The sequence below is a fragment of the Delphinus delphis genome, chromosome 2 (assembly GCF_949987515.2).
Source record: "Delphinus delphis chromosome 2, mDelDel1.2, whole genome shotgun sequence".
Taxonomy (NCBI): Eukaryota; Metazoa; Chordata; class Mammalia; order Artiodactyla; family Delphinidae; genus Delphinus; species Delphinus delphis.
In genome coordinates, this window is record NC_082684.1 from 76,663,324 (window position 1) to 76,779,045 (window position 115,722).

At 43.6% G+C, this 115,722-nt stretch overlaps 5 protein-coding genes, 7 non-coding genes and 1 pseudogene across 13 annotated transcripts; 5 read left to right on the forward strand and 8 right to left on the reverse strand.

Moving 5' to 3' along the window:
- Positions 1-21,735: 21,735 nt before the first annotated feature.
- Positions 21,736-23,385, forward strand: RNASE1 (ribonuclease A family member 1, pancreatic). The gene is made up of 2 exons (XM_060003522.1): positions 21,736-21,867; positions 22,596-23,385. Exon 2 carries the CDS (start codon positions 22,626-22,628, stop codon positions 23,079-23,081), a length of 456 nt encoding a protein of 151 aa, XP_059859505.1. The 5' UTR covers positions 21,736-21,867; positions 22,596-22,625; the 3' UTR covers positions 23,082-23,385.
- Positions 23,386-31,350: 7,965 nt separating this feature from the next.
- Positions 31,351-36,300, reverse strand: RNASE6 (ribonuclease A family member 6). 2 transcript variants are annotated; one of them, XR_009518217.1, is made up of 2 exons: positions 36,079-36,300; positions 31,351-31,406 (listed from the first exon to the last, which is right to left on the reverse strand). XR_009518217.1 is itself a non-coding variant. In XM_060003523.1 (2 exons), the coding sequence occupies exon 2, from the start codon at positions 35,686-35,688 to the stop codon at positions 35,227-35,229; it is 462 nt and encodes a 153-aa protein (XP_059859506.1). In that variant the 5' UTR covers positions 35,689-35,693; positions 36,079-36,300; the 3' UTR covers positions 34,924-35,226. The 2 variants fall into 2 exon arrangements, 1 of the variants encoding a protein (XP_059859506.1); XM_060003523.1 differs by lacking the exon at positions 31,351-31,406 and adding an exon at positions 34,924-35,693.
- An 8,424-nt stretch (positions 36,301-44,724) lies between these two features.
- LOC132419630 (epididymal secretory protein E3-beta) lies at positions 44,725-45,371 on the reverse strand. The gene has a single exon (XM_060003524.1). It carries the CDS (start codon positions 45,369-45,371, stop codon positions 44,931-44,933), a length of 441 nt encoding a protein of 146 aa, XP_059859507.1. The 3' UTR covers positions 44,725-44,930.
- A 5,418-nt stretch (positions 45,372-50,789) lies between these two features.
- Positions 50,790-65,279, reverse strand: RNASE4 (ribonuclease A family member 4). The gene is made up of 2 exons (XM_060004926.1): positions 65,168-65,279; positions 50,790-52,038 (listed from the first exon to the last, which is right to left on the reverse strand). Exon 2 carries the CDS (start codon positions 52,019-52,021, stop codon positions 51,578-51,580), a length of 444 nt encoding a protein of 147 aa, XP_059860909.1. The 5' UTR covers positions 52,022-52,038; positions 65,168-65,279; the 3' UTR covers positions 50,790-51,577.
- Positions 55,521-65,272, reverse strand: ANG (angiogenin). Its single transcript, XM_060004925.1, is given in 4 exon segments — positions 55,521-56,164; positions 60,965-61,123; positions 64,757-64,919; positions 65,168-65,272. Coding segments are annotated over 3 exon segments (648 nt in total). The 5' UTR covers positions 64,781-64,919; positions 65,168-65,272; the 3' UTR covers positions 55,521-55,699.
- Positions 65,280-65,714: 435 nt separating the features above from the next.
- On the reverse strand, positions 65,715-65,786 carry TRNAP-UGG (transfer RNA proline (anticodon UGG)). The gene has a single exon. It is a non-coding gene; the product is annotated as a tRNA-Pro (tRNA).
- A 1,164-nt stretch (positions 65,787-66,950) lies between these two features.
- Positions 66,951-67,040, reverse strand: TRNAY-GUA (transfer RNA tyrosine (anticodon GUA)). Its single transcript is given in 2 exon segments — positions 66,951-66,986; positions 67,004-67,040. It is a non-coding gene; the product is annotated as a tRNA-Tyr (tRNA).
- A 1,176-nt stretch (positions 67,041-68,216) lies between these two features.
- On the reverse strand, positions 68,217-68,289 carry TRNAT-UGU (transfer RNA threonine (anticodon UGU)). The gene has a single exon. It is a non-coding gene; the product is annotated as a tRNA-Thr (tRNA).
- A 14,548-nt stretch (positions 68,290-82,837) lies between these two features.
- On the forward strand, positions 82,838-82,919 carry TRNAL-UAG (transfer RNA leucine (anticodon UAG)). Its single transcript has one exon. It is a non-coding gene; the product is annotated as a tRNA-Leu (tRNA).
- Positions 82,920-87,818: 4,899 nt separating this feature from the next.
- On the reverse strand, positions 87,819-90,828 carry LOC132419631 (apoptosis-enhancing nuclease-like; annotated as a pseudogene).
- A 7,771-nt stretch (positions 90,829-98,599) lies between these two features.
- On the forward strand, positions 98,600-98,689 carry TRNAY-GUA (transfer RNA tyrosine (anticodon GUA)). Its single transcript is given in 2 exon segments — positions 98,600-98,636; positions 98,654-98,689. It is a non-coding gene; the product is annotated as a tRNA-Tyr (tRNA).
- Positions 98,690-101,415: 2,726 nt separating this feature from the next.
- Positions 101,416-101,506, forward strand: TRNAY-GUA (transfer RNA tyrosine (anticodon GUA)). Its single transcript is given in 2 exon segments — positions 101,416-101,452; positions 101,471-101,506. It is a non-coding gene; the product is annotated as a tRNA-Tyr (tRNA).
- Positions 101,507-103,274: 1,768 nt separating this feature from the next.
- Positions 103,275-103,364, forward strand: TRNAY-GUA (transfer RNA tyrosine (anticodon GUA)). Its single transcript is given in 2 exon segments — positions 103,275-103,311; positions 103,329-103,364. It is a non-coding gene; the product is annotated as a tRNA-Tyr (tRNA).
- Positions 103,365-115,722: the final 12,358 nt, after the last annotated feature.

Consider the following 115,722-nt stretch of genomic DNA (forward strand, 5'->3'; position numbering starts at 1 on the left):
CAGATACCCCAAAACACACCACCGGATGTGACCCTGCCCACCAGAAAGACAAGATCTAGCTCCAGCCACCAGAACACAGACACCAGGTCCCCTCCACCAGGAAGCATACACAAGCCACTGAACCAACCTCACCCACTGGGGGCAGACACCAAAAACAATGAGAACTATGAACCTGAAGCCTGCAAAAAGGAGACCCCAAGCACAGTAAGATAAGCAAAATGAGAAGACAGAGAGATATACAGCAGGTGAAGGAGCAATGTAAAAACCCACCAGACCAAACAAGTGAGGAGGAAGTAGGCAGTCTACCTGAAAAAGAATTCAGAGTAATGATAATAAAGATGATCCAAAATCTTGGACATAGAATGGAGAAAATACAAAAATGTTTAACAAGGACCTAGAAGAACTAAAGAGCAGACAAACAATGATGAACAACACAATAAATGAAATAAAAAATTCTATAGAAGGAATCAATAGCAGAATAACTGAGGCAGAAGAATGGATAAGTGACCTGGAAGATATAATAGCAGAATAAAAAAAAAAAATGAAAATAATTGAGGACAGTCTCGAAGACCTCTGGGACAACATTAAACACACCAACATTCAAATTATACGTGTCCCAGAAGAAGAAGAGAAAAGAAAAGGGTCTGAGAAAATATTTGAAGAGATTATAGTTGAAAACTTACCTAACATGGGAAAGGAAATAGCCAATCAAGTCCAGGAAGCGCAGAGAGTCCCATACAGTATAAATCCAAGGAGAAACAAGCCAAGACACATATTAATCAAACTATCAAAAATTAAATACAAAGAAAACATATTAAAAGCAGCAAGGGAAAAGCAACAAATAACATACAAGGGAATCCCCATAAGGTTAACAGCTGATCGTTCAGCAGAAACTCTACAAGCCAGAAGGGAGTAGCAGGACATATTTAAAGTGATGAAAGGGAAAAACCTAAAACCTACAACAATCTCATTCAGATTCGATGGAAAAATTAAAACCTTTACAGACAAGCAAAAGTTAAGAGAATTCAGCTCCACCAAACCAGCTTTACAACAAATGCTAAAGGAACTTCTCTAGGCAGGAAACACAAGAGAAGGAAAACCTACAAAAACAAACCCAGAGCAATTAAGAAAATGGTAATAGGAACATACATATTGATAATTACCTTAAATGTAAATGGGTTAAGTGCTCCAACCAAAAGACATAGACTGGCTGAATGGATACAAAAACAAGACCCATATACATGCTGTCTACAAGAGACCCACTTCAGACCTAGGGACACATACAGACTGGAAGTGAGGGGTTGGAAAAAGACATTCCATGCAAATGGAAATCAAAAGAAAGCTGGAGTAGCAATTCTCACATCAGACAAAATAGACTTTAAAATAAAGACCATGGACTTCCCTGGTGGTGCAGTGGTTGAGGGTCCGCCTGCCGATGCAGGGGACACGGGTTCGTGCCCCGGTCTGGGAAGATCCCACGTGCTGCGGAGTGGCTGGGCCTGTGAGCCATGGCTGCTGAGCCTGCGAGTCCTGAGCCTGTGCTCTGCAACGGGAGAGGCCGCAGAAGTGAGAGGCCTGCGTACCACAAAAAATATATAAATAAATAAATAAATAAATAAAATAAAGACCATTACAAGAGACAAAGAAGGACACTACATAATGATCAAGGGATCAATCCAAAAAGAAGTTATAACAATTGTAAATATTTATGCACCCAACGTAGGAGCACCACAATACATAAAGCAATGCTAACAGCCATAAAAGAGAAATTGACAGTAACACAGTAATAGTAGGTGACTTTAACACCCCACTTTCACCAATGGACAGATCATCAAAAATGAAAATAAATAAGGAAACACAAGCTTTAAATGACACATTAGACAAGATGGACTTAATTGATATCTATAGGACCTTCCATCCAAGAACAACAGGATACACTTTCTTCTCAAGTTCCTATGGAACATACTCCAGGATAGATCATATCTTGGGTCACAAATCAAGCCTTGGTAAATTTAAGAAAATTGAGATCGTATCAAGTATCTTTTCCGACGAGAACATTATGAGACTAGATATCAATTTTAGGAAAAAAAACTGGAAAAAATACAAGCACATGGAGGCTAAACAATACACTACTAAATAACCAAGAGGTCACTGAAGAAATCAAAGAGGAAATAAAAAAATACCTGTAAACAAATGACAATGAAAACACAACAATGCAAAACCTATGGGATGCAGCAAAAGCAGTTCTAAGAGGGAAGTTTACAACAATACAATCCTACCTCAAGAAATAAGAAACATCTCAAATAAACAACCTAACCTTACACCTAAAGCAATTAGAGAAAGAAGAACAAAACCCAAAGTTAGCAGAAGGAAAGAAATCATAAAAATCAGATCAGAAATAAATGAAAAAGAAATGAAGGAAACCATAGCAAAGATCAATAAAACTAAAAGCTGGTTCTTTGAGAAGATAAACAAAATTGATAAACCATTAGCCAGACTCATCAAGCAAAAAAGGGAGAAGACTCAAATCAACAGAATTAGAAATGAAAAAGGAGAAGTAACAACTGACACTGTAGAAATACAAAGGATCATGAGAGATTACTACAAGCAACTATATGCCAATAAAATGGACAACCTGGAAGAAATGGACAAATTCTTAAAAAAGCACAACCTTTGGAGACTGAACCAGGAAGAAATAGAAAATATAAACAGACCAATCACAAGCACTGAAATTGAAACTGTGATTAAAAATCTTCCAACAAACAAAAGCCCAGGAGCAGATGGCTTCACAGGTGAATTCTATCAAACATTTAGAGAACAGCTAACACCTATCCTTCTCAAATGCTTCCAAAATATAGCAGAGGGAGGAACACTCCCAAACTCATTCTATGAGGCCACCATCACCCTGATACCAAAACCAGACAAAGATGTCACACAAAAAGAAAACTACAAGCCAATATCACTGATGAACATAGATGCAAAAATCCTCCACAAAATACTAGCAAACACAATCCAACAGAACATTAAAAGGATCATACACTGTGATCAAGTGGGGTTTATCCCAGGAATGCAAGGTTTTTTCAATATATGCAAATCAATCAATGTGATACACCATATTAATAAACTGAAGGATAAAAACCATGTGATAATCTCAATAGATGCAGAAAAAGCTCTTGACAAAATTCAACACTGATATATGATAAAAACTCTCCAGAAAGTAGGCATAGAGGAAACTTACCTCAACATAATAAAGGCCATATATGACAAATCCACAGCCCACATTGTTCTCAATGGTGAAAAACTGAAACCATTTCCTCTAAGGTAAGGAACAAGGGAAGGTTGCCCACTCTTACCACTATTATTCAACATAGTTCTGGAAGTTTTAGCCACAGCAATCAAAGAAGAAAAAAAATAAAAGGAATCCAAATCAGAAAAGAAGAAGTAGGGCTTCCCTGGTGGCGCAGTGGTTGTGAGTCCGCCTGCCGATGCAGGGGACATGGGTTCGTGCCCTGGTCCGGGAAGGTCCCACATGCCGCGGAGCGGCTGGGCCCATGAGCCATGGCCGCTGAGCCTGTGCGTCCGGAGCCTGTGCTCTGCAACAGGAGAGGCCACAACAGTGAGAGGCCCACGTACTGAAAAAAAAAGAAAAGAAGTAAAACTGTCACTGTTTGCAGATGACATTAGAATATACATAGAAAATCCTAAGAATGTCACCAGAAAACTACTAGAGCTAATCAATAAATTTGGTAGAGTAGCAGGATACAATTTTTTTTAGGATACAAAATTAATGCACAGAAATCTCTTGCATTCCTATACACTAATGATGAAAAATCTGAAAGAGAAATTAAGGAAACACTCCCATTACATTGCAACAAAAAGAATAAAATATCTAGGAATAAATCTACCTAAGGAGACAAAAGACCTGCATGAAGAAAACTATAAGAGGCTGATGAAAGAAATTAAAGATGATACAAACAGACGGAGAGATATACCATGTTCCTGGATTGGAAGAATCAACATTGTGAAAATGACTATACTACCCAAAGCAATCTACAGATTCAATGCAATCCCTATCAAACTACCAATGGCATTTTTCACAGAACTAGAACAAAAAATTTCACAATTTGTATGGAAACACAAAAGACCCCGAATAGCCAAAGCAATCTTGAGAAAGAAAAACAGAGCTGGAGGTATCAGGCTCCCTGACTTCAGACTATACTACAAATCTAAAGTAATCAAGACAGTATGGTAATGGCAGAAAAACAGAAACATAGATCAATGGAACAGGATAGAAAGCCCAGAGATAAACCCATGCACATATGGTCACCTTATTTTTGATAAAGGAGGCAACAATATACAATGGAGAAAAGACAGCCTCTTCAGTAAGTGGTGCTGGGAAAACTGGACAGCTACATGTAAAAGAATGAAATTAGAACACTTCCTAACACCATACACAAAAATAAGCTCAAAATGGATTAAAGACCTAAAGGTAAGGCCAGACACTATAAAACTCTTAGAGGAAAACATAGGAAGAACACTCTTTGACGTAAATCACAGCAAGATCCTTTTTGATCCACCTCCTGGAGAAATGGAAATGAAAACAAAAATAAACAAATGGGACCTAATGAAACTTAAAAGCTTTTGCACAGCAAAGGAAACCATAAAGAAGACAAAAAGTCAACCCTCAGAATGGGAGAAAATATTTGCAAACGAAGCAAGTGACAAAGGATTAATCTCCAAAGTATACAAGCAGCTCATGCAGCTCAATATCAAAAAAACAAACAACCCAATACAAACATGGGCAGAAGACCTAAATACACATTTCTCCAAAGAAGATATACAGACTGCCAACAAACACATGAAATGATGCTTAACATCACTAATTATTAGAGAAATGCAAATCAAACCTACAGTGAGGTATCACTTCACACCGCTCAGAATGGCCATCATCAAAATATCTACAAACAATAAATGCTGGAGAGAGTGTGGAGAAAAGGGAACTCTCTTGCATTGTTGGTGGGAATGTAAATTGATACAGCCACTATGGAGAACAGTATGGAGGTTCCTTAAAGAACTAAAAATAGAACTAACATGACACAGCAGTCACACTACTGGGCATATACCCTGAGAAAAATGTAATTCAAAAAGAGTCATGTACAACAATGTTCATTGCAGCACTATTTACAATAGCCAGGACACTGAAGCAACCTAAGTGTCCATTGACAGATGAATGGATAAAGAAGATGTGGCACATATATACAATGGAATATCACTCAGCCATAAAAAGAAACGAAACTGAGTTATTTGTAGTGAGGTGGATGGACCTAGAGTCTGTCATACAGAGTGAAGTAAGTCAGAAAGAGAAAAACAAATACCGTATGCTAACACATATATATGGAACCTAAAAAAAAAAAGAAAAAATGGTTCTGATGAACCTAGGGGCAGGACAGGAATAAAGACGCAGACATAGAGAATGGACTTGAGGACACGGGGAGGGGGAAGGGTAAGCTGGGACGAAGTGAGAGAGTAACACTGACATATATACAGTACCAAATGTAAAATAGCTAGTGGGAAGTAGCTGCATAGCACAGGGAGGTCAGCTCGGGTGCTTTGTGTCCACCTAGAGGGGTGGGATAGGGAGGTTGGGAGGGACACGCAAGAGGGAGGAGATATGGGGATATATGTATACATATAGCTGATTCACTTTGTTATACAGCAGAAACTAACACAACGTTGTAAAGCAGTTATACTCCAGTAAAGATGTTAAATAAATTTATTAAAAAAAAAGAATGTCAGGAGAGTTTTTTGTTTTTGTGGGGCTTTTTGTTTGTCTTTCTGATTCCTTAGGCTTTTTTAAATTAATTAATTAATTAATTTATTTGGCTGTGTTGGGTCTTTGTTGATGCGCGCAGGCTTTCTCTAGTTGTGGCGAGCAGGGGCTACTCTTTGTTGTGGTGCACAGACTTCTCATTGTGGTGGTTTATCTTGTTGAGGAGCACAGGCTCTAGGCACGCAGGCTTCAGTAGTTGTGGCTCACAGGCTCAGTAGTTGTGGCTCATGGGCTCTAGAGCGCAGGCTCAGTAGTTTTGGCGCAAGGGCTTAGTTGCTCCGTGGCATGTGGGATCTTCCCGGACCAGCCCGGGTCCCCTGCATTGGCAGGCAGATTCTTAACCACTGCGCCACCAGGGAAGTCCCTGATTCCTTAGACTTTTGATTATGGAGCCACCTAGAGCTGGATTATAATAAAAGGGGCATAAAATCCTGAACATTAGGGAACCACGTCCATTTTCCCCATCCTTTGGCAATAAAGATCTACTTGTAGGAGACCCATTTCAGGCCTTTTTTTTTTTTTTTTTTTTTTTGTCTTTGGATCATAGCTATAGGTCGACCAGTCTTTTAAAATTTTCCCTAAGCGTTCCCAGGTAGGGGTGGAACCTTAGAGGAAGCGCTTCCCATTTTGGCTTGAGCAGTTGGTAACAGACGTTAAATGTTAGCGTGCTCAAGTCAAAACATAAACCTGCACCTCATCAGCTGGAAGTCACACATAAAACATAAACCGTAAACGGAAACAGCAAAGGGATGCTCAAAAAGGAAAACGAGAAACATATGGCGGAGACCCGCCCAAACGTGACTTCCGAGTCCCACTCGACCTGCACCGTTGCCCCAAAGCGGCGCCTTACGTCAGAATCTCCCTTTGCGGGGAGAATTCCACATCAGAACTTTCCCTTTGTAGGGAAATCCCCAGATTGGAACCGAAGTTCCCATACGGGGACGGTCAAAGGTCAGAGAGTGCACTCCGGGAGACTCACCGTACGTGCTGACGGGTGCGTCGCGACTTCCGTATGCCCTCTTTCTGATCCTCCAATATTTAGTGTTTTCTCGGAGTGGAAGTCCAGGCCGGCGCGGGCAAGAGATGTCCTCAAGGCAAAAGAAGCCTCTGCAGCTGCTAGGTCAGCCTCTCCCCCGTTCTCCACCGCAGGCTCGGAGTTCCGCGGCCGAGTCGGCGGGCCGGGTGTGATCGGGCTCAGCCCTGTGGCAGGGAGTCGGTGGCGATCTAGACTCAGATATCCTCCGACCCTCCGCTTTCCTGAAGGAGGCTGGCGTGGAAAGGGATTCCCGAGCTTCCGATCAAGCCAAGGGGCCCTGCGGGGCCGCCTGCCCGTGAGCAGATTTCTGTTCGGCATCGGTGCACAGAGAAGCCGAGATTTCCGCAACACGGGCAGGAGGTGGAAATTGGGAGAAGACTGTACGATGGGTTTCTCAATTAAGGCTGATAAATGCATAGCTTTGTGATAGGCTTGAGGGGCCACGCTGTTGGACTCCTAAGGGACTCCCAAATTACTGCCATCCACAGTAACCTCTGTCTCCGTGGAGTTGGTTCCAGACAGTACAGAGTCCAGAGCCTCACTCCTGAAAAGGAGCCAGGAAAACTGCATAACCTGGGAGTGGGGCAGACGCCCCACCTGAGAAAAGAGTGCGGGAGGTGTGTGTGGGCTTTGCCACACAGTCTATAAGGAGGATCCCTGGGGCCTGGAGCCCGCAGGTGCAGTATAGTTCTAACCTTCCTGGGCTGCCTTTGAATTTAAGGGGATTTCAGAGGTTAATTTCCAAGCATTCTGTGAAGGGGGCAAACACGCACTTCCCTTCACTACCCCCCCCCCCCGCCCTACACCCCCACCCCCACCCGGCCGCCGATCAAGCCAGTCACTGATGCATCTTCACGATGCGATGTAGTCTTGGGAGCCTGCCTTGAACATTCAAGTTGGTCCTCCCACCACCCCTCACGAGAATGCAGACTGGGGACCTGGATAGCTCAGGCATGCTTGGGGACAGGAAGAGCAGGGGGATGTTGCAAAGAGTCTTATGAAACCTGACGCTGCACAGTCCCTTCTCTAGGAGGACAAGCTCAGGATCCTAAGGGCTTGGGTATGTCAGTCGCATTCATACCTTCCGGAGCTCAGGACACCATCCCCATGTTTCTCACTTGCCTGCAACTGGATGTCCTCTCCACACACCATTCCCCTTCACACTCGGGCTTATCACAGTCTCTTGGGTGAGATTTCGGGGTGTCAGGTACTGCATTCCCCTATTCCAAAAAAATGCGTCTATATCCACCCTCGTCACATGAAGTTCTTTGATAAGAAGATAAAAATTGTATTCTATGTTTGGAAATAAGGCTTAAAGTATATATTCAATTTAACTGGGTTCTAAATGATTTTGGATTCTTAAGGAGGTAGATGAAAGAAGAGAAGAAGCAAGGAGCTTCTGCACAGATGTGTGGAGGAGATGAGCAGGGGAGGAAGCTCAGAAGGGGAGGCTGAGACCTGGAGAGAGAACACAGCTTTGTCGAAGTTGCCTCACTGCCTCTCATGTGCCCCCAAATATTCTCAGACCCAGCATACTTCCTCAGTCATGATTGTTTGAGAATCAGCTCTTAAGCGTTTATGTCCAAACACTTTCAGTGTCTGAAGCCAAAGGGAAGGACGGGAGAGGAAGAGTCCCCAGACGAAGGGACATGAAGATGGAGATCCCTGATTCTGCCTCCCTCCCTGCAGTTTCTTGCCCGGTTCTGCTCTAAGACGTGTGGTAAGTCATTGTTAGACAGGGAGTGACCTAAATGCAGAAAGTCGGGAAAGAGGTCCCTGCAGCCAGGATGGAGCTCTCTACAAGACAGGAAGAGCTAGAGGTGGGAGAAGTGCTGGTCATTAACTCAGCCTCCACCACTGTCCTTTCCATTCTCCATATAATCAGTCATTAAAAACGAATCTTAGACTAGGGGCAGGACAGGAATAAAGACACAGACGTAGAGAATGGACTTGAGGACGCAGGGAGGGGGAAGGGTAAGTTGGGACGAAGTGAGAGAGTGGCATGGACATATATACACTACCAAATGTAAAATAGATAGCTAGTGGGAAGCAGCCGCATAGCACAGGGAGATCAGCTCAGCGCTTTGTGACCACCTAGAGGGGTGGGATAGGGAGGGTGGGAGAGAGACTCAAGAGGGAGGGGATATGGGAATATGTCTATACATATCGCTGATTTACTTTGTTATACACCAGAAACTAACACGACACTGTAAGCAATTATACTCCAATAAAGATGTTAAAAAAAAAAATCTTACATCTTAGGTTTAGAGTCACATGTGGGATTTCTGGATGGAAAAAGATGAGTTGAAGGATTTCATCTTGGCGGTGACCCTATTTCCCCTCTGTGGGCAGCTGGGTTGCAGGGAACCAGGGTGGGGTCAGGGCGGAGCCAGTGCAGGGGCTGCACTGGCTTCAGATGTCTCTTTGTGTATTTCCTCCATCCTTTCTGCTCATTGCCCTCCCCTTCCAATCACTGGTCACCTCTTTGCCTGCCTCCACTTTTCCAACTTTTTCCTTCTAATTTTTCTCTGCTTTGTTACTTGCTGAGTTTGACAAGGAACTCTGGAATATTTGTGTGTGTGTGTGTGTGTGTGTGTGTGTGTGTGTGTATTTGGGGGGCTGTGCTGAGCTTTTGGAGCCAGACTAATGGCAAAACATCCTTGAGATTTTCTGAACCTTCCCTGTGGACCCTCCTTCCCTGAGGACCCTCTACATACCCCCTTCCTTGCTCTTTTAAAGATCATGTGGAAATGAACAAAACCACTCAAATGGGAACAAGAAGAGTCTATTTATTCAGAGTTTACTATAGAAGGAAGTCAACCACTATCAGTTGTGTTTGGCAAAGACTCAAAAGCAGGGAAGTGGGAAAGATTTATGGTGGAAAAAAGGGCAGTTTTCAGATGTGCCCTAATTGGAGGCTGTTGGCATGGAGCTGGAGGTGGCCTAACTAGAAGTAGGACAATCTACAGCTAGAGGCGCATATCTGGCTTTCTCCAGTTGGTCCTAATTTGGGGAAGTGGGGACAAAAATTAGGGAAGCTTTCAGTTATTAATCAAGTCACAGCTGTTTTGGGCAAACAGCCAACCTGTTTTGCTATTGGGGTTGTTTTTTGGCTTCCTGGACTGGTTTGCTATGTATAGTGGGTTGGCTTCCTGGATTTATTGCTGCAGATTTGGGGTCAGAAGTTTATCTTTATATATAGTCTGGCTGTTGTCTATTTGTCTATTTGGTGTCTCAGTCCCTCTTGTTCATTCTCTCACTTCCAAAAGGTTGACCCACTTAAGGAAAGCTAGAATTCCAGATCTTCATTGCTCAAAACCGGTTCAGTTATCTTCATAGTCAACTGTATTGCAAGATCTTCTTGACGTTTCTATTGTATCATCATGGTGATCATCTGATGAGAGAGAGGCTGCATAGAAGCATTTAAGACTCTGAAACAGACCAGCATAATGCCCACTATCACTAAAACGAGAGCAATAGCCTCTCTGAGGTGCTTTGCAACCACGAAGGGCAGTTGCCCAACCCAGGCCCAGAGAACAAATCCCATAGGCCATGAAGCTCAACCTTAGACATCCAAATAGCTTCTCCTTTAAGGCAATGGATAGCCTGTTAAACTTGCCTATTTCATTGACAAGTACAACAAGAAGTATTAGCACTGGCACAGGCATAACTGTGACTAGTCAACAAGAAATCTAAAGCAATATGATTGTCCATCACTACTCATGCTGTTGAGTTGAGACTCATCTGTATTCCATCTAGGGCAGAGGTGGTATCATTAACAACTTCTGCCAGAGTTAGTAATAGGTTTCTTTTTTTTTTAATTTTTATTTTATATTATTTTATATTAAAGTATAGTTGGTTTACAATGCTGTGTTAGTTTCAGGTGTACAGCAAAGTGATTCCGTTAATGCATATGCATATATCTATTCTTTTTCAGATTCTTTTCCCATATAGGTTATTACAGAGTATTGAGTATAGTTCCCAATGCTATGCAGTAGGTACTGGTTGATTATCTATTTTATTTATGGTAGTGTGTATACGTTAATGCCAACCTCCTAATTTATCCTTCCCCCCAGTAATAGGTTTCTGAAAGTCTTTTCAGTTTGTATGATTCCCACTGATGGGAACACTGCTCTGATTATTCAAATAAAAATTGAGCCAGTAATTCTTCCAAGCAGTGCACCTAAATAATCCAGAATGGCCTCATCTGGACTTCATATCTAAGTTGGAATTCCAGCCTTGGTGATTTATGGAATTAGGGTCAATTACAGACAAGTCTTGGAATACTATTCCTAATGTTCCTGACGTGTTCGTCTGAGGCAAACAAGACCAGGTATCCTGATCACAAAGGAAGTAGTATCCAGGAGAGACAGACAGAGATCCAATGAAAAAAGAGCTGTTTATGACATGAGGTTGGAACCAAGGTCTTACGTGTTTGGATCTCTACTAGTCTCTTTCAGGTGCTAAGAATTTGGCTCATCACCTTACAAAGATTGCTGAGTTCAAATTTAGAATTATCTAGGGTCTGAACAATAGATTTTCATAAATTTTTTTTCCCCCCTGGGAGAGAGGGACACTAGCAAAATCATCGGTTGACTTCTTTGGAGTCAATTTTCCATGTAGGTACAGGTAGAAATGCCATTGGCTGTGATTGCCTGCGGTCTCATTTGATGAAATCAGAATTGCCCAGAGGGTTTTATCATGGGGGTCTGGTGATGGTTGGTATATCCAGCAGTCAGTGGGAACAGTGGCTAGATTTGCAATAATCTAAAAATGGCATTAGAATGGATATTTTCTTTTTAACTTCATTGAGGTATAATTGACAAATAAAATTGTAAGATATTTAAAGTTTACAACGTGACAATTTGATATACGCAGGCATTGTGAAAGAATTCCTTCCATAGAATTAACATGCATCACGTCACATATTTACCTTTTTAGAATGAGTATGTTCTGACCTAACAACTGTAATAAGGAGGGAAGAAACGAGAAAAAGGTTCATTATGGGTGAATGACACCAAGAGGTCTATAGACAAGAAGAAGAAGAAGAATTATAAGCAAGCAGATTAAAAAAACAAACAAGAAATGGATAGGAGTTTTGGTCCAACATCTTGGATAGAAGCAGTCCACTATCTGTGATCATCTGCTTGTTCCACAGGTCTTAGGCTAGCTCTCTGCTTCTGAAGATCAGCAGTTTCTGAAGGATCTCTGAGAATCCTCAGTTTGAGATCTTGTATTGAAATAGCCTTCCAATTACATAGAATTCTGAATTGCTTCTTCAGTTGTAAACTATGAACCCAATGATTGATTTCCTGGAGTTTTACTGCTGTATTTGTTGTTAACAGTATTTTGATAAGGTCCCTTCCAATGAGGTTCAAGAACAGGTTTTCTCTGATGTCTCTTCCAATAGTTAAAATCCCCTGGTTGACAATAATGAAGAAATTGTTTAGAAAGATGTTGTGCGGGGATGGCTTTAACCTGTTGGTGACAGGGCTGGGTATAGCACATGAGTCCCTCGCAGTATTTTGTCTTGTCTGTGTGTGGTCGGGACGAGTCTAGAATTGGAGGTGAAATTCCAAATGCACATGCCTTACAGTTATCAATTCACAGGGGGATAACCTATGTATTCCTGAGAGAGTGGCCTGTAGAGCCATAGGATAGTGGGTGGGAGCAGCTGTGACAAGAGAGCTCAAGCGTTTCCGAAAATATTGCTCATTTTTTTTTTGGCTGCATCACACCACTTGCGGGATCTCAGTTCCCCAATCAGGGATTGAATAAGCTCCACCTCAGTGAAAGCGCTGAATCCTAACCCCTGGACGGCCAGGGAATTCCCAATATTGCTGATTTTATTTATTTATTTATTTATTTTTTGCAGTACGCGGGCCTCTCACTGTTGTGGCCTCTCCAGTTGCGGAGCACAGGCTCCGGACGCGCAGACTCAGCGGCCATGGCTCACGGGCCCAGCCGCCCCGCGGCATGTGGGATCTTCCCGGACCGGGGCATGAACCCGTGTCCCCTGCATCGGCAGGCGGACCCCCAACCACTGCGCCACCAGGGAAGCCCCTTATTTATTTATTTTAAAAAAATTTTTATTGGAGTAGAGCTGATTTACAATGTTGTGTTAGTTTCAGGTGTACAGCAAAGTGAATCAGTTATACATATCCACTCTTTTTTAGATTCTTTTCCCATATAGGCCATTACAGAATATTGAGTAGGGTTCCCTGTGTTATACAGTAGGTCCTTATTAGTTATCTATTTTATATAGAGTAGTGTGTATATGTCATCCCGATCTTCCAATTTATCCGTCACCCACCTTACTCCCTGATAACCATGTTTGTTTTCTAAGTCTGTTACTGTTTTATAAATAAGTTTTTCTCTTTTTTTTTTTGGCTGCATCGTGTCTTGTTGCGACATGGGGGATCTTTCATTGCGCCGCGCGGGCTTCTCTCTAGTTGAGGCACGCAGGCTGCAGAGAGCATGGGCTCTGTAGTTTGACGCACGCAGGCTCTCTAGTTGAGCCACGCGAGTGGCCCTAGGGCTTAGTTGCCCCGTGGCATGTGGGATCTGAGTTCCCTGACCATGGATCAAACCCGCGTTCCCTGCATTGGAAGGCGGATTCTTAACCACTGGACCACCAGGGAAGTCCCTGTACCCTTTTTTAGATTCCACATATAAGCGATATCATATGATATTTGTCTTTTGCTGTCTGACTTATTTCATTCAGTATGACAATCTCTAGGTCCATCCAACAATATTGCTAATTTTAATTTAAGGATGCTATTAGTCCTTTCAGCATTTCCAGAGGATTGTGAGTGGAAAGGACAGCTTTCCTTTGTTTTTCTGAGGGTTTGTTTGTTTGTTTTTCTGTTATTTGTTTGTTTGCTCTAATTGCCTGCAGTTTTTGAGTAAGAAGTAACGCTATAGGGAGTTCTTTTATAATGGCTACCATAAAACTTGTGCCTCAATCACTTGATATAAAAGTTGGGATGCCCCAGGTGGAAGACACTAAATCAGCAGCTTTCTAGTGACTGTAAAGGCTGTAGCTCTTTGGCAAAGAAATGCTACAACTCATCCTGAAAATTGATATACAATAACTAAAACATATTTAAATTCCATGAAGGGTGGAAGCTAGGTAAGTGTCTAAAGGTATCCAAGAGGCTCTTGAGGCTTTGGTTCATGGCCATGTCCCACCTTTACAATTTTTCCAGAATTGTGTTGTTGACTCATAATAGGTGACCCTGTTAGGGCTCAGGGCAGGCCGGTGTAAAATAGGCTGAAGTGGCATATTGATTATTTTGAATTAAATTTACTTAAGAAACAGCCAGTGCAAAAAGGACGCTCTGATCCTCCCCCTTTGTCTCCCTGAAAGCAGTAAATAAATCTCCCATGTGAAAGGTACCCTCTCTGTACTAGGAGGTAGAAAGAGACACCCTTATCACCAGAGATTGGGAAATCTGGGCCAGGAAGGTTGTATAGACTAACCTTGTTATTTCTTTACTAATTTACTACCCCAACCCCAAACTCTGTTTAGAGTCTTCGCCGATTAAGCACCCAAGACTAAGTTTCTTTGCTCTGTCAATTCCTCAGCAATTTATTGTTTCTTTGTCTAAAAAGTATAAAAGCTACCTGCCTTGGATACTTCTTAGGTCCCACTTCTGTGAGACCTCTGTATATACGAATTAAATTTGTTTTTTCCCCCTCCTGTTAAGGATGTCCCCATCCCTGACATCCCTAACAGTTGGCATAGTTAGCATGAGGCTGCCTGGACCCCTCTTTCCCCCAAGGCTGCTGCAGCTGAGAGATCCTGGGACATCTGATAGGCTAGCAGAAGGTGAGCTTTCTTACCACATCAGCCTCCTGGATATCTGCCGGCAGGATTCAGTGGAAGGGAAAGTTGTGAGGGTCCCTTTTCTCTCTTTCTAAATTTAAATTAGAAGGAAAAAGTATTTTCAGAATTAGTTTCCTGGACTTAGTGACTCTGGTATTGCTCCTTTTCCTCTCAGAGATGGTCACTGTATTTCTTTGTCTTTGTCATTTGTCATAAGGAGGAAAACCCATGGGGCAGAACACAGGCATAGACCCTATAAGCCTGCTGTTCAAGCTGGCCTCACAGACTGGTGAGTTAATTGTTCTCACCAGAATGGCATCTGTTTGGGCAAACTTTGCTGTGGGTCCCCTATGTAAAGACAAGATGAGGTTTTTCCTTTTGTCTTGTTCTATATCCTGATAGCTTGGCTTTGTAACCAACGAGAATATTCACTTTGGTCTCCGCTATCCAGAGGGTGCACTTACCCAGGTGCAACTTGGTGGCCAGTCTAATAACCAGCTAGCTCTCAGGGGAATTTGTCAGAAGGAGTCTCAGTTCCTAAGGGGCCTTTGTCATCTCAATTTTTGTTGCTTTTTCAGTGCTCAAAAAATTCCATTCCGGGCTTCCCTGGTGGCACAGTGGTTGAGCGTCCGCTTGCCGATGAAGGGGACACGGGTTCGTGCCCCGGTCTGGGAAGATCCCACGTGCCGCGGAGTGGCTGGGCCCATGAGCCATGGCCGCTGAGCCTGCGCGTCCGGAGCCTGTGCTCCACAACGGAAGAGGCCACAACAGTGAGAGGCCCGCGTACCGCAAAAAAAAATTCCATTCCAGTAGCACCTACCTAGTGTCACAGATCAGCGAGTCTGTAACTGGAGGCATCCCACGCTCTCCTGGGAAACTGGAGACACCATTTTCACTGCGTATAGCAACGAAGGCTTTAACTTTCTTAGACCAATGCTAGGTGTGAACTTTCTGGATCTTGTGAAGGCTGCATACTCTTTTTTGAGATGACTCATGTCTTTGGTAAGCCATGGAAAGGCTTATTGGTTTGAATCGCTATTTGAGATGAATATAAGATCCTACTCACTGATGGCCAGATGATGGATGCTTTGAACTGGCTATATTTAAGAGAAAAAATGTTTAGCAAACTCTTATTCTAAAACCAAATTTTAAAAGTAGATGAAGCAAACAAACAAAAAATGTACACAGGCATATCTTGAAGATATTATGGCTTTGGTTCCAGATTACTGCAATAAAGTGAACATCGCAATAAACCCAGTCCTATGAATTTTTTCTGTTTCCCAGTGCACGTAAGAGTTATGTTTACACTATACTGTAGTCTACTAAGTGTGTGAAGCACTATTTCTAAAAAAATGTATATACATTAATAAAAATACTTCATTGCTAAAAGATGCTAACCATCATTTGAGCCTTTAGCAAGTCATAATCTTCCTGCTGGTGGAGGGTCTTGCCTTGATGTTGATAGCTGATTAGGGTGGTGGTTGCTGAACGCTGGGATGGCTGTGGCAGTTCGTTAAAATAAGACAACAGTGAAGTTTGCTGCATCAGTTAACTTGTCCTTTTATGAACAATTTCTCTAGCATGCAATGCTGTTTGATAGCACTTTACCCACAGTAGAACTTCTTTCAGAATTGGAGTCAATCCTCTCAAACTGCTACTTTATCAACTAAGTTGATGTCATAGTCTAAATCCTTTGTTGTCATTTCAATAATCTTCACAGTACCCTCACCAGGAGTAGATTCCATCTCAAGAAACCACTTCCTTTGCTCACCCATCAGAAGTAACTCCTCATTTGTTAAAATTTTCTCATGAGACTGCAACAATTAAGTTACATCTTCAGGCTCTGCTTCTAATTCTGGTTCTGCTCTCAGGTGGCCTCAGCCCGGCAGCAGCTTGAAGCAAGATCTCAGTTCCCTCACCAGAGATGGAAGCCAGGCCACAGCAGTGAGAGCACTGAATCCTAACCATTAGACGACAAGGGTCAGTGGCTAGTGACAAGGCCCTGGCTTGTCTGCTTTGTAGAAATGAATTTCAACAAAGAGACAGAAAGTAGTGAAACAAGTAAAGTGTTTATTAGAAGGGGAAAAAGAAATTACTTGTGAATAGACACACAGGGGCGGGCTCAGAGAGAGAGTCGCGCCCCAGTGGTAGCTTGAATCACTTATATGGGGCATTTCTTCCAGGTTCCCTCTGGCCAATCATCTTGCTTTGTCTGACTCTCAGTCTGTATTTGTTATAACTCAGAGTCTCCCCTGTGTGTGCACGCATCTCTTAGCCAAGGTGGATTCCAGCGAAGAGGACTGTGGGAAGGTTGACACCACCTATTATGGGGTGGTGCCCCCTTCCTTTTTGGCCCCTGAGGAGCCTTTCTGCACATGTGTAGTTGGGAAGGTCTCCTGGACCTCAAGAATGAGAAATATGTGGTCTCTTCATCTCTTATCTGGGCAGGACTCAGCTCCTCCTTGTTCCTGCCATTATATTTATCTTGGAGTATCTGACCACAGGGGACATATTTCAGCTGCTTAGCCAGGGCCCATCTATCTCCTGCCTCAGTTCTTTTGCTATTTCCACCACATCTGCAGTGACTCCCTCCACTGAAGTCTTGATTCCCTTAAAGTCATCCATGAAGATTGGAATCAACTTCCAAACTCCTATTCATTTGATATTTTGACCTCTTTCCATGAATTATAAATGTTCTTAATGGCACCTAGAATGGTGACTCATTTCCAGAAGGTTTTCAATTTACTTTGCCCAGATCCATCAGAGGAATCACTATCTATGGCAGTTATAGGTTTACAAAATGTAATTCTTGAATAATGAGACTTGAAATTAAAAATTACTCCTTGATCCATAGGCTGCAGAATGGATGTTGTGTTAGCAGGCACGAAATCAACATGAGTCTCATTGTACATCTCCATCAGAGCTCTTGGGTGACCAGGTACATTGTCAAAGACCAGTAATAGTTTGAAAGGAATCTTCTTTTCTGAGAAGTTGATCTCAACAGTGGACTTAAAATATTTAGTAAACCATGTTGTAAGCTGATTTGTTTGTTGCTCCATTTATAGAGCACAGGCAGGATTTGTTGCTCCATTTATAGAGCACAGGCAGAGTAGATTTAGCATAATTCTTAAGGGCCCTAAGATTTTCAGAATGGGAATGAGCACTGGCTTCAAATTAAAGTCACCAGCTGCATTAACCTCTTAACAAGAGTCAGCCTGTCCTTTGAAGCTTTGAAGCCAGGTATTGACTTCTCCTCTCTAGCTATGAAAGTCACCAAGCAGCTGTCTTGAGAGCATCAGGGATTATTTAAGTGAAGAGTACAACCAGAATTTTTTCATTCTTCTTTTTCAAAAATCAGGGGCTAAATTTTGATATTTTATAAGGACCTTGTTGAATCCTTCCAGAGATTTATTCTTTGAGGGCTTAGATAAAATCATAATCTTGGTTAAAGCAGTTTCTTTGGCATAATGATCTGCTAGAGCAATCCTTTACCTTCCATATCATCTCTTTTAATGTGGGCCTCAATCTTTAGAATAACCACTCTCTAAGAAGTAGGAATGCATCTAAAATTTCCTTGACGACTTGTCCATTTTGATGCTTGTTTCTAAAGCATCCCCAAATCATATACTACTCCAAAAGCATACCTGCTGTCTGTATGTTTACTCGCTGGTCTTTGGCTAGTTGACAAGCTCTATTTTGAAGAGTTTAGTTAGTGATACTATATCCTACTTGATAACCTCCAGTTTCAGTTTTGAGGTATGATTCATCAACAAATAAAATTAGGTCAGTGAGAGCACTGAATAGGAGTGTCAACTGGAGTCTATAACAAATGAGTGAGATACAGAAAGTTCCCTGCCAACGTAAGATGATCATGGGGCTCCCCTTCTTCTGGTAGCAGCAGGAGAATGGAAGGATTCAGGGTGCTTCTGTGGTGAACAGTATGTGAGATGGAGAGAGTAATAGAATCTTACAAGGAGTTAGTGGACTGGCTGGAAAGTGTTGTGTGTTCTCAGTCAGTGGTAATGTCTCACTGCATGAGGAAACATGAATCACAGGGAGCCTAGAACTAGTTTAGCAGAAGCATCAACTTTGGCAACTGTAGCTCTTGCCCTAAGGCAAGAAGGCCAAGGGTAAGGCTATAGCAAGGATGGGTTTTTGATTGTTTCCATGAAGTTGAATTAAAACCTCAAGGCTGGGAATTCCCTGGCAGTTCAGTGGTTAGGACTTGACACTTTCACTGCAGGGGGAGCGTGGGAGGAGGGGCCCAGGTGTGAGCTTGGGGAACTGGGATCCCCCAAGCCACACGGCACAGCCCAAAGAAACAAACAAACAAAAACAACCCCAAGGGTTTGTCCAGATTGCCATGCACAAACAGGCAAAATGACTTCTTATAGGGCTTCCCTGGTGGTGCAGTGGTTGAGAGTCCACCTGCCGATACAGGTGCTCCGGTCCGGGAAGATCCCACATGCCGCGGAGCGGCTGGGCCTGTGAGCCATGGCCGCTGAGCCTGCGCGTCCGGAGCCTGTGCTCCACAACAGGAGAGGCCACAACAGTGAGACGCCCGCGTATCACAAATAAAAATGACTTCTTATAGTTTGGGATGCTCTGGGGCAGGCTATTGAAGAAACTTATTTGGGTTACAGAAAACTTATTCATATTTGAACTGTGACTCTGAAATTTTCTTGTTGAACCAACTCCCTGAAATTCTTCTGGCACGGGAAAGGTGCCAAATGAATGACTGTTTTCGTGCAGCCATGCCCAACACCTTGGTGGGACTCACCTGATGAATACAAACTATCCTATCAGGTACCTTTAGGGCAGACCCTGTAACTTATTTCTGTATTCCCACTGTTGAATGAATAAATGAACAAATTCTAAATTTGTTATTGTGGGTACCGTCTCAGATCTGCAGAGTTAATATGAAGGTTGTTTTAAACTGAAGATATTTGAAACCCAGCAGATGCAGAAAGAAGCTTTTTTGGAGCTTCCCTCATCTGAATAAAGGCAGAGTCTTCAGAGAGTAAAGCTGCTATAATCCCCTTAGGGGAGTTTTGCAGCCAGGATGAAGACACACTACTCACACTTGCAAAGACAAACATTATCACAAATTATTTTACGTCCCATTTATTCCCCCAAAAGCTCATTTATCTTTCCTTTAAAAAAAAACCCATTTATTTCCTTAAGAGTCCCTATTTGCTCCCCTCCCCGCCCCCATTAAGTTGATGTATAAACCTTTATCCCTAGCTGTTCAGGGAACTACTTCTTTTGTGCTCCTCCATATGCAGATGAATAAACTTGGTCAATTCTTCTGTTAATCTGTCTTTTGTCAGTTAATTCACAGGCCTCCTTAGCAGAACATAAATAGGTAGAGGAAAAGTTTTCCTTCCAACACCACTCAAGATGGTATGAGTATGATCCAAAGACTAAGAAGCAAAGAAAACCTGGGTGGTAGGTAAACTACAAAAACATGAGACTAAAAGCTCATGCCTCACCACGTCCTCCTTGACCCCACTTCCACTTCCAAATGTATACACACTAGAAAATAATGCTGACTTTACCAAAAATTTCTTGGATTTCATGTGGCGAAACAATTTAAAAATCTCCCCTTAAAGAATTCTGTTCTTCCCTCAAGTTTCCTCTCCTCTCTCTCCCCGCTTCCCTTTTACTCCCCAGGGCTTTGAAACTGCCTGCTATTTTCAGCTCTGGATTTTAGCAAAACAAAAGTTTTGCCAGGCAGTTACTTGACTCCACCTCCTGTGGAAAGCAAATCGGAGATCACCCAGTATTGTTTAAACAGACTCCTTGGGGGAGGTCTTAACCCTCCTCCCGACATGAACCATCATTGGCTTCCTAAGCACTGTTCTAAACCCTCTGCATCTTACCTTATTTTGTCTTAATAGCAAATCTAAAAGGGACATGTTATTATCATCCCCATTTTAGAGATGAGGAAACTTGCCCAGGGCTTAAGGTGCTAAACCAGAATTTGGACTAAGGTAGTGTAAACCTAGAGCATGGAGAGATATTTTGATAATTCTCACTCCAAAGGGATTAAAATTGTCCTCCGTTTTATCTGGCTGAATCAATTTGCTGTACACCTAAAACTAACACAATACTGCAAATCAACTATACTTTAAAAATAAATAAAGGGCTTCCCTGATGGCGCAGTGGTTGAGAGTCCGCCTGCCGATGCAGGGGACACGGGTTCGTGCCCCGGTCCGGGAAGATCCCACATGCCGCGGAGCGGCTGGGCCCGTGAGCCATGGCTGCTGAGCCTGCGCGTCCGGAGCCTGTGCTCCGCAACGGGAGAAGCCACAACAGTGACAGGTCCGCATACCGCAAAAAAAATAATAATAAATAAATAAAAATAAAATTGTCTTCCAGCAAATGCACGTCTCTTTCTAGGATGAAATTTTACTGCTAAGAAATATGATGTTCTCTGTTTCTTCTCTAAAGGGGATTTTGCATTTTGGCTCATCCCTAGTTCCTCTCCTCCACTCTGGTCTATGGGATGAGAGGTCACTATAGATAAGAATGGCCACACACCCTCCTTCAACAGCCCAGGAGTGTTGAAGTGGCCACAACTGGGTGAGGTCACACCGAACGAAGCTGCTTTCTACTCCTCCGTGTTCAGGTACTCTCCCCCTTCTTCTCCAGATCCGGGAAGCCTTCCAGCTGGGGCAGCTGGCCACTTCTCCCTGCTCCCCCAGCAGAGGAGCTGGTGGGAGATGTGGAATTCTGGCCAAAGCAGCTCCAGGACTCCCAGGGCAAGAGAGGACCTCCCTTTCCCTCCCCTTCCCGTGATCACATATTATGTGCATTTTGCTAACCTCCAAGGGCTATTTGGTGAAAACGGCTTGCAAAGAGACAAGAAGGACTTGGTTGGGGTTCGAGCAACAGTGCTATAGTGGCTTTCTCTGCTGCTTATAGAAAGAAAGGTTCTTATAGGCAAAGACTCGCTCTCCCCAGCAGCCCTGAAAAAAGGGTGGCCTGGGCAATTCCCCACCCCTTCCTCATATGACCTTGTTTTCCTGGGGACTGAGACCAAGATGCTCCTCCCCCTGGTCTTTTCCTGGAAGCCAAGCCTCCTTTTAATCTGTATAAAGTCCATACCCCTGGGAGAGAGTGATTGCAGAAACTGCCTTTTCTCTCTCAGAGACCAAGCTAGAGACTCAGGTAAGCAGCCCAAGAGGCACACAGGAGCTGTTTCTGCTTGAGGGTTGGAGAGTGGGGAGCCAGGGTGGGTGAGGCTAGCCTGAGAATCGGGCCAGGCAGATGTGGGCAGGGGGCAGAGCTGGGGTCAGGAATGGAGAACGTAGGCTGCAGAGAGCCCATGGGGCTGGAGAAGGAGCAGCCCCCAGGTTGGGGGAGGAGAGCATCTCTCTTTGGAACACAATGGCATCCCTTTATGATGCCAGTGTAAAACACTGGGGCTGAGTTTCCCTTGTGTTGTAGGACAACAGGGCTCTGTCCACCGTGATCCTGGATGAATACTCGGTGGTTATCTCAGGGATACAATTTGGCTTATTCAAAATTTGGATTATTTATTTAATGGTTTATTCAAAAGCATCTTCTAATGAGCCGTGTGAGCGCTGGGTACGGAGGTGTTTTATGTTTCAAAGGTATTTCATATCAAAAATATTTCTGTATTCAAAGACAGGGCTGCTAGGATTTTAGGTCATTTCTAGGGTCACCACCCAGAGGGGAGGACGGCCTCTCTGTAGGGAGTGGGAATCAAACGTTTGTGGAGAAGAGTATATGTGATTATCTTGTTACTTGGAAAAGCTCGCGGGGAGAGGGACATCTTTCTGGTTGACCTGGAGACCGTAAGCCAGGGAGGCTACAGGTGGGAGCTGGGGTTCTCTTTCTAAGGCGATGTTATTCCTCCTCTCCCCCTTTTCCAGAGGAGGCTCCTCCAGGGCAGTGAGACCACCATGGCTCGGAAGTCCCTGGTCCTGCTGCCATGGCTGGTCCTGGTGCTGCTGGTGCTGGGGTGGGTCCAGCCTTCCCTGGGCAAGGAATCGCCGGCCATGAAGTTCCAGCGGCAGCACATGGACTCCGGCAGCTCCCCAGGCAACAACTCCAACTACTGCAACCAAATGATGATGCGCCGAAAAATGACCCAGGGACGGTGCAAGCCGGTGAACACCTTTGTGCACGAGTCCCTGGAAGATGTCAAGGCCGTCTGCTTCCAGAAAAACATCCACTGCAAGAATGGGAAGACCAACTGCTATGAGAGCAACTCCACCATGTACATCACAGAGTGCCGCGAGACGGGCAGCTCCAAGTACCCCAACTGTGCCTACAAGACCAGCCAGAAGGAGAAACACATCATCGTGGCCTGTGAGGGGGACCCATACGTGCCAATCCACTTTGACGGTTCTGTGTAGGTATCTACCTGAAGCCAGAGATGCCTCACCTCATCGCCTCTCCCCCTCTCGCTTCCTTGCCCTGCAGGCAAGAACTCAAGTTAGTTAGGGCTCTCATTTACTCCCTTCCTCTGCGCGCGCGTGAGCGCGCGCGCACACGCACACACACACACACACACACACACACACACACACACACACACACACACACACACGTGCTCCCCTGGCTGGCCCCTGCGTGGCTTGGGGGGTGAGGAGTGGGTTGTGAGATGGGGCCTATGTTGACCACTTCACTGCTTCTTTCAATAAAACACAGTTGCAACCACTTGAATTCCTGATGCCGTCCCCATCCAGGTGCTGTTTGTGTGCTCGCTCTCCTGACAGGGGAGAGAACCATGAGTCTGGTTAGCTTTGGTGAGTGGCGAATGGAATCCTCAGATGCCACCTCTTCTGACTTTTGATTTTCACTGACCTGAGATAATTCCTCTCTTTGTAGGTTCCTTGATGCCCAATACAGTTTTAAAGTGTGGGCTCTTTTAGATAAAAAGGAGCTACGGTCTGGGACAGTGTCATGCTGGGCGAGCTGACAGAGGGTGAAGCTCAGATACAAAAATCTCTGGCACAGAAGGAAGGACAGCGTGACCCTGGGAAGACCCTGCTCGGCCTCAGGCGGGGAGGAGAAGTGTATGAAATTATGACCCTAAATTTCCATCTTCCTTTTCTTGAGGGAGCTATTGCTCAGTCAGAAAGCTGGTCCTCTCTTCCTCACAAAGTTGGAACCCTCCATTCAGGAGCTAGGAAGGACTTCAGCGATCGTCAAGGGGGGGGAGGATGAGTAGATTTCAGCTTGTGGACCAACTCTAATTGGAAGTGGCTGCCTAGAATGCTGTAGAAAAATACCTAAACGGTGAAGTGATGGAACAGTGGCCTCTACCGAAGGCTCGAGAGAGGTGAGGGTGTGTGTGCCACCCACTGGCCATCCCTGACCTAATGTAACCCCCGCCTTTTACAGAGGGGCAACCTGAATCTCGGAAAGGTTAAGCCACCTGCTCACGGCTCGTTAGTGTCCGACTGAGACTAGACCTTGGGTCTCCTGGCTTCCCTGTCATTGCTCTCTCTGCTATTGGAGTTTCCTCAAGAAGGAAACTCCCCAGTCTCCCTCCTTCACCGAGTGCTGTGGAGTCACGGCTTTCTCGGCCTCCGCTTGCTGGGGGCTCTCACAGGTTCCCAGGGCACTTGGCCTATGAGTCTGCTCACTCCTTGGCAACCCTTTCTTACATCCATTGAAAAGCCTAAACATGGCTTCTGTCATCACTTAATCATTTCATATGACCCCCTGTTTACACCTGCATCAAGCTCTAGACAAGGTCATAGAACTAGAGAAAGGTCCTACTGCCAACCAGTTTGACCAGTTCTGTCATTGTCTTTGTGTACTACATTTATAAATGTTGGAAGTGGTTGTGTGTTTTTTAGGTAAAGTGAGTGCTTAGCTCTGGGGCCTCTGTAAGAGGAAGAAGGCCTTTGGGTCAGAGGGGTGGCCAGCTATTTTGTTGGTAGTGGGGATCTCACTCCTTACAAACAGTGAGGATGGAGGAGGGAAAAAAGGGAAACTTTAAGTTTCTAGTTCTGTTTTCTTTAGATAGAATTTTTCTTAAGTTCATCTCACTCTTGTTTCCAAACCCAAAGCTCCTCATTTTCCCTCCTGCTAGTGCTAAAAGAACACTTTAGGAGATCTTTTTTGAACACTCACTTGGAGCTTTGCTGCATCTATTCTGCACAATCACCAGCTCTGGCTACTGGTTCCATGCACCTTCCTGGCCATGGGACCACCCGGGGAATAAAGTGATAGGTGCTAGCGGATGGTCCGGGTGCAGACCTGCACAGCCAGGGAAACGGGGGTGAGGTGGGGCGGAAAGTGCTCTGAATAGGAGGACTCTGGGCAGGGGAAGATCAAGTCCTGTCCTAGAGCCATCAGGCAGAGTCAAGGAGAGAAACACCAGTCGTCGGGAGACAAATCAGAGGTCTCTGTTCTGTGGGGTGACTATTGCTATCCCACAAATAAAGGAGTATTAACCTCTTCTAGGAGACTGACCCAGGCAGATTCATCTTAAAATTGAGGTGCTAACATGTGAAGATGGGTACCTGCTTAAAGACAGAAATGACCATATCCAGTGATTCTTCTAAGAAGGATAATGTTAATTTTCAGAAGAGTCTTCAAACCAAACAAGCTTCAGGAATTCTGCATTCTCGGTGGACAGGTAAATGCATCCTAGCGTCCACCTTACTCCTGCAATTTTACCTGTACCGACAAAATCAGGGTGTCTTCTGCCTCTTCTGACATGCTGATTTTCTCCTGTCTCTGGTAAATTCCCCTTCAATTCCAGCAGCCAATAGTCTTCCAGCCTGAAACAGATCGGTCACCCATACCGTCAATGAACAGAGTAAAGGGCCATCACGTCAGGTTCTTTCTTTCCAAGTGCTGCCTCATTTGCACTTTGTGCTTTCTGTCTAACTGGAAAATGAAAGGCTGCTCCCAATCGCCACTCTTGCCTCCTGAGACTGATTCAGCCCTCACAGAGTAAGTGGGAGCACTAAAGGGCTTTGAATCTACCTGCCCGTGGCAGAAGGCGCCTCAATATTGGTTTGGGAAATTGATCATGAATGTGGGGCGGCCCTCCATGTGCATGATTCATGATGCATGATGGAGGTCCTGCAGAGAAGTTTCAGAATGAAAGTGTTACCTCCTGAAGACTAAACCGCGGCATACCTGGAAGCGTCTCAAAACTGTCTCCCAGGAGCCACTTTCTAGGGGACTAATCTCAAACACCTCTGCAAATCATTCAGTAAATTCCCATATACTTTAGGTTTCTTTGTGGCTTGCAGCAAGTGTAGGTGGGATGGTTTCATCTCAGCTTCCTCCCTCCGGCGCTTATCTCCCTTCCCATTCCCTTATTGTCTTCTTACTTAACAATAGAGAAGGAGTTGTTCATCTGGATGGACAGAGTCTCAGTAGGCCTGTTTTACTAGCCAGTGTGGTGACTGTACTTTAAAGCTCATCACTACTGTATGTCATCCTCTGGTTTCTTCTCGCTACAAGTCTGAGCAGGGCCTGTATTCAGGGTCAGTTTCCTTCCTTTTCCACCTTCCCTCAGTCTGCAGCTGGATGGATAATTGGGCCAGGGCACCTAATGTAGTCCTTGCCCTACTATCAGCTCCCTGTGCTGTGCCCCTAAGGCACTCTGTAGCCCTCTCTGGACCACAGTTGTCTAATCTGTAAAACCCAGGGCTTGGGTTTGGTTATCTCAAAGTCCCCTTACGCTTAGCGCCTTCTACTCCCTATCTTTTTTTTGTGTGTGTGTGTGTCAGTTAGTTCCCCGACCAGGGATTGAACCCGTGCCCCCTCCAGTGGAAGTGGGGAGTCTTAACCACTGGACCACCAGGGAAGCGCTTAGGACTTTCTAGCTGAACATCCATGTCTAGCAGTGAGTGCTGAGCCCTGGCATGCAGTTTCTGGCTCTTTGTGGGTAGGCATCTCTAGAAGAGTCACGTCATTGAGATCTGGTTTGGTTCAGAGCTCTTCTCAGTGCAAAGCCATGTTCAGAGGTCTAGGTCATCCCAGTGGACTTCAAACATGCTTCTAGGGCAGAGTTTCCTCTCAGGCGACTTTAGGCAGCCTCTGAGAGTCAAGGCTGGCAGCTAGCCTCTGCTAGGCGTTGTTAGGCTTCCTGGGACCTGAGAGCCCATGGAGGTTTTTAGCTTGGCTCAGATCCGCAGACGGGAGAGAGTAATGTGGCGGCGAGATCAAGGCAACAACAAGAGAATGCGGGAGTGGGACCAGGAATTTCCTGAGTTTCTTGGAAACATTCCTCATAGAGGCTGGGAGCTGGCCCTGCTTCAGGCCAACATGTTCGGCAGCTTCTCTTCGCCACCTCCCTCAAGCTCCCCCTTCCTCTCCCATAAGTACTGCCAGACAATTATTTAAGGGAAAGGCTCTGGGATAAGGAGAGCTTGGGCTATTGTAACATAGAGACAAAATCTGTTTGCATGGGACCATGAGTGTGTGTGCCCACGCCTAATATGAATGTGATCATGTCTGTAGATCTGTGGAATTAAGGAACATCAGGGCAGGGAAGGTCTTTTGTAATCTAGCTCTAAAACTTTCACCTTAAAAACAAAGAGGGACTTCCCTGGTGGTCCAGTGGGTAAGAGTCTATGCTTCCAATGCAGGGGACCGGGGTTTGATCCCTGGTCAGGGAACTAGATCCCACATGCCGCAACTAAAAGCCTGCATGCTGCAACTAAGACCCGGTGGAACCAAAATAAATAATAAAATAAATAAATAAATATTTTTTAAAAAAGAGAAACTGAGGCATGAAGCCAAGTATGGAATGATGAAAACCAGGTCTGCTGATTCCCAGAGTGTGTGCTTCTATGCCTTGCTTCCACATTTTCCTTCTTTTTCTGTTTTTCTTTTTTAAAAAATATCATATGGGAAAATTGATCTTTTTGGTATGCAAGTCTATGAATTTTTAACTTGTATAAATGAATTGCACACTACCAGGACACAGAACAGTTCCATCACCCCCCAAATCCCCTTGTACTATCTCTTTATAGTCATACACTCCCCTCACCCCAACACCTGCCAACCACTGATCTATTCTCTGTCACTATAGTTTTGTCTTTTCAAAATATCATACAAATAGGATTGCACAGTATGTAACCTTCCAAGACTGGCTTCTTTTAGTCACTATAATGCCTATGAAATTTAACCAAGTTGTGTGGATCAGTGGTTCGTTCCTTTTTATTGTTGAGTAGCATTTTAGTGCATGGGTGTTCCATGGTTTATTTATCCATTCACCTGTTGAAGGACGTTTGCATTGTTTCCATTCCGGGTGATTATGAAGATAGCTGCTTTAAACATCTGTGTACATATTTTTGTGTGCATTGGTGGAAGAATAGACACATAGATCAACGGAGCTGCATAGAGAGCCCAGAGCATACCCACACAAATACTGTCAAATGATTTTTGACAAAAGTGCAAAGCAATTCTAGGAAGAAAGGATAAGCTTTTCAACAAATTGTGATTGAACATCCACGTGCAACAACAAACAAAAACAAAAGCCCCCTAACTTCAAAACCCTAAACCTTCCTCCCTCTGCCCTCTGTTTTCCGCAGAGGAAGCTCTGTATTGGTGGAGAGACCTATGATATGCTTCTAAGTCCTGGAACCACCAACAGGATCTGTTCTCAGTCAGACCCTGGGTAGGTGGGAGCCTTGAGGTTGGGACAGAACAGGCAATGAAGAAGGCACAGGAGTATAGAAGTAAGACAGAGGGATTACAAATACGGTGTCAGGAAGTAAGTATGGATGAGACTTAGAGGTAGAAAGGGATGAGAAAACAAGATCAGAAGGGTTGGCATAGATGGTTCTGTTGACTACCTGGAAGGTTATAACTAATCAGGTCACTTAGGAGTAGGAGGAAAATCTGTTTTTCTTTTTGGTTTTTTTCTCACAGGAAATGTAGCTCTGCATTCCCAGCATTCCACCTTCTTCTCTTGGGCTTTTGGGAATGGTGTGGGCCCCCTCTATGGCAAGCCTTGCTATTTCACTTAAGCTCAGTAGTGTGACGCCCAGTACTTACTGCTTTTCCAGCCTCCATGTACTCTCACAATTCCTTCAGTCAACCAGGACAATGGGAGATATAAAAAAACATCAGTTCTTTCCTCAGTACCCTTCCTTACAAGCTGCTGTCTGTGAAATCCCCACAACCACTGGTAGGCCCCAAATAACCGTTGTCATAAGAGCAGGGAACATCTCTTATCCTTATTGTATCCTCTCCTCGGAAAAGTTGCCAAACTACAATTAAAGACCTAAATGTAGGGATGCCTCCCACCATCGCTAGGGCCTTGGGGCTCTTATGAAACTTCTCTTTATAATCACTGTTATAAGCTGAATTGTGTTCTCCCAAAATTTATATGTTCAAACTTTAACTTCTCAGAAATGTAAGATGTAAGTCAGAATGTATTTGAAGCTAAGGCCTTTAAAGAAGTGATTAAGTTAAAATGAGGCCTTAGGTGGGCCCTAATCCAGTCTGACTGGTGTCCTTATAAGAAGAGGAAATTTGAACACAGAGAGACACCAGGGCTGCCATCACCGTCCCAGGGGGAAAGACAGGAAGTTGGGAGCTGGCTAGAAAGGGGGCTATCTGAGGATGTCTTTTTTAGAGAACTAAAAGTACTTTCCTTGAAGCTTGTAATCATCCAAAGGGGAGATGGAACTACTTGGATGAGGTACCAGGAATTTCATTAAGCCCCTTTTATATGTATGTTTAAATCTATATTAGGTCATTCAGGTCTTGAAACCACCCTGAGAACGAACACTAGTCACTCTTCGTTAAACATTCCAGTTTTCTTGGTTGTTTTTCCCACTCCGCTGAAAGCTACCAGTGATCCGGTCTTTTTCATCTTTCTGTGGCTGGTGATTCGCAGGGTGCCCGACACAGTAGAGTTTGGTAGATTCTATAAATGAAAGTGAGTAGGTAAATATCTTCTTAGTAAATGAGGCAACTGATTATCTGCAAAGACAGGTAATTTGCACAAGTAGTAAATGACCGTGCTGAATTTTTTTTTTAAATTTATTTATTTATTGGCTGTCTTGGGTCTTCGTTGCGGTGCGCGCATTTCTCACCGCGGTGGCCTCTCCCGCTGCAGAGCACGGGCTCCAGGCACGCGGGCTCAGCAGTTGTGGCTCGTGGGCTCTAGAGCGCAGGCTCAGCAGCCGTGGTGCACGGGCCCAGCTGCTCCGTGGCACGTGGGATCCTCCCGGACCGGGGCCCGAACCCGCGTCCCCTGCATTGGCAGGCGGACTCCCAACCACTGCACCACCAAGGAAGCCCCTGAAAATATTTTTAAACTTTTCATTTTGAAATAATTTCAGATATACAGAACAGTTTCAAAAATGATACAAAGAATTCCTGTATATCATTTGTCTATATTCTCTAAACATTAACATTTTTCCTATTTGCTTTATTAGTCACATATTTATGTACAGATACATAAATTTTTTTCTGAATGTGTGCGAGTAAGTTATGGACATGTTGCCCTTTTTCCTAAATACTTCACTATGCATTTCCTAAAAACAAGAACATTCTTTTTACAAGGGTTTAAAATAAGTATACTTATCAAAATCAGGAAATTTGCATTGAAACTATACAGTTATCTAATCCACAGACTGTATTCAACTTTCATCAACTGCCTCACTCTAGAGCCCGAGAGCCACAACTACTGAGCTCTTGTGCCACAACTACTGAAGCCCGTGTGCCCTAGAGCCCATGCTCTGCAACAAGAGAAGCCACCGCAATGAGAAGCCCATGCACCGCAACGAAGAGGAGTAGGGGCTCGCCCCAACTAGAGAAAGCTCACATGCAGCAACAAAGACCCAACGCAGCCATAAATAAATAAAAGATTAAAAAATAAAATAAAAAGAAACCCACGAGTGTCTGGGACTTCCCTGGTGATGCAATGGTTAAGAATCTGCCTGCCAATGCAGGGGAACTGTGTTCAAGCCCTGGTCTGGTAAGATCCCACATGCCACAGAGTAACTAAGCCCACAAGCCACAAGTACTGAGTCCGCGTGCCACAACTACTGAAGCCCGCACACCTAGAAGCCGTGCTCTGCAACAAAAGAAGCCACCACAATGAGAAACCCACCCACTGCTGCGAAGAGTAGCCCCCGCTCGCCACAAGAGAAAGCCTGCGCGCAGGAACGAAGACCCAACACAGCCATAAATAAATAAATAAAATAAAATAAAAAGAAACCCACTAGTGTCAGGCATTGTACTAGGAACCAAGGATCTAAAGATGCAAATAGCATCTTTTTTTTTGCCTACATGACAATGTTGTCCTATTTCATACTCATCAGGTTGCCAAAAATGCAGGAGCATGATACTCTCATGTTTTGCCAGAGACAGGACATTGAGATGCAAAAACTCACATACCATAGTTTCTGGCAATATTATACAATCAATGCTTCAGTTAGTCTATCTGTCTAACAAATTACCCCCAAACTTGGTGGCACAAAACAATAATTTATTATGCTCCCAGTGGGTCAAAAGTTCAGATAGGACACAGTGGGGACAGCTTGTTTCTGTTCCAATGTCTGAGGCTGCAGCTGGAAGACTCAGAGGTTGGGAGCTGGAATCATCCGAAGGCTCATTCACCCACATGTTGAATGGTTGATGTTGGCTGATACCTTAGCTGGGCCTGTTGGCTGGAATATCTATACAAGGCCTCTCCACGTGGCACCATCTTCCTCACAGCATGATGATTGGGTCCAAGTGTGGGTGTCCTACAAGAGAGAGGGAAAGCCAGGCAGAAGCTGTATCACCTTTTATGACCTGGCTTTGGAAGTCATACAGTGTGACTTTCATCCCATTCTATTCATTAGAAGGGAGTTTCTAAGACTAACCCATACTCAAGGAAAGGGAACATAGACCCTTCTGATAGAGAAGAGTCAATATCACACTATAAGAAGAGCATGTAGAATGGGATATGTTGATATGGACATCTCTGAAAAATACAATCTGCTACAGTCAGTTTGTGAACAAAGAAGAACAAAGAACATCACTCGTTACCCAGTTATACAAGGATTAAGTCGCAACCCACTGCAGTCCACCACTGACAGGGCACCCTGCAGGGAACTGAGAATGAAAAACAGATGAGGTACTCTGTGCTTTGGAAAAACAAGTTCCTAGGTAGTTAGACGTGTATCTCAAGAATAATTTCAAAGACCCCTGATTCTTGCACCTTCCCAAACATAAAAAGTTCTAGTCCTCAGTAAGACCATGGATACAACTTAAACTCGCAATTCTTATGCTGAGTGTCTTTCTGTAAGTTGACAAGTTTCTTTGTACAGAGAAATGTACAAAGATATCATTGCAATGCTGCTTGTTAGGGTGGAAATTTGGGAATATCCCAAATATTCAACAATAGACGACTGGTAAATAAATGATGGTTTATTAATACAAAGGAACAAACAATACACCAGTAAAAATAAAAGAACAACAAAGATACATTTTAACGTCGATGAGTCTTAAAAACATTGTTGAGTGAACAAAAAAAGCAAGTTGCAGAATGATTTGTACTATATGATAGCATTTATATAAATTTCTTTTTAAATTGCACATGGAAACCCTATGTTTTGTTTATGAAGATATTATACATGAAATATAAGTATAAAAATAGGACTGGAAACACTTTAAATTTATAATTTCACCTGAGAAAAGTTAAGAGGAATGGGAATGGAGCGAGGAATAAAATGGACGCCAATGTTTTTATGTATATATATTTTTTTTAGATAGTGAGTAAACGAAAAACAATATTTATTTTGTGTGCTATATATTGGTTTGTATTTATCTACGTTGTTTAATTCTTTAAAAAATATTTATTTATTTGGTTGCACCAGGTCTTAGTTGTAGTAGGCGGACTCCTTAGTTGTGGTTCCAGTGCTCCTTAGTTACAGCTCCAGGGCTCCTTAGTTTCAGCAAGCTGGCTCCTTAGTTGTGGCATGCAAACTCTTAGTTGCGGAATGCACATGGGATCTAGTTCCCTGACCAGGGATCGAACCCAGGCCGCCTGCATTGGGAGAGCAAAGTCCTAGCCACTGCGCCACCAGGGAAGTAACTACATTGTTTAATTTTTGAAAGGTAATTCATCACGTTAAAAATGAAATTAGCCCATGAGAGAGGGCAAGGGAAGGACTTTATAAAATCCATCAAGTTACTTCCCTGCAGTCCAGTGGTTAAGACTCTGTGTTTCCAATGCAGGGGGTAAGTGTTTGATCAGGGAACTAAGATCCCACATGCTGTGTGGTGCGGTCAAAATAAGTAAATAAATAAAATAAAATCCATCAAGAAGTGTGAAGAGGGACTTCCCTCGTGGTGCAGTGGTTAAGAATCCGGCTGCCAATGCAGGGACATGGGTTCGAGCCCTGGTCCGGGAAGATCCCACATACTGCAGAGCAACTAAGCCAGTGTGCCACAACTACTGAGCCTGGGCTCTATAGCCTGTGAGCCACAACTACTGAAGCCCACTCACCTAGAGCCCTTTCTCCACAACAAGAGAAGCCACTGAAATGAGAAGCCGGCACACTGCAACGAAGAGTAGCCCCCGATCACTGCAACTAAAAAAAAAAAGTGTGAAGAGCTCCAGAAGAATTCCCCTCCTCATGAGCGTAAGCTTCCCCCTTCCTGTGAGGCTGTTTGGCCTTGTTTTTGCCACCCCATATGTGGGTTTTCCTCTGTAGGCTTGCCTCATACGTGGACGTCACGTTTTCTGCTTCTATTAGCCCTGTCTAGATAGTATGGTATCTTCCGAAAAAACCAAAAAAGCCAAACAGAAAAACACAAACGGAAAAGAAAGATAAGAATAATAAAAGAGAGAAAAAGGAAAAAAAAAAAAGGAAAAACACAAACCGTTATAAATTAAAAAGGTGACTTAAAGAATATTCACAGTATTGAATTTATCAATGAAACAGTTTTCGATTGTATACTTTTTTACCCCAATGGAACTAGTTAAAGTATCCATCTAAGGCAGTAAGTAAAGCAGTAAGAGGGGCATAATATTTTACTGGCTCCACATCCTCTAGTCAATATAAATTTTTTTAAAAGTACAGTGTCGGGCTTCCCTGGTGGCGCAGCGGCTGAGAGTCCGCCTGCCGATGCAGGGCACACGGGTTCGTGCCCTGGTCCGGGAGGATCCCACATGCCGCGGAGCGGCTGGGCCCGTGAGCCATGGCCGCTGAGCCTGCGCGTCCGGAGCCTGTGCTCCGCAACGGGAGAGGCCACAGCAGTGAGAGGCCCGCATACAGCAAAAAAAAAAAAAAAAAAAAGTACAGTGTCCTCTGACCTGATACTCAAATTCTATTTCCACACCCTGTGAGTAAGAGATATGTACTGAATTGTCTACTTAGCTCATTTTCCCTGGGAACTTTGGCATCTCTAAGCCAGAGCTAATCCTCCTGGCACCAGGCTTGGCCCCAGGATGCCATTATAAACATGGACCCTGAAGCTCCTCAGGGCTTCCTGTGTCTTTTGAGTCTCATATCTTTGTAGCACTCCCATATGTACATATGTAACTAAAACTGTTTTTTTCCTGTTGATCTATCTTTTTATTACAGGGGGTATCTCAGCCAAAAACCTAGAAGGGTTTATGAAAAATTATTTTTCCTCCCCTACACATAGGACCTAAATTCTTAATCCCAGTCCTTCCATCTCTAAATCAGATACCTGTTCCAAAGCCCCAATGTTTCTGTGATATTTCACTATCTGAGTAGGGCAAGAATGTTTTTAGTGTCCCAGTGCTTTTTTTTTTACCCCCCTTGATCTATGCTTTCTCTTTGTCCATTCCAATAGACAACAGGAGAATTGACTCTAAGGCTACAGTGGATTATTATCCCTACTACTATTTATATTTAAAACATTATCTGATTAATTATAGAGGCAAATAGTTAAGATCTAGGATGCCTCAGTTACCAGCGTTAGAATCTGTGAAAATACCATCAACATTGAGTATCAGTGCCACCTCCAAACAACCATAGACAATGGTTTCAAGGGAAATATGTAAAGCCATGAGCAGAGTTTGAAGGGATGGAGAACTTTCTTGCTCCAAAGTCCCAGAGACACGGGGGTGAGGGAGTGGCAGAGGCCCCAGGTTGCCAAATAACTTCAAAGGTTGCCTAGGGCCAAAATCGTTCTCCTTGGAATGCTGGTAAATGCAGGCCTAGATAGCTCCAGGCTGGCAATGATGTGAAAGGGAACACGCTTCCAAACACACTTATACACACACTCATTAGAATGCAACAGAACATGGTTTTATTTCTGTGAACACAATACAACAAAAGTTGGCCGAAGTTCTAAGGCTGAAAATATGGAGACCCGGACCCTTCTTTGCCCTCTTCCCTACTATCTTCCTTCAAAACCTAGAGCTCCAAAGCAGAAAAGAATCCTACATATTTTTTGTCCCAACTCTGGTCTATCCTCATCACCCTAATTTTTCCAATACCCTCCTTTTTCCTTCTATGGGAACCAGGAAAATCAACAAAAGAAAAGAAAAATCAGAAGAGATCGTAAGAGAATTTGTGCCAAGTGAGAGGGAAAATGATGGAAACTTTAAACAATCTTGTCTAAGTGTACAGGAACCAAATGATAAGGAGGGTCGCTCTTCTGAGGGGGGTCACAGGCAACAATGAAGAGCTTGTATTGGGTGCCATCTCGGTAGCGGCAGTCAGGGTACTTCCCCGCAGTGAGACTGCACTGAGTCAGGTTAACAGGCTTTGGACTCTGGTGGCAGTTGTGCCGCCCATTCTTACAGACGATGTGGGGCAAATCACAGACAGCAGCCACGTCCTGGAAGGAGTTGTGCAGAAAGGTGTTTTGAGGCTTACAGTGCTGAGTATAATTATTGACACTGCTCATTGCCTTGTTGCACTGGAGAAGCCTTGGCTGTATATGCTGAATTTCAAACCAGCGAGCCTTGGTGAGATGCTTAGGCAAAGCACAAAGTGGACACACTGACCACCATAGTCCCAGCAGCAATAGGAGAGGAAAGCATCCCAGAAGACCTGGCCCCATCTTTTCTGTGTAAGGAGAGAGAAAATAATGGTAGTAGCAAAAACAATAAGAGCAAAATGATCACTCATAACCATTTAGATTTTTATTCTGCCTTTTAAGATTTCATAGCTCTTTTTTGTTTGTTTGTTTTTAACCATCTTCTTTCTCACTCGAGTCTCACAATTCTAAAGAAACTAAAGCCCAGTGAGGAGGAATTTGAGGTAAGACGATCTTTTCTCTGACTGGTAGATCTCGTTCTTCTCTTTGTCCTGCACTCATGCGTTTGATGGTCCTCATGTCAGAAACCTTGTCTCTTCCCTCCTGAAATATTTACCCTCCATCTATCTGACCTGGATCTCCCAGCCATCTTCACTGGCCACTCTCCCCAGCCCTGGGGGCTTCTGCTCTTACCAGGTCTCCGCGCTGGGGCTCCCGCTGAGAACAGCAGCAGTAGTTAGTCCCAGGCTCAGAGCTTTCGTCTGTTGTTCTTCTCCCAGGTGTGCAAGGCTGCCTGCGTGTGGCAGGGGAAGGGTCCTGAGCCCTAGGAAAGAGAAGACTGGGGCTTGGAAGATGAACTTGTTGACAGTGTGGATGAGACTCTTAGACTTTCAAACTTGCTGTTTAATGAGTGTCAATAACACTGTAAATGCAGGGAGAGAAAGCTTACTTAAAGAAACAGTGAGACTCAAAACACAGTTTTGAGGAACTGATCACTTCCTGATATGAGTTGGTGCTTCCTCCCTGACTTGAAGCTTCAGTTTTTTGAAGTTTTATGGTTTCATTTCCTTAGGAGAAAATGCACATGAAAATCTGATATAATAACTGCCATGTACTTGGTATGTGAGCTTCAAACATAGACTTGAATGAATTATTCCTTTATGTGTATGTTTATTGGGCCAGATACTGGGCTACTCTGATTCGGGAGCTTGTGATCTAATGAAAGAGACAGTCAGGTAAATGGACCAATGCACAATATATTAACAAATATAAATAGCACTTACAGCTGTGATCAAGGAAACTACAGGTAACTGTGTGGATACAGTAGAGAGGAGGTATTTTTGGAGGGCACAACACCGGCACTGAGTTTTGAAGATTAATTAGAAATTAGGTGAAGAAGATGGTAAGGGCAGCCCAAAGAGGAAACTGTGTGAAGAGACCCATACATATGAAGAAGGGCACATTTAGGGTATTTGCCTCTTAAATCTGTTCTTGCCTTTCCATTGGTGCTGCAATATCCTTATTCAGAACCTTATTGTCTCATAGAGGACTCACATAAAAGTTTCCTACATGGACTCCCTGCCTCTAGTCTCTTTTCCTTCCAATCCATTCTACATATTAATACTTCCAGATTAGTATTTCTTGAGCATAAATATAACAGTGAAACACTCTTGCCCAGTACTTTTAATGGCTCCAATAATCTTTAGGATAAAAAGTATTTCTTTTTATAGCAAAGTTGCAAGATACAAGGTTAATATACGAAAATTGCTTTCTTATATACCAGCAATGAACAACTGGAATTTGAAATAAAAAAAAAAAGAAACTAACATTTATATTAGCACCAAATAAAAATGAAATACTTAGGTATAAATCTCATAAAATATGTACAAGATCAATATGAGGAAAACTATAAAACTCTGATGAAATAAATCAAAAGAAGATCTAAATAAATGGAGAGATATTCCATGTTCATGCTGAAGGAAATCAGAATATGTAACCCCCCAAAAATGGCTATTTGACATAAAAATTATTTTGCACTGAAGGCAATTAAGAATCATGAAGTGCAGAAAAAGCTCCCCGCTTTTTGTCCAAAGCCAGAAAATAAATTCTCTTTTTACTGGAGATAGACCCTCAACCTCCCAGAGAGGGCACCAGAGGAATCTGCGAAAGAATCTTGAAACTAACCCTTATCTTTCTAGTTACTTCTTCACCATTTACTAACCATACACCAAACCCCTTTGTCTTGTCTTGTCTCCAATTCTTTACAAATATCTTGTTTCTTGGGCTAAAAGGTACAAAAGCTTCCTGCTCTTTTCACGTATTTGGATTTTTCTTTCTCTTGTGAATGCTCCCATGTACATGTAAATATTTAATAAAATTTGTATGCTTTTCTCCTATTGATCTGTCTTTGTCAGTTGAATTTTCAGACCCAGCCAGAGACCCTAAGAGTGTTGAGGAAAACGTTCTTCCCATACAATGACATTATGCACTTGTCAAAACGTGTACAACATGAAGAACGAATCCTAGTGTAAATTGTGGACTTTATTAATACTGGTTCATCAAATATAACAAAAGTACCACAGTAAAATAAGATATTAATAATAAGAAAATTGTGAACAGTGTGGTTAGGAGAGGAGGGAGGGAAGAGAGGCATATGGGAGCTCTTTGTACTTTCTACTCAATTTTTCTGTAAATCTAAAATTGCTCTGAACAAATAAGTCCATCACTTAAAGAAAAAAACATTTTTAAGATGTCTGTTCACAACATTGTAAAGCAACAATACTCCAATAAAAATTAATAAAAAAGGAGTAAAAAAATAAGTCTTTTTGCCTAGTGCTCATATATCTTATTCTACATCCTATGTATTAGAACAGTCCTCCTTCTCTCTGCAGTTCCACAACTTGATTGTACACCAAACCCACTACAGAGGAAAACAATACCGAGTTACCCACGTCCTTAAGTAGGGGTCTCCTAACCCTGGCCTCACATCAGAATTGCCTATGAAAAGTTTTAAAATGCCAAGATCCTAGGCCTACTGAATCAGGATCTTGGGGATGGACGTCTTTGCATATCTATATTTGATTAACTCCACAGTGATTCTGTTACCCATTCTTTGTAGAGAACCATTTTTCTTGACTGACATTGATTTTCACCCAATGTCCAAGTTCTTAAGACTGGTCTTAGGCTTGATTCTGAGATAAAGTCCTCCTGAGTGCTACTTCCTCCTCAAGGGATATACATAACAACGTATCTTTGAATTCTTGTACAGGAACTAAGGCTCCCACCCAGGTGGAGGATGGTAGCTTCAAGCTGAGCACAAGTTCTGGAGCACCACCCTGTTGCCTCACCACCAACCAATCAGAAGAAAGTCCCACACCCTGCAGCCCTCACCCCAAATTTTGCCTTTAAAAATTCCTCCCTGAAAACCATCAGAGATTTCAGGTCTTTTGAGCATGAGCCACCCCTTTCTCCTTGCTTGGCCCTGCAATAAACCTTTCTCTGCTCCAAACTTTGATGTTTCAGGTTGTTTGACATCACAGTGTATCAGGCACAACAACTTGGGTTTGACAACACGCTGGGCTAAAGAAAGTGAGTATTTCCTGTAGGATAAGCACTAGTATGCATGGCAGAAGGCATGATGAGGATCACAAAGGTTGCAGATAGAGTTTATCCTTTAGGTTTATTTTGTTTGCAAGCAACACAAATTTGAGCTAATTTGAGAGGGAAATTTTTAAGTGATAGTGAAACTGCACAACCCAGGTTGGGACTTGAACCCACTGCCTTTTTTTAAAAAAAAAATTTTATTTATTTATTTTGGCTGCCCTGGGTCTTAGTTGTGGCATGTAGGATCTTTGTCATGGCATGCAGACTCTTAGTTGCAGCATGCATGGAGGATCTAGGTCCTCGACCAGGGATTGAACCCGGGCCCCCTGCATTGGGAACACAGATGAAGTCTTCCCCACTGGACCACGAGGGAAGTCCCATGAACCCACTGTCTTTTAGTTGAGATCACACACTTGGTCTCAGGACTTAATGAAGCTCAGGTTCTTTATGACTCAAGGCAGAAAGAATTCAGTGAGAAAAAAAAGAGATGGGTAAGAAGTGGATCTATTTAGAGAGATACACATTCCAGAGACACAACGTGGTCTGTCTCAAAAGGCGAGAACAGCCTTGGGAGAAACACACTCCACAGACAGAGTGTGGGCCATCTCAGAAGAGGGCAAGAGGCCCCCAGATATGGGGTGGTTAGTTTTTATGGGCTGGGAAATTTCACAGGCTAATGAGTGGGAGGATTATGCCAACCATTTTGGGGAAGAGGTGGAGATTTCTAGGAACTGGGCCACCACCCACTTTTTGACATTTTATGGTTAGCCTTGGAACTGTCATGGCACCTGTAGGTGTGTCATTTAGATGCTAATGTATTACAGTGAGTGTATAATGAGGCTCAAGGTCCACTGGAAGTCAAATCTTCCACTCTCTTGGATCTAGTTGGTTCTAACCAGTTTATGTCATATCCTCAAGGGCTATGTCATTCTTTTAGAGGTTGTGCCCTGTCTGCTTCCCTCCTGTTTCAGTAGTAGTGGGAATAGGGTGGGGATTTATTGGAAAAATCTGGGAGAGATTACAATATGAAAAAATATAGCAGAAGGATCAGTCTTTGGAAATAGCTGGAACCCAAGAAGCTCGGGTGAGCTGCAGAGCTGTGCCAAATGGGCATGAATCCACTTCAAATTTTTTAAAAATCCTTGCATCACTACTTGAGATTTAGACTCTGAGGACAGCGTAGAGAATGAAAAAAAAATCATCTTTTCCTTTTTTCCTTCTCAGTTCTCAGCTAGGGCCTCTATAACAAAAGACAGATTAACAAGAGAAAAACAGAAGTTTATTAGCATGAATATACCACATATACATGGGAGAAGCTCAGGGATGAGTAACTCAAGGAGGTGGCTAGAACTTGGGTTTACTTTCCATCTTCAGCTAAAACAAAGAAGGAAGAGTGTGGAGGAGGCAAATTATGGGAAGGTGACCAGGAAAAGTACAGTAAACAAGGATAGGGTTTGTTATGCAGATTTAAGTCTGTGGCTTCTCCATTGATGAGTTTCTTGTGATTTAGAGTCATCTTTTTCTTCCTGTACAGAGAGGGAAACATGCTTACAAATAGAGATTTCCTTGGTAATTGTAAATTTCCCTTACATAAGGGTAATTTATACTCTGTTTTCAAAGTTTCTCCTTTATCTACTGTTTCTCAAAATAATCCTATGTCGAAGAGGTACATTCTGGTCTCCTATAAGAGACAGTTCAGTTAGCCTACCTTGGGTCTCATTACTATTGTTTGGCTCAGTAGAGGAGATTGGGAAACTTAAAGGACAGCCCCACCAATGTGCACACAAAAAGGGGAAAGATAGTTCCTTAAGGGAAATGAATATGCCTCTTTCCAAACAGGGGAAGTGGATGTGAGAAAGTCTAAGCAACAACACAAGGCTATTATCCTATGTAGACCTGAAACAAATAGACTGCCAGCTATTTCTCCAGCAAAGACAGGTTTATTCAGGATCAGCAGAGAATTGTAATTTGGGGTCTGCAACCATGGCAAGCCATGTGCAAGTCCCTGCACAGCAAGGGAAAGAGACTGCTTTAACAGAGAGAAGAAAATTGGGAGGGCTATAGTAAACAAAGAGTGCATAGCTTTTCATTGGCTGAGTCCTTGCCAGGAAAGAAGACAACTCTTTCTTCTTCCAGTTTGCTTCAGCTATGGTCACAGGGTGTGAGAGCTCCTCCTTCTGGTCTTCCAACTCTAGTTAATTAAGGTTTCTGTTTATTAATTTTTTATAACGAATTGTGCTTAAATTCATTTTCCTCCTATACTGTTTTGAACCATCATCTTATAACCTTTTAATAAAAGCAATTTTTTAAATTTAAATTTATTTATGTTTGGTTGCATTGGGTCTTCGTTGCTGCGTGCAGCTTTCTCTAGTTGCAGCAAGCGGGGCTACTCTTTGTTGTGGTGCACGGGCTTCTCATTGCGGTGGCTTCTCTCGTTGCGGAGCACGGGCTCTAGGTGCGCGGGCTTCAGTAGTTGTGGCACGTGGGCTCAGTAGTTGTGGCTCGCGGGCTCTAGAGGGCAGGCTCAGTAGTTGTGGCATGTGGACTTAGTTGCTCCGCGGCGTGTGGGATCTTCCCGGAGCAGGGCTTGAACCTGTGTCCCCTGAATTGGCAGGCAGATTCTTAACCACTGCGCCACCAGGGAAGTCCCTAAAAGCAAATTTTAAAGAGTTTTTTAAAATGAGGTATTTGTGAAAACTTATTGTAGGACAGCGGAAGAGACAACCCTAAAATATGACTCTAGGAGACCAGAATATGCCAGTACATTTTGAAGCAGCATTTATCAAGTGAGAAAAACAACCAGTATTTCCCCACATGTCAAATGATCGTTGATGAAGAACTATTACCCAAAAACTGAGTTTGTCTCTTGGTGGATGTCGAGCCAAAAGATACAACCAAGCCAAAGAGCAGGAGAAGGAAGGATTTATGATTACTTGCAGCAGGTAAGGAGAACACTGGGAATCTTTCCCAAAACAGTCTCCCTGGAACAGCAAAACTGGGGAAGTTTTAAGCTAAGGGTATATGCATATTCATGAAGGGGCTTGAGCAGAGGAGAATTCAGCATAGAACTGGGGAAAGGTTGACAGAGTCCAAGCTTTAGCTGACTGAAGTCAGGAACGTCAACAGCATCATTCTGTCCTCCACCTGGGTGTGGGCCTTAGTTCCTAGAGAACGCAAAGACTTTATCAGATTGTAATGTATGTCCCTTGAGGAGGAACTGAGATTCTGTTTTATTGCTGAACTATTGTTTCTTGACTGCTTTTCCTTTGTTCCTGCATTCCCTTACTTCCCTTAAGATCCTGTGGCCAGGCTTAGACCGCAAAATGGCTTAGGCTAAAATGGCTTCTCTTATGTCAAGAAAACCCTTCCTGGTTCTCTTTCTCCAGGGACCCCCTACCCTATCTGCTTACAGAACTGCTGTTTAACACTAATCTCTTGTGAATTTGGTGGGTAGAGGTCATCATCTCCCAGGTATCTGCTCATTCCCAAGTACACTGAAAAAATGGCAAAGCTGAGGAGCTATGCTTGGAGCACGATGACCAATCTAGATTCACTGGCTACTCGTTGAGGCCCGAGCTCCAGGAAGGTGTTGTTGGGGAGGATTTTTTTTCCTTTTTTCCCTTCTAGGATATTTGGCTCATCTCATAATTCAATGATATAAGACAAACTGACAGGAGAAAACAAACAAAAGTTTAATAACACGTGTAATACATGGCGGAGACCCAGGTAAACTGAGTAACTTGCCAAAATGGCTGGGGCCATCACCTTAAATATCACCTTCGGCTAAAGACAAAAGGAGATGTTGGGGAGGGAAATCTATGGGAGATGACCAGGAAAACACAGGAAACAAGGATTATGTTGTTGTGGTACGCGGGCCTCTCCCGTTGTGCAGCACAGGCTCCAGACGCCCAGGCCCAGCGACCATGGCTCACGGGCTCAGCTGTTTCGCGGCATGTGGGATCTTCTCGGACCGGGGCACGAACCCACGTCCCCTGCATCAGCAGGCGAACCCTCAACCACTGCACCACCAGGGAAGCCCAAAGATAATGTTGTTTTGCAGACTTATCATTGTCTTGTCCACCACTAAGAGTTTCTAGAGAATGAGTCCCGTCCCCCACCCCCCCACCGCTTCCTGGTACAGCAGGAAGACACCCTTACAAATGGAGATTTCTCTTTTACCTGTAAATGTCTCTTACAAAAGAGTGACTTCTATTTGGTTTTCAGAGCTCCTCTCATATCTGCTGATTCTTAAAAAATAACCAGGCTAAAATAATCCTTATACCAAAGAGACATATTTTAGGGTGGAAAATTCTGTTCCCTTATAGTGTGCAGCTTAATTTAAAGTGTCATCTAATTTAAAATGTTTATACCCTGGTCTTTGTTCTAATTGTTTCAAGGCTTGAGTCATTCAGTGATGCAGGAGGCTGAAGAACACAGGGTCCTTTAATGTTCAGTATCTCTCCTTCGCATACCTGCCCAGGCAAAATTATACGAAGCGAACATTTCTCTTACTCTGTATCTCTATCTCTCATTTAGCAAACAGAATTTCTGTGGACCTTACTTACTTGTGTTTCAACATTTCCTTCTCCAATCTACTTCCTCTTTCCTCCAACAAAATGCAAGTCTTAAGCCCCACTCTTTTTTTTTTTTATTTTAATTTTTGGCTGCGTTGGGTCTTAGTTGCTGTGCGCAGGCTTTCTCTAGTTGTGGTGGCGAGCGGAGGCTACCTTTCACTGCGCTGCGCGGGCTTCTCATTGCGGTCGCTTCTCTTGTTGCAGAGCACGGGCTCTAGGCGCGTGGGCTTCAGTAGTTGCAGCTCGCGGGCTCAGTAGTTGTGGCATGCAGGCCCTAGAGGGCACGGGCTTCAGTAGTTGTGGCTCATGGGCTTAGTGGCTCCGCAGCATGTGGGATCTTCCCGGACCAGGAATCGAACCCGTGTGTCCTGCATTGGCAGGCAGATTCTTAACCACTGTGCCCAGGGAAGTCCCTAAGCCCCACTCTTGATGAGAGTTTCATTTTAAAGTCCTCTAGCCCTACCCTATATCTCTGCCAAGTGAAAACGGTTTTTATCAGATAAACTCATTTGTGTTCATATCTTCTACTTAATGTATTATTCATCAGGAAACATACATGCTACCGTAACTCATCTAAAATGCAATAGCCTCCTTACAGACATTCTTAAAGAAATCCAGGGAGAGGAGACAATTGATGGGCACTCGTCATGTTTGTTTTGTCAAAGTCAAAATTAAAATACCAAGTCAAAGGATAGAAAGGAAGAAAATCAGTGTTGACTGAGCACCTGCTACGTGCCAGGAACATGCTACATATTTTGTACCTAATCAGCTCTGGCCACACCCATCAATCTGGGTGGGTATGGGAACTCAGCATATCCCCACAATCAATGCCTAGGTCACAACTTTTCCCCAGCTTAGCACATAAACAGTTATACTTTCATCATACACACAAGTCTATTACACATATTAGACACACACATATAATACACTTTAAACCTACATACAGCACAAATCACATTCAAGCGTAAGCTATATAACTCACAGTTATAACACCCGTGCTAATCACACGACACATAAATAAATTTCACACATTGGAATGATAAAATTTATTTAGGGATGGGAAGATCATTCCACTTGCAAAGTTATAAGGAGAGTCAATATCAGGAAAATTCCTGGGTTAGTCAAAAAGAGATTCCATATGAGCTGAATCTTTTCAAAAATGTAGAAGTAAATCAGGTAAATAAGGACAGAAGGGTGTTCCAGGCAGAGAAACAACATAGGCAAAGTTACGATAGTAAGAAACCACGTGAAACATAACTCTCAGTAGTTGCAAAACATTGGCAAATAAATGCAAGGGCTCTTGGTGCAGGGAGGGACCACCACTTGGGAAGCACTGAACGCTAAAACCTGTGGGTGTGGGTCAACTTTCTAGTTGCTGATATCCTCTAACAACTGCATGTCCTCTATGTCATCAACAAACCCATTCATGCCACAATGGAATTCAATGTAGCTGTAGCTCTTGTAATCTTTGTAGTTGTTTTTGCTATTCTTCCGGTAGCACTTGAGTGTTTTGAAGGGATATGGGGCCCATATATATACACTTCTGTAGTGATCTCTCCAGTTCCTGATGCATATATGCTCAATCTTGTGCCATACGGTATAGACGAAGATGTGATAGTTCTCGTCTTTTGAAACACCTCTTTCCCTCATCAGATCACTGCACTTGTACTTGCTGAATTCCCAGTTTGTGCTAGGGTGGTGCTGTTTCACGAATTCCCTCCAGGAAACGTTCTGGCTGTGTACAAGGAGCCCACATAGAGGGAACAGCAGGGCCAAGAGAGGGCCTAGGACCTTTAGAGAGGATGCCATCTCAGTCACCAGGGCCACCTGTCGGGGTACAGGGAAGAGAGAGGAAGCACTGCTGAGCTCTACCTTAAAATTCCTCTCTGCCAACGTAGGCCCTTCAACCAAATTTTATCATTTGGTTCCCAGGCTAGAAGGTGATAACTCTCATTAGATAATTAAGTTTATAAGAACTGAAAATATGTTACAGCCTGAGTGAGATAAGCACAAAGTTGTAAAAAACTGATGAAGTTCATTTTGAGAATTCCAAGTACCTCCTGTCTGCCATCTCTTCCACCTGAACTGAGGAACCAATCACCCTCTAGCTAGCTGTTTTGCAGTCCAGATCGATTCTTTTTTTTTTTTTCAATATTTATTTATTTATTTTGGCTGCACCGGGTCTTAGTCGCTGCATGCGGGATCTTTTAGTTGCAGCATGCGGACTTCTTAGTTGCAGCATGCGGACTTCTTAGTTGCAGCATGCATGTGGGTTATAGTTCCCCGACCAGGAGTCAAACCTGAGCCCCCTGCATTGGGAGCTCGGAGTCCTACCCACTGGACCACAAGGGAGTCCCCAGATCAATTCTCAAAAGAGCATGTGTCCTAAAGAAAATGGTATTTTAAGCCCTATGTCTGTGAGGTGGAAAGTGTTGTTGCCTCTTAAGGGGATACAGAAGATGAATAGAGACTTGGGAGATATTTTTGAAGCAGGAAGGCTTTGGTTCCTTGAAATCTGAGGCTGCAACTACGCTGACTCTGCAAGATGGTGCTTACCAGGATCTTGACTTCTTTAAGATACTTCCCCAAAGCCTGTGTGAAACATGTTATCACTTGTGACTACCCACATCCCTTCTCAGAGGCCACTTCCCTAATTATCATCATTATAAATGATCTTGATCTATTGTTAAGAAGGTCATCATAAAGGAACTCCAGTTTTGAAATATTGTTCTAATCAATCAAGTACCAAAATTGAAACTGCCCTCACAACAGCTACTCTGGTCAAAATTAGAGCAGAGAGTTGCTTGAAAAAGTCTTCCCTTTAAACTAGCTCTCTGTCGTCATTTACCATGAGGAGTATACCCGGCCCTGTGGAATTTCTAACCTGATTCTCAACTCTCTGAGTGTGATGTCCTCAGATGGGCTTAATAATAACTCCCTCACAAACCTGTAAGAGGCTAATAAGATACGTGTACTGAGAGCGTATCTGAGAATGTCAAGTACTCCATCAAACAGAGCGCAAGGGGTAGGCACGTTCTCATTTGTGGCACCCTACCCCTGGCTCAAAAGGCCTAAATAGGATGAAGAGAAGACCAGGATTCAAGCTGCTTCAATGTACAGTTGGCCCTCTGTATCTATTTGTTCTGTACCCAGGAATTCAACCAACCACACCATGGATTAAAAATAGTCCCCCCTCAAAAAAAAAATCCAGAAAGTTCTAAAAAGTAAAACTTGAATTTGCTGTGTGCTGCCAACTATTTACATAGCATTTACATTGTATTTACAGTTATTTACATTGTATTAGGTATTATAAGTAATGTAGAGATGATCAAAGCATATAGGAGCATGCGCGTATGTTAGATGCAAATACTACGTACACCATTTTATATAAGGGACTTGAGCAAGCTTGGATTTTGGTATCCTGGGCATGGGGGGTCCTGGACCAATACCCCCCATGGATACTAAGGGACAATGGTATTATGCTCAGGAAGATTGGAGAAGAAGTGGGGAGGGATGGAAGAGTGGAGAGAGGCTCCAAGAACTGTTTCAGTGAGATTAACGCTGAGTTGAGTCCAGGTCTTTGGTTCTTACAAGTTGAGTCACTGTCTATTCTTTTTTTTGTGTGTGTGGTACGCGGGCCTCTCCTGTTGCAGAGCACAGGCTCCGGATGCGCAGGCTCAGCGGCCATGGCTCACGTGCCCAGCCGCTTCGCGGCATGTGGGATCTTCCCGGACCGGGGCACGAACCCGTGTCCCCTGCATCGGCAGGCGGACTCTCAACCACTGCGCCACCAGGGAAGCCCGGGTCACTGTCTATTCTTAATTCCACCATCTAGAAGTCCAATCAAGCCCCTTACAGTGTTCCTGGGCCTTTCCCTCTAAGCATCCTCGGCACCAACCCTTCTAAACGTAACTCACCCTATTCAGATCCAACACTCCTGCCACTGGCTGTAGTAGGGATCAGTTTATGGATCTAAAGAGCAGAGAGTCTGTGTCTTTCCCCTTTTCTTAGAGCCAAGAAGTCTGCAGCAGTGAAGGAAGGAAGGAATAGCAGTGGGAGGTACAGTGTTCCAACTGATTGGCAGTGGGGTGGGGGCGAGGCACAGCCTCACTAAGAGAACCAGTTCCTATGGCGTCTCATCTAGACTCCTTGGGTTCACTGTGAGAATAGCCTGGAGCAAAGGTGTCAAACGCCGAAGACTGACTTGTGGGCATAAAGGAATTGCAAGGCCTTGGGTAACACCAGAGAAGGGTTATCTAGAGTTATCAGGAGACAACCAGAGATCTGGCTCCTAAACTCATTTCCCAACCAACTTCTAGGGGAAATTCCCTGGATGGCTATGTTCCATGGGAACTTCAGTGAGGAAAACCACATCTGGAGTTGTAAACGGTGGGACTTCCATTGAGAGGTGAAAAGTATCTAGTCAAAGGCACAGTTTGCGGATAAAGTGAGATCCTTGAATGTGTTTCCTATGAACGTATTTCTTCAAGGGCTGTTCCTAGCTAAGCCTCCTTGGTTGAATTTCTCACTGGGCCACCTTGTTATCAGAATGCCATAAAGGGTAGCGGAATATGCCACCCCAAAATATGCCTCTGAGGGGAGCAACATTTGCCTCCCCAAAATGTGTCACTTCGGCATGTGGATTATTTTGAGCTGAAAAGAATCACGGCATACAAGACTCAGGAAGAACCATTGACCTCCCCTCTAACTACCTAAAAGAATTATGAACAAAGAATACCATCTGCCATTTCAGTAAACAAAGGATATTGAAACCATCAAGCCAGCAACCACTGCAGCCACCCGCAACGGTGCCCCCTGAGGGGAATTCAGGATGGAGATAAACAGGATACTGGCCCTAGATAGTCAAGGTGCATCTCAAAGGAAAGATTTCAATGAGCCCAGACTCTTGCATCTTCTTATACATAGAAAAGTGCTAAATTCATTAAACTTAAGATGCCTGGTTTTTCTTTAATTAACAGTAATCTTTTGATGTTCCAACTACCTCTTGGGTTTTTTTTTTTTTTGAAAAACTCCTATATATCCTGGCTCCTCCCTAACCTCTTCAAAACAGCCCCTCAAGGCTATCTGAGAGGCTGTCTCCCAAGCTTAGGTCCTCAGTAAGTCCACCAAATAAAACATAATTCTCATCTTTTAGGTTGTGCATTTTTTTCAGTCGACAGAATGTAGGTAGGGGACTTGTTCCAGGAAGACAGTTACACCATGGATAATTATAGTATAATATGAACTAGGTGTGTAGACAGGGAGGAACCTAGCAAAGTCTGTTTGTTAAAATTTCTCTCTGTCCCACTGTCTCTACGAGGCTCAACAAATATTTGTTTACCACCATTTGCTCCTTTCAACTTTGGTGAATTTCCTTCCTTCCGGTAATACTATCCCCAACATCCTCTTTTGTCTTTAGCTGAAAATGGTATTTGAGGTATCAGCTTGGGCCACTGGGGGAGTTTTAGTCAGCTTTCTTGGGTATCTCCCAAGCATACAGGAAATATACATTTTGTTAAGCTTCTGTTTGTTTTTTGTAAAAATAATAATAATAATAAATAGAAATCTCAATTAAATAGAGTCAGGAGACCAGAAGGGGGAGCTCTCATGCTCTATGAGGATAGCAGAGCCAACAGGAAGAAGAGAGATTTCCTCTTCTTTCCTGGCTCAGAAATTAAGAGACTGTCACAACTCAGCCAACAAAAAGCCATGCTCTGTTTACTATAGCCCTCCCAACTTCCTTTTCTCCTCTATAAAATTCTCTCCATTTTTGCTGGAGACTTGCATGTGGCTCACCATGGTTGTAGACCTCAAATTGCAATTCTTTGCTGATCCCAAATAAACCTATTTTTTGCTGGAGAAATAACTGGCAGTCTGTTTGTTTTAGGTCAACATTTTCTCTTGTTAATCTATCTCTTATTACAGGGGGATCTCATCCAGGTCTCAGAACCTAGAAGGATAGAGGGAAAATTCTTTTTCCTGTCCTATAGTCAGAATGCTTAGTTTATATCCAGAACTTGTCTTCAAAGCATGTTCGTAGCAATGCCATCCTGTTTCTTCTCTTGGAATGGGAAATATGTCATCAGGATTAGATGCGGACGTGTTGGTATTTACAGAAACTCTGGTGCACTGTAAACCCTAGCTCATGTCAAGTATTCCTTGAATAACGGGGAATCATGTGCTGATAGTCTAGACGGGGATCGTCTCAGAGGACGCTGTAAATCCAACTACTCTAGTTCTTTGGGTGAAGAGCGGGGGTAAAAAGGCAAGAATTCTGGGCACCTGGGTATGGAGGATTTGAGAGGTGACTCTAAGAAAAGATAAGATGGCCATCATGTGCCCATACATCTTGAGCCCTTCCCAGCAACTTAGTGTTATCTACTGAAGACCTAAATCAAGTAGTGACTCAAGGAATATAGAGGCAGGAGGGAGACACTCCTAGGACTCATGTGTGAAGTGGCAAGCTAAGAAAGCGATCCATTTTATGTCTGCTAATAACTCTTTTTCTGGGAAAAATCCCCAGTTTAAATTCTTCTAGGAACTTAAGTGAGGGGCAGTAGTTTCTCTTGAGTTAACAGGGTCTCCACTGCCATTAGCTCAAAATAATCCACATGCCAAAGTAGCACATCTTGGGGAGGCCTCTTTTGAACCCCTAGGTTTTTTAACAGGTGGCAATACAGTACTGCATACTTAAAATGTGCTAACAGGGTAAATCCTACGGATTCTCATCATACACACACACGTAAGGGTCACCATGTGAAATGATAGATATGTTTGGTAGCTTGATTATAGTGACTATCTCAAAATGTATATGTATACCAAATGAAGTTGTACATTTTAAATATAAATAATATATGTCTGCTACAATTCAAATGCTTTCAGCTCAGTCCTTTCTCACATACACACACACGCACACACACACACACACACACACACACTTTCCTTCTTTAGCAGTTAATGTCTTTATACATCTCTGTCCCCCAATTTGCTCCTAAATATTTAAAGGGAGAAGGAAGGGGTATGAGAATTGTCTTGAGAGGAATCATTCTCTCTGGAGCAAATGAGACAAAGTTTTTTGTGTCATGGTCATTGATCTGATGAGCTTTAGTCTTGAGCCAGAGTTTATGAGGATATTAAAGTGCGTGCATGTTTATAAACTAGAGGAGAATTAAAAGAGGATAGGAGGGGAAAAAATCTCACACACAAGACCATAGTCTTCTCAAATACTTGGAATTGAAGGTACCTTATTTCCTTTATTATAAGGAAGACTTGAAAAATCTTTCAGTCAGGAAGAGTCTTAATGATCAAGTACATTTTAATACTCTGACTTACTAGGGCGACTCAAAAGTTTGGGAAGAGGAAAAGAAAATCCCTTGTATAATTTCTTGATCTTATTAGATCCAAACACAGTAAGGTTGCCGCATTATACAGATAGAGCTCTCATGTTGCCAGTGTCTATTTCCAAATTTTTAATGCTTCCCCCAACAGCTGACATTTGGGAAGAACAGAAACCAGATATTTTCAAAACATTCCTTGTGATGAAGTGGAAAAAGCCCTGGATTAGTAACCGTGTAAACTAGACTTTTGTCTCAGCTTTTCTACTAACCTTTTGGTCTTAGCAAATCTCTTAACTTTGCACTTTTGTATATTGCAACACTAGCATCCCAAGGGTGCTATGGTATTAGAATGAGATAACTTAGATGAAAGCACCTTGAAATTCTTGAAGTGCTAAGTAATGACTAAATTCCAGAGGATGAGATTAGAGACAGCAAAGCTGACCAGTATTATAGAAGGAAGCTTATTACAGAAAAGCTCAGATTCATTATAAGTTTATGTCTCATCTTTCATGCAATGTATTTAACAGAATTGGTTATATAATGAACCAAAAAAAAAAAAAAAAGGAAAGAAAGAAGCAGTGGAGACGGAGCCTGGGACAGCTCAAATGCATTACTCATTGTTATTTAAGGAGTAAATTAAAGGCCAGCAGCTGGGCCATAACCCCTGCTGGGTGGTATCTATTTATCAAAGTGCACAGGCACCTCTGGGTTACCTTCACAGGCAATGACAACACGTCTGGTGCTGGCCTTGGCCCGGTATCTGCAGTTGGGAGCCCTGGAACTTCCTGTCTCCCTGCAATCTGTGACCCTCACTACACCCTCATGGCAGTTCATCCGGCCATTCTTGCACTGAATATTGGCGGTTCTGCAGATACTATGAATGTTCCCAAGGTCTTCATGAATGAAAGTGTTGAAGCGCTTGCACTGATGTGAAGTCATCTTCCGTCTTTGCATCATCAAGTTGCAGTAGCCAGCATCGCCTCCTGTCACATCAGGGTCCACGTGTTGCCGCAGGAATCGTTGGTACATGCGATCCTGGCCATAGGAGGGCTGTACCAGCCCCAGCCCCAGCAGGGTCAGCAGCAAGAGCAGGAGTAATGCATGGGTCGTCTGGAGAGCCATCACTACCTTGGAGATGCCTAGAGAGAAACCAAGGGGCAGGCAAAATCATCCCTGATTCAACAGGAAGTGAGCAACCCAAAGCAGAAAGGACAATTTTTGGAGCGTCAGACAGATCCATTTTCTACACATGCAGTCCAAGGGTTAGCCCCAGCTGAACTCCTAGTTTGATATATATGGTTACTACTGTCCTTTGTTTCAAAGAAGCTGCTTCATGATGGTGGATCACCCCGTGTGAGTGATTAAACGGCTGACGAGGGACCTGCACTTTATTCCACCTACAGCCTATCCTTAACGATAATGATTAGGATCAAACATAACTATCATTCTTTTAAACGCCAGCTTCTAAGTTCACAACCACCTTTTGCCTGTGCACAGAAAGATACGAAGCTCTATGTCATATTCCTGTGTCTGATGCCGCATATATGCGATATGGAGTTGGGAAGTGAGGGAAGTGAAGGAGTTGTGGGAAGCAGGATGGCGGGAAGAAATGATGTTCGATTTACCCCTCAACCCCAGGACCACTGGATACAACTTCTGAAGATACACTTGGCACTTGGGTAAGAGCTTCATCACAACAATGTACTTTGGGTTGCTTTTCCCAAATCCAATTTTGCGCAGTTCTGTCTACTTTCTCTCATCCTGCTTCTTTGTGACCAACAAAATGGTTTAGCAAGATGACTAGCTACAGAGTAGATTAAACTATTCATCCAAGAGCAAACCCATGACCTCAGCCACAGTAACCAACTGAGTTAACAAGACATGGAAAAACATTATGAACAGAAGTCCCATGTAGACATCAATGGGTGCATCTCAAGATTCTACCTACAACAGAAAATGAAATGATCCCTAAATCCTCCCAACACGTACTTTTGTTTAGAGCTTGCCCCAAAGGCTTTCTCCACTGCACACGTCAAATCTCAGTAAGAACTTCTTTTGATACTGTGATCCCAAAGACCTAGTTCTGCCACACTAACTGTGTGACCTTGGGGAAATGACTTAACCTCTCTCAGTATATTTCCTCACAAGTAGAATAAGCATAATAATAATACCTACTTCTTAGGAATGTTGTGAAGAATAAATGATAAAATCAATGTAAAGTGCTTATCACAATGCCTAGCCTACCGTTAAGTGTTCAGTATATGTCAGCAGTGGCCATTTTTACAATTTCCATTTTTCTTGGTTTCCTTTGTTCCCTTAATCTGATATACTAACAACTAAACTGAATTGCACATATTATTGACACCCTCCCTCTTATTTTGTAGAGAATCTGTATTCCCAAGAGATGAAGGCTCTTTTTAAGCCAAAATATCTCAGCTACTAGAATTTATGCTATGTCCCTGGACAAACGTTTCCTCTCCAAAGTGCATGGAATTTTCTTTCTTTCATGTCACCATTCTTCAAAGGACTTGACATTTGGGGGTGCTTCTTCTCTTTTCCTTGCAAAGTCAACAAAACATAGTGGATTAGGATTTCAATTCTTCAAATGATTGACCTGAGATAAAATGACTTGCCTGTGACTCAACATTTCATTCTAAACAAACTTTGGTTGTGAGAGAACAAGAGATCAAGAGCAAAAACTACTAGGGTTGGCTACTCAGCTGCTAGCTCCATCAGCAGGTCAGGAAGAACCCTATCCCAATGCCACATGATTTCCTGGGAAAGTGTCATTTGTCCTAACACCAGGGCAGGGTATGCAATAATAATGCTCTAAGTAGATGTTTGGAGATGTGAGTTTTCACAACTGTGATGTGATCTATGTAATAATGGTCCATGCCTTTGACTTTCCCCATCAAGACCGTGAGTTGGCAAGAGTCTGTTTGGAAGCCCCTTTGCCTAATATTAGGGAGACAGTCCTGGTTGGAGAACCAGAAAAAAAAAAATCCAAATAGTCTACCAAACTCTGGAAATTTCTCGCTTCCTAAGAGTTTTTTGATTTTATAGTAAGATAAAGTTTCTTTCTTTCTTTTTTTTTTAACACTATACATTTCCAGAACTTTTTTTTTTTTTTTCTGTGTTGAGTCTTTGTTGCTGCACGTGGGCTTTTTCTAGTTGTGGGGAGTGGGGGGCTACTCTTCGTTGCGGTGTGTGGGCTTCTCATTGCGGTGGCTTCTCTTGTTACAGAGCACGGTCTCTAGGTGGTGCACAGGCTTCAGTAGTTGCAGCACGCAGGCTCAGTAGTTGCACCTCGTGGGCTCTAGAGCTCAGGCTCAGTAGTTGTGGCACACGGGCTTCGTTGTTCCGAGGAATGCGGGATCTTCCCAGACCAGGGATTGAATCCGTGTTCCCTGAATTGGCAGGCGCAGTCTTAACCACTGCACCACCAGGGAAGTCCCAAGACAAATTTTCTAATAAAGGAGGTTTGGAAAACCCTTCTCCCTACTTCAGAAAGAAATGACAATGTTTTCAATTTTGAAATAGATGAATTCAAGGCAGATATATTCATGTGTTGAGTATGTACCCATAACCTTTCATCCTTTCCTCCATAAATTGAGTACTTTTTCATCCTTTCCTCCATAAATTGAGTACTTTTTCATCCTTTTCTCCATAAATTGAGTACTTTCAGTGAGGGTGGGCTCTCTGTGGCACCAGGACACTGGACTATAACCCAGGTATTGAGGAGCCAGGGCTTTTGGTCCATTTGAGGGCATGTAGGCAGCAGGGGAGGCCACCATGGGGAATACTGTGACCACTATAGTCATTCATAAGATGGCAAAACTAGTGATGCATAACTGTAATTTATTAACTACTTTCTAAATAAAATATCCAGGTATCTGTTGATGAGATTAGGTAACAGGAAGTTAACCACTGAACCCATGGATTAATTAGCATATTTTACAGAGATTGTTAACCTAAGTTTGTATTTACTTAAAAACATCAAGTTGAAGAAGAATAAAGGGTAAGCTTGGAATCTTTCTATGACCTCCCCAAGACCTCAGAGTTGCCAGACGTCAGTTGAGAAAGTAAAAGATTAAAGAGAAAATAATTATAGTAATCAATTTTTTGATCTTTATATAAAATAACCATGAGAATATCCTGGCAGTGTTCCATTCAAAGCAATATCAAATTACTTCCTGCTTAAGGTAAGAGTGGCTACCCTGAATGGATTTTGGTATTCATGCAGGATTACAAATGTGTGTGTGTGTGTGTGTGTGTGTGTGTGTGTGTGTGTGTGAAAGAGAGAGAGAGTGTAATTAATCTGTTGGTATTTAGTCCTAAACTCTTCTTCCTAGGGCTTAACATTTGTAAAAGTAATACTGGCTTATTAACGGTGGCAGCAAAACAATCTGCTTCTCCTAAAAATTCTGCTTAGTGGCCTTGAGCCCTGGAATTTTCCCAGCAGTCTCGGTAAGATGAATTTAACATCCTTACCTTCACGGAAAGGTAAAGTCCACCTCCTTCATGCCTGATAAGGAACTGACTGATAAGGAAAAAGGCATTTCTATCCCATCCAACCCTCTCAGGGGACAGCTGAATAGAGAAAATGGGGAAAGATCAATAGACCAAGAATCAGTGAGAAGACTTTGATTTTTACTGATTTCAGAGACGTTTTTATTTATTAAGCATATTGTAAAACAGAAAACAAAAAGATCAGCAGCTCATTTTCTGGATTCCTAGCAATGAATGTTGCTACAGTAAGAGGGGGAAATGCAAGGAAAAAAGAGCAGAGCCAGCTCTAGGCTACTGCGCTGGAGTGATAAAGGACTCATCAAAGTGGGTGGGCCAGTCATTTTCACAGCCAATAACAATGACTCTGTACCCGCTTGTGGCTCTGTACTTGCATGGAGGCCGGGGGGACCCTCCTTTATGCTTGCAAGTGGTGATCTGGAAGCGAGACTTGCTTATTCTGAGATCGCCTTCGTAAGGTTCTCCATTCAAATCGTTACAGATGCCCTTGATGTCATTCTTGCTGCCATGAATAAAGGTGTTGACGTCTTTGCAGGGATTGGTCAGGTCTCGCCTCGTCATCGTGCTTTCACAGTATCTGTCATCCCGGCCCTTTGGGCGGGCATCCTAGTGCTGGGACAGGAAGTGTCTGTATCTGTAGTCTTCCTGAGCCAGGGTCAGTGGGGTCAGACCCAGACCCAGCATGAAGACGAAAAACAGGGGGCTCAGGAACATCACCATCTCTTTCAACAAAAGCTCCTACCAAGAGAAAAAGGAGATGCCGTAGGGGCACAGAATGGCATTGCCAAATTAGGCTAAAAGGACAGGGAACTTTCCCTCTGACCGGGCGTCATAAATCAGGTATCGTCCGTCACCTAAGCATATCTTTTTCTTTTCCTTTCCTCATTAGTCTCATATGTCTTGTCTATCGATTCCTTTGGAAAGTCTATTTAAAAGTTTCCTGAACACACCTTCCAGCCCCAACCCCTCTTTCCTGTCCCTGAAAATTTACATTTCTACCAGTTGTAGCATTACAAAATCCATTCACACTCTTTAATTCATATTAACTAATTTAATAACAAACACTACATAAGCCCCTACTGGGTACCAGTCACCGTGCTAGGTCCTGGAACACAAAGACCATTAAGACACACCAAGTCTTGGACTCCCCAGGTGGCACAGTGGTTAAGAATCCACCTGCCAACACAGGGAACATGGGTTAGATCCCACATGCCACGGAGCAACTAAGCCCGTGCGCCACAACTACTGAAGCCCACGTGCCCACAGCCCGTGCTCCACAACAAGAGAAGCCACCGCCATGAGAAGCCCGTGTACCACAACGAAGAGTAGCCTCCACTCACCTCAACTAGAGAAAAGCCTGTGCGCAGCAACAAAGACCCAACGCAGCCAAAAATAAATAAATAAATTTACTTATTTAAAAAATAATAAATGGTATAGTGTCATGGATATTAAATTAATTATTAATTTTTATATTGTGCTTTTCTTGTGTGTAAGTCAATAAACATATTTTTGTAGCCCTTAAAGAGGCCACAGGTTGTAGCACTGAGCCTGTAGTGATGCTACCAGCCCTGGGAGTACAGCTGTGGCTCTAGAAAGACAAGAGGATTCGGGGTTCTGCTGGTTACATGTGAAGGCATGTGACAGGGTGAGCGAAATGACCTCTCTTTCTTCCTTTTTTTTTTTTTTTTTTTTTTAGTGAAGCAAGTAGTGTTTATTAGGAGGAAAAAGAGTACAGTACATGTGGATAGACACACAGAAGGGCTCAGAGAGAGAGACAGTCATGCCCTCGTGGTAGTTTGAATCACTTTGATGGGGCATTTCACTACCTTGTCTGTTTTATCATAACTGTAGACAAATTGGGTATACTGCCAAAGAATTACCAAATTATACACTAAGAAATGACCAAATTATACACTAAGTCATTCCTCAATTATGAAATAAAGAAATAGTCACTGAAAAGGTTTCCGTGAAGCACATAAGAGTATGATCTGTAATAGCAGCAGCAAAAGTGTGTTCTTGGGAGGTTAGCAAGAAAGCGGTACGTGATTGGAAGAGTCCCACCTAAAAGAATAACAAGTAGTCCTACATGGCGGCTGCTCCACCACAGCTGCTGGGCTGCCACGCTCCCCACGCGGCAAGCTCTTTACATTTACATTGTGCTTTTCAGTTTCCTGGGTGTGTTTTCTCTTTCTAGTTTTTTGGAAGACAAAGCTTTCTTGAATTGTCATCAGTTGAGTCTCTTGCTCTGCTATGGACAAATATTGCCTTCTAATGTCACAGGCAATCGTAGAATGGCAGGCTGTCAAGGTTGGAAGGGTCCTTAAAGGTCCCACAGGGAGCAGAAGCCAGAATCCCAGAGTCCAAAAATCTGGAAGTAGAACCTGAGCTGGTAGTACCCAAAAGAGTCATTAGGTGGCAGTGGTGGATAGGAATGCTGTCTCCCACGCTGTAGAGAAAACAGTGGGTCCTTGTAGGAGGTGCCAGTATTGTACAGGGGATATTGCTGTTCACCGAAGGGGGTGTGAGCTGGCAGGCCTGTCTACAGTTTCTGTCCAAACACTCTATGCTTCAGATATTAAGCCCAAGGACAGGTCACCAGTGTCAAAGCAAAAGTCACAACGCTCAGTATATGCCCACAAGGATATCACAAAATAAAGATTTACCTCTTGTCAGGTTTCATGGGTGCCATTCCAAAACCATTATTCATGGGATCTGAGCGAACAATTACCTGTTTACTTCTCAGTGTTTCCTACTGGTGCATAATCTACAGGAGGGCAGGGCTCATATTATTCACCTTGTATTATACTACCTGCCTCACAGTAGACCCTCAATAATAATTTTTTTTAATGACTGACTTCATTTTCTTCTCCAGGCCTAAATTTGTTCATCTATAAAATGAGAGTTGCTAACTCTAAAAGTCTGAAATTCCCTGGTTCTCATAAAGCATAGAGAGCCTTTCTAGTTTCACTAGCAAAAGTCCAGTGACCATGGAATTGTAAAGATAAGTTTGTATAAGTTTAGTTGGTAGCACAAGGCACCAGCTGGAAGAAAGAGATGATAGGATGGTCTGCAGCCCAATCTCACTGGTATGCAACATCCCTGAAGGCTCGGTGTGTAAGTCCAGCCCATACCACTTCTAGTTAAGGCATTGGACTGACCCTACCTCAGGGCTTGTCACCCTAAAAAGCCACTTGTTTGTTGGGAGGTTGAAGGTCCTCATGTGCCAATCTGCGGAGGTAAAGGAATATCTTTGTTTCTGACTTACAAAATTTGCACATTCGTTCTATAACAACTCAGCTAAAGTTTGCTCAGGCTTATTGTAATCTTGACTCCCTGAGACATCCAGAAACCAAATCCCAGCAAATACACACCACTGGTGAGAGTGGTCACCACTATCTAACATCTGCTCCCCCCACTCATACCTTCCACAAGCATATATGCAATTCTCAATTTCCCAAAAAGAGAGGTAAAAGGGAATTGGAAGAAAACAAATAAGAGATTATTTGTGGTCCAGAAGTGAATCTGCCTAGGCCAAGGGCACAGAGCCTCACACTTGGTCAAGGGTGGTCAGACCCATTTACACATATCCTTCTAGACCCAAGCACATAAGTGTCAGTGGAATTTGTTCCAAATGTTCTTTAGACTAACTTTATCCTCTGTCTCAAACCAATCCCTTGGTCTTTATAAAAATTAACATTCTCTTCCTCTCCCCCCAGGCAATATTTTGTATTCAAGGGATCCACCAAACTTTATGCACCAGGGAATTACCTTGACCTTTAATGATGAGTAACTATGGTCAGTGTACCTTCTTTTGATCTTGGGATGTGTCCCACTTTGCTTTCAAAGAGCACCCAAAACTTTCTTTCTTTTTTCTGGCCGTACTGCACGGCCTGTGGGATCTTAGCTCCCTGACTAGGGATTGAACCCACGCCCTCTGCAGTGAAAGCGCAGAGTCCTAACCACTGGACCACTAGGGAATTCCCCCAAAACTTTCTTAAGGAAAGAAATTATCAGCGAAGGTTATAAGAAAACAGAGCTGGGACTTCACTGGTGGTCCAGTGGCTGACTCTGCGCTCCCAGAGCAGGGGACCTAGGTTCCATCCCTGGTCAGGGAACTAGATTAGATCCCACTTGCCAACTAAGTTTGAAGGCCGCAACTGAAAGATCCTACATGCTGCAACGAAGATCTCAGATCTCATGTGCTGTAGCAGCCAAGACCCGGCGCAGCCAAATAAATAAATATCGAAAAAGAAAAGAAAACAGAGCTAAAAATATATTTTCTGTTTTCTTTTCTTGTTAAGCCACATACAATGCCTATATGGCGGGGGGGGGGGGGGGGGTTCCGGATGCCCTTCAGCAAACAGCTTTCCCAAATCTTTGGGGATTTTATCACAATTTAGGAGTCTCTCCTAAACCTCCACTTGCTCCTAATCGCACTAATTTCCCTTTATCTACATATAGGACAGTGGTCCCCAACCTTTTTGGCACCAGGGACCGGTTTTGAGGAAGACAATTTTTCCACGGACGTGGGTGGGGCGATGGTTCAGGCGGTAAGGCGAGCGGTGGGGAGTGGCGGATGGAGCTTTGCGCGCCCCGTCGCTCACCTGCTGCTCTGCGGCCCAGTTCCTAACAGGCCGCGGACTGCTACCCGTCCACAGCCCAGGGGTTGCGGACCCCTGATATAGAATATTCCCCAAAGAAATCTGTTTTCATTTTAAACTTTGGAATCTAATTCATTTTCTTCTTAATTCATGAGCTTGGGCCCAGAGGCTTTAAAAGGGGGGAAATAGTTTCACTGAAATGGATGGACAGCTAAAAATAGTATATAAACAAACAAGTAAATAAATAAAACAACGGATTACCCAGGTGGAAGAATCTTACAAAAACCTGGAAGTTTCCCTCCAACTGAAGAGAGGTTCCAGCTGTTTGTTCCTGGAGATGGGTTCCAGCTGTGTGAACCTGGAGGCCTGTCTTGGTTCTCCTTATATAGTGATCAGATGAACAGGGTGGGGAGACTAGATCTAAAAATCCCCAATTCTGCAGAGACAGGCAAACCAAGGACACTGCTCTTGGACAAACAATGAGAGTCATTCACCTCTTCCCTGGGCATGACCCGGCCAGCTATCAATCCACCTGAATCGATTAGAGATTTGTTCCAGAGGCAAAGTTTGATAAACATGGCCTCTTGTCCCAAAGTTGCTTTTCCTGACATCGTGGTTCTTACTTTTGCCCAGGACAGGACCGAGGTTTCATTGCTGCCATGCAATGATCTGGATCCAGAAGATGTCGTTTCTTGGGCCAGCTCTAAGAACTGCCTCAGAAGAAGCCTGCAGAGTGAGCTGGGGTCTCTCGGCAGGATGCTGCTCCGCTGTGCTTTCTGTTTACCCACATAATTTGGTTTCATGAAAGGGTGCGAAGTAGGTTTCACAGAACCAGGAAAGCACTTCCAGAGAAGGTTATGTGACAGCTGTTAGCACCCTGCCTTTGACCTCAACCTCCCAGCTACTAACCCTTACTAACCCTCGGAAATATCCTTACCATATGTCCTGGGCTTCTCTTTCCTTTCTTCTTTACCCGTCCACAAATGACTAACTGCGCACTCAATCTTCTGTTCCTTGTAACACAGTTGTAAACTTGATTATCTCCACCATCAGTGCAACACTGACATTGCATCCACTCACAAAGTGGATTCGTTGCCTGCATAGAAAGTGGACTGAAGGTCACCAGGATCGCTTATAGATCCTATGGTTTCAAATATCAGGTAGCAGCAGGAGGCCAACTATTTCACAAACCCTCAGCACCCACCTTCACTGATGTTGGATCTAGGACACTGTTATCTTCTTAAAAATCCTCAGCCTTCTATTGTCATCCACCCACCTCCAAGTTTTCAGTCTCCCTGTATTTTAGGTGTCAACTGAAGACAGGCTGCCTACCAGTAAAACAAATGCACTTGAAATCATCATAATAATTATAATAATCAGTGTTACCTTTCACTCTATGAAGCGCTCATATACATGACTACATTTAACCATCACCGAGACTGTGTGAGGTGGGTATTATGTAAGCCTGTTTTTCTCATGAGGAAACTCTGAAATCAAACAGCAGGGGCCCTTGACTGAAACAACCCTTTCTTTTTCTTTTGCTAATAACTTTCTTGCCTCATCCAGCTTCTGACTATAAAAGCCTTCCATGGAAGAGCTCCTCGGAGCACCTCTTATCTACTAGATGAGATGCTGCCCCATTCGTGAATCGTTCAACAAAGTCAATGAGGTCTTCAAATTTACTCCGTTGAATTTTGGGTTTTAACAGAGCAAAGAGCAGCAGCGGGATGTGGGGCTCTACTGCCTCTAACGACGTGCCCAAACACTCACTTGCCTTTTATGGGCAAACACACCGTTTGAGAGGGGCACCTACCGTAAATTAATCACACATCACTTTTTAAACACAAACTGAAGAATTGAGTTTTAAAAAGTTATCAGCCATTACAAACCACACAGCTGGGTTTTGCTTTGTGATTCAATCTGATGATCTTTTTCTTTTAGTAGTGAGTTCAGATTTATTAATACAAGTAACATGATTAAAAAAAAAGTTATCAGGACTTCCCTGGCAGTCCAGTGGTTAAGACTCCTCTTTCCAATGCAGGGGGCAAGGGTTCCATCCCTGGTTGGGAAATAAGATCTTACGTGATGCTTCATGCGGCCAAAAAAAAAAAAAAGACTTATCAAACCAGTCACTTGTTGCGGAGAAGGCTGCCAGACCCATTGCTGACACCCTGATTGCCTCAGCAGTCCTGGACCAGGAAGCAGCAGCCAACTCCCACAGTCTGTGGGGATCAAGATGACTTGATCAACACAACCCCACCCTAGTCTGATAAATCGCCTGAAAGCAGAGATTAGATACTCCACTCCAAAATCGAGCACATACAGTCCCATGGCCTGAAACACCAGTGCAAGCACCAACTCACACAAACAGATCAGCCTCTGATTCTAGAGTTATGCAGTAGTGCTGGGGGGCAGCCTTCAGCCTCTGAACACAGCCGAGTCCTTTCTCTTCCTCTGGGGTTTCACTCGACAACCTTTTCACAACCTGTCCATAGAGCTGACAATGCCAAAAGTCAGCTGGTGAATGGGGAATGATTGCTTTCATTCTAATTGTTTTTCTTTTCACCTTGGCCCAATGAGGTTATGATGAAACAGAATATAAGATTTTGGAAAAAATTAAAAAAGAAAGTTTTACTATTTCATTAAAATGCATCTAAGTGTTTACTCAAAATACTTATAATGAGGAACTACAGTCAACGCTCCACATCCACAGGTTCCCCATCCTCGGATTCAACCAACTATGGATCGAAAATATTTGAAAATAAATTCTAGAAACTTCCAAAAAGCAAAATTTTTAAGTTGCTGTGCCCCAGCAACTAGTTACATAGCACTTACATTGTATTAGGTATTATAAGTAATCTAAAGCATGAAACTTATTTAGTAACAGAAGTAATGGTTAAAAGACGATGAAGTCCACATGGAAATAAGGGTCACACCTCTACCTCCAGGAATTAGGGGACACTATTGATTGAGGGAGGATGGGGACAAAGTCCAGCTGACCCACCTCTATTTCCAAACAAAGACAAACATTAAACATTCCATTTTCAACAAACCCTTGTTCTGTGCCCATTCGCTCTTTCCCAGGTATTTCAATGTGTTTGGAGAATAGCTGTTTACAGAGATTGTTCTTTGCGCAAAAAAAGATTAAATAAAAACTAAAGAGAGATTTCACTGGCCTGCTGTGGTCCACTTTCTTGGCCAACTACTTTAATTTATGAATCACACTGGCAAATGCTTACAACAGTAACTCGGCAAACCCCTTAGTTTTGACTGCTTATAAGCTCACATCTGCTCTTTCAACAAAGCCAGAGCCATTCCTCTTTTCCTAGAATGATTTTCCCCAGCCTCTCTGCCAAACTATAGTTTTTCTCCATATTACTGGAGTACCTTCTTTCCTATAAGAGTCATGTTACCAACATCCTACAGTCGGAATTAGAAGAGGGACCTCAGAGACTATCTATCAACCCCTCATTTTACAGATGAGGAACCAGGAACGAAAAAAGAACATGTATCGCCCAGTGAATATTTGCAGTTCCAGGGACTAGAAGCTTCCCACTGCACCACACAGCATTCACAGTCCACACTAGTAATTTCTAGGAAATCAAAGATCATTTTAAAGGTGCCAATGAAAAGTTGCTGTTTAAGAGAAAACTACTTTGGATATTTCCATATATTCCCCAAATATTTTAACACCCCCATTATCTGTTAAAAAGTTGCTTGAAATATAAAATGTCTTATCCTTCTGCACTAACTAGTTAGTAGCTGTGTAGTTCAGTGGCTCTTTGAATACCTCTGGCTGCTTCTGGGAAGTTAGCCATGTGCTATTCAGATAATTATGTCACTTGGGTTTCTAGTGATTACATTTATGACTTGATTGTGAGGTTCCCAATGACACAGGAAAGGTCTTGGCTCTGTTGGGGAAGAGGACATTTTCTTCCACCCCTCCAGGTTCTTCTGGCTGGTTTAAGAATCAAATTGACATGAGACAGATTGACAGGAGAAAATCAAACAGATGTTTAAAATCATGGACACATTAGAGAGACCCAGGAAAACTGAGTAACTCGCCAAAATGGCAGAAGCCTCTCTTTAAATACCATCCTCCCCTCAAGGCAAAAAAGGATGTTGAGGGTGGGGAGAGTCAGTTATGTTAGGGTACCAGGAAAAGCGCAGTACAAAGTAGGGTTGTGATGCAAACTTAAGTCTTTGTCTTCTCCAGCAGGCAAGAGTTTGTAGATATTTGGTCATCCTCTTCCAGGTACAGCGAGGGAGACACTCTTACAAATGGAGATTTCCCTTATAAATGTAAATGTTTCTTACTACAAAAAGTTAACTCCTACTAGGCTTTCTGGATTTTCCCCTTGTCTGCTGTTTCTTAGGAAATAACCAGGTTAAAATAATATGCTACAGAGATAGTTTGGGGTGGCAAATTCTGCTCCCCTACAGCTCACTTGAGATTTCCCCAGGCCCCAGAATGCTGCTGAAACTGTTTTTACCATCCTGCCTAAATAAGCCCTGTGCTGTTACCATTTGATGTGCTGTCACAGAGTAAGAAAGCTGAGGATCCCAAGGTTCCACTAAGAAAGCTTAGAGAAGAGGTTGGTGGCAATGTCTCAAAGAACGTCTCAACACTGGCTGAAGGTGGGTTAAGGGTGAGGAGATAGAGGAGTAAACAGAAAACGAAAACACGAGCTCCCACGTGTCAGTTGCGGTCGCAAAAACGGGACAAGACCTGTTTCATAAATCTGGCGATCATCCTGGGTACCAAGAAAAAGAATCCTTAGTTTTGAGGAAGTGTAGGCCTCCCCGGATTTCCTTCGGTTCACCAATTCTGGGGTCCCACTTAGAGCCTACGTTCGAGGCAACAGGCATTTCACGCTGGCATCTCCACTCAGCTGCGGAAAATAAGCATCAGAGTCGGAATGGGGAATCTCTGACTCTACAAAAACTGGACTTTTACCTTCCTTCCTATTCCTCAGCTCCTCCAGTCCGGTGCCGCAAACGCCTCCCCACCGAGCCCCACACTGCCTCTGCTAAGAGGCGACTCCCTCGACTCAAACGCCCCTGATGAAACTACTAAAAAGGAGGCGGGAGGGGGGGAGATGGAGGAAAAGGAGCTGGAGGAGGAGAAGTGTGAACCCACCTCGGCCTCAGAACAAGTCTGCAGAAACAGGCAAAACGGTGGAAAGAGACGTGTTTGCTTCTCACCCGCTTCTTCCTCCCTGTGAGGACGATGGGGAGCCGGTAGCAAAGAGGAGAGGAGCGTCGGGGTGCGAGCCTTTTTGTAGTTGAGGCCCCGCCCGGTTTCTCCGAGAAGGCGCCTTCCTCCAGGACCCGCCTCCGCCGCAGGCATCAGAGCAGCCCCCGCCCCAGGCGGAGGGGGTGGGTCCCCACCTGGGCTGGGAGCGAGCCTGGAGATCCGAGGCCGACGCTCAGGGGCCGTGAGGACACGGCCTGTGGGGTCTGCAGACGGCGGGACCCTGGCCCCTGCTCCCTGCTCGCGGGAGCGAGGTTACCCCTCCCAGGCGTCCGCTGGCGAGAGTCCAGGAAGCCAGGCAGTTTGGCCCCGCACAGATAATCTTTTTGTAGAACAGTTCTCTTTTGTAGAACAGTTCAGAACGCTGGAAAGTTTGTATAGAACTGAGATTTTTTCAGCGGTTGGAAGGGGGAAGGAAAAGTTTCAATCACTGGGGCTCGTCCGGGATTTGAACCCGGGACCTCTCGCACCCAAAGCGAGAATCATACCCCTAGACCAACGAGCCACGCTGACGAAGGCTTCTGTACTTTTCCTCTGAACCTTACTTCTCCGTCAGCAATTGGCTGCCAGGCTGCTCTGGAGTTTTACCTTATGTTGTGACATTTACCTTTCGCTTTGCTTAGCTCTTCCGTCTTGAAGAAGTCTCACGTCTGACTCCAGCCTCGCTAATTCTCCTCGATCCTTGTCCTGGACGCCTCCAGACGCCGGATGGGGTGAGAAGAGGCAGCTTTTCAGACGTCAGGCCACCTGTCGGTGCTCCCGCAAGCCCCGCCGGGAGGAGTCTAGCCTTGAGCTCCAGCGTGGGGGGAGCCTGGAGGGAGCCTGGAGAGAACCGAGTTGGAGCCTGAGGGCCCGAGCTGGGGTCGATTGCAACATTGTAGGGTCCTGAGCCCCAGGACAGACGCACAGGATGTGTATCTGCCGGGCTGCTACTGCTTCGCGCGAGTATAAAATCCTAGGGGCAGGACTGATGGGCATCAACATACGGGGAGCCAGTATTTTGATCTGTTGGAGGTGAACCAGTCTGGAGCGTGTTCGTAAAGTCCAGACCCCTGCAGTTTCCCAGAATGAGAATCAAATGTTCCATCTCTCTACCTCTGCTTAAATTGTTTCCTCAGTCTGGAATTCTCTCTCCCAGTCTCATCCCAATTCCCGTCAAATCCTGTTCCTCCTTCCGGCTCCAGCTCAAAATGATTTTTGTGGAACTATAAAAATCTATAAACAGCTGAATAATTTAAAAGGGCCTCCCCCTGAATGAACGTATGTGTATAGAGTGAATAAAGGTCTCAGGGGTTTGTCCCGCAAATTAAGAGTCCCAAAATTAAGAGTCCCAAGGGCCGCCGGATATATATTCTGTACCAGCGAGTGGTCTTGGATCTCCAAACTTTGGACCTCAGGCAGCAACCTAAGTTCAGCTAGAACATCCAACCCAGAACTTCCTTAGTTGGTTGGAAGAGTTAGTGCACACTCCCTTTTTAACTGAGAACCGTGCCCAACAAGTCCAACTTTTCAAGAGGTGATTCTCGAAGTTCATACAACCATGCTGAGTTTATCTTTGGAACGGGGTAAGGTCTGGAGAAAATGACCCCAGAAGAGGGAAAACGACGTAAGAAACAGGAGAGCAACGTCTCTCTCGATGGGTGGTTGCAACCCCCAAAACATCAACTCTTCCTTCAAGCCGGAGTTGAACCAGCGACCTAAGGATAACCATATTGTTTTACACTACAGTCCTCCGCTCTACCAGCTGAGCTATCGAAGGAAATAGAAAAACGGCGTTCCTACTATTCTATATTGAGGACATTGATAAGCAGAGGTTCGTGCATAATGGCCCACTAGTTGCCGGTGCATGGACACCACTTAGCAGCCAGCTTAGGAGAAAGTCCTACATCCGCGGTTCTGCAGACAACCTCTCTAGAACTGGATTCTCTTGCTTCAGGTACGGGCTTCCAAGCAGGACCAGAGAGTGGGCTCTTCACCGGCACACCTAGAGCCTGTGCATCCCGAGGCCGCCCCGGACCGTGGCGATCTGCTCGCCCCCGGGCTGTTCTCTTCACGTAGTGCGCTGCCCGGGGCCTCCCTGGCATGATGTGTGTCTAAAGTGGGAGAGGACACCCGGGCATCGGAGAACTAAGGGCTGAGGTGGTGGAACATACAATTCTGATCGCGCAACTGCGAGCCAGAGAGAAGGGCGGGCCTCGGAGCTCTGGCCTGGGCCTTTCTTTTCCACACTTCCTGCGCTCGCCTCCAAATCCAGGAGCGTTTGCACATGCGAGCTGCTTCTCTCTTCCGCTTACACGTCCACAGAGTAGGGGAGGGAGGGGTATATAATACATATGGCTAAACCCAATGCTGCTACGAGAATCGACTTGGAGAAACTATTTTAAGGTTTTTCAAAGAGGAAGCCACAGTTTCTTTGAGTCAATAACAAATTTAGTGACCCAAGTCCCGACGCTAATTTTCCCGCTGAGATACTTAAATGTTCGAAAAGCCACTGAAACATGAAAACTTGTCGGACCCCCAAATCAGGACAGCTGACGCCGGCTCTTCCCCTGTGGGGAGGGGACCTTGCTCTGGGCTCTAAATCTGCCCAGAGCGGGTGCTGAGGGCTCGATCCCAACTCTTTCCCCACAGCCCTTAGGCCCCGCTCCGGCTCCGGCCGCCCTCAGGGCTCTTGCTGCAGGTCCGCACAGCCAGGTCGTCCGCGGAGGCTGGCAGCGCTCCCCGCAGTTTGTAATGGACTCCGCCGCAATCTAGGCAGCGAAGCAGCACTTGCGCATTAGCACTGGAAACTGAGAGGAAGCGGTTCCGCTCGGGTGTTTATTTGGCACATCTGAACACTGGCGAGAAGATATGAGCTGAATTTTCGCAGGGGTTAAAGTAACGAGAGAGAGGTGAGTGGCTGGTGAGGAAGATTTGAAAATAATAAATACACACGAGGCCCCAGCGAGATTTGAACTCGCGACCCCTGGTTTACAAGACCAGTGCTCTAACCCCTGAGCTATAGGGCCCTCACATATAACGCTTATTTCCCTTTCCCAGCTGGGCCTTTATTAGAGTGTCTGTAGGTAGCGGGCGACCAAAACCTGAACGTCGTTTCGATCTATTTCCCAACTACTGGAACTCAGTTTGTAGACTCTTACTGGGGACAGAGCAATATGGGGGGCGGTGACAGGACCTACCACTATTTTAAATTGCAGAAATCTGCCCAACCCAACACAGTCTGATGCAATGAAAGCTTTCCCCCTCTCTGCCCTCTGCAGATTGTGAAAATTAAGATATCTCACATGAAACCCAGACATCCGCACTTGGTTTTCTCCTTGATTTGGACATCCACCGATCGGCCTGCCTCAAGTTCGTTAGACTAGGGACCTCTTTACAGCTCGAGTAGCAGCGCCAGAGCAGCCATTCGTTAATTCTCTGTTTAATTCTTCCCTTCATTCAATAAACACTGAGCTCCAATTCTGTGTTAGGCTCTGCACTTAGGAACGAGGCATCCAGATATGGTCTTTACTTTGAAGTCACTGGCATAGTCTTGTGGTATAAAAGAAAGTTAGTTTTCATGAAAGAGAACAACAAAAAGTAGCTGTGCCCGGTGTGAGGGGCGGTGGACAGTGTCAAGGTTCACAAAACTACAGAGTGAGCCATCACAGAGGCAGGCCTGCAGGAGGGGATGGGACTCGAGCTGCGCTTTGAAGAAAGGTTAAGACATACAAGTTTGGGGGCGGTGTGATCCCTGGTAGAGAAAAATTTATGAGCAAAGTTGGAGAGAAAGACCTAGGCATTTAAAGGGCCAAGGCAGACACTGGGGCAGATGCCGGCCCTGGTGGAAGTGAGGGAATGTAAGACAAGTTAGCAGGAGACTGTGAAATTTCTGGAATGAAGTTACACCATTTTACAAATTGAACATGGAAACTCACAAGGCTTGGAGATGCAGAATGAATTGAAGGGAAGAGAAACCAGAGTCAAGGGGACACCAGAGATTGGCCATGGTGCAGATCCTCAAACATAAAATGCAGGAGAGTAATAGTTACAGGACTGGAAAGGAAGGAATGAATGAGAGAGACACAGGCAAGGGAGATTCTGCTGAAGTTAGATATGAATGAAGAAGAAATGAGACAACAAAGAGGAAAGAGTCAGGGAGGATTCTCAAATATCATACCTTGAAGAAACAAGATGATACTGAAAAGAAATCTAAGGGAGAGATGTGTATCTCGAGAAGGCAGAGGGGGGAGAAGTGCTCAGATTCAGGTAGGCTGAATCTGAAGTGTGGTTGGAGGATATAGGAGTTTATGATAGCCAGAATACTCTTCTATCTAGAGTTCTGTAGATTGATAGGTCAAGGTTAGATCAAATTACCTAAGTCATTTATTGAGTCAGAGCCTCTAAGAGTTCTGTGCTCTTGAAAGAAGAGAGTACAAAGAGAAAACAGCAGACACCTGAACCTGAGCTTTCTGAATAGCCCTGTTGCAGGCGTTTGTCATACTAGTGAGTGTCCAACACTTTTTAAACATTTTCCTTACTTTTTGTAATTGGACATATTATAAGTAAGTCTGTCCTAGAAAAGTTGCTTTCCCATCTGGCAGCTGAGAGTGAGCATGTTACCTAGGTCTACCAATCAGATGCATCCAGGGAAGATTTCAGTTTAGAAGTGTAAACCAGGAGTAAATAATCCCACAGGGAAATCGCATACTTTTCGAATGGTGAAGGTGTCAGATTCTTGGGTAGACAGACACATACTAACACTATAGATTTCTTAAATCTATAGATTGCTGTCTTTCTTCTGTTCTGGAAAATTCTTAGCCATTATCTTTTTTTTTTTTTTTAACTTTCTGATTAGTTTTATTTGTATCATTCGTTTTTTTTTTAACATCTTTATTGGGGTATAATTGCTTTACAATGGTGTGTTAGTTTCTGCTTTATAACAAAGTGAATCAGTCATACATAAACATATGTTCCCATATGTCTTCCCTCTTGCGTCTCCCTCCCTCCCACCCTCCCTATCCCACCCCTCCAGGCTGTCACAAAGCACCGAGCCAATATCCCTGTGCCATGCGGCTACTTCCCACTAGCTATCTACCTTACTACGTTTGTTAGTGTGTATATGCCCATGACTCTCTCTCGCCCTGTCACAGCTCACCCTTCCCCCTCCCCATAACCTCAAGTCCGTTCTCTAGGAGGTCTGCGTCTTTATTCCTGCCTTACCCCTAGGTTCTTCATGACATTTTTTTTTCTTAAATTCCATATATATGTGTTAGCATACGGTATTTGTCTTTTTCTTTCTGACTTATTTCACTCTGTATGACAGACTCTAGGTCTATCCACCTCATTACAAATAGCTCAATTTCGTTTCTTTTTATGGCTGAGTAATATTCCATTGTATATATGTGCCACATCTTCTTTATCCATTCATCCGATGATGGGCACTTAGGTTGTTTCCATCTCCGGGCTATTGTAAATAGAGCTGCAATGAACATTTTGGTACATGACTCTTTTTGAATTTTGGTTTTCTCAGGGTATATGCACAGTAGTGGGATTGCTGGGTCATATGGTAGTTCTATTTGTAGTTTTTTAAGGAACCTCCATACTGTTCTCCATAGTGGCTGAACCAATTCACATTCCCACCAGCAGTGCAAGAGTGTTCCCTTTTCTCCACACCCTCTCCAGCATTTATTGTTTCTAGATTTTTTGATGATGGCCATTCTGACTGGTGTGAGATGATATCTCATTGTAGTTTTGATTTGCATTTCTCTAATGATTAATGATGTTGAGCATTCTTTCATGTGTTTGTTGGCAGTCTGTATATCTTCTTTGGAGAAATGTCTATTTAGGTCTTCTGCCCATTTTTGGATTGGGTTGTTTGTTTTTTTGTTATTGAGCTGCATGAGCTGGTTGTAAATTTTGGAGATTAATCCTTTGTCGGTTGCTTCATGCCATTATCTTTTTAAATGTTGTTTTTCTCTGTTTTTTCTTTCTCCATTCATGAAACTGGAATTAAACATATATTAGACCTTCACACCCTGTCCTCCATTTCTTTTAACCTCTCTTCTGTATTTTCTGTCTTTCTTTCTCTCCAAGTTGCATTGTGGATTACATGTTCTTACTCATAATCCACTAATTTTCTCTACAGCTGTGTTTAATCAGCTGTTAAAGCTACCCACTGAGTAAACTGTAATTATAAATTGTAATTTTCAATTCTAGAAGTTCTATTTGCTTCTTTTTCAAAACTACTAAGTCAAATTTTGTGATTTCCCATTCCTCACAGATACCTGCCACTTAAAAAAAATCTCTTTAAACATAGTAATTATAATTTTTAATATCTATAACTGATAATCCTATATTATGCTATCTGTTGCTTTAGTTGATTCGTACTCATGTCACATTGTTTCCATGTGTAACTGGTCATCTTTGAATGTGTACTGCTCAATATCTTTGCAAAATTATACGCAGTGAATTTTTGAGGTCAAGTTGAAGCTGTCTTCCTGGAAAATATATATATATATGGCTTTTGTTTCTCACATGTACCTGGACCATTATCAGCCCAAGAGGACCCTGAAAAAAGTTCATGGCCAGGCATTCCCTGGGCCTCCAAGATGATGTAAGCCCAAGCTGCAAATCAGACCTGTGATCACCAGGAAAAGACGAGGAAAAGCTGACAGCTCATCCTTTCTGTTTTCTCTTGCTAAGCTTAGATGATTTCTGCTGAGCTCCACAACAATTAAGTGGAAGGTTAACTTCTTGTTCATCCTTATCTTGTGAGAATATCTCTTTGGGGTTCCAACTTAATATTTGGCAGAGTGCCTTACTAGAATTTCCACTTTTGGTGGGAGCTGGATCTTGACATCTGTCCCTCTTTTTTCTCCCACCCAAAGATGCTGCCAAAACTATAGCCCAATTTTGCAGTAATTAGCAAATGTCTTAAGAGCTACAAAGGTTAATGCTCTCAGATTCCATCTTTCCTTTAGATTCTGACCTATTAGTTGCTTGTTATCATATCAGTACTTTGATGCTTTTACGAAGATTTGGTAAAATCTTATCCAATATTTTTATCATTTTTCCTCAAGGAGGTTGGTACAAATTAATTAGCCCACAATTACTAGAAAGGAAATTAGAGTGGTAGGAGTTATAAAATCAATCATATTCTACCACATGGGCTGAGAAGCAGAGAAAGCGTTACTATAGAAAGAGCATAAGGGAGAGAATGCCAAAGAACAAAAAAGAGAGTGGTGACAGTGAGAAAGGAAGCCTGGATACCTTCTAAGTCCCTAGCTATGGCCCACTTCAGAGGCCTCACTGTATTCCCACTTGGAATCTATGAGACTTCCCTGAATTCTTAAAGAAATCCTCCCTTTTTGTTTTAGCAAAAATTATCTTCAACTTAAAAGACTCCTAACTAACACTGAAGGTGTTAGTATGTGTCTCTCTACCTCACTGCTTTTATCTTCCAATATTTGGATCAACATTTATCAAATGGCCGTTATATATTGGCAACAGGTTGCCCTGTACAGATCTTTGCTCCAGTCAACTTGGCCCACTTATAATTCCCCAGATATAACTCACACCTTTCCAGTTGTGATCATTTGCTTATTATTTCTTCAACTAGAATGATTTCCCATTTCTCCATACTTAGCAAACACTACTTATCCTGGAAAAACCATCTCAATGTTCTAATTCACAATGCCTTTGCTTTTTACCAAATAGATTTCATCTCTTTTCCCCTCTGAAACCCATGAACCATTTTTTGTCCTTGCTATTCCTTCCTCTACACTCCCTCTCTCAAGATTTTGAATAGGACACATGTAATGGAAGTGTCCCCCAGCACTCAGAAGTAAGCATCCAGACTGACATTACCCATTCAACTACACTCAGTCAATCATGAAATTATTGTCTTCCGTCCCATATTTCTTCATCTTATATGAAATATTGTCAAAAGGATGCACATTTTAATTTTTTTAATCTTCCAGAATTACTTCTGAGTTGTGGTTTTCTGTCTATTTCTATGTCCATCTTTTGGAAAATGCTACAAAAGATACAAAGAAAGAACTGAATGAGATGGAAAAGAAAAAGGGAAGGAGACTGTACTGCACTTTGGCTTTAGATGGCTTTGTTTTGCTTTTAGAATTGTGTGTATTAGTACATCATCTGCAGTTTATACATTATACAGCTCCTTTAGGGGAAGGTTGTATGGATTATACTTCTGGGTCTCCAAAATACCTAGCAAAGTGACCACCAGCACATACCAGGGCATTAATAAATACTAGAAATGGAGAGCAAACAAATACACAGATATGTGCAGAGAGTGAAGGAAATTATTACCCTCAGAAATCTAGAATACAACAGACTCTTATAGTTTCCTCTTCCTGAAATTCTTGGTAAAACAAGCACTGAAAATCTCTAAGGGACTTCTAGCTGTCACCCAATTTAAGCATAAATTCCAGGAAACTAGTCTGAATTCAGGTGCCAGTTCTCATATTTATGTGGTCACTGAATGGTGTACCTGACACCAGCACAGAGATGAATGTCTCACCTACCCAACACACACAGAGTATCCTTATAGAAAAAGGAGAAGTTACCTAAGAATAAACATATGGTTACCTACTGAGACTGAGAATCTCTAAGATAATGTTCATAAAAAAACACTGGGTAGAAACAGTTTAACATGGCATGTGCGTTTAGCCCTGCTGGGGCAGATTTCCTCTGAAAAATCTCTGACCTCCTTTTTCAGGCCAATTCATGATTTCAGACCCTCAAGCAGACACACTTTCTAGTGAGAGAAGCCCCACTTAAGAAACTTATCTTATGCAACAGGACAACCTTTGTTTTCTAAACATCTGTTCAGTGGAAAGTGTTTTGTGTTCATGGATTGGAAGAATTAATAGCGTTAAAATATCCAAACTACACAAAGTGATCTACAGATTCAGTGCAATCTTTATCAAAATCCCAATTGCATTCTCTACAAAAATAGAAAACAATCCTAAAATTCATATGGGACCACAAAAGTCACTGATGAGCCAAAGCAATTTTTTTTTTTTTTAGTAAATATCAGTGTTTATTTACAGTTCTTACAAGGACTGGATTTATTCTCTTTGATCTCTTTGTCTTCTTTGAACACTTGACTAGCCAAAGCAATCTTAAGCAAGAAAAACAAAGTTGGAGACATCATACTTTCTGATTTCAAAATGTATTACAAAGCTACAGTAATTAAAATAGTAACATACTACCATAAAATAGACATAGATCAAAGGAACATAATATAGAGCCCAGAAATAAGTTTTCATATATATATTCAACTGATCTTTGGCAAGGGTGCCAAGAACACACAATAGGGAAAGGATAGCCTCTTTAAGAAATGGTGTTGGGAAAATTGGATATCCACATGCAAAAGAATATAATTGGACCATTATCTCATATCTTATATAGAAATCAACTCAAAATGAATTAGAGACTTAAGTGTTAGACCTAAAACTATAAAACTACTAGAAGAAAACATAGGGGAAAAACTTCTCAACATTGGTTTAAGCAATGATTTTCTGATAATGACACCAAAACCACAGGCAACAAAAGCAAAAATAGACAAGTGGGATTATGTCAGACTAAAAAGTTTCTGTTCATCAAATGAAACAATCAATAGAGTGAATATTTTCTACCAAATAGGGGAAAACATTAGCAAACCATATATCTGATAAGGGATTAATACCTAAAATATATTTTTTAAAAAATCATATAACTCAATAGCAAAAAAACAAATGACCAATTAAGAAATGGGTAAAGGACCTGAGTAGACAGTTCTTAAAACAAGGCATACAAATGTCCAACAGATATAGGAAAAGGTACTAACATTACTAATCATCAAGGTAATGCAAATCAAAACCACAATGAGATATCACCTCACACCTGCTATAATGGATTTTATCAAAAAGACAAAAGATAGCAACTGTTGGTGAGGATGTGGACAAAAGAAAACCATTGTGCACTTTGGTTGGAATGTTAATTGGTAGAGTTATTATGGAAAGAGTATGGAGGATACTAAAAAAAATTAAAAATATAACTACCTTATGATCCTGTAATTCCACTTCTGGGTTTATATCCCAAGGAAATGAGATCAGTATCTCAAACAGACATCTGAACTCCTATGTTTATTGCAGAATTATTCACAGTAGCCAAGATATGGAAACAATCTAAATGTTGATGGATGAATGGATAGAGAAAATATGGTATACATATATACAATAAAGTAATATTCAACCTTTAAAAAGAAGGAAATTCTGCCATCTGCAATACGTTTCTTGCATTGTAAGTTTTCTGCATTGTCTGGGATATGATTAAAATGTTAATTTCAGGTAGACTAATAAAAATGATGCATTTAGTAAATTTAAGGTTAAGAACTTAAAGAATGATAACTAAAAGTAAAACAAAATGGAGGAGATAAATGGAATGATAAAAGTGCTTGTTTAATACAAAGAAAGTCAGAAAAGGACGATGATGATTTATTTAAGATTATTTAAAAAATCAAAATGGAGTAACTATGTTTCAGACATCCAAAATGGAGCCAGGTACCCATTGTGGATGTGGTTTCAGAAACGTTCCCAAATCACTGAGAACTTGAATTTTCTGAACTTCAAGGACATTACCAGTCATTTTCAAAACAACATCTGGCACGGTATTTGTTTTTCTCTTTCTGACTTACTTCACTCTGTATGACAGACTCTAGGTGCATCCACATCTCTACAAATGACCCAGTTTTGTTCCTTGTTATGGCTGAGTAATATTCCATTATATGTATATGTATATATTTATATATACCACATCTTCTTTATCCATTCATCTGTCGATTTAACTCATATATGTGGAATCTAGAAAAATGGTACAGATGAACCTATTTGCAGGGCAAGAATAGAGATGCAGACCTAGAGAATGGATGTGTGAACACGAGGGGGAAGGGGAGAGTGGGATGAATTGGGAGATTAGGTTTGACATAAATACACTACCATGTGTAAAGTAGATAGCTAGTGGGAACCTGCTGTATAGCACAAGGAGCTCAGCTCGGTGCTCTGTGATGACCTAGATGGGTGGGAAGAGGGGGGAGGTCCAAGCGGCAGGGGTTATATGTATACATATAGCTGATTCACTTAATTGTACAGCAGAAACTAACACAACATTGTAAAGCAATTATACTCCAATAAAATATATATATATATATCTGCTAGCCGCTGCTAGCTACAACCTTGTAGTTTCAAAATGTCCCCCACCCATGTCACAACTATGTTATCATTTCAAATCCCAATCAATCCTTGCTTAATAAGCATGCTTACTTCTAATTCTTGACAAATAATTTATGTAACCGCACAGTTTTTTGCTGTTGTAAGCTTCCCTCATTTTGTAATGCAATGGAACACAATTCAAGTGCTTCCTTGAATTTATGCTTCCTGGGCTGCAGTCCTAACAAACCCCAAATAAAAGCATTTATTTTCTGTCTCAACCAGGTCTCTGTTCCTGGATTTCTCGGTTAACAAGGAATAAAGAAACAAAGAACAGATAAGAGGGATCTTACTGTGATGACACAAATGTTTTAAACCTTGATTATTGTGATGGTGGTACAACTTGATAAATTTACCAAAATAATCATTGAATTATACACTTACAAAGATGAATTTAAGGTATGTAAATCATACCTCAATAGTTATTTTTTTAAGTGTTGATGGGAATAATAGAAAGCAAATAGCAATTGGTAGACTCAATCTCCTCTGTATCAGGAATTACAATTAATGTAAATGTTACAAATATCGTAGTTAAAAGCAAAAATTGTTAGATTGAGTAGAAATGAGACCTAACTCTATGCTGTTTATAGAAAACACATTTTAAATGTAAAGACAAGTGTTGACAGAAATAATCAATAAACAATGAACAATAGAAAGAGAAAAGAGTTTTATTTGTTCCAAACCAAGGACTGTACCCTAGGAGACACAGATTCAAGAAGCAATTGAACTGTGTTCCACCAACCTATAAAATGGAGGCTTACATAGGCAAAAAGTGCAAAGTTATGTAAGTTGATTGTCAAGATTTAGGTATGGAGCTGGCAAGAAGTAAGGGTGTTTGTTAAGCAAGGATTGGCTGGGGTCCAAAATATTTGCATAGTTACAAGAGGAAACCTAAACCACAGTCATTCCATTTTGATTTTACAATACATTATTTTCTTTAATGGCTAAAGCAGATGTACAATGCATGTTTGACAGGTCATAAGACAAGCTGTTCTAGTTAGTGTAAAGTTCAAGCCAAATTGTGTATAAGCCAGAATGACTTGTGATGATGCAAATGTTTTAAACATTTATATATGGAAATTTATGAAAAGTTTGAGTTTATGAATTCAAATATATGAAACTTTCTTCCATCATACAGATAGGCTGGAAGGAAAAAAATGGAAAAGACATACCATTTAAAACTCTTTAAAGGAAAAAGAATGATGTAGTTATATCAATATCAGACAACAGATTCTTTAAGGTGAGAAGTACTATATGAGATATTGAGGAATATTTTATTATAAAAGTGTCAATTATATACAATATTCCTTGTGGTACATCCATACAATGGACTATTATTCAGCACTGAGACCTATAGCATGAGCTAACAAGCCATGAAAAGAAATGTAAGAACTGTTATGGACTGAATGTTTCCGCCAGATTCATATGTTGAAGCCCTAACCCCCAATGTGATGGTATTTGGAGATGGTCTTTTGGGGGTAAGTAGGGTTAGATGGGGCCATCAGGATGGGGCCTCAAGCTGGGAGCAGTGTCCTTATAAGAAGAGATATCAGAGGGCTTGCTTTCTCTTTCTCTCTCCTTCTCTGCCATGTGAGGACAGAGTGCTTGCCTGCAAGCCAGACGATAGCTTACATCAGAATTCGACAATCCTAGCACCCTGATCCTGGACTTCCAGCCTCCAGAACTGTAAGTAAATATATTTCTGTTGTTCAAGTCACCCAGTCTATGGTATTTTGTATGGTAGCCTGAGCTGACTAAGACAAAAAACTGAAATGCATATTACTAAATGAAAGAAGCCCTTCTGAAATGTTACATATTGTATGATTCCAACTATTTGATGCTCTGAAAAAGGCAAAACTATGAACGAAACAAAAAGATCACTGGTTGCCAGGGGTTGGGGTGAGGGAGGGGTGAATAGGCAGAGCACAGAGGATTTTTAGGGCAGTGAAACTATTCTATTTGATACAGTAGATACATGTCATACATTTGTTAGAATCCATAGAATTTGTAACACCAAGGGTGATCCCTATTGTAAACTGTGGTTTGGGGGTGATAATGATGTATCAGTGTGATTCATTGATTGTAACATATGTACCATTCTGTACCACTCCAGTGTGGGATGCTGAAGATGGAGGAGTCTGTGCATGTGTGAGGGCAGGAGGTATATGGGAACTCTATGCACTTTCTACTCAATTTTTCTGTGAACTTAAAACTGCCCTGAAAAGAAATTCTATTTAAACTCTCCACAATATCCTTGAATTTTTATGTATCTAATAACATGTCTTCAAAGGTAAGAAACAAAAGTTGACATAACTGAGAGAAGAAATAGAAAAATACACAATCATCATTGGATATTTGAACAATCCTCTCTCAGTAAGTATTAAACAAGTAGACAAAATATTCAGTGAGGACTTCGAAGGTTTTATGAACACAGTAACCAATATCTGGTACTGGGAGGTAACTGGATAGATTCCTAACAAAAAGGAACTTTGAATAACGTTTACTATGCATATGCCAACTACAAACTGGCATTTGCCATCTGCCTCTGCAAGGATTAAGTCACTAGCCACTGCAGTCCCTGACCTTCAACACACCCTGAAAGGGGTTCAGGGTGGAGATCAGGAATGAGGCAATGTGTGCTCTGGGAAAAACTGGCAAAACAGACCTTTCAGATAGTTAGATATTTTCAGGAGAAGATTTTATGAGCCCAAATTCTTGCATCTTCTTACATCTAGAAAAGCACTAAAATCATTAACAGAGACATCTGCTCCTTGCCAAAATGTGTGCTTGACTGCATGTACCCCCTTCACTAAAATCACATACAATACTGAGTTCCTTCCTACCTCTTCAGAGCTGTTCCTCAGAGCTGTCTGAGATGCTGTCTCCCAGGCTATAGTCCTCATTTTGCCCCCAATAAAACTCACTCACAACTCTCACATTATACATGTTTTTTCAGTCGACACATACTTCAATCACTCAGTTGATAGAATGAAGGACTGTAGGATGCATATCCTGGTAGACATCCTTAGGTCTCTAAGGTTCAAAGGAGAATGCAAGTATTTTGCACACTACTGACAAGGATGTGAACTCTACCTTGTCTAAGTCCGTAAAATGGACATGATAAAAAATACACTTGGACATAGAAGATCAAGGGTAGATGAGATTCCATTTTCTTAGGCCGAGATCTTGCAGGTGCATTGTTCATGGACCTCAGACTTCCTAGGTTTCAAGTCTCTAAAGTTCTTTCACAGATGAGAAAGACCTGTGGTATCAAGTTTCCAGGGTGACCTCAGTTGATTAGTTTGGATATGTGCAAAGTTTTCCATGTGGCCTAGGAGAGGGTAAGGGTGCAAACATTTCTCCTAGTTTCTCCTGCACGCTCATCTGTCTTTATGCCATGCCCAGTAAGACAAATACACGTGGCCAGAGACTTCAGAAGATAACACCATTTGATTCCACTTTTGCGTAGTTCATCTGAGACCTTTAGCATTTCTAGTCCTGGGCATCCTTGGGTCCACATTCTATTCATGCCTTTTTTTTTTTGCAGTACACGGGCCTCTCACTGTTGTGGCCTCTCCCGTTGCGGAGCACAGGCTCCGGACGCACAGGCTCAGCGGCCATGGCTCACGGGCCCAGCCGCTCCGCGGCACGTGGGATCTTTCCAGACAGGGGAACGAACCCGTGTCCCCTGCATCGGCAGGCGTACTCTCAACCACTGCGCCACCAGGGAAGCCCTATGCATGTCTTAAGGGTCATAAAGTGACCGGTACTGTTCACCAGTATTGGAAGGACCTTATCCTTGTCCTTAACAGTAGTCTTTACTATTTTGCCAGGCTTTTCCCTCTCATTTATATCCAAGGCCTCTCATTTTTCCCCCACTGCCACCATATTGAGCATACATCTCTTCCCTGCACACTGCTTTCAAGAAGTCTGCACATCTTTGACTCCTTCAGCTTGCCTTCCTCATTTCTGTTACAATTCCAAAATAAAAAACTGATCTCTGCTGCAGTGGTTTTCGAAGCATGGTCCCTGGATCAGTAGCAACAGCAGCACCTCACAACCTGTTAGAAATATAAATTCTTAGGCCCTTGGTCTTCTAAATCAGAAATTCCAAGAGTTGAGTCTAGCAATCTGTCTTTTTAATAAGCCCTCCAGGTGATTGTGATGCATGCTAACATTTGAGGGCCACTGCTCTACCACTGGTGAGATGCCCCTCTCCAGTGATCTCTTTCCACACCAGCAGGGAGCTCCAGCCCCAATATGTCTACCTCTGTTACCCTTGAAACTACGTTGAGGTTCTTTTACAGAGATCCCACAGAGAATCTGAGTTAGCAGTCTTCCTGCAATCCCTGTTCCCTTCACTTTTATGTTGAAATTTATGGGATTTCAGGAAGAGATCTCTATCTCTATGCCCAAATTTCCCCCTTTTTATAAAGACACCAGTCGTATTGGATTAGAGCCCACACTAATGACCTCATTTTAATTTGATTACTTCTGTAAATACCTTATTTCCAAATAAGGTCACATATTGGGGCACTGGGAATTAGGACTTCTATATATCCTTCTGGAGGGACACAATTCCACCCAAAACAAAGACCATAGAATTTTACTGGAGGCTCTGGGAAAATCCCCTTTATGTGTCCTGGGAACCTTCAACACCACCAAGGGAAGGGATTAATTTTCCCTTCTCTTGGGGGAATTAAGAAACAATGACAATTGTCTATTCTTAAGGAAGTAAGCCAGGTCTGGGTGCTTCTTCTCTGACATAGACTGCATATTTGCAAGAGAGAGGGAAGCACAGAGCATATACAACCTCCCCGTTTAAGGCTCTTGGTGGAATTTGCCCCCCAAATAGCTTTAATTTTATCAAATGAAGGATGTGATCGGATATCACCAGGGAACCACAATTTCTACCCTTAGAAGGCAGAAAATTGGCCCAAGCATCCCCCAATCCCATTGCCCAGCCTTTTGCTCAGTCACCTGTTAGAATTCCAAAATACAAAACCGATCTCTGCTGCAATGGTTTTTATTGCCCGCCCCCCCACCCCCAAGTCTAGGCAGTAGTTGTGAAATAATTCTCAGCTACTGCCACAAAGTAGCAAAAGAGACATAGCATCGTGGTCTTCTGTAACTTCCACTTCGTTGTAATTAAAAGCAGCAAGAATTCCTTTTCACATAGGGAACATGGAAACTCAAGTTTGGTGGATCCTAGACAGATGCTCAAACATTTGGAGAACTGATGTGTGGCTCCTCTTCTCCGTGTCAAGAGGCGTGACAGTGTAATTCTCTCGCCTATTCTGGCCCCGTTCCCAGGCTCCCCTCCGGAGGCCGGCAGCCTTGGGCTTCTAGGTAGGATGAGGAGCGGGAGCGTGAGAGTTGTCAGGAATCCTGGGCACCTTGCGTACCAGTCTGGGCTCAGAATCCGGCCTCAGTCCCTATGGAAGGACGTCTCAGTCCGTCTCCTTCCGCAGTCGCCAGTAGTAATAGCCTCCACAGGGCTACAACTGCGCAGGGGAAACAGGACCTCTCTGGGAGACGCAGAAATGGGAGACACAGAGATACAAAAGGGACTAGAGGCTCCCGGGAAGCAGGAACCGATCCGACCTAAAAAACAGCCTCCCTTCCCGCAGGCTGAACTGGGGAGGAAGACTGCAGACTCTGCTTGGGCTGGCACTAGGGAGCGGGCATTGATCGGCGTCGGCTATTTGCGCTTTCGGCCAAGAGAAGAAAAAGGGAACTAGGAAACAAGCTTTTTTTTTTTCCCCAGTCGTTTAACGCACGCACTGTGCATGACTTCTGGAGACTTCTCTCCCGGCTTCAGAACCGAAAAGTATCAAAGTCAAAATTTAGCAAAGAATTGAAGTCGCGGCGCGCGGGGTGGTGACAGGGAAAGACAGTTTGCTCTTTGTTATTCCACCACCGCGATCCCCAAGTGATCTGGAGTCTAAATCAAGGAGTTCATTCGTCCTTTCAACAGTTTTTGAGCGCTTACTGGACGCCAGGCGGAAGCTGACGTGACCCGCCTTCGCAAAGATGTTACATTCTAGATCCCAAGTGCTGTGCTTTGGGAGGGGATACTTGGTTTTGAAGGTCTTTCTCTTTTAGCTCCTGGAGTGAGAAGAGCTGTTTGGGTTGGGTGAATGCAGGTTCGAGTCCTAGTAGAGCTGAGAAGAACTTTCTTAGTGTCCCTTGGTGATACCTAGAATCATGGTTTCGGGTCAGGGAGTTGAGAACAACGCGGGAAAAAAAAAGGGCAGAAATGTATAACTAGTAAGTGTACAGAATTATACGGTACACGCTTGGTAGCGTGGCCGAGCGGTCTAAGGCGCTGGATTTAGGCTCCAGTCTCTCTGGAGGCGTGGGTTCGAATCCCACCGCTGCCAAGGTTTTCTTTCTTAACCACAAGCGATCACTGCCCGTGTCCTCACTACAGGAGCGGATAAGGACTTGCCAAAGGTGTTGCATTTAAGCTGGGGCGTTCAAGTTGAGGAGAGGTGGAAAGCCTTGAAACCAGCGGGGTGGAGTGGGGTTAGGCTCCCGGAAGCAGGAACCGATCCAATCTAAACGACAGCCGCCCTCCCTGCAGGCTGAATTGGAGAGTAAGACTCTGCAGACTCCGGGGTGGGGCACGGAGGGGAGCGGGGAGCGAAGTAAGACTTTGTCTCATCATTTTCTCTTAAGTGTTAACACGGCAAAATTCGGGCAGATGCAAAGTGTCCCTGTGCAGTTTCTGCTGCTGACTGCCTCTGGAACCCCTATAGTTTCCTACGGGATGTTCTCTATTTTTCCACTGGTCTCCCCGCTACAACAGCACCCCCCACTCACCCACCCACCCTTTCTCTTTCCGTCTCTCCCTCCAGGTAAAGGTGGTAAAGTCAAGCCAGTAAAGGACGATGGGTTAAGCAGAAAGCGAATCATCGAGGGAGGCAACTGCTCACCAGCTCAGGGAAGTGATTCAATTCCCAGGCTTGAGCCAGCCAAGGAAGAGTACCCTGACCGCCCCCCCCCACCCCCAGCCCGCAAGGTATCCTAGGATGGGTTCAAAGTCAGAATTTGAGCTCTTTAGAGAAAATTCTCACTTTCTGACCTTTGGACAATGACTTTCCTGCCCCATGTGCACTGCCTTTGGTACCCAAAGGGTGCACTGGGCACGGTTTGGCAGTCATTGCCCCCAGGTCTGAATCCAGGCATTGTCCCTTCCTCAAGCCTTTGAGAAGGAGTCATCGGTTCATTTCAGTAGGTGGTGATAGTCCTGACTGGCCCACGCCCTAAAGGAGGCAAGAGATAAATTTGTCCTTGTGACTTATTAGTCAGCCTCTACCATAGTGACATTTTGGATAATTCTTTGTAGTGGGGGCCTGTCATATGTATTATAGAATGTCTAGCAGCATCCCTGGCCTTTACCCACTAGACACCAGTAGTACTGTCCCAGTTTTGACAAACGAAAATGTCTCCAGACATTGTCAAATGTCCCCTACGAGGCAAAATCCTCCCTAAAGACCTGAGGGTGCAACTACAGTATTGTCTCCCAGTGTTTGGTTTGTCTTCTCAATCTCTTCACAGTGTCTTTTGAAGGGCAGGGGTTCTTAATTTTAGGAAGTACAATTAATCACTGTACTTAATTTTTCTTTGATGGGTCATGCTTTAATGTTGCATCTAAGAAATCTTCCCCCAACACACGTTGACAAAGATTTTATTCTAAATATTGTATAGTTTTGATTTTTCATCCATTTTGAGTTAAGTTTTCATTCAGTGTGAAGTAGGGATCAAAATTGTGGGTTCTTTTAAAGCATCATTTGTTGAAAAGACTACTTTTCTCTACTGACTTGCCTTTGAAATTTTGTCAAAAATTAGTTGAAAATACATGTGTGGTTCTACCTCTGCACTCCTGTTCCATAGATCTATTTTTGTATCTTAATGCCAATACTACCGTCTTGATTGTAGCAGATTTCTAAGTCTTGAGGCCAGGCGCAGTGAGTCCTCCAACTTTGTTCTTCTTTTGTTGTCTGGAGCATGCTATGTCTTTGGATTTTCATATGAATTTTGGAATCAGCTGGTCATTTTCTGGGAAAAAAACCTGTTGTTATTTTGATTTGGATTACATTGAAACCATAAATCAATTTAGGGATAATTGATATCTTAACAGTATTGTCTTCTCATTCACAAACACAAAATGTTTCTCCTTGTATTTAGGTTTTCTTTCATTTCTCTCAGCATTTTTTTTTCAGTGTACAAGTGTACACGTTTTAATGCTAAGTATTTCATATTTAATGATACTATAGTAAATTGGATTGCTTTTTTTTTTTTTTTTTTTTTTGTGGTACGCGGGCCTCTTACTGCTGTGGCCTCTCCCGTTGCAGACCACAGGCTCCGGACGCGCAGGCTCAGCGCCCATGGCTCACAGGCCCAGCCGCTCCATGGCATGTGGGACCTTCCCGGACCGGGGCACGAACCCGTGTCCCCTGCATCGGCAGGCGGACTCTCAACCACTGCGCCACCAGGGAAGCCCCTGGATTGCTTTTTAAAAGAATCCAAAATCGATTTCTTTTTTAAAAATTTAATTTATTTATTTTATTTACTTATTTTTGGCTGTGTTGGGTCTTGTTGCTGCGTGTGGGCTTTCTCTAGTTGTGGCGAGTAGGGGCTACTCTTCTTTGCAGTGTGCGGACTTCTCATTGTGGTGGCTTCTCTTGTTGTGGAGCATGGGCTCTAGACACACGGATTTCAGTAGTTGTGGCACGCAGGCTCAGTAGTAGTGGCTTGCGGGCTCTAGACCGCAGGCTCAGTAGTTGTGGCACACGGGCTTAGTTTTCCACAGCATGTGGGATCTTCATGGATCAGGATTTGGACCCATGTCCCCTGCATTGGCAGGTGGATTACGTAACCATTGCGCCACCAGGGAAGCCCCAAAATTGATTTCTGATTGTTCATTGCTAGATACTATATATATATGTGTGTGTGTATATATATATATATATATACACACACACATATATATGGTATATACTCTCTATATATGTATATATAGTATAAACAGTAATATATACAATTAATTTCAATATTAATCTTGTATTCTACAGCTTTTCTAGATTCAATTAGTAGTTATAGCTTTCTGTAGATCCCATAGGATTTTTACATAGGCTTTCATGTCTTTTTTTCACTTTTCCAATTGAATTTTATTCCAGAACATTTTAAACCCAGTACATTTCCCCACTGCTAACAGCTCCATCCTCCATCAACCCGTAGACGAAAGAACTGAAGCTACTGCTCAGCTGTGAGTGTGCTGTCAGCTACAGATTTTCAAGGAATATAGAACAAAGTCCTGGAGCCAGGCCAGCAGCGGTCAGTGACTCAGCCAGCTCCCAGAACTGTGGTCCTGAGTTCGCAGGTGTGCGCCTTCAGTAGTGTCTCTCCCTTCCTGGCCCTGCCGCTTTGCTCAGACTGACTGGAAATCCATGCAGCACAGGAACAGTGAGAGCCCGGAACCCCGCACGTTGTCCTCAGAGGTCCGTGCCCCACATGCTAGAAGAGTTCTGTCTAGGCCAAAGCCACACAACCCGAGGGCAAGTTCAGGTGTTATCCAGAAGAGTCCAACACTAATCCTTAAAGAAAAAACAGCTGCTCTCACTGACCTTGCTACCGAAAACTCGGCCTCTGTACACCGGTGCCGAATCAAATCTTGGAGACAGAGTATTGGGTGAAGTAGAGAAGGATAGCTTTATCACTTTGCCAGGCAAAGGGGGACACAGTGGGCTCCTGTCCTTGAAAACTATGTGTCCTGACCCGGGAGGATTGGAGGAGAAGTTTTACAGCAACTGTTCAAGGGTGGGGTCTCTGACAAGGTCAGGGGTGAGCAGGGCCTGCGCTCCCTTCATCTTGTCTCAGGTGGTCGGTCCCCTAATCTGGATGAGCTCCTCTGGTCCTTTAATCTGGCTTCAGGTGGTTTCCTGGCAACAGTTAATTAGCAACTGTTTGAATCTGCCCTTTGGAACTCAGGGAAGGTCCTGGAGGCTGGAGTCTTGCCTACAAGAAACAGGGGACGAAAAAGGCCTCCGTGCCCGGGAGCCCCACAGGGCCTCACTCGGTTTCACCCTCGGCTCACTATGTACCAGGCACTGTGCCAAGCACTTAGTACTTCATCTTCGAAACAGCCTCGTGAGGTCGTTGTGTCATTATCCCCACTTTACAGATGAGGGAAGAGACTCAAGAATGAAGTCACATACTTGCCTAAGTCTCAGAGCTCTTAAGATAGGGCTCAGGTTCTGTGTGACCTGAGCTCTTCATTACCTCATACCCCAAAACTGCCCCTTAGGAAAGAGGGGTAGGGGATGAATTCTGACAGAGAACACTTTTAGAAATTTGGAGAAAACCCAGCCACTGCAGTGATTGGGGGCACCCACCTGAGTGCAGGCAAAACTGCACAGCTGTTAATGCCTGGCCCAGCCCCAGTAGACGGGCACTCTGCTCCCCTACAGACCTGTGGCCTTGCTTTCAATAAGCAAAGGTCATCGTGGGCAATTCTGCACAGGGGTCCCAGAATTCAAATTGCTGTCTTGTTTCTCAGGCGTTTGCTTAAGAGAGCCTAGTGCTGGGTGCGCAGGAGGAATGCCTGATTCAGGTCAAAATAAATATGCCAGTCTCCACCCAAAGCTTATCTGCTCTCACTCCTCCCAGAATAGGGCCTGGTGACTTCTGGTGGCATCATGGGAGGATCCAGCTTCCCATGAGCCTGTAGGCTCTGCTATTCCATTGTAGCCTAGCAGTTCCTACAATGGCTACAGCCAGAGTTCCAGTTCTGAGAGAAAGGGATAAAATGACCCTTGAGTGGCCTTAACTCTATAGCTTCAGAGCATATTTATTCTCTGGAAAATGACTCTGAAGGAAGAGGCAGACGGGGACAACAGGATGAGAACTTTACCCCAGGTCACTGAGTGGAGATAAGAAGACTCTTAGATATTGCCACCCCTACCCACCTCCCCAGGGAGGGAGACATTTAGAGTGACAGCCTGGGACCATCTGTTGGTACATTCCCTACTCCTGCTGGCTCTAGCAGCTAGCCCACGGGACATTTTCATCATATCTGTAAAGTGCCGTTAGCAAAGCCACAGGATTTGGGGAGAAAGGGCTGTCAACAGCCCTGGAGCGCAGAGGGCTGTGCTGTGGGCAGAGGGAGCTCAGAGTACAGATAGATGGCCCCAACTCTTTAGACCCTGGGGGCAGCTGGCAGCATCCTGCCCCAGCCACTCTCCTGGTCTCCTCTCCCCAAGGGAGCCTCTCCTTCCTCACTCCCTTCTGCCTTGCGCCTCCTCCGTTCCTCTGCTAGTGCCCTGGGCCAGGTCCTCAGGCCAGTACTGCTCCTCCATACACTGTTCCATGTCCGTGCTGCTCTCAGGCTCTTTGTCCTCAGGGTGGGTCCGGAAGCTGCTGGCCTCCTGCTGTTCCCACTGCACCTCCACCAGCTGGTAGAGCTGTTAGCCCAAGTTCCTGTGCCCAACGATGAACAGTGAGACCAAACAAACCAAAACGTCACAGTTTGGAGCAGAGAAAGGTTTTTTTATCTTAATTAAAAAAAAAAATTTTTTTTTACATCTTTATTGGAGTATAATTGCTTTACAATGGTGTGTTAGTTTCTGCTTTATAACAAAGTGAATCAGTTACACATATACATATGTTCCCATATCTCTTCCCTCTTGCATCTCCCTCCCTCCCTCCCTATCCCACCCCTCTAGGTGGTCACAAAGCACCGAGCTGATCTCCCTGTGCTATGCGGTTGCTTCCCATTAGCTATCTATTTTACGTTTGGTAGTGTATATATGTCCATGCCACTCTCTCACTTTGTCACAGCTTACCCTTCCCCCTCCGCATATCCTCAAGTCCATTCTCTAGTACGTCTTACTCCTAGGTTCTTCATGACATCTTTTCTTTTCTTAAATTCCATATATATGTGTTAGCATAACGTATTTGTCTTTCTCTTTCTGACTTACTTCACTCTGTATGATAGACTCTAGGTCCATCCACCTCATTACAAATAGCTCAATTTTGTTTCTTTTTATGGCTGGGTAACATTCCATTGTATATATGTGCCACATCTTCTTTATCCATTCATCCAATGATGGACACTTAGGTTGTTTCCATCTCCTGGCTATTGTAAATAGAGCTGCAATGAACATTTTAGTATATGACTCTTTTTGAATTATGGTTTTCTCAGGGTATATGCCCAGTAGTGGGATTGCTGGATCATATGGTAGTTCTATTTGTAGTTTTTTAAGGAACCTCCATACTGTTCTCCATAGTGGCTGAACCAATTCACATTCCCACCAGCAGTGCAAGAGTGTTCCCTTTTCTCCACACCCTCTCCAGCATTTATTGTTTCTAGATTTTTTGATGATGGCCATTCTGACTGGTGTGAGATGATATCTCATTGTAGTTTTGATTTGCATTTCTCTAATGATTAGTGACGTTGAGCATCCTTTCATGTGTTTGTTGGCAGTCAGTATATCTTCTTTGGAGAAATGTCTATTTAGGTCTTCTGCCCATTTTTGGATTGGGTTGTTTGTTTTTTTGTTATTGAGCTGCATGAGCTGGTTGTAAATTTTGGAGATTAATCCTTTGTCAGTTGCTTCATTTGCAAATATTTTCTCCCATTCTGAGGGTTGTCTTTTGGTCTTGTTTATGGTTTCCTTTGCTGTGCAAAATCTTTGCAGTTTCATTAGGTCCCATTTGTTTATTTTTGTTTTTATTTCCATTTCCCTAGGAGGTGGGTCAAAAAGGATCTTGCTGTGATTTATGTCATAGAGTGTTCTGCCTATGTTTTCCTCTAAGAGTTTGATAGTTTCTGGCCTTACATTTAGGTCTTTAATCCATTTTGAGCTTATTTTTGTGTATGCTGTTAGGGAGTGATCTAATCTCATACTTTTACATGTACCTGTCCAGTTTTCCCAGCACCACTTATTGAAGAGGCTGTCCTTTCTCCACTGTATATTCCTGCCTCCTTTATCAAAGATAAGGTGACCATATGTGCGTGGGTTTATTGCAGGGCCACGCAAGGAGACAGGTGGTTCAGGCCCCCAAACCCTGAGCTCCCCGAAGGGTTTCGGCAAAGCATTTTTAAAGGCCAGGTGAAGGAGGGGGGGTCCACAGGGTATGTGATCAGCTCATGCACAGTTCTCTGATTGGCTGATGGTGAGGTAACAGGGTGGTGTCACAGGGGTTAACACTATCAGTCCTTAGGCTCCAGGAGGCCTGGGGCTGTGTGCTCATGGTCATCAAGTAGTTAACATCTTCCATTTGGTGGGGGGTTTTCACTTCTGTAAACCAACTCTGGAAATGTGCATCAAATACTGTTATCTAGGTACTTCAGAGAGGAGCTAAAGCAGAGGATGAGGGGAAGGGCCTGTCCCGGGAAGGCCCCATAGGGTCCTGCTCAGTCACAGAGCTCCATGGCTGTCCTGGCATCTTCCACTGAGGAGTGCCCCTGCTGGCCCACCTGGATTTTCTTGTGCAGTAGTTGCAGGGTCAGGTCCTTAAGAGAGACCTGGGTCTGGGTGTTGAGGCTGGACTAGCTGAGGAGGTTGGAGACATAAGTGGTATCCGGAGTTTGGCCCCGAGGGTAGACGTACTTGAGGAAAGACCTGGAAGCCATTGTGCAGCACGTGCCTCCCAGCACCTTGCCCTTCAGGAGCTTCAGGATCTCTTTCTGGGCCACCTGGAAAGAGATAGCCTTGCACACGTGCTGCCCAGTGATGGCGCTCCAGAGACTGCAGTAGTCCATGATGGGCATCTCAGTCCAGACGTACTTGCTGAAGAGGACCTCGCCGTGCTAACTCTCCACAGAGCAGCGGGCCAGCTCACTCACCCACGTTCGGGGTTCTGTGCCCACCATCTCACAGTCGATAGCCACATACTTGCTGGGCAAGGGCCCAGCAGATTCCCTGGGTGTGGGCTTTCTGTTGCATGGGGCACCTCCAGATTCAGCCCTTGGACACACTCCCTCAAACTGCTGGTGGCTTCCTTGCCTGGTGGTGCCTCCAACAGCGTGGGTGGCGGGGAGGACCCCGGCTCTGGGGATGTGCTCAGCAGCCCCTGCTCCTGCAGCAAGGCCTTCTGGGCCATGAACCGCTGGTGCTGTCTGCTCTTCCTCTTGTGTTTCCGCCAAAGCACAATCTTGCCATTCGGGCTGGCCAGGGAAGGGCACAGACACTGGGCAGACTCAGGAGATTCCCGGCATACCATCCCAATCAGCTCACCATTGAGGGAAAGGGAGGCCTGGGAGGTAATCTACCATCGGGGCAGCACCCTGAAACTCCGCGAATCCCCTCACGCTCCTACGTGCTGTCCAGGCAGCCAGGCAGCTCCCACATGCCCCAGGCTTTCATGTTTTCTTGGAAAAGAATTTCAGCTTTACTTCTTTGTTTAAATACAGATGCTGGATGCCTTCTATTTCAATTTTTTTTTAAATTTATTTATTGGGCAAAAATCTCTAGTACAATGTTGAATACAAGTGATGAAAACAGATGTCCTTGTTTGCTTCTTATCTTACAGGGGAAACATTCAGTCTTTTATCATTAAGTTGATGTTGGTTGGAAGTTTTTCATAGATGTCCTTTATCATATTGAAGAAGTTCCCTTCTTTTCCTTATTTGCTGAGGGTTTGTGTGAAGAATGAATGTATACTTTGTCAAATGCTTTGTCTGCGTCTTTTGGTAAGATCCTATGATTTTTCTTTTTTTAATCTGTTACTACGATGACTTACATTAACTGACTTTGAATATTAAACCAACTTTGCTTTTCAGGGATAAAGCTCACTTTACTTTTTTTTTTTTTTTTTTTTTTTGCCTCTCCCGTTGCGGAGCACAGGCTCCGGATGCACAGGGTCAGCGGCCATGGCTCACAGGCCTAGCTGCTCCACGACATGTGGGATCTTCCCGGACCGGGGCACGAACCTCGGTGCCCTGCATCGGCAGGCGGACTCTCAACCACTGCGCCACTAGGGAAGCCCCCACTTTACTTTAATCTTGATGTATTATTATTTTATATACCATTGATTCAACTTGCTAAAGTATTGCTAAGTTCCTTTGCTTCTATGTTCTTGAGACATATTGGTCTGTAGTTTTCTTTTTTATGTAGTGTCTTTGGTTTTGATGCCAAAAACATGCTGGCCTCATAGAAAGAGTTGGGAATTATTACCTCCCCTTTAATTTTTCTGGAAGAAGTTGTGTATAAATGGCATTATTTCTCCCTGAAATGTTTGTTAAAATTCACCAGTGAAGTTTTCTTGGTCTGATAAATACATCGGAGAGTATAAAAAGGGCAACAGCTAGGGCCCCATGGGGACTTCACATCTTAGCTCCTGCCTGGTGCACCAACCTTTGAGTTACAGCGTCTCCTTATTGTATTCTTCTAAGAGAGACACATTTTGTTGATCGACAGCCAACAAAACTGGCAGAAGGAAGAAGTAGGAGATACTTGTCCCTAGGTTCAGGTAGTTGCAACTCGCTCTCCGGGGGCTATCACACCAGAAGACAAGTCCCCGGACGAAGCAGGAACACAGTCTGTGTGAATGCCGCCTGCGCAGCTAAGTCTGGACAAAGCCCCCGATACACCGCGCCGCCACCCCCTCACACGTGATTTGTCCTGTACAACAGGGGTCCCCAGCCCCCAGCTGTAGACGGGTCCGCGGCCTGTTAGGACCCGGGCCGCACAGCAGGAGGTGAACCGCGGGCGAGGAAAGCTTCATCTGTGCATCCCCATTATCGCCTGAAGCGTCCCCCAAACCCCCGCCGTGGAAAAATTGTCTTTCCCGAAGCCGGTCCCTGGTGCCAGAAAGGTTGGGGACCGCTGAGGCACAGTACCCACTTCAACCTCTATGTCTCTCCTAACCTAGAAAATCTCCAGTGTTGGTGCAGATGGCTCTGAGACTGGTGCCAGCCCCTCCTCCAAGGTTCCCCGCCCCCGAACATTCTCCCCAGTTCCTGGGCAGCAGCTTTGGGAAGAGCGCAATGGCTCCGGGAGCAACATCTCTGTCTCATCTCTTCTATACGCCGTGTCAAAGGTCAAAGAGAAGCCAGTACTTTTAGACTATGTTGATTAGGACAGCCTCTGACGATTAAATGAACGATTTAGGATCCGAGCAACCATGAACCGGAAAACCTATTCTCAGGTGTCATTTTGGGGATATATTTGCTCCTGGTACTAAGGCTTTAAGTCCAGAGCTCACTTCAAGTGTGTGAGTGGGAATAAGGGAGTTAGAAGCCCTAGATCATCCTGAGACGTGTCAAAGAACGGGACCGAAAGACAGGAATTTAGAGGGACTGGGGAAGAGCCCTTCTTATATGTGGTTCCTCGTTGTAATCTATAACAACCTTACCTTGTTTTTATTGAGAGTCTAGTAACTGGTAAGATGTAGAGGACACTATCTTTTCCATAATCTGACAACAGTAGCCAGGGGGCATTTGGCGGCTGCCATCCAAGCATTGAACCCAGCAATGACATTTCTTGGCTGTGTCCCAGGAGGTGTCCAGAGAAAGAGCTGCGGGCCAAGCAGGTTTTGACTTGACGGGCAGGACAAGTGAGATTTCCTTAAAAGGAATAGAACAGGCTTGTTGGAATATCCTCCTGCACTGCACGTTTTTTTTTTTAAATGTTGGCTGCACTTGGGAAACTTTACAAAACACTGATGCTTGGATACCACCCACAGAGATCCTGATGTAATTGGTCTAGGGTGTGGCCTCCACATCGGAATGTTTTTAAGTTCCTGTACAGCCAGGGTTGAGGACTACTGCTTTAGGAATTTAATTATTTTGGATGTGATGTGCCAGGTTAAAAACCTGAAGGACCCTGAATGATCTTCTGGAAAATGGCGTCAGCCATTACACGAAGGTGATCTGTGCATGTGGACAGAATATTCTGTGATAGTAAAAACTGCCTGGTGGGAGGGGACAGCTGTCAGGATCGGAAGCCCCAGTCAGGCCTCTGTGGAGCTGCAGGACTTCTATCACCAAAACGTTTTTCTATAAAAGGGTTTCATCTTCAAGGAATTCATGGAAAAGACTCTGACAAGTTCAGGTTTCTGGTAACTGACTATACTGCTGAACTGAATGAATAAGCATTTTCAGAACTCTAATGGAAAACTGATGAATTCATAAAAGTGCTAACAAAAGATCAAGATAAAAAACAATCAATTACATGGGACTGAGTGAGCTGATGAGGATGATTATAATTTTTGGGACTTTCCGTTTGAATAAAAAAAAAAAATCCCACAAGGACTCAGAGGCAAAAAGTATACAAATCAGTTTTCACTGCAAAGTAAAGGAGTTGTTCCAGTGGAGGATTCCTGGACTGAATGTCAATATTATGACATAGTATGAGTGCGTTTCGTGTTTGGTAATTGCAATCATTGTTGCTTTTGTTGTGGTCATCCATTTACAATGCTTGGTGTCAGTTTATTTATCTCTTGTAAAAATAAAATACAGTGTGTGTGGGGGGGGGTGGGTGGGTGTGTGTGTTGTGAAAATACAAAACAAAACAAAACGTTTTTCTCGGAGAAATGAGCACGTTGTGTCCTTGGGCTAGGAGGGAGACCTAGAGACGGAGATCCTTCGGGAGCCCTGGGCAGAGCTCTCCGCGGTGCGTTGACGGTTCCACCAGGGGAGCAGGGTTTGTCAACAGGGAACTTGAGCGCTGCTTTCTGCTCACGACGACATTTCCCACCACCCCACCCCCGGCACAAGTTCCGGAGCAACAAGAGGGTGGATCTGTAACGCAGAGATGTCAACATGGCGACCTGGGCGACGCTTAAGGTCCTAAAACCGTCAATTTCCAAAGACGTGAGCAACTGCTATGAGAGCAGAAGACATCTCCAGGTGTCTTGGGAATAGAGTATAAAACCATGTGAGAGGCTGCTCCTTCTCTGAAGAAATAATTCAGCAGAGCCACATGTGTGCATTCTTTGATGCCTCAGCTGGTAAAATGGGGGAGGGGGGCGGCGCTGTAGAGCTCCGTTGGCATCTTTAGGTTGTTGGTTAGGTTCCAGCTTTAAGTACGTGCTCAAGGATTTGCAAATGCTTTAAAACGCCATTTGATAAGTCATGCTCCTTCGAAGATAGGATTTTTGTGGCTTTAATTAGCGTCAGCCTTCGTTTGTTTTCCTAAGAAATTTGTGGCGAGACTGAGAAGAAGCCTAAAAGAATAAAACATAGTAACACCTACAGAAGGCCCACGGCCTAGTTGTGTGGCACAGACTCAATTCACTCATTGTTCATCCACTAAGTTCTTCCCATTTAAGCACTTGGGTGGAAGATGAAAACTTCAGAGCCGATGAGGAAAGTAAGTTTTTGTGATAAGCCTCCGCTGTTCCCTGAACCCTTCCTCCACTTGCTCTTGAGGTATCAAGTTAGGACTTCGAGAACACATTGTATAGAGCACAGCTGAAATGTAAAAGAAAGTAGGTAGTATGGGAAAGAATAGGCAATATCACATAATACCAAGTAGTGTGGCCCAGCGGTCTAAGGCACTGGAATGAGGCCTCAGTCTCTTTGGGTGGGGCGTTCGAATCCCACCACCACTAAGCCACAGCTTTGCCAGTTGCACAACCGAGGTCTAAAATGGGAATAGTAATCTAGTCCTCGGTTTGGGGCTGAGACGAGTGACTGAGTGTACCAGAGTGAGGTTCAGGTCAGACTATTTAAGGCAAGTGGGTTCCTGTTTTCTGGCCAGATAGGGCTTGAGAAAGTTTTGCCAGGTAGTAAGTTTTGATAAGTCTTAAAGGTTGAAGTTCATCGCAGGATAGGGTTCCGTAAGAAAGAGAAGTTTTAAGTACAGGTGTAGCCCCAGAAGAGGAAGCTGTCACATGCAACAGGAGACGGATAAAAGGCTGGAGAAAACAGGGAGTGGTGTCTGTTTTTATTTATTTTATTTACATTTTTTTCCTCATAATGGAGACTCACAGAAGCTTCGTGCGCAGTCTATAAGCGAACTTCAAGAGTTACTCCTTTGGCAAGAGCACCGGTGCAGACCCTTGGGTCTGTACTGTTGCTGGAGTACATCAGTGACCTTAGAATCAGCCCCTCGGGTCCTCAGCTCCCCAGTGGTATGTTTGCTCTGGGACGTTTCTGCCTCCTCACGCCCAAGCCCTAGTTCTTTTTTTCTTTCTTTTTTTTTTTTTTGCGGTACGCGGGCCTCTCACTGTTGTGGCCTCTCCCGCTGAGGAGCACAGGCTCCGGACGTGCAGGCTTAGCGGCCATGGCTCACGGGCCCAGCCGCTCCGTGGCATGTGGGACCTTCCCGGACCGGGGCACAAACCCATGTCCCCTGCATCGGCAGGCGGACTCTCAACCACTGCGCCACCAGGGAAGCCCCCAACCCCTATTTCTGATCTCCCGATGGAGCTCCTACCCTTCCCTCTGCATCTTTCTCTGCCAGGAAGTCAGGACAGAGGGGGTCTGAGTGAGACTGTCCCGAGATGTGACTCAGCAAAAAGGCGATGCCCCGGGGATGATGGAGATGTTTCAATTCTTGCAGACTTGAATCGAGCATCTTTGACAACTAACTTGGAAAATTAGCTCACTGCCCCTACAGTTTGCTCTCAAAGATCCCGAGAATGTTTTAACCCATAATATGAACTCCTATGAGATATTTTCACGGCTTGAACTGTAAGTACAGTGTACTTCGGATCTTTGCCCATATCTTGGGGGTCCCAGAGAGTAGATGGGTGGAATTTGATGTCCATTGCAACCCAGGTTGAATCAAAGTGTTGCCCCTTTCTTAGTGTGCCTTTGGAGAGGTCACCTTTAGTAGGAGAGAGCACCTTTAGGCAAAGGAGAGAGCACCTTCAGGAGGTGGTGAAGGAGAGAAGATGGCCCATGTCCTTCAAACGAATCACCAAGAGAAGTTTCAAGTTCCTGGCTAAATTCTTGATCTAGGGGTCTGAATATGATCGTCCCTCTTTTGCTTAGAAAAACTCACTTAACAAAACAGCAATCTTTATTTAATGTAAGCATTCAATACGTGCCCTCACCTAGCTGAACTAGAATGAAGAGAAACCCAGTGATGCTGAAATGGTCTCAATTTAAATTCATGACAATAATCTCAAGTGCATATGCATAACAATCTTACTATTTTTCTCAATCCCTTCACTTCTACTCTTTCATCCCTTCTCTTGTGTCTTCAAAATAGCAATACCTCAGCATACATTCTCACTCTCAGCTTTCTATTTCACTAAGAAAACAGAAGCATTCACAGGAGAACATCTACAAGGTACCCATGTACAGGCATCTGAGTACTTTTCTTCCTCCTGTTACTGTGGATGACCTATCCAAGATCCTAGCTAAGACCATCCCCTCTAACTGTGCACGAGATGCCGTCCTTTATTGCTTACCCAAGAGCATTCTTTCCAGTAGTTGTATACACATGAATGAATATACATGGACAAAATCAATTTATTAATTTTTCAGTTAATACTGTTTCTGTTTAGAGGCAGTTTTCTGTAAAAGAAAATTGAGCACAGTGTCAAGAATGTTCTCATATATATGTTCTCGCTGCCCCTCTTCCACTATTTTCCCTTCCAATGACAAATTGTATTGGTATAATACATTTCATTACAATCAGCGAGCCAATTGTAGTACTTTATTAATAATTAAATCCAGGGATACATAAGTTTCATCCTAGCAAAATTTCTTTGATTGCCATTAAAGATTTCTTCAAAACTGGAGAGTAAAAGAAACTTGCAGCAAAAGCCCAAGAGAATCTGAGCATACATAATTAAAAACACATCCAGGATAACTATTCTTAAACCTCTGGACCTCTCCCTTTATTTTCCCACTGGCTTCTCTCAGCCTGCACTTCAGATAATATCTATTGCCCTATACACTGCTCTCATTGCACCCAGAAAGTGTTAGTTCCACCTGAAAGAGCAATGACTGCCGAAACTAGGTGAATCAGGAACAAATGCACTGCAAATTCTGACATAGAGATATAGAAGTAGAAATATAGAGAGACAGAAAAAAAAAAAAAAGAGACAAAAAGCAAGAGAAAGAGACAGAGAGAAACAAAGAAGGAAACAGTGAAAAAAAGTTTCAGAGAAAAATCAGACCAAAAAGTCAAAAAAGAGAGCCAGACACCCTGAGAGATAGAAAGTGAGAAACAGACACAGATGTACAAGAAGGGGAAAAGTTTGAGAGAAAAACACAGGCTTAGGGATCAGAAATACACCTGGTAGCAGGAAGGAGGTGGGGAAAACAAAGCAGGCTGAAGGAAGGGAACTGAAGGGTGCAGGGAGTGGAAGATGGATGCTGGAGAAACAGCTACTGAAAAAAATTCTGCTCTGTGGGCAGAAAAGGGGATCCAAGTTCGTAGGATGGCCGCAGAGGGCCAGGCCGATGGGTACCTATGGGCGTGGTGTCATCGTCGACCCCCACCGCCTTCCCTCCACCCCTGGCCTGCCTGGCCCAACATCCCGACATCCCTTCTCCATCACATCCCAGGAAGCCTCACTGCGCATAAAAGTAAGACTAGGTCTACATGGGCACCTCGGCCCCGGTCTTGAGTAAGTGGCGAGGTGACGGGGGTACAGAACCGGGGCCGAGGGCTGGGGTGGGATGGGTGGGGTGGGGGGAGGCGCTTAGAGGCTGTGCTCCTCCTCAAGGGATCTTCTGTGACCCTGTGGGCTGCGTTCTTCTGCTCTCCATCCTCCGCAACCAACCCACGCATCTTCTGCTCTCCATGCCCCCAACCAACCCACGCATCCGTTTGCCCGACGTCCCCTTCCCCCTCACTCTCTTGCCGGCTTTCTGGCCTGGGATGGGCGTCATCCCCCCACTCCGTGTAGAAAGGGACAGGGCGGGGTGGGGGGGGGTAGAGGAAATGAGTCAACAGGTGACTGTCCAGTCCCAGGCATTCTGAAAATTGCCGCCCCAGGATGCCTGACAACCACGGAGCCAGCATATGCACCGCTCCTTGCCTAGGGGCCTTCCAGCCAACCAAAAGCATGTTGTACCTGGGGCCATTCAACGCGTTGGCCTCTTGTCATTTCTGCAAAAAGGAAGGACTCAGCACTTACCAGTGTGGACCCTTCGATAGCTCAGCTGGTAGAGCGGAGGACTGTAGACCTGATACATGTGGATATCCTTGGGTCGCTGGTTCGATTCTGGCTCGAAGGATGTGCCCATGATGCTTTTGCCCCATCATGAAGCCCACCACTGCCTAGTGCAGCCTTGCCTCTACCCTGCAAATTGGCCCTTCCCCTTGCACTACAAGAGCATCCTCATTCTCACAGGAGAAAGCCGACAAAGCCCTCCTGGAGCCACTTGTCCCTTTCCCAAAATCCAGAGACACATGCTTCTCAACCAAAGACACCCTTAGCAGACTGCCCCCACCAACCAGCCCCTTCAACCTCCCAAGCCCTTAACACTTTTATTCTCGCACCTCTCCCCAGGGAGAGCAGCGCTCCCTCTGCCACCACCACTTTGCTCAACGTGGACAGATCCGACAAACATGTGGCCACACAGGAGCTGCCCACCGCGAGCCCTGGAGGCCGACCAGCACACGGGCCATCACATGGGTCACGGACAACCAAGGCATTCTTCTTGAAAACGCTCCCACTCAATTTCCCTTTCCTACTCTGCCTAGTCCTACGTTAGTCCATGGCCTCTCTCTTCTGTCTAGCCCAACCGCAGTCTCTGTGTATCTCTGTCCATCCCTCTCTCCAACTGTCTCTCTCTCTCTCCCTCATTCTCGAACTCGTTCTCTCTTTCTGTGTCTCTCTTGAATGATCATAAATATATAAACTTAGGGAGACAGAAACCCTTCACCATTTGCTTTATATACTGTGGGACAGGACTGCCACCCTGAGATTTGCCAAGCCATTGCCAATTGTGCGCCTGCGCCAAGAGCCTCTGGCATTGGCAGGAGCAAAAGACACCAGGGCTCTCAGGACAGGGGAGGAGGCTTGACGTCACGATGAAAACTTCAGAGGCCCCATTCAGGTCTCCTGTCAGTCAGAGAACAAGGCCGAGGCCACAGGAAAACTTCCAGTTCCTCGAAATTTCACACCTGTTCTTGCTGCCGTAGGAAGGTTTGAGTTCCTTCTGCAAGAGCAACGATTGCTCACACTCTGTACAATTGTGGGAAAAACCCCTGTACCAATTCCCCTGCTACTTCTGATGGAGAGACAGAGAAATAGAGACTGAGATAAAGATAGAGACAGAGAGAGACCGAGGGAGAGCGACTGCAAGGGAGAGGGGGAGATGGGGAGAGGAAGGGAGTTTGTGAGCAAAAGGAAAGGCTGAGACCTGAGAAAGAGACCTGAGAGTAGGAAAAGGCCGGGGGTGGGGGGCAGATAACGGTGGCTGAAGGCAGGGAGCAGAAAGGGCCCGGGACTGGGGCTTGGTGGCCGGATGTGTGATCCTGGAGGGGCACAACAACTGTCCTCCTGACACAGGCCACTGGCCCGTGCCTTCTGACCAGCTGGCTGAATTAAGTGCTGGGCCGCTGAGGCTACAGCCTTCCACACCCTCCTCCCTCCACCGCCACTGAGCCGGGTTTCAGGGATGGTGCTGGTTGGGAGAGGGTTGTCAGGGCATGTGGGTGCAGAGAGGAAAGCCAAGGAGTGGCCCTTGCCCTTTTCTCTCCTGTGGGAGGGAAACTCCCGAAGGCTGGAGATACAGTTGGAAAGCACTGTCAGAGGAACGGTGATGGGAGCGTGGCTCTCTGCAGGCCCTGGGGCCCAGCCCCTGCCCTCCCCTGACCCTTGCGGCCACGAGCTCCTTTTTTGGTTCGAGTTCTGCCTCTGCATCCAGACTGCGTTTCCCGCATATCTTCATCTCCAGGTCTCCTCTGCAGCAGCAATCTTCCCTGCTGCCCCCCTGCTGACCAAGAGGAGCTGAGCCTGGGGCTGTGGAGTTTCCAGGGTCCAGGGGGCAGTGCCACTGCTTTCCCACAGGAGCCCTTCAGGAGGAACCTACTGCTCTGTGGCCACAAAGATTCCCCAGCCTCGAATGTCACCATCTGCAGAGACCAGTGGACAGGGACCAAAGACAGATTCTAAGGCTTCCATTGGATGTGCCCATGCCCTCCACCCGCCATGGAAATTGGAGGTTCCCAGGTTTGGGGGAACTAGCTTTGGTGTTTGGGGGATATAACAGGGGTGGAGGGTGTGCCCGTGGTTGGGAGGTGGACTCTGGAGACTTGGACACACCCCGGTGAGCCCCGGCACGGCCACCTCCTCCTGTCTGGGGCCTCACAGCGGGCAGTAGGGGACCTCCGCAGACATGGCCCTCATCCTCGCAGGTGCAGACCTGCTGGTCTCCCGATCAGGGGTGGCGACACAGGCATCGGAGGGCAGGTGACTTGGGTGTGGCTTGCCGTACTTCTGTGCGACCTGAGCTGGGTGGGTGAGCGAGTGGTGTCAGGTGGTGGGCACGCACCAGATGGGATCTGAAACGTTTGTCAAAGACGCGGAGTGAGGGCGAGAGGTCCGACCTGGACAACGGTGTGCTCTGCCTGTCCAGGAAGCCCACAGAATCTTGAGCTGCTTCAGGGAGCACCTGCCTCTGCCGGAGGAATCCGGGTCTGTGGACAGAGAACGCGAGCCAAGTCCCCAGACAGGCCTGGCCCGACGTCCTTTCTCCATCACTTCCCAGGTGCCCTCACTGCGCGGAAAAGTAAAACTAGGTTTAGGTGGGCACCACGGCCCCTGTCTGGAGTGAGTGGCGCGCTGAGGGAGGTACAGAACTGGGAGCGGGATTTGGGGTGGATGGAGGGCATGGGGGGAGGCACTTAGAGGCGGTGCTCCTCTTTGAGGAACGGTGAGGCTCCAGTTCCTTGGTCTCCACCATTCCTGCAAAAAAAGGACCCAGTGCTTGTCAGTGGAGGTATGGGTGTGCACCCTTCGATAGCTCAGCTGGTAGAGCGGAGGACTGTAGACTTGATGACATGTGGACATCCTTAGGTCGCTGGTTCGATTCCGGCTCGAAGGAAGTGCTTTAATCATTTTTGCCCCATCATGAGGGCCACGCCCTCTGCTTCTGCCCTGCAAATTGGCCCTTCCCCTTGCACTACAAGAGCATCCTCATTCTAACCGGACAAAGCCAACAAAGTCCTTCCAGAACCACTTACCCCTTCTTCCTGAAGTCCACAGACATATGCCCCTCAGTCCACAACATCCCCTTGCTCCTGCCTTAGCAGACTGCCCCCACCAGCCAGCCCGTCAGCCTCCCAAGCCCTTAACACTTTTATTCTCGCACCTCTCCCCAGGGAGAGCAGCGCTCCCTCTGCCACCACCACTTTGCTCAACGTGGACAGATCCGACAAACATGTGGCCATACAGGAGCTGCCCACCGCGAGCCCTGGAGCCCAACAAGCACACGGGCCATCACATGGGTCACGGACAACCAAGGCATTCTTCTTGAAAATCCTCCCACTCAATTTCCCTTTCCTACTTTGCCTAGTCCTACGATGGTCCATGGTCTCTCTCTTCTGTCTAGCCCAACAACTGCAGTCTCTGTGTATCTCCATCCATCTCTCTCTCCAACTTCGTCTCTCTCTCTCTCTCTCTCTCTCTCTCTCTCTCTCTCTCTCTCTCTCCCTCATCCTCGAGAGAGGGACAGAAGGTTCCCAGGTTTGGGGGAACTAGCTTTGGTGTTTGGGGGATATAACAGGGGTGGAGGGTGTGCCCGTGGTTGAGAGGTGGACTCTGGTGACTTGGACACACCCCGGTGAGCCCCGGCACGGCCACCTCCTCCTGTCTGGGGCCTCACAGCGGGCAGTAGGGGACCTCCGCAGACATGGCCCTCATCCTCGCAGGTGCAGACCTGCTGGTCTCCCAATCGGGGTGGCGACACAGGCATCGGAGGGCAGGTGACTTGGGTGTGGCTTGCCGTACTTCTGTGCGACCTGAGCTGGGTGGGTGAGCGAGTGGTGTCAGGTGGTGGGCACGCACCAGATGGGATCTGAAACGTTTGTCAAAGACGAGGAGCGAGGGCGAGAGGTCCGACCTGGACAACGGTGTGCTCTGCCTGTCCAGGAAGCCCACAGAATCTTGAGCTGCTTCAGGGAGCACCCGCCTCTGCCAGAGGACTGCCAGAGGACTCCGGGTCTGTGGGCAGAGAACGCGAGCCACGTCCCCAGACGGGTCGCAGCGGGCCAGACGGCTGGGTACCTATGGGGACATCCTTTCTCCCTCACTTCCAGGAAGTCTCACTGCGCAGAAAAACGAGCCCAGCTCACGGTGGGCAACAGGGTCGGGTCGAGATTAAATGCGGGGATGATGACGCCCCAGCACCAGGGGGCGTGTATGTGATTGGGTGGGGCGGGGGGGGGGGCGAGCTCAGAAACTCCTCGAGGGCCCTTCAGCGACCCTGCCTGCCTGGTGGTGCATTCTTCTCTCCTGCTTCCCTCCGCAAGCCCGCCCCCACCCGACCCACTCATCCGTTTGGGTTTCACCAACGCCCCCCCTCCCTTCACCCTCTTACTGGCTTTCTGGCCACCGAGGGCTGTCGTCCTGGTGTCTCCCTGTAGAAAGAGCCCAGGGGAGAGAAAATGAGTCAACAGGTGGCGGCCCGGGCCCAGGCGTTCTGAAAATCGCCTCCCTGGGATGCCCGGCCACCACGGATCCCCGGCGTGTGCACGGCTCCCTGCCAAGGGGCTTCCAACTAACCTAGGGCATATTGCACCCGGGGCCTTCCAGAGCCTTGGCCTCTGTCGTTTCCAGGAAAAACGAAGGACCCAGCGCTTGCCACTGTGCACCCTTCGATAGCTCAGCTGGTAGAGCGGAGGACTGTAGGCCTGACACACGTGGACATCCTTAGGTCGCTGGTTCGATTCCGGCTCGAAGGAAGTGCTCTGTTGCTTTTGCCCCGTCATGAAGGCCGCCACCACCCCCTGGCGCCCAGCCCTGCAAATTGGCCCTTGCAGCAAGTCAGCAGCTGAACTCAGCCAGGAAAACCCTTCCGGAGTCACCCTCACAGCCACCTGTGGGCTGTTGCCAAGGAACACACCTACTTCTTGAAATATATTGACCCATGCCCTTCAACGCAAGACGGTCCAGCCCCCATTGCTCCTGCTTTAGTGGGTAGCCGCAATTAGCCAGCCCCGACCCCCCACCTGCAAAGCCCTTTATACTTTTATTTACCCACAGCTCTTGCTTTTGCTCCTTCTGCCCAGGACAGCACTGTCTCTATCTGATACCACAGCTTCTCTAATCATGGACAGATCCCTGTCAAACAGGTTGCCCCAGAGGAGCTGTTTACTGCAAGCCCTGTATGTCTGCAACCATACCGGCCACTAGGCGGGCCACGGATAACTCTGGCATGCATCTGTGAAACTTTTCATGTCGTTTTATGTATATGTCTGTTTTCCTCAATGTTTTTTTCTTTTTCTGTTGGTACTTTTAATTTTATCTGAGAACTATAATTTTTAGAAACCCAGCTATGTAGTAAACTACCATGGTTGCCTTCTTAGCATGGTATTTGTAGGGATTTACCTTTTGAGAATGTATTTGCTAATCTTCACTGCTTTTTAAATGACATTTAAGCCGAAATATGCAGCCTTTTGGTCCCTGTAGTTTAATGGGTAATTATTACTCCCAGTGTCTTATTTAGGTGGTCTGTCCATCTGATCTCTGGATTTTTTTCTGCTAAGAATCCTCAGGTTTATTTGTCTTGTTAATATTTCCCGGCGCTCATGTAGATTTTTCGCTATTTTATGAACAATGATGTCTCCTAGTCTGCTTATATTATTTAGCTCAGACAGGTGATCTATATGAAGACGCTACTGCTCTGTATCCACAGAGACCCCAGCCTTGAATGTCACCATATGCAGAAATTAACATAGTGAGACCAGTGATGGAACTGGGCCTTTCTTGGACATCCTGTAATTCTACCTCTTACACCATTATGTATTTACTAAGAATGTGTTCTTAGAATTATGAATGAAGGCATGTACGCATCAATAAGGGGACTAGTAAGTCCTGCATCCTCTTAGCTCATCAACCCCGGTCGTGTTGACTCAATAGAATTGCCACTCTTTAGGATTGGTATTCAGGTATGTTTTGTTCACAAACCATTTAATAAGCACCTAATACGTACCATGTATTGTGCTTGTGCCAGGGATGTAGAGGTTAAAATATAGGTCTTGCCCTAAAATATTTCTGACTGTAGGTTACCCAGAGATGGAAGCAGACAGTTATAATACAATGTGCTGAAAACTACAAATGAGGTAGATAGAATATTCCATGTAAATCTAAAACTAAAATCAATCTTAGGAAGTTTTAATTCAGGCTGGGGTGGAGGGCAAAATAGAAAATATGGAAGATCTCATGGCAGAGGCAATGCACTGTAGTCAGCTCAGTTTTAGAAGAGGAGTAGTAGATCTGTGATCAGGTGAGCGGAGCGGATCCAGAACAATTAGAAAAGAAACAGAAACCTGAAGAGTGTTGATTTTTTTGTGTAACTATATATGGTGTCACTAGAGCATACAGAGAAATCCAGGACTAGCAGGAAATGAAGATACAAATAATTGTGCATGGAATTTTAACTTATCTCATCATATCCCTGATTTCCAGTTGCTGCTCACCCCAGAAGCAAGGGAACGATTTCTCAACATCCCTTGTGAGTCTTTTTGGAGAAGACACCGTGGCTTTTTAACATGATATGTTTATTATTTTTCCAGAATGACTAGCAGAAGAAAGGTTCATAATGTCCTTGTACTTCCACGATCACCTCCATTGCATCCATTCCCACACCTACTGTCATTTTCTCTACACATACATTTTGCAACTACCTGGCTTAGATCAGCTGACAGAGAAGGCAGAGACATCGCTGATGCCAGGAGAGAAAAATCTTACGTTGTGTAAGGGTTTACCTCCTTTCCAGATTTGTCAGGAATGGGGAATTGGGAAATTTCCATTCAGGAGCTCTTGAAATTTTCTACTCTCTTTCTCAGACCTCAACATCACTTCTGTTTACCACCAAGGTAGCCTTTCTCAGAAAGTCTTGCCTCTATGATGCCTGGATCAATAAAACCCTCTATGCAGGCCGTACTCAGTAATAATTAAATAGTTATACATAGGCTATACATGAAAATGTTTACCTTTCAATAGTGAGATTAATTAGAAACCAAAATATTTTCACTCTCCTCCATCTCTACACTCATGCTAATACAAGTAATCAAGAAGTATGTGGTCCAAGACGGGTAAAATGACATTTGCATGTAAAATCCATAAGCAAGAAACATAAAACCTGGCTTCAAATGGAACAGTTTTTCAATCAGTAGTGGGTAAGGGAATGTGGATAAATATCACAGTCTTTTCAAGATGGAGGATGAGAAGTGTAATCCTTTCAAGGATTTTGCCTGCCAGTCCCATATTGTACACAGACTGAAATGTCTTGGGGCATTTTGTGGCAAAGTCCCTTTATTTAAATATCAGAGTATGCTCAAGCCAAAATCATTAAGTACATTGTAGGTAAATAAAACTCTCTGAAAGAGGGGAGGGTGGGGTCCTTGAGGTTGGTAGCCACAAGATACAACAAGGTTACTCATCTTCCTCAGGATCAGAAGGCACCCCCTTTATTTTTACAAGGCAGAAGAACAGCGTCTGAGAAGCCACACCTGGGATGAAAGCCTAAAAAACAAGCAGTATCTTACTAGGCAAGCTCCTTGTTTTCCCATTGTTGCAACTTCACTGTCTCTCACTGTATGCCAGGTAATAGGGCAGGAATCCAAGTCACAAAGAGGGCAAATGAGTTCCTGCCTCTAGGCCCTGCAGCACAACCCATTCTCAACCGGGGGTCAACACTGCCCAAGAAGATGGGAAGTGCTGCTCTTTTTACTGGTGGCTTTTTCTTCCTATCATCTTAGTATTTTACTAAAAATATTGGAGCCTCAGAAAGGATCACATTTGAAGTAACCAGCTTAATCAGTTCAATGCCCCCCATTCCCACCTCCACCCAAACGCTTTGATTCAGTCAAAATGTGCCACGTTTCCTGGGTTTACGAACACTGGACGGTAACAAGATGCTCATTCTGTTTTGATCCCTCTGCCTCCCCTTTTATCAAATTCCTTCTCATTCTCTCTTACTCATTTCGGGATCATCTTTTATCATAATCTTTTCCTAGCTCCTCAAGTCTCAATTTTGTCCTCTTCCTCTTTGTCTCTTTGGTACTCCTTAATTACTTTCACCTTCCTGCCTATCATGCTATGCTGATATTATAATTTAATATCCTCTTTCGGAGTGAGCTCCTTGAAATCTGGGGAAATCTCATATTTATTTTGGTACCAACAGCACCTTGCTTTTCACAGTACCTTGCACAGGACAGACATCTAGCGCATGTTAAATTATTTACTAGCCTGAGGCATTTCACCATCAGCTCCAGAAAGATGAAGGCTCTGATAAATAAGGACATCCTGGAGTAATGACTAAAGACCTGATTTATTGGAAGATTTATTGGAAGATAAAAAAAGGTCCATAATTCCTTCTAAGGTAAGAACCAGAGGCGACAGATTCCATGTAAAGAGTCCAGGGTTTTCTGTGATGAAAAGCAAATGAAGAAGATTCTGGGAATCGCATAGTAAGATATTCAAACTAACCCTTATCACTGAGGAAAGTTGAAACAATATATGAAAACATCTGCTTCGTGATACTGGAGAGAGAAAAAAGATGACAAGACTTACTCAGTCAAAATATAAGAGAGGTAAAATCCAGAGTGATAATAACTAGAAAATCCACACATATATGAAAATGACTCATTTTATGAAAAAATCAGTATGAATTTTATAACAAAAGCAGACAAGAATATTAAGAGAAAGATTTATTACAGGTCAATCTCATTCATGAACATGGCTGTAAAAATTCTAAACAAAACATTAGCAAATCAAATAAACCATATATAAAACTTATTACATATCTGACAAAATTGGAGCTATTGCATGAAAGTAGCATTGATTTAACATTAGAAGAATCAGTGTACTTCACCATACTAACAGAACAAAGGAAAAAATAAGAAGACTATTTTAATAGATGAAGAAAATTCATTTAATAAAATCAGTATCTCTCATGATAATGTTATTAATAAACCAGAAGACAATTTGTTTGATAAAGTGCATTTACAAACAAAAGTCTCATTGTATGTTGCATCTAACAATGTGTTTAATGGTGAAATGGTGCTAGATTTCTGTCTGAGACTGAAACAAGATTAGAATGCCCACGGTGAACGTGCAAGCCTCATGTTGAAGACCCTGGATCTCTAAGCCATTGCTGCAGCCCACGAGACTATAACATGAGTGAGAAATAAACATTCACTGTGTAAAGCCCCCCCACCCCAAAAAAAGAAAAAAGAAATCTACAGCTGTATTACTAGAGATAATAGGTTATTTTAATACACTTGCAGTATCAAAGGTCAATATTCAAAGATTACTTATATTTCTATATGCCATCATCAACTAGAATAGTTAGAATATTAAATTTTCAAAAGATTACCTTTATAATAGCATCAAACAATGAAATACCTAGAAACATATCTTTAAAAACATGCAAAATCTCAAGGCACAAAATACAAAATATTATTGGAGAATTAAAGAAAAGTTACATAAATGGAAAGACAGTCCATTTATAGACTAAACAACTCAATATTGTAAAAATATCAAATCTCCTCAAAATAACCTATGATCTTAAAAATCTAATCAAAATTCTGTAATTGGGCAGGGAAACTTGATAAGACAATTCTAAAGCATATAAGGGCATGCAAAGTGTCAAAACAGCTAATATACTCTTGGAAAGGACAAATAGAGAGGACTTAAATATACCAGGTACCAAGAAACTTTATAAAGACACAACAGTTTAGTTAGGATGATAATGATATAGGACAGGCAAATAAACCAACCGAACAGTGCAGTCTAGAAATAGACCCAAACTTGGCCACTGATTTGTGACAAAGATTACACTGCAAGGGAGATAATTGTCTTTTCAATAAATAATAATGGATCATTTAGCTACTACAATGGAGGGAAAGGAATCTTGATTCAAATCACATATTGCATACAACACTGATGAATTATAAATCTAATTGTAAGTTGTAAATCTAATTGTGAAATGTAAAACAGTAAAACATCTTTAAAAAAACATAAGAGAATACCCTGATGACCTTGAGTTAGGCAAACATTTCTTAAACAAGACACAAACAAATGTAGAGGGATAAAATTGATAAATTGGGCTACATTAAAATTAAGATCTTCTCATTTAAAAAATCCCATTAAAGGAGTAAAGAGGCCTGCCACAGAGTGGGAGAATGTACTTGTATATCCAGCAAAAGATTTACATCCCCAATATATAAAGAATGCCTACAAATTAATAAGAAAACCAACTGACAACCATCTCAAATGCTTTTTCTTTCATCAGTTTTTAAAGCAATGTCATTCCTGCTACTTCAACAATTTTTTTGTTTGTTTGTTTGTTTGTTTGTTTGTTTGTTTTTGCGGTACGCGGGCCTCTCACTGTTGTGGCTTTTCCCGTTGCGGAGCACAGGCTGCGGACGCAGCATGCTCAGCGGCCACGGCTCACGGGGCCCAGCCGCTCCGCGACATGTGGGATCTTCCCGGACCGGGGCACGAACCCGCGTCCCCTGCATCGGCAGGCAGACTCTCAACCACTGCACCACCAGGGAAGCCCTCAAATCCTTTTTTAATTAAAAAAATTAGTTGTTGGTTTTCTTATGAACAAGTTTTAAAAGTTCTTAATATAGTCTAAAGTCCTTTATTAAATATGTGATTTTAATATATTTTTCCCAGGTGATGACTTGTTTTTGCATTGTCTTAACAGTATTTGAGAGAGAAAACTTGTAATTTTGATAAAGTTCAATTTATCAATTTTTATTTTATGGACTGTGCTTTTGATTTAGTTTCCATGAAATCTGCCTAAATCAAAGTCACAGAGATTATATCTTATTTTGTGCTTTTAGAAGTTTAAAATTTTTAGTTTTACACTTAAGTTTATGATTCATCTTGACAATTTTTATATATGGTCTAAGGTTTAAAGTCCGTTTTATCATATGAATATCCAAATGTTCTTGTAATATTTGTTGAAAAGACTATACTTTTCCACTGAATTTTCTTTTCCCCTTATTGAAAATCAAGTTGCCATAAATATGTGGGTCACTTTCTGCACACTCTATTCTGTTTCGTAGATATTTGTCTACCTTTTCACTTAACATTTCTCTCATATTTTATCTCTCAGTTCTATGTTCTAGAATATAAGCTTCAGCCAATCCTGAAGTGACTGTTTCCTCTAAGTTCACTTGTCCTATTTTATCCTTCTCTTTCACATTCTGGTTATACTCAAGGCCAGGTGATATATGGGTTTGAGTTAACATGTATGAATTAAGGACTATGGAATAAATATTTCCTGTTCATATTTTAGATTTGCATTGCAGTTCTCTGTTCGTTTTAATTCAATTTTATGTGCTGTTTTTTTTCTCCTGGAAGTTCCTTTTATATAAAATTTGGTAATGGCACTCTGTCTTGTTTTCCTATGTTGTTAGTTACTTACCCTTTTAAAAAATGAAAAGGGAAGAAAACAAGGGAGAGAAAAAGTAATCTTTATTTTAAGGAATTTTGTAATAATGAAAAAGATAGGCTTCTGTACTCAATATATTATTTTAATCCTATCTCTCCATTCTGAACTGTGATTCTGTGTGAATAGATGTGTTTCTATATTGCCTCCACTACTTTTGGATCAAAAAGCAAGTTGTTACTGAGAGGTTTGAATTCCACTTGGAGTTGAAGTTCATTATAGTTTTACATTTCCTAGCTCTGAGTAGCCCACATGATATTTGACATTCCCCACAGTTTGGCTGGCTAATTTTGTGGAAATGAAGTTGCCATCATTAGGGAAATATTTCTGACATTCATTAATTTCTAACTGCAGACATCTTGTATTTCTAAAAACTTTGAGTTTTTTAAAACTAGATACCTGATTGTCACTACATATTTCTGAAGCTTTTTCATTACGAAAAATTTCAAATACACTAAAAATAGAACGGTATAATGAATAATGGTGTAACCAACTCATAGTTCCATGAATTTCCAAATCATGGCCAGGCTAATTTTATCTATACATCCACTCATTTTATTTTGACGCAAATCCCAGGTATTGTATCATTTTGCTATAAATTATTTTTACTTACAAAATGATAATTAAATTTCTCATACAATGTCTACCACAATAGGAATTTTACTGATGAGGAACACTAAAGTCAAAGTGATATCAAACAATGATTAATGTAGAAGTATAATTCAAGAATGTTGCAATCCCATCATTCAACAGAGTTATCAAGCTAGCAGTCTCCTTAGTTAAAATATTTTCCTCTGTTCTCCATGTAATGACAGGGAAATTTTTCCAGGGTATCATAAAAGCAAGAAATAAGGTGCAGAACAGTGTAAGAAAGTCACAGGTAAATAACTAAGCATTTTGACATTTGCTTACATACACACAAAATGACACTGGAAGGATGTGCAATAAAATAACGAAAATGGTTAATTAGGGAAGGGATAAGGGGTAGAAGAGGAGGAGGAGGACTAGGACTCTAAAAATCTATATATTGTTGTATTTTTTTGAGTCATTTTAGTATGTTTTATATTTTTAAAGTAAATTTAATGCCTTCTAAAATGAACTATTTCATGCAAAAACTAAGATATTCCTATGATCAAGTCAGTTTGAAAGTATTATAAGCTGAATACAAAAACCATTTTCAATTGGACAAATGGCTATGCAATTTTTTTAAAAATTTAAAAATTTTTTTAAATTTTTTAAAAAATACTTTATACTTAAAGCCTTAAGCTTTATGGTTCAATTAAATTTTAAAAACGTGTATGTCTTAAAGTGTGCTTTACTAGCGCTCAGACTTCATGGGTCTCTCTTCACTTAGAACTCTCCTCCCTGTAGCTCAACAAACAAGAGCCTCATTTTCTAGTTTATTTTTGTTTGGCTTAGCTCAGCCTGGTGTACCTGTCTGTGCTCCCACTCCTTCCTCAGAATCTAAAGTGATGAAACTTCTCATGCCTCATTCATTCTTCCAGTTAGGTATTTTCTTTTCTCTAAAAAGGAGTATGTCCAGAAGAATGGAATTCAGTCAAACTGAGTCTTGGGGGACCTCTGTACAATCAACCCTCCATATTCATGGGTTCTGCATCCAGGGATTCAACCAAACGTGGATTTAAAATAGTCAGGAAAAAAAATTCCAGAAAGTCCCAAAAAGCAGAACTTGAATTTGCTGCATCAACAACTATTTACATAGCATTTACATTGTATTAGTTATCATAAGTAATCTAGAAATGACTTAAAGTACAATTGACCCTTGAACAACACAGGTCTGAACTGCACGGGTCCACTTACCTGTGGATTTTTTTCAATAAATATAGTACTTGTATTTTCATTTTACATATCTTTAAATTAAGAAGGTATGGGGAAAAGTTTCTTTTCTCTTAGAGATCACAATATTTGGAATCAAAAGAAATCAGAAAGATTTGAGTCCTGATTCTAAACAAACTGTTTCAGCTTTCTGCCCTTGGGTAAGTGATTTATCAATTCCTTTGTTTTTGAGGCAGAAATAGCAGTGGGTTTTCAATTGCACAGAGGTTGGCACCCCTAACTCTCCCTCTCACATTGTTCAAGAGTCAACTCTATATGGGAGATGTGTGTAGGTTATATTCAAACACTTTGCCATCCTATACAAGGGACTTCAGCCTCCATAGACTTTTTGGGGTATCCCTGAGGGGTCCTGGAACCATCCGATTCAGATACCAAGAGACAATACTACTCTTCTTCCTCTCAGCTCAAGACTTAACTGGTGTTCATCTCACAAGACCAGCTGCTCCTCAAGTCTGGGAGATCAGAGCAGTTTAGTTCACATGCCATTTATTGAGCACCTAATGTGTGCCAGGAACTGTGACTGATTTTTGATATTATACCAAAATATAGTTCCTGCCCTAAGAGTTCCGAGTCTGGCATCAGACACACATGAGAAAGCAGAGTTCCAATTAGGTATTGAGACTGAGGTCAGCAGAACCCGCCATTGTTCAAGTTGGAGAGTGGGCAGCGGGTGGGGATGAGGGGAGTGGGTAGGGGAAGCCTCTCAGAAAAGAAGTTGATATGTGCCAGAGTAAACTGAGTTTTAGAATATGAATAGGAGTTAGTCAAGTCTTTAGTCAGGGGCATAATGTAGACACAAGTGGGAAAATGTGAACAATGGTACAGAATTCTGAATAGTGTTTTGGGTGTACCACATACACTATTACTAGAAGATAAGGTCCAAGGCTGGGAGAAGCTGTAGAAGCTAGAGCAGGGAAACTTCTCCTATCTTATCCCACCCTTGGGGCTACTATTGCTTCCCAAACCAGAAGTCAGGGGAGGGATTCCCAATATCAGTGTAAGTCTTCAGGGAGAAGAAACAATATCTATATTACTTGGGATATAAATGTTTCCCTTGAGTGACATACAGGAGGAAGATGGATCACGGCTATGGTCTTCCACAGCTGGTCTAACTCCATCCTTTCTCTCATTCCCACTGTATTGCCCAGTACTTTTGCAGCTGCTGGTCTGGGGTGGGTGACAGATGAAGGCAGAAGGATTCCCACTCATCCCTTGTTGAATAGAGGGTCAGCTTCCTTTTCCGATTTATCTGGCATGGAATCTGGGAAATTTCTGTTGAATTGCAAATCTCCCTTGGGTCTTTGAGGAATTATTTTATCTCTTTCTTATGGTTTTATCTCCTCACCATTTGGGTCTCTTTTCTCCAGCAGGCACTGTGGCTAGCTGGGCTCCTAATGTCTGGTTCAGTAAACCATCATTTTGGGGCATCTCCAAGCAGATCAAAAAGAAAGTTCATGAATAATAGCATTTAATGTGGCTTTCTAATTTGCACTGTATTATAAAAGTGAATTAAAGACATAACCACTCATTTTGTCATTGGATTGTGTCTCTTTCATTTGTCCATCTTTTTACATTTTTATATCTCTTGTCTTCATTCATCTTTTTAGCAAAATTGGGATTGGAATGAGGACCTTTAATATCAAAAAATTATGAATACCAACTATTGTTGTACCTACCAAGAACTAGACTTTGTGTTATGTTTTATCTACCTCATTGTATATTTTAAAGGGAACGGGGGTTTCCATTTGTGGTGACCCTGGAATCTTGGACAAATATTTATTTATTTATTTATTCAGTCATTCAACAAAGGTCTTTTAAGCATCTTTGTTGGATACTGTGATACACTAATATATGCTAAGATGAACAAGCAATGATTCCTAACCTCAAGCAACTTTGACCTTAGAGGGGAAGATTAAGAGACAAATAATAATTCAAAAGTAGGGGATGATAAGGGGGTTTACAAAATAATGTTGGAGGTCATGTGCAAATTGATTTACCCTGTCTGGTATTTTCTTGCTAGAGAAGTTTTCGGAAGCTATCATTCACTAAACAGGAATTAATTCCATGTTAAAGTATGTTTGTATATATAGAGACACTATTAAAAAAAAAGAAAGTATGGACAGCACCTCAAAAAAATGGTGCAAAATTGGAAAACTGAGCATTAACATGCAACGACATGGCCATAAAGCTTCAGTGATCACTGGAAATAGTAATGCTTTTATCTGGTTCCATTAGTAATACACACAAATACATAATATTTCTATCCTGAAAAATTTCTGAGTGAGAACTAAAGGAATGGAAGGATCAGTCATTTGAGAGGGAAAATGAATTCTTCTCGAGTGATCTAGAAGTGTTCCCCAGAGGGCAGATGAAGTATTGCCTTAAAAGCTACCTAATTTCATGGAGCATAAAAACCTGAAGTGAATCCCAGACACTGGCCAGAGAGAGGAATTCATATAACAGTTTATAGCGTTTCTGGAAGGAATCATCGCCAAATTTTAGTAATAAAACATGTTAAACCATCTATTTTCAAAATTATTTTATTGTGGGAAATTACTTTGGACTAAATTTAATTCAGTAAAAATTTACTGAGTACCATGTTCTGGGAACTAAGTTGGTATGCAGAGATACAAATACATGATCCCCGCCATCAAGGAACTCACAGACTCTTTTGGGCGAGACAGAGAGGGTGGGGGAGATAGGGATGTCTCTCACTCTCTCTCTCTCTCTCTCTCTCTCTGACTGTGGGTCAAAAATGTAATAAGATTATTGTAAAATTTTAAAGTGGATCTAACAAGATGGCATTTTACTAATAAAGCACAAGAGCAAATATTAGGTAAGTGAATGTGATTAGGAATAGAAATATCACAATAAAAATTGTACTAGGGAGCAATCTGTGAATGTATTTTTTTCAGTCTTATTTTATAAATTTCTGTGCCATAAATATTTTTTTTACTCTTCACTTTAATCTCAGCAGTACTTGGCACAGATAATCTTGGCTTCTTATTTAAATCAGTCTTATTCTTTGATTTTCCTGGGACCACACTTGCCTGATTTTGTCTCTACGTTTCCAATTGCTCTTTTTTTGTGTGTGTGCTTTGTTTTATTTTTGTTTTGTTTTGCAGGTGTATCCTCTTTAATAAAGCCATTAAATATTAGCTAAGCTGTCAAGGAAAAAAAGGTTATTTCCAGAGATCACAAAATAAGAGGAAACTGAAAATAAGAATGTGTTCCAAACACATAGAACAGAGCCTGGTACTTAGAAGGCGCCCAAGAAAGTTGACTTTGCACTGTGTCAGTTTATCTAAGCTAGAACTACATTATCGAGAATTTTCTTTTCTGTATGGATCTAAATTTTCTATATGGATATGGTGAAATTTGTAGTGAGATTTGGAAGGTGAAAATGTCACACATAGCAGCCGTAGTGTTCTGAAGGTTGGCATAGGATGCCAGGCTCTGTTGCACCTGGCACTTTTTGATGCTGGTCTGCTTGTTCACTTGTTGGCATGGGGCTTCAGTTGGACCCACAACCCCTCTGGCACAAATGAATCTCCTCCTTCAGCTCCTCCAACTCCTAGGCCAAGTGCATGGGTATCTCCATAATGAAGGGAGCAAGCTTCTCCTGCAGGTCTCCCACATCAACAAGGTTGGAGACAGTGAGAGACAGCTGTAGGTTCCAGTCTGCCCTTTTGATTTCAGTTTGTCTTCGTGGATTTCATGGTGTCGGTTTGCACTGATTCTCCTCACTTCATGCCCACTTGTCCTTCTCAATT

Coding starts and splice junctions, on each gene's coding strand:
- RNASE1 (XM_060003522.1), top strand. CDS start 22,626: ATGGCTCGGAAGTCCCTGGTCCTGCTGCCATGGCTGGTCCTGGTGCTG.
- RNASE6 (XM_060003523.1), bottom strand. CDS start 35,688: ATGGGGCCAGGTCTTCTGGGATGCTTTCCTCTCCTATTGCTGCTGGGA.
- LOC132419630 (XM_060003524.1), bottom strand. CDS start 45,371: ATGGCATCCTCTCTAAAGGTCCTAGGCCCTCTCTTGGCCCTGCTGTTC.
- RNASE4 (XM_060004926.1), bottom strand. CDS start 52,021: ATGGCTCTCCAGACGACCCATGCATTACTCCTGCTCTTGCTGCTGACC.